The 134,144-nt window shown below is 35.6% G+C and overlaps 11 protein-coding genes and 2 pseudogenes across 11 annotated transcripts in view; 5 read left to right on the top strand and 8 right to left on the bottom strand.

Annotated features, from left to right (window-relative positions):
* LOC116118582 (GDSL esterase/lipase At3g26430-like) overlaps nucleotides 1-325 on the top strand; it is a 7,925-nt gene extending 7,600 nt beyond the window's left edge. The window contains exon 5 of the mRNA XM_031404571.1: nucleotides 62-325. Within this exon, the coding sequence (XP_031260431.1) occupies nucleotides 62-325 (264 nt within the window). The remainder of the gene's footprint in view (nucleotides 1-61) is intronic.
* A 5,121-nt stretch (nucleotides 326-5,446) lies between these two features.
* LOC116118539 (chloroplast sensor kinase, chloroplastic-like) lies at nucleotides 5,447-9,533 on the top strand. Its single transcript, XM_031404517.1, has 9 exons — nucleotides 5,447-5,958; nucleotides 6,058-6,219; nucleotides 6,328-6,618; nucleotides 7,034-7,099; nucleotides 7,213-7,281; nucleotides 7,380-7,472; nucleotides 7,821-8,047; nucleotides 8,193-8,466; nucleotides 9,049-9,533. Exons 1-9 carry the CDS (start codon nucleotides 5,554-5,556, stop codon nucleotides 9,277-9,279), a joined length of 1,818 nt encoding a protein of 605 aa, XP_031260377.1. The 5' UTR covers nucleotides 5,447-5,553; the 3' UTR covers nucleotides 9,280-9,533.
* Nucleotides 9,534-15,045: 5,512 nt separating this feature from the next.
* LOC116118604 lies at nucleotides 15,046-19,713 on the top strand. Its single transcript, XM_031404593.1, has 15 exons — nucleotides 15,046-15,380; nucleotides 15,950-16,042; nucleotides 16,174-16,285; nucleotides 16,424-16,576; nucleotides 17,558-17,662; nucleotides 17,820-17,903; nucleotides 17,983-18,098; nucleotides 18,222-18,323; nucleotides 18,412-18,525; nucleotides 18,628-18,684; nucleotides 18,770-18,836; nucleotides 18,947-19,000; nucleotides 19,101-19,175; nucleotides 19,270-19,305; nucleotides 19,447-19,713. The coding sequence occupies exons 2-15, from the start codon at nucleotides 15,981-15,983 to the stop codon at nucleotides 19,558-19,560; spliced, it is 1,251 nt and encodes a 416-aa protein (XP_031260453.1). The 5' UTR covers nucleotides 15,046-15,380; nucleotides 15,950-15,980; the 3' UTR covers nucleotides 19,561-19,713.
* A 352-nt stretch (nucleotides 19,714-20,065) lies between these two features.
* LOC116118573 (probable E3 ubiquitin-protein ligase XERICO) lies at nucleotides 20,066-21,182 on the top strand. Its single transcript, XM_031404559.1, has one exon. The coding sequence runs from the start codon at nucleotides 20,666-20,668 to the stop codon at nucleotides 21,095-21,097; it is 432 nt and encodes a 143-aa protein (XP_031260419.1). The 5' UTR covers nucleotides 20,066-20,665; the 3' UTR covers nucleotides 21,098-21,182.
* Nucleotides 21,183-25,328: 4,146 nt separating this feature from the next.
* Nucleotides 25,329-28,424, bottom strand: LOC116118552. Its single transcript, XM_031404530.1, has 2 exons — nucleotides 27,847-28,424; nucleotides 25,329-26,956 (listed from the first exon to the last, which is right to left on the bottom strand). Exons 1-2 carry the CDS (start codon nucleotides 27,925-27,927, stop codon nucleotides 25,859-25,861), a joined length of 1,179 nt encoding a protein of 392 aa, XP_031260390.1. The 5' UTR covers nucleotides 27,928-28,424; the 3' UTR covers nucleotides 25,329-25,858.
* A 10,253-nt stretch (nucleotides 28,425-38,677) lies between these two features.
* LOC116118565 (BTB/POZ domain-containing protein At1g67900) lies at nucleotides 38,678-42,223 on the top strand. The gene is made up of 4 exons (XM_031404544.1): nucleotides 38,678-39,367; nucleotides 39,457-39,526; nucleotides 39,642-40,895; nucleotides 41,459-42,223. The coding sequence occupies exons 1-4, from the start codon at nucleotides 39,309-39,311 to the stop codon at nucleotides 41,954-41,956; spliced, it is 1,881 nt and encodes a 626-aa protein (XP_031260404.1). The 5' UTR covers nucleotides 38,678-39,308; the 3' UTR covers nucleotides 41,957-42,223.
* A 28,703-nt stretch (nucleotides 42,224-70,926) lies between these two features.
* On the bottom strand, nucleotides 70,927-72,195 carry LOC116118581 (ethylene-responsive transcription factor ESR2-like). Its single transcript, XM_031404568.1, has one exon. It carries the CDS (start codon nucleotides 72,193-72,195, stop codon nucleotides 70,927-70,929), a length of 1,269 nt encoding a protein of 422 aa, XP_031260428.1.
* Nucleotides 72,196-100,803: 28,608 nt separating this feature from the next.
* Nucleotides 100,804-102,330, bottom strand: LOC116118603 (annotated as a pseudogene).
* A 4,711-nt stretch (nucleotides 102,331-107,041) lies between these two features.
* Nucleotides 107,042-108,139, bottom strand: LOC116118615 (annotated as a pseudogene).
* A 1,065-nt stretch (nucleotides 108,140-109,204) lies between these two features.
* On the bottom strand, nucleotides 109,205-111,168 carry LOC116118549 (protein DMR6-LIKE OXYGENASE 1-like). The gene is made up of 3 exons (XM_031404527.1): nucleotides 110,540-111,168; nucleotides 110,113-110,440; nucleotides 109,205-109,634 (listed from the first exon to the last, which is right to left on the bottom strand). Exons 1-3 carry the CDS (start codon nucleotides 111,019-111,021, stop codon nucleotides 109,386-109,388), a joined length of 1,059 nt encoding a protein of 352 aa, XP_031260387.1. The 5' UTR covers nucleotides 111,022-111,168; the 3' UTR covers nucleotides 109,205-109,385.
* Nucleotides 111,169-114,311: 3,143 nt separating this feature from the next.
* LOC116118550 (non-functional NADPH-dependent codeinone reductase 2-like) lies at nucleotides 114,312-116,565 on the bottom strand. Its single transcript, XM_031404528.1, has 4 exons — nucleotides 116,190-116,565; nucleotides 115,289-115,532; nucleotides 115,026-115,205; nucleotides 114,312-114,771 (listed from the first exon to the last, which is right to left on the bottom strand). The coding sequence occupies exons 1-4, from the start codon at nucleotides 116,528-116,530 to the stop codon at nucleotides 114,547-114,549; spliced, it is 990 nt and encodes a 329-aa protein (XP_031260388.1). The 5' UTR covers nucleotides 116,531-116,565; the 3' UTR covers nucleotides 114,312-114,546.
* Nucleotides 116,566-123,647: 7,082 nt separating this feature from the next.
* On the bottom strand, nucleotides 123,648-127,845 carry LOC116118536 (exocyst complex component SEC6). Its single transcript, XM_031404515.1, has 2 exons — nucleotides 125,194-127,845; nucleotides 123,648-123,700 (listed from the first exon to the last, which is right to left on the bottom strand). The coding sequence occupies exon 1, from the start codon at nucleotides 127,488-127,490 to the stop codon at nucleotides 125,241-125,243; it is 2,250 nt and encodes a 749-aa protein (XP_031260375.1). The 5' UTR covers nucleotides 127,491-127,845; the 3' UTR covers nucleotides 123,648-123,700; nucleotides 125,194-125,240.
* Nucleotides 127,846-127,913: 68 nt separating this feature from the next.
* On the bottom strand, nucleotides 127,914-130,703 carry LOC116118538 (plant intracellular Ras-group-related LRR protein 3-like). Its single transcript, XM_031404516.1, has 3 exons — nucleotides 129,993-130,703; nucleotides 129,000-129,166; nucleotides 127,914-128,873 (listed from the first exon to the last, which is right to left on the bottom strand). Exons 1-3 carry the CDS (start codon nucleotides 130,563-130,565, stop codon nucleotides 128,225-128,227), a joined length of 1,389 nt encoding a protein of 462 aa, XP_031260376.1. The 5' UTR covers nucleotides 130,566-130,703; the 3' UTR covers nucleotides 127,914-128,224.
* Between the last annotated feature and the right edge of the window lie 3,441 nt (nucleotides 130,704-134,144).

Raw genomic sequence — 134,144 nt, 5'->3', positions numbered from 1 at the left:
ATATATATATATATATATATATAATTAGAACATCCTAATGTTTTGTTATTTGCATTCATAGGAAAAGTTACAAGAAATTGATAATGATTCATATTTGCCTACGCCAAGTAATTTGAGAGAAGATGCTATAACAAAGGTATTGGGTCTTGCCAAAGGTGGACACATGAAAGGACTAAGAAAATGTGTAACTCTTATACAATTGTCCATAATAGCTCAAAGGGACAACATTACCTTCACCAACTTGGGAATTAGCTTTTTAAACCCACTATCTTCATTTCCTATAATTGCAATGGAGATTTCACTTTTAAAGTATGTGTGTTTCTAAATAAGTTTAAAATTGTATATATTATTTTTAAAAGTGATAATAATATATTAATTAAATATTTATAAAATTACAAAGTAATATTTCATTAAAATTGTATATATGTTATGAAATTATAAAAAATATAATTTCCCCAAACGAGGAAAAAAACTGAAAAATTGTAGAAAAAAGAAAAATATCTGAAAAAAAAAATTAGTTGGCTGGAATCTGTAACGCCCCACTTGAGGTACGTAGTTAAGATTCGGTGTATTGCTTAAATGTTTATTAGTTCAGATTCAAGTAAGTTTATATGTTGTTATTTTTGTTTGGTTGGTCCTTGGTTGAATGGATGTATTGGTTTGGTTGAGTGGTTGCCCTAAAAATTATGAAAACTTGGCAAAGAGGTGCTGCAGCTCATGGAGTAGCTGTTGGAGTGTTTCGCCGCGGTGAAGGATTTGTCTTCGTCGCGGCGACGGGTCGGCTGAAAAGTGTTATTAAGTTTTAGATATTTTGTTCCTTAAGGCAATTTGACCATTCTATCCCTAATTAGCAGGAAAAGTGGGGAGTAAAATGTAAGGAAATTTCATGGAGAATATGTTAGTATGGGGGTGTGATTGTAAGGAATCAAAGGATATGAATGGAATTTCTAAGAAAGAGCAAGGGCAAAATGGGGATGTTTGTGTATAAGTTGAGCTAAAAATGGTTAAGTGTAGAGAACCCTTCATTTCATCCATTTCCACCGCCTCTTCCATTCTCTATTTTCCTCTCAAATTTCTTTCAATATTCCAAGGATTTCTAAGGACTTTTTGAGTAGTTTTTTTTTGTAGAAGTTTAATCTAAAGCATCCTAAGGTAAGGATTCTTGCTTTAGATGAGAATTTTCTTATGTTTTGGCTAGAGTCTTATGTTGTTGTATTGTTTAAAGTTGTAGAGAGGAGACAAGATTCAAAAGGGAAGGAGAAGTGCTAAAGAAGCCATTTTCCTCACAAAGTAAGTAAATCCAACCCAAGTGAGATTTAAGAACTCCTTTGAGTGGAGATTTATGTATGAATGTGTATTCATTATATCAATTGAGATGAGATGGATGTTATTTATGCTTGTTATTGCATATACTTAAATATGAGAAGTGTTGAGATTACTTGATGTTGGGTTGAGTTTGATTGAAGTGGAATGAAGTTTTGAGCAAACTTATAAAAGTGTTTTCCTTTGACAGGGAAATTAGAGAGTATAAGGGAGCCTCTTTCCCATTTTGGATGATTAAAGAAAAGAGAAAAGTTATAGTTAAAGTAGAGCTTTATATGTACATGAATTGTATGATGAAATGCTCAAGAGAAGCATCAGTAAGAGTAGAAAGCCTTAATTTTTGCTCATGGCATCATTGCATCCCATAAGTGCATTAATGAGCATGAGTCATCTATATGCATTAATTATGCACTAGAGAAGACAGAAGATAGTAGAGAAATTGAGTATAAGCTACTCTAAAAGTAAAGAGAATGAGAGAGAATGAGCACTAGAAATCAAAGAGAAAGTAGTGCTAGACAAGAGAATAGAGTAGGTTGTGCGATGGAGAACCTGTGAGTAATGGGTAGAGTATTCCCGCATGTACGCCACCTTGAGAGAGCAGCATGAGTATGAGAGAGAAGTGGTATAGCTCGTGAGAGTGCATGCGGATGAGGGCTATACCCGAGTTTACCTGAGAGAGAGATTATGTACTCACATGGCCAAGGGTTCCGAATCCATGCATAACCGAGTCCGATCGGCTAGAATGAGTAGAAGTCACAGAGAGTGGGAGCGAGTCCCAACCGTGCCTCCTGTAAGATGGGGTCGTGACTTACTAAAGAGAGTTTGTAGAAAAGAGTTTTAAGAAAGAGAAACAGAGATAGAGAAACCGAAAGAGAAAGCAGAGAGAGTAAACAAGAATTATAAGGAAAGAATTGAGGAGAAAGAGTTACAAGGATAAATGAGTAGAGGATTTACTTACTGAGCATTGTTTTGTGCTCACCCCGTTGTTTCCTATGTTTTTGCAGGATCTAGATGAGGACACAGTCGGATGGATGTCGGCAAGCGAGGGGAAAGGGCTACACTGTCCACCTTATTGTTCATAGTTTTGTATATGATATGAGTTTTGTACAAAGAATATATATGTTTAATAAAAGAAAAATTTGGGCCCAACTTTTTATGCATATTTTATGAGATACTTTTTATGTTATTTTACATGTATTTTACTATATATATTTTATGAGAATACGAGTAGAAAGCAGTCATTACAGTATTCCACCATTGCGAACCGTCATTCCTAACACCAACGGTCACTTCGTATAGCTTTAGGGTTTCTAGGATAATCATTCCACCATCACGAACGGTCATACCACCATCGCTCACGGTCATTCCACTGCGGAGAGCGATCAGTCTATTGGCTCTTTACAAATCCATTAAAATTCCAAAAACATGCACGACTTCCTGGAACGATGACGTTCTGCCAAGAACGATCTCTAAGTAGAAATGGTCATTTCACCATGAGGAACGATTGTTCCACTTTAGATACATGAACTTCAATTTAATCTTCAAGGCTTGACTTCCAAGATTCGTCAAAGGCGAGAAATGTTTGAATTCTAAGTACTTTAACTTTTGACTTGAATGGAACAGGCATGTTGTTTGGTGGTGTCGTTGCGAGTGACTTGACTTCATTTTAAACAGAAGCATGCACGATCATGTGGAATGATGTCGTGCGGCGAGGACATGCATATGGGTGTATTTGTTTTGCGTTGGTGTGGATCTCAGTTCTGGTTCTAGCAATGATGGAACCGAAATCGAAACCGCATAGTACCGATTCCAATTTTTGAGAATCGGAACCAATCCTATGAGGACTAGTTCCGAGTAGGAATCAGAATCAGTTCTAGTTTTCAAATGAGTACAAGAGAGTGATGATTTTTATTTGGATTTTTAGCTCAAGGGATTTTGTGAAAATGTTTTTTATATGACTTTGTATCTCTGATATTGTCTCTCTTTGTTTCTTTGCAATAAAATGCTCTATTTATTGCTCATTACTTCCCTTTGAATCAAAGAGTCATTGTTGCATTTAATGCAAATCTGAAAAGCCTATAGACACAGTGTTCCACCATTGCAAATTGTCGTTCCTAACACCAACAGTCATTCGTATAGCTTTAGGGTTTCTATGATAATCATTCCACCATCACGAACGGTCATACCACCATCGCTCACAGTCATTCCACTGCGGAGAGCAATCAGTCTATTGGCTCCTTATAAATCCATTAAAATTCCAAAAAACATGCACGACTTCCTGGAACGATGACGTTCTACCAAGAACGATCTCTAAGTAGGTACAGTCATTCCACCACAAGGAACAATCGTTCCACTTTAGATACATGAACTTCAATTTAATCTTCAAGGCTTGACTTCCGATATTCGTCAAAGGCGAGAAATGTTTGAATTCTGAGTACTTTGACTTTTAACTTAAATGGAATAGGCATGCTGCTTGGTCATGTCGTTGCAAGCAACTTGACTGAGTTGAGAGAGGAAAAATGCTCAAAGTTTTATAGTGATTCGAAGCTCTATCCACAAGCCTCCTACATCTATTTTTTCAAGACAACCTCCTTGAAGTAACACTAGAATCAGATTGCACCAAAAGCACTAGTTTGACAGGATTTCGCCCATAAAATGTATGAATAAAAGTATGTGAAAATTTGCTTCTTAAACTAGGCTTAAACACATAACAAGAACAATACTCTCAAAGGTTTTCAAATGAGTACAAGAGAGTGATGTTTTGATTTGGATTTTTAGCTCAAGGGATTTTGCGAGAATGTTTTTTATATGACTTTGTATCTCTGATATTCTCTCTCTCTGTTTCTTTGCAATAAAATGTCCTATTTATTGCTCATCTCTTCCCTTTGAAGCAAAGAGTCGTTGCTGCATTTAATGCAACTTTGAAAAGCCTATAGACACAGAGGAACGAGTGTTCCACCATCGCGAATGGTCGTTCCTAACACCAACGATCACTTCGTATATCTTTAGGGTTTTTGGAATGATCATTCCACCATCACGAACGGTTGTACCACCATCGCTAACGGTCATTCTACCACGGAGAACGATCGGTCTATTGGCTCCTTACAAATCCATAAAAATTCCAAAAACATGCATGAGTTCCTGGAAATGATGACGTTCTGCCAGGAACGGTCATTCCACCACGAGGAATGGTCATTCCACTTTAGATACATGAACTTCAATTTAATCTTCAAGGCTTGACTTCCAAGATTCATCAAAGGCGCGAAATGTTTGAATTCTGAGTACTTTGACTTTTGACTTGAATGGAACGGGAGTGCTACTTGGTCGTGTCGTTGCGAGCGACTTGACTTCATTTTGGACAGAAGCATGTACGATCATGTGGAACGATGTCGTGCTACGAGGAGCGTGCATCTGAGCAACTTTGTAAAACAATAAAAGGTCGTTCCTTTGTCTTACACGTTCGTACCAATTGGGAAAAGTGCATTTTGTTTTTTGTTATTACTTCTTGTCATACCTTAGCATATTTGTTAGAGAACCAATCAACCCAATCAACTCTGTTTTTCATTTGACCCTCTGTTTCTTCTTTTCACAAAAAAAAAAAAATATATATATATAGGTTTTTAATTTGAGTAAGACATGTGGGACTGTGGGTAGTGTATTTGTTTTGCTTTGGTCTGGATCTCAATTTTGGTTCCAGCAGTGGTGGAACCGGAACCGATCTTCTGAGTAGGAATAGGCACCAAAACCCCAGGTACATATCGATTCCAATTTCGATCGGTTCTTTTGCACACCCTATCTCCGAAACCATTGCATAAATTGCTAAATGACTAGTGGTGTTGACCCACATACCCCTAGCATGTTCGACGTCGACGACTAATCAGCAACTCCATTGATCAATTTTAAACATTTTATTTCTAATATTTTTTTTATTTTTATTAATCCCCAAAAAATAGCTTTTGAATTGTAAAAGCTAGAAAATGGTCATAAACTTAAAATAGAGACTTCTTGGATAACATTATAAATACATGAATAAGAGGAAATAAGAATTAGATACTAGAAGTAATTAAAAAAAAAAAGTGGTTATAATCTGTTCTATCATGTTTAGTTTTCTTTATCTTGTAAAATGTAAATTAGAGGGAGACAAGCAAAGCCTTTATGAAATGACAATTTGTTACTCCCCTTTCAAGACCATCCACTTCCTTTTCATCAACAATTTCCACATACAATACAATGCTCCTCTCTGCAGTTACTCCCCAATCTCTTCTTTCAAACCCTAACACTCACACTTGTAATTTCCTCTACTCCCCCAATTCTAACAAATTCCACTCGTCTCTCAAGTCTAAACCACTATTTGCCCCCTCTTCTTCTCTTACCACCAACAGTACCTCCCTCCGCCACGTCACACGCACGGTCTCCGACGATGAGCCTGGTAGAGATGCTCTTACGGTGACCTCCGCTTCCGCTATTGCCTCTGCTATTCGCCGAATATCAACGTCTCCCGTCGAGTTCCTTCAGAGAATCGAGGATGACCAGAAGACCTCTAATTTGGTTCTACCTAGTCCGGATTTTCAGAAACTTTGTGTCGAACAGCTCGACCTCTTTCGAAGGATTGTTGATTCCGATGCAATCGTCTCCGTCAGTTCGTCTCTCTATTTGCTTCTTCTATTTATTCACACATTTTTTTTTTTTTAAATTGTGAAATTAATTAACTTTAAAAAAAACACAAGTGTTCAGGTTTATGTGAGGCCAGCTGGTAGTTATGTGATGGACCGACTAGAGCTGCGGCGTGTGGTTAGTTATCCTGGTGTGAACGCAAACGACATTGTGATATTGGTTGGCAATTTTAGCGTGCCAACCGGATTACGTGCTGCCGAAGCTGCACTCTCTAGTAAACAAGTATGATCAATCAGTTATTAAAAAAAACCTTGCTTTTCGGTTAGTGAAAGTCAAGGTAGTTACTATTTCTGACAATTGGTAACTTAAAGTGCTGTATTCAAAATTTAGGTACAAGTTGTGCCTGAACAAGGGGCCGTGGTTTTCCCGTTGGTAAAGCAACCATTTGTGGTGGGATTCTTGGTTGCGGAGCTAAAAATGATGGAGAGTGAAGGGGGTGACTTGATTCCGAGCTTGTCACCTGAAGAAGCCTATGCACTGCCTCCTGGTTCAAATACGAAATCGTGGGAAATTGAGACTTTTGATAATGAGAGAATGAGAATGTATAAGTTTACGGCTGAACAGAAATTGAATGCAGTTAATATATGTCGGTCTCTTGCCATGGCATATGTTATGGATCAGGTAGATTACGGTGGTTAAATCGTAGGAACTTTGTAAAATAGCTGTTTATATGTAGTGCTTGTTTGTTAAATCAATACCAGATTGATGCTTGCTTTCTTTTAGTTGGCAATGCAGTTCATATGATCTTTTCATTGACATCATGATCATATGTTGAATGTGTGCTACTTATGACCATGCTCCTTTAGCTTACATCCTTACTGTCATTCTAAACTGATAGTATAACAGTATTGCGATGCTAAACTGATAGTATAACAGTATATAGCATATAGTTTATGTGCTTGCTTTGGAGAGAAATAATATATTTTACCTTCAAATTTTTTATAGATTGATGTTTATTACAATGTTTTCCTTGTTTCGTATTTTGCACAGTTTTTATTCATTTAAAAATATGACATCCTTGCTCTTTTTTCCTCAGAAATCAATGTTACTTCAGCAATCCTCATGGCAAAATAATTTGAGGATGAATAATCTGGTTGAGCAAGTAATATTTCTCGCTTACTTTTTGTTTCTTTCTTTTTCTTCTTCTCCTTTTTTATTGGTGCTGCACTTGTTTAGTGTAGTTATTGTGGTATCCCTGTCTTTATAATCTCACAGATTCGTGGTCCACTTTCGAGCATTCAGACTTTAAGTAACATGTTATCCCTTCAGTTGAAAAGAAGTGAGGTTTGTGCACTTTTGTCACCTGGGATTTTTCTTTTTAAATTTCTTTGTGATTTTTTTTTTTTCAATTAAAAAGTAAGAGTGAAAACTTGTTCGCGCAGATTTCTTATGATATTGTTGAAAATATTAAAGTGGAAGGTGATCGTATAAGAGATACCCTTCAAGAACTCCAGGATGCTGTTCACTTGACAAAGGTAATACATGACCCCCATTCTCTATCACACTATCTCAAACAAAGTCAGAAAATTGACTTCTTTAATCTTCATCTGCATGGATTTCTTTTTTCAACATAATATTATTCTGTCAAGGATGTTTTTTTCAAATTCATTCTCTTCGTTAATTTTTCTTATAGCTTTGAGGGCTTTCTGTTTTCCAGTCATCAAATTCTGATATTGTTGAAATCATCAATTCAAATGTGATAGCTGATGAAATTGGAACTTTGAAGCTAACTTGAATTAACTTCACGTTGTAGTATTTACTTTAATTCTTTAGCAGAAATTTTGTTAAGATTATTTATCTGACATTTTTGTGGTAATCTTTAGGCTAATATTGTGCACTATAATGAAGAAAGTTTGAAGAAAATGCACAATTCTACATTTGCCCATCTTGAGTCAATCAGGTCTCAACTATCTGATAAGATTGGAAGTGATAGTTCCAGCAGTAAATTGCAAAATTCTGGTAAACCATTATTTCTAAGTTCGACAACCCATGATTTAGAAATGCCCATGCCACCTCTGGCCCTTGCTCCTTTAAAACAACATGGAATTAGGTAAGTTTTTGAATGAAAATTTTGATTTTCGTCACCTAGCCTGATTTGATTTTGCAGCATGCAGATAATTTGAAATATTTAATTTAATCTGTTTTCAAATTTAAAATTATATCTTTTTGCTTATGCTCTTCTTCACGTCAGGAAGACCATGCAATGTTTCTGATGTGTTGGTGGATTTGGTTGAGGCGGTGATACCTCTTGCTCATATGCAGCAACGTGTGGTGGAACTAAGTGAACGCTCGCAATCTTTGCAAGTTGCTGTTGAAGAACCGGCTTTGCGTCAGGCTTTGAGCAACTTAATTGAGGGAGCATTATTGCGTACCAATGTTGGGGGAAAGGTTGAAATTGTGTCTGCTGCAGCTCCAGCAGGTGGTGCTCTAGTAGTAATTGATGATGATGGGCCAGATATGCACTATATGGTAATAATGGCGAACTCTCCTCTACTCAAAATATTGCTTCTATATTTCAAATTAGAGATTGTGGATATCTGTGGAGTATTTTTTATTTAGAACATAACATGCCTTGGTCATATCTCCCCATTTTCATTGGGATGCGAATGTTGCAAGGCTTTAAGTTATATACTAAAATATCATTTCAATGTCCAAGGAACCAAAACTTTGCAGAATGTGTAAACTTTTAGTGGGATAGAGAATTTGCTTTTGGTCCAGTAAGTTTTTAAGACTTCCAAAAGAAATTTTGATTTTGTCTGTATCTTAAGAATCATTTCTTATATTTGGTGGAGGCTTTTATAGGTAATGCTCTTTTAATAGAAAATGCAAATAGTAAATCGCTAACAATGATTGTAGATTCATTCGCAATGTCAGTCTCGGGATTATGAGTTTTTAATTAAGAATTGAGCTTGTAAATGATTTCCTGGCATAAAGATACCATGCTCATGAGCACAGATATAAGCTTGTTCCTGTAGACCTACCTTATTTATGTGCAGATCCAATTTGGTCCTTCTGTCTATTAAAGTTATTTGTTGGTGGCCTTGTACACAGACACAGATGCATTCACTCACACCTTTTGGGGTAGAACTCTTCTCGGAAAACATGGTTGAAGACAATATGACATGGAACTTTGTTGCTGGACTGACTGTAGCTCGTGAGCTACTTGAAAGTTATGGATGTGTTATCCGTGTCATATCACCTCGTACTTCAGATGCTGCCCTAGGATCTGGTGGAACACGTGTAGAACTCTGGCTTCCTTCTTTTGCTGCATTATCTGATTAAAAAAGGTGTTGCTTATGAGGCATAGCGAGAAAGGGGAGTATGTGTAGATGCTCTTATTCAACAGAATAAATCCGGATGAGCGCAGGTTAGTATAAATTTTGAAGCTAAATGTCTTCTTGTACCAAATTCTATTAGATTCTTGTCTATATGTTGTATTCTTACTGTATATGACAGTTGTAAATAACAAGTTTTAGGTTTGATTGGAAGCCATATAACTTAATGAATTGTTATAGCATCATCTTTGTACATAAAAAGGTTTTACATAAAGAGGATATAAAAAAGATGATGTAGCCCTTAACCAACACATTATTTCAGAAATTTATTTAGGATTGGATGGATTGTTCCTGCACCTAATATTAGCGGGAAGCTGGAACTTTACTTTAAGATCCAACGAACCCAATTGAAGACAAAAAAAAGAAGACCCAATGAATTCTCACTTGATTCTAGGCGAAAATCTGCCACCGCATCCGGTTCATAAGGGATGCTATTCAAGCAAAGTAGGAAGTGGATTGGCCCACGGGCCACTTGTTCAAAAAAATAAAAACGAAAATTGGCAATGATTATGATATTATCACTAGCTCCCATCTTTTGTTTTAGTGAATACTAAAAAATTGTGAGATTGATTAAGGAATATTATATTATTGAAAATATTATATTAATAGAAAGATAAATTACTTTGAAAATTACTAAAAATGTTATATTAAATATGTTTGGGTAATTGGAATAAATTAGTGATATGTTATATAGATTACTTTATTGCCTTTTTTTTAATATTATTATTATTTAGATTATTTTTTAACCTCCTACATTTGAGATTTTGCTAAAACACCCTAACTATAATAAAAGTTTAAATTTTAACCAAAAAAACCCTACCCATCAAAGCCACTCTTCGTCGTTGGCCACCACCATCGTCTGTGGCTTGAACAGTGCACGATTGGTTGGGTATGATCAGTCGTACATCGATCTAGCCGTTTCCTGTCAGATCAATGATCATGGATCTAGCCGAAAACAGTCATATCCATTCTAGCCGAAAACAGTCAGATCCATGGCCATCTGGCTGTTAACTGTCAAATCCATGACCATTTGGCCGTTAACGGTCAAGTTACATCTGGCAAAAAACGGCTAGATCGACGCACGATTGGTCAGATCCGGTCGGTTGATGACCAACAATGACGGCTGGCGGTGGTGGCCAGATCCGACCATCTATCTTAGGTAATTTGGTTCAAGTTCAAGGGTGATAACGTCTCAAAATTTTTATGTATAAGGATAAAATAGTTTATGAGTATTCTTGTAAATTGTGGTAAGAACAAGGGTATATTGTCCAAATATTTAATAGTTTGGAGTAAAATTATAACAAAATTAAGATTACCAAGTAATCTTAAAATACTTAAGAAAATAGTGGTATTCAGATTACTACATATATTATTGGTTTTGAAAGATTACCATAATTTTTTATTACTTTGCAGTCAAACATGGTAATGTAAGTAATATAAGTTGACATTACTAGATTAATGCTAAATATCCTTGAACCAAATTCATCCAAAGAGTAATAGAAGATAACATTTTTTTTTTCCCTGTGATCAGGGGTATCCGAGCCAGTTTGCACACACCTCGACTAATCCCTCAAGACCCTGAAATTAACAACCATGTATACTCTTTAATAACCATCCCTATTAGTAATCGAGGTGACCCGAACTCAAGACTGCTTGAGTAATATATCCAAGAGTCTTTGCCCAACCACTTATCCACCCAATAACTCTACGTTAATTTTACTCTTTAGTATAAAACTTAAATAATAGTTAGACTACTGTAACATAAATTATTGACTTAAAATAAGACACAAATTAGCTACCCTCGCAGAATTTCTAGAAAGAACTTTTGTATTTCTTTTCTAAGTGAGAGTAGAATACAATTCAACGCCTCACTCTTTTATATACAGCACACATGAGTGAGTGACGACGATGAAGGAAGCTGGAGTACTTAATGAGGTGTCAAACGACACGGTTTCTTTACAGCAACAAACAAGTGCTTAAGTTTTACAGGGCCAGCACTTCAGAACTACAGCTTTGCAAAATCAGCTCTGGGCAACATTCCCCCTCAAACCAAGCTCCTCTCCAAAACTAGACAACATTCCCCTCAAATCAGACCCCATACTTGTTGGCCTTTGGTTTTCTTTCAATCTTTCTTTTCCTTCATTGCCTTTGCTTCACTGTAAAACTTCATCAAGAACTAATAAACCATCTTGCAATCTCAGCTAAACTGCAACTAAATTGTAACTAAACTGTATATGTAATCTTTGTAAACCTTCATAAAAAAAAAAAAAAACTCTGCACAGGGCTGCACTGCTATCAGACTCCAATTGCAACTCTTTTGCTTAAATTTCAGCACAACTAAAAGACAATTAACCGCAACTCATCAGCACAACAACAAAAAAAAAAAAAAACCTCACACATCACACTGCATCATTCTGAGCTGCGCAACTAAAAATCTGCATAAATAAAACAACCAACAGCACATATCATACTGCACCATTCTGAGCTGCAATTCACCAGCATTCTGAGCTGCACAACTAAAAATCTGCATAACTAAAAACAATCAACATCACACATCATACTGCACCATTCTGGACTGCAACGCACCAGCATTCTGAAACATTGCTCTTTTGAGGCTAACTTTAAGATACTTGTTATCTTTCATATGGAATTTTCAAATACTATTGGACTTGTATTTTGAGTGAGAAATAATCAGATTCATCATAGCCACGAAATTGAGAATTAATTTCTTTTGTTATGAGTAGAAACCCGAGTCTATTGGTGTAATGTTGTAAGAGAAGAATTTTTCTTCATTTAATTCAATAGAATATAAAAGTTTTATGAGAAATTTGAAAAAAAGAAAAAAAAAACTATTTAGGTTTTTTTTTAGTTAGGTTGATGATCCAGGAATTTTTTGAGTACTTGTTTTTTATTATATAAGTAGTAAAATAATTGAATGCGAATAATATGTAAACTCTTTTTAATCAAGTTTATATGAACCATGATTAGATTTAGATGTATGGTAATTAATTTGTGTCTTATTTTAAGTTAAAGATTTGTGTTAAAGTAGTCACCCCTTAAATAAAGTTAGAGCAATGCTATGTAGGGATGAGCACGGGTAGCTGGTAGAACTGAAACCTGCAGATAGAATTGGAACCTACTCAGAACCAATACTATGCGAGTAGATTCCGGTTCCATTTTATTGGAACCAACACTATGCGGTTCAGATTCTGATTCCGGTTCCTACAGGTTCTAGAACAGAAACCTGGGAAAAGAACTTGAACCGGGTACCCAGCTTGGAACCTGTTTGTGTTTTGGCTTTGATTGAGAAATTTTATGTGAATTGTGATGAATTGATTGAATTTAAGTATTGCCTAAAGATTATAGAATTTATGAGTTATATTTGATACAAATGAATGAGTAATCAAAAGTTGAAAACTATTAAATGTATGTTTTCTTAATTTGTTAGGGGAATATTTGTAAACTTTTAAGGTATTTTTGTCATTTTTTAAACTAATAGGGGGGTATTGATTTTTTACAGGGTACCCGAGTAAGGAACCGGAACCTGCATTATAGGTTCTGATTTCCTTTTTTGGGAACCTGCACTGTGCAGTTCCGGTTTCCCCGAAAAATGCAGGGTACCTGAAATTGCTCAACTCTAAATTGTTATGCTTACAACTGAGTCATACAAACAGACAAAAAACAAATAACAGAGTAGTCATTTTACATAAATTTTGTCCAATTTTTGTTTATTTGTATGACTTAATCATAAGTAAAACATTATTGATAAAGTTAATGTTAATTTCATCTACATAAAATATGTGTTACCTATGAGATTGTTACGTGCCAGAGTTTGTGACCTTGTAACGGGTTTATGAATGGGTAGAGAACAAGGATCGTTCTTGCGTACTCTACCTATGATGGAATTTTGTAGGACACTTCAAGGGATCCTAGGCCTCCTTACTTGATTTAATTCAAGAAAAATCACAACTCCAAATCAACACAAGGTTGAAGATAATACTAATAAGATAATATTCATTCTTGGCCTCAAGCTATTAAATAGCTTAATAGCTTTTGATGGAATAGGCAATAACCCATGATTACAAAAAAAGAAAATTATAATCGGATAATTCTAGCACAAATTGATTGAAAGGAAATAATATTGATTGAAAGGAAATAACATGAATTTAATTATTGATGGTAAGCATCAATCACTCCCATTCCATGATTCTTGGTCCTTACGGAGATCACTTAATTATTGAGAAAATAAAAGATTTTTTAGTTCATTGTGAAAAAAAGATGAAATTAAAGCATCTCCAATTATGCTATTTATTTTAAAGAGTATCTTTCATATAAATAAAGAGCATCTTTATTAATTTTAAAATATAAAGAACACAAGTTTTATTTAAATCCAATAGACTCTTTAAATTTAATGAAGATGCTCTTTATTTTTAAGAAAGAGACTTAATAGGAGAGAGAATTAATAAATAAAATGCATAGAAAGTTGTAGTTTATTAATTAAAATTATGATAGAGAGTGAAATTTGACTCTCTAAATGTGGAGAGTCAAACTCACTCTCAATTTTATATTTTAAAGATACTCTTGTTTGTATGGATAAACTATTTATAATAAAGAGTTTGAGTCATATAAAGAGTCATTTGGAGATGATCTTATATAATTAACCCAAAATTAAAAATCTCTTAAAAATTAAATTATACTCTTAATAAAACAACAAATGATATGTTTTTAATATATAATATTAAATTATACAAGATTGATAGTTTAACATTAAAACAAAAGACATTTGGAGAATTAAGATTAATAATGAGGGCTTTATATTGGGAGTAATACTACCCTTACAAAGAGGCATACAAAGAGTCATACAAAGAGTCAAATCCAGCCCTTGAAAGAAGGGAAAAAGAGAGAGAGAGAGAAAGAGGCAATTATAAATTTCAAGGGTTTGATTTGACTCTTTGCATGCCTCTTTGTAAGGCTAGTATTACTCTTATATTGGAGTATTTTTTATTTTATTTTTTCAATTAGATTTTCGATTTGTTTAAGAAGAAGAGGTTTGGGTGATAGGATAAAACTAAAAGTAGGAAAGAAAAACTTGTTGTGTTGGTTGGGAAATTATTGCGATTTGAGCCGCCTTTAGCATGACTAGGTCTCGCACCTACTACTGTACTTTTTTTTTTTTTTAATTGAAAATAAGCTAACTAGTCTGCAACGAGAGAAAAGAGACTTTTCTTATTTTTAAATAAATTGAAAAAGGTTTGAGATTTTAGAAATAAGAACTCGAAAACTTCAATCTAAAGATACTAAACTATAAGTTGTGTAATGTGGGAATTATGAAATGGTGAAGATTCACGGTGTTTTCTAACGCGTGACTTGTTATATTTTTGTTTTGAAAAATTATAGTCCAAGTTGCCGCAGCCTTCAGATCCAATGTGCCACTGCCACATCAACATTATTGAATTCAAAGTCCAATACCATGGAATTTACTCAATCAATACGTGTATTTTGAATGAATTTGAAGCACGTGGAATATCTAATTACGTATATAAAAATTTGAAGTATTAAAACTTAGTTAGGGTCGTGATTGGCGTAATAACTGACCATACATTCATCATGTAATAGTAGGTTGCCTAACTCTCTGTGATTTTATTTTATTGGTCTATGGATGACATGTTACCATTTTATCTTAAGTGTTAGACATTTTGAATAATCAAAAGAGTAGGTGGCACAACTTTAAATGTTGCGTTAAAATGCCGATGAAACTTCACAGCTGTCACATTTCAATTTACTCTTACAATTCCCATTTGTGTTAACTCTTTTTTTCTCTTTCGGGAAATTTTATGAATACTCAAACAGGGAGATTATTCTCATAAATTACTCAAGATCTTCTTGCCAAACTTTGACTTCATTATTCAATCCTTGCTCTTCCTCACGTTTTATACACAACCATCACGCTCTTTTACCTCCCTTTTATAACTCCGATTCAAGAGGGTTTCTCGTGATTTTCTTTTACTGTTTTATGTTCAACAGATCTTATTCATATTCATTCATCAGGTACGTTTTAGTGCAGTTCAATAACTTCTTTCTGTTTTGTGGGGTTTCACTATTTTTTCGTGATTAAAACGATATATTAAAAAAGTGATGGTTGATTCAATTGTTCATTTTCTTTTAATGTAAGAAAGGACAGTTATGTTGTGTGTGTGCACTGGGGATTCGTATTTTTGTGATTTAATTAAGGTTTTGGTTTTGAGTCAAAAAAGAGGCACATGGTTACGTGATTATAAAGCTCTGAAATTAAGGTTTGAATGGGTTTCTTGGTTGGTGTTGGTTCGTTTGTTTCTTCATGATCCTGTCGTTTTGTCAAATTCAGCACATGTTTTAGCTTGATTAGTAGAGTTAAGAGTTGCTTGTAGAGGATTTTGTGGAGGGAGCACATGATTGCTTGTGTTTTGGTTTGGTTTATTTTTTGTGTTTGAGGAGTTCCTGCTGGTTGATCGGTTGAGTATAGATTCTTCAATTAGTTACTTTTTGAAGTCTTTCTTTTTGTACGACTGTGATACTATAATCATGATGGAATTTTTTTTTTTCATTTCAATAACATGAATTTGGTATGTTGGATTTAGTTGAGAAGAGAGTAGGTGTGAGATAGAGACGATGCTCAGAAGCTCTTTTGAAAGTCAGAAGATTGTAAATAGAATGGGAAACGCGGCACGCAGGTTTAGTTCTTTTCGATGTCTTATTTCACTAAAAGAGTTTGCTTATATTTTTGCTTTTATTATTTCTTTTTGGGAAAAAATTTTGCCGGGATTTTCTATGTGGTTGGTTTGATATTGTTTCTTGTTGGCAGTTGGGCTAGTAGAAAACCAAATGAGAGTATGAGGCTTATAGTAACAACATTTGTGGGAGTAGTTTTTGGCTTCTTGATAGGAGTATCTTTTCCGACATTGTCACTAACTAAGGTATTTAGAACTTTTGATTTCTTTTATTTTACTCTTTCATAATTTCCTTTTTGTTTACGTGTATATTCCTGTTATTGCAATTGTACGACTAATTTTAGCCTGATGAGTAACATTATACATTTTTTCTGAATTTGGCAGTTGAATCTCCCGTCTAGCCTTCTTCCTACTTTGGATCTTTCCTATAATGAGGACCATAGATCAGGCCTTTCAACCCAAGCCGTTTTGAATGCATTGAATTTGAAGAATGATAAAAGCTCAGCTCGCAATGGGAGTTTGAATGATACATCAAAGGTATGGTATCTTTCTTTACATGATGTCCAGGTAACAGGTTTTACGTGACTTGAATATTTTCATAGCAATGGCCCTACTGCTATTTCAGAGTTTTGTCTCTGGTGAGCTTTCTAAATGCTTGGTTGGGGTTTACACTTAGTTGAGTTTAGTATTGATAATTGCATCGGAGATTCTTGCTCTGTTTTACAACAGAATAGTTTCTTGGGGTTGGATAGAAACTTACAAACTGCTTGCTTTGAGTCCCCTGTAAACCCTGCTGCTCTGGAAATGCTATCTTAACTGCACAAAAGTAGCAATTGCCTTTTTCTTTTCCCTTAAATTCTTCCCTGAGAGCATATCTTTACCAGCTAATTTTATGATTGTGCCACAGCTTATACATGGTTGGCATGCACAACAGGAAGATGGTAGGCACATGAAAGAAGTCAAAATAGGATAGAGTAGAAATTTAAATTGAAGTTTCTTATAATAGTAAAGATTTATTTTCTGAAATAAGAGATCATTTTTTAATTACAGCACCTGTCTTTCCACCACCACCATAGATGACAAACTAACCTTGGAAGAAAATATACCATGGTAGGGATCAGATGTGCTGAAATAATTTGTGGAGGTACTATGGTGACTTATGCTTTGAGAAGTTGCAATGCCCTTACTGTGTCCGGGATTTTGAAAATTCCTTTAATCTCTAGTACCAGCGACATCTCCAGGAGCTTGATCTTTTAACTTCTCCAACTGGAAAATAAGAATCATACACTGCCCTGCCTATCTTGCCAATATTAATTTGATAACTCTTGCTTTTAGTGTTTTAAATTTGTTTGTAAATTCGTTGCTGCATGCTTGGTCTGTTTTATTATCAAGTTTGGATAACTTTTGTCATCCTTAAATAATGTGTCTTATTTTACAAATACTGAAGAAATTCTTTTAGTACAAAGTTCAGAATTTTTTGAACCACTATTTTGAGCTTCTTTTCTAACTCTGCCACAGATTTGGGTCCCTACAAATCCTCGAGGTGCAGAAAGACTACCACCAAAAATTGTTGCAGCTGAGTCAGATTTCTACTTGCACAGATTGTGGGGTAATCCTAATGAGGTATGTAAAAATCACTTGCATATGCAACGTAATGTTTATTTTCACTCTATTCTTTGGGTGCGAATTCAGAGAAGGCACCAATGGAGATGTCTTGATGTTTCTCAATATTATTGTTTTGCTGGCAATGACATATATCTGATAAAATGGGCATATCCAGGATTTGACGAGCAAACCAAAGTATCTTGTTACCTTCACTGTTGGTTACAACCAGAAAAATAATATTGATGCAGCAGTTAAAAAGGTTAGTGTCCCTTCATCCTCTCCTTGCCTTTTTTCTCCGTCTTTTTGTGCTTGTGACACTAAATATCTGTCTCAAACAGTTCTCGGAGAACTTTACAATTGTTCTATTTCATTATGATGGACGAACTACTGAATGGGATGAGTTTGAATGGTCAAAAAGGGCTATTCATGTGAGTGTTCGGAAGCAGACTAAATGGTGAATATTACTACTTTCCAAAATTTTAAAGTCATGACTTTAATTTCAGATTTTACTTGTAGGCTTGAATACGTGTGAGTATTTTCTATGTTTAAAATCTCGTTTTCTGGGATTTTGTCCTAGGTGGTATGCAAAGCGGTTTTTGCATCCTGACATTGTGGCGGCATATGACTACATATTTATCTGGGATGAAGACCTGGGTGTTGAGCATTTCAATGCAGAAGAGTGAGTGTCGGATGCAACATAACTTTTCTATTGATAGTCCAGTTGCCGTCTACTCAACTTTGTTATTTCCTATTTATTTAATTTTCAGATACATAAAACTAGTGAGGAAGCATGGTTTGGAGATTTCACAGCCCGGTTTGGAACCTAACAAAGGGTTGACTTGGCAGATGACAAAGAGAAGAGGTGATAGTGAAGTCCACAAGTAAGAATGAAGGATTGGATGATTGTCCCATATTCTTATAATATAGATAGTTTTATCAAATGATGAATTAACATTTGATTTCATTTTTGCTGAATTCATAAGAGTGACAGAGGAAAAACCAGGCTGGTGCTCTGACCCACATCTACCTCCCTGTGCAGGGTATGGCAGGCATTGAATTTTCGTATGGTATATACTTTGACTCTCCACTCCACTATTTCCTAATCGGATAAATTATTGCATGCAGATTTGTTGAGATCATGGCTCCGGTATTTTCTAGAGATGCTTGGCGGTGTGTTTGGTATATGATTCAGGTATTGAGGGTTGTCTTCCCTTTTTCATTTAATTCTTAACTAGTCAACAATTATCTCATTAGCCAGTTGGTTATTATTACGATTTTATTAATTTTCTTTGTAAATTGTAGAATGACTTAGTCCACGGGTGGGGTCTTGATTTTGCCCTCAGAAAGTGTGTTGAGGTTGGTGAACTGACTTGTATTGTTCTCTCTGGAGGCATGCTGCTTCTAAAGTTTGAATTAAGCTTGTTATTAATATTATTGAACTTTCACTTGAAAACAGCCTGCCCATGAGAAGATAGGGGTTGTAGATTCACAGTGGATTGTTCATCAAACGGTTCCATCACTTGGGAGCCAGGTAATCTGGCTACCTCCAATCCCTCCATTTGTTTTCAAATGTTAAATGTTTACTGTGCTGAAATACAGAACTTGTTATTTTTAACTTTGGATAGGGAGAGACACAAAACGGAAAGGCACCATGGCAAGGGGTATGTAAAAAAAACCTTTCTTAAATAGTTGTCTTTATTATTATTATTATTATTATTATTATTATTGTAATGCAAGTGGGCATGTTGGTTTTATTGGTATTGAAAAATGAAAATTGTGTCTCATATATAAATTGATGGCAGGTAAGGGAGAGATGTAGAAAAGAATGGACAATGTTTCAAAGTCGGATGACAATTGCTGAAAATACTTACTTTAAGGCTCTGGGAATTGATCCTAACAATTCCACTGCTCATTAGGAAACATCCGTCTCATCAATCCATGTACATGTTGACTGTACACAACCCCATCGTTATAGAGTGTTACACAGTATATTTTGTAGAATTCTAATATCATTATTAGAATGTAACATTATTCAATTAAATAATTCATTAGTTTCATATTCACAAAAATAGATGTCCAGTTTCCAATAGTTGAATGGTTGTTTACAATGATGTAAAAATGGTAGAGGGATTAATATCACATGGGCTGGGACCAAAATTCTGTCAGCCTAAATTACATTTTCAGGACAACTGCATCCAGAGAATTCCTGCTACAACTGGTGTCCCCTGAGATACAATTCCGAATCTACTACACATCACATCACAAATCAGATGTTTCAGGAAAAAAGTTTTTTCTACAGATAATTCATTATTTACAGTGCCTTTCTCATGTCACTCAACCTCAGGAGAAAACAAAAATTATGCCTAAAAATTTATATGGCAGGCTGCCAGTTTGAGGAAACGTGATGTTCTGCCGACTACAGATATAGAAAAAACAGGGCAGAGAAAATCGAATTAAATTTGGTTGGTGTCAGGGTCTCTGATGTCTTAGTTTTGAACTGTTAGATTTGATCAGTATATAAATTCTACTTTGGGATTATGAACAAAATTGAAGGCTAAAACGCAGAATGAACAAATACCATACGCGGTTCCGGTAATCAAGAAACTTCTTGAGTTTGGACTGAAACTGAAAGGTCACTGTCCATTACACTGCCACGAGGCACCACCTCATTAGCCAATACGGACACGTGGTTCCAGCAAGTTACCCTTCCTGTTTCAGTGAAAAGCCAGCACAACCAGTGTTTTTTCACTTCATTATCAATCACAATCTTTACACGTGTACCCACTGACCCCACCATGGTTAGCCCATTTAACTAGAGTTAACCTAGCCCCTGTATTTATCATTCAACTCCAAGTTGGGTTCTGTTAGTGAATTCTTCTTTCAGACTGTTTTGTGGAAGTAAATTGCTTGCTTCCTTCTTTGTTTTCTCCTTCTCTGTATCCATACCCACCCACCTCTTCCAACAAATTTAGTAAAGATTTGTTTTTTCTATCTGGGTTTTCGAGAACAAAGAAGAAGAAGATGGGGCTTTCAAATTTTCCTAGTGCAGCCGAAGGGATGCTACCTGTGCTAGTAATGAACACGGTTTTATCAGTGGCTTTGTTGAAAAACATGGTGAGATCTGTGATTCAAGTGATGGGTGGTACATGGAGTAATCCTTCAAATCTAGAGGATGAAAGTAGTGATGGATTTAGTAACTTTAACTCACTAGAGAATGCAAGAGAAAGAAGAATATCAATAACACAGTTCAAGTCTTTGTGTATTGGAAGAAATAATAGGAATACTAGTGTTGGTAGCAGTGTTACAGTGGATTGTTGTGTTTGTTTAAATGGATTTGAAGCTGATGAGGAGGTGAGTGAATTGTCCTGCAAGCATTTCTTCCACAAAGGTTGTTTAGACAAATGGTTTGATAATAATCACACTACTTGTCCTCTTTGTCGATCTATTCTCTAATATATTATCAGTTATTTAGTGGGTTGAGTTTTGTAGGAAACAATATTTGTACTTTACAGTTTCCTGTACGTTCTTCTTTTTTTTCTCTCTTCATGTTTAATTTTTGTGCAAATTGGAGAAAGTTGAGTTTAAAGCTTTCCCTTTTGCTATATTGTGTCTGTTAACAATGTGTACCAACAAGTACAAGAAGATGCAATAATAAAAGAATGAAGAGATTGAAGTGTTTCAAAGTTTCTACATACTTGTTTTGTGTAGTTCATCTTCTTACTAGAGTCCCTTTATTGGTGTAATGCAAAAACCCTTTGTGGATAAGTATCTTTAGAAGTGTCAATGTAATCCATGAAAATTTCTGAAAAAGCTGCCATTTTTATGTTTATTGATGGGCCTGTACTTCTGAAAACTAGGAAACCTCGTTTTGAAATCTCCATTACAAAAAATGTTTCTTCTTGTAACAATCTTTGAAACCGTGCTAACTAAACTTAGTTTTTGCCCATCGCCCCAACAGAACGGTTAACAGAAATCCACTATATGGTTACTTAACACAGGGAGTAGGACTCTTCTTAGATTCTCAGCGATATGATGTTAGTGTAAAAAGCCATAATTCTCCAAAGACAAGACTCGAACTCTAAAGAAGAATCAGAAGAAGCTAGTGGGGAAACCAATATGAGGTGCAAAGTCTTGCTCTCAAATTAAATACAACTTTTAAATCTTGGAGTCCTGTTAATTAATTTAATATATTAAGATCAATGGTTGATTAGTTGAGTTGTGGACAGAGAGCCGCACTCTGGGGCCCCGAAGCTGCTTAAATATATTATCATTGGCCACTAACCTTTAGATCAAAAGGGTTCTAATTCTTTGTGGATTAAACTAGGAAATGAAAATGATACTCAAAGCCTTGAAAGCATGAGAACTTAAAGTTCATTTAGCATGGGATTTTCTCAATATATTATTTAGTGGTTAGATTGTTCCGCATGCCATGACAGAGAGCTATACAGGAATAATCTGAAATTGAAATACAAGGACATGGAGTACTGTTTGTATAAACTATAATACATGTAATCAAATTTTGCAGGAGAGGCGAGCATAAACAAAATACAAGTTAACCCTATATGGTTATTTAAGAAATCATAGACAAATATTGTATAGAACTTAAATTCAAATGCTACAAAAGGAGCTTTGATGCCTTATTTAGCATGGTAATTTTGTATTGGCACACAAAATAACCATGATCTATATCACCTAGATTATTGATGGCTCAATACTATGACCTTCTGTAAACAGAACTTCTCAGGCATCAGCTTCAATAATCGAAATTTTCCATGGTCTTGTTTATCTTAAACTTGTTATGCTCTAGCTTAATAAACTCTTCAGCTTCTGAATCAACGTTTTCTTTGACTTTATGATTATGATCTTTGGCCTTAGCATGATGCACTGGGGCTTGCTGGTACTGCATCTCATTGGGAGCTTGCTCGTACTGCATCGCACGAATTCCCCTCGGATTCACGAGCATGAAACCCCCATACTTATCGTTGAATGTCTCATTACCATAAGAATACTGAGCTTCGGGATGTCTATGCGGTTGTGGCTTTCTTATGGTTGGATAAACCGGCAAAGCAACTGGATTCGCAAGTACGAAACCCCCATATTCATCATTGAATGTCTCTTCACCATAAGGATATTGCTGAGCTTTAGGATGTTTATTTGGCAGTGGCTTTTGAATGGCTGGATAAACCGGCAAAGCAATTGGGGTATCCCAATTCTGATACTGCTTCATGTGATGGTTCTGAGGGCTGCTGTGAAACATTTTGTATAACTTTTTGATTGCCTTGTTGGGTAAGGTGCTGGCTCTGAAACTTAAGTGGTTGTATCTTAGATATTACCAGCACTATGAACTGCAATTTATAGTTTAAGGTCTCAGTTCTGAATGATAAATGGAATCTGATACCCTCTCCTTCTATAGTTATCAAATTTGATCTTCATTCAATTTTGTGGACGGGAATAAAAATGTGGACAAATTTGTTTCCTTATATTTGCTGCTCGTGATCTTATTGGGGAATAAGGAACTTTTAAAGCACTTTCTACTTTATTTATTCGCAATTCGAATATCCAAAATAAATTTGACAACTTGCAGAAGAAGCATTCTCAAAATATCGATCTTATCCTGTCACTTCAGCAGTCAGTTCTAGAATTTGTTGCTTGGTAAGTTAGATTGAAGTTAATATATGGAGATGGTGTAATTTCATCATGTCATGTCATGCCAAGCATGACCTCAGTCCTTACGAATGGCATGGGTACATGAAGTAGACTTGATTTTTACTGTACTAAAACCGGATAGCAAATTCTCTCGTTAATTGCACTGAATGAAAAGAGATTTAAGACAACTTCACTTCTGAATTAACTGCTGGAAGATGTTTGTAAATTTATTTATGTATTTTGCTTATTAAGCTGCAAATGCACGTTTTGATAAGTACATCACTAACCACATAATTATAACTTTTACAATATCATGCAGAGGTTTTAGTACACTGGAAAAGAGAAAACACCAGAAGTTTTATTTGGATAAATATGGCTATCTTGGACTGATCTAGTGCTCTTGCTTACAGATTCTTCCACTACTGGTAGGCACCATTTTGAATCCCGTTGCTTTGGGTGTGCACCTTCAATTTTACAGTGTTAGTATTGCATGTCTGGTATTCAGCATTCGTCTTGATGTTGTTAGATACAAGAGTGTGAGAGAACTGAGGGGCATTGTAGCCACTGGAGGTGGCAATTTGCTGGCCTGAGGCATGACACGTTTCTCGTATGGCGGATCACCCACCATGATTATGCATATTGTGACCATTATATATAACCATTTGGGTGTTGTATTTGCCATGCCAAACGTCCAGATGAGGAGTATTGTTTCCACTGAACATGAGGAGCTTTGAGAACTGTGAAGGGACATGCCTGAAGGACGAGTCTGATATTCATTTTTCGTCCCATAATTGTCTTGATGCACGGCATACGTCTGCTGATCATAACCATAGCTATAATTGATGTTTTCCTCAAAACTCACAACAAAGCTCCAAGATTAATTTCTGGGTTCTGCATTTCTTTGTAATTCCAATGTGATTCATAGAACGAGTTTGAAACCGATGGGAAAGCTCAAGATTTTAAGTACCGTGTTCTTGAGAATAATAATTGGCATGGGAAAGGCTCTGTTTTCATAATCAAACAGAGTGAACAACTGACACAACTAATAACATGAAATCATTATATAGTTTTATGTGTAACAGTGCTTCAACCCAAACAAAAAATGAAGCTTTAGTGATCATGAGGAACGTGGAAACCGAGTTTTAACTTGAAATCAGCAATAAAATGCAGTCATGCTTCTCTTTTCTCATGCCCTGCTCTAGTTTATGTGAACACACTTCTTGCTTGAAAAGTCCAATCCTTAATTGCTTACAGAAGATGAAGTCTTATGTTAATGGTTCCTCCGATTCCGCCTGATGGTGGGCTCCAGTCAAGGTATCAATCCCCATCCTTTCCAGACGTGAAAAGCTCTATCACATTGCCACCTCTACTGCCAGAGAGGAAATCGATTCTTTGTGAAATCACTTAACAAGATAGGGATATTGCATTTTTCTTACATCATTTGACTTAAAAGCAACCATGGAGCGAGTCACTAAGAGCTGTCATGAATAAAAACTTCTAACAAAAATAATCAGGAGTTATAAAAGTGTATTATAGGTTAGACAAAAGCTCACATTAGTTAATTATGATAAGTTAGGAGTACACCACCAATAACTTTATGACAGCAAAATTAGTCCAATACAAATTAGAAAAATCTGCAACCACTTAAACAAATCCAAGACTTGGGTGTGCAAAGATGGACGTGACATCCATTACTAGAGCAAATGCTGTTTGACCTGTGGAATTTCTTCAATTAAAAAATGAAAAGAAAAAGAATAAAAGTACAACCAAAAATGGTTGTCCTCTGGTATGGCATCCGACATTCAAAGAAATGCAATTTTAAACTTTGTATCTTTAATCAAATAAACCTTTNAAATCTGCAACCACTTAAACAAATCCAAGACTTGGGTGTGCAAAGATGGACGTGACATCCATTACTAGAGCAAATGCTGTTTGACCTGTGGAATTTCTTCAATTAAAAAATGAAAAGAAAAAGAATAAAAGTACAACCAAAAATGGTTGTCCTCTGGTATGGCATCCGACATTCAAAGAAATGCAATTTTAAACTTTGTATCTTTAATCAAATAATCCTTTAGAAGCAACATTATGAACAAGAAATGGTCTAAAAGCAATCAGATGGTACAAATTAAGGAGTTTAATGAAACATGTATAAATAAATGTCTCAAAACAAAACTTCCCAACATGGGGACATCGCAATGTCAAGAACCTCAAACTACTTTTTTGGTATATTTGGGAATCAGAAACACCGGTGCTAAGTTACATAACCCTGAAACAACTTAGCTCTTCCCATCACAGTAAGGTCTCCCCTCAGTGAATGGGTATGCTTCACCATGAATAAAAACCCAAATACAGAAGATATATACAAAAATTCACCCTAGAAGTTCCAAGAATTTGTCCAGCTCCCCAGACATATCCCAATGAATTACAAGAATTCACCTGGACTTATGTCATAGCTACGTCAGTAACACACCAGTCATAATTGTTCCACTAAACCCTTCATGAGGAGTCACAACAAGCACCTCCAACTAATCTTTACAAAGAACAGACATCTAAACTTATTTAAGATTGTCACCCACTTTCTCGTAAGCAATTCCCAGGCAAGAGAAATTTGTAATTCTCTGCATTTTCCAAAAGATATGATGGTAGATGAACTGCTGAGAAAGAATGAGGTACTGGTCCCATTTTCCCAATGATTTCCTTGAATGTGTACTCCTCCGGAAGCATATCAAATAAATCAGCCCCCTTGCAGATTACTCTCTGAATTCTTTTATGGTTCAAAAAATAAGAGAATCTAACTCTGTCAAAGTGGCTGTATGCTTTCATTTTAAATGTAAACTCATTGATATGGCGGAAGCAAAAGCTACAATGCCACCCTGCATCTGCTAAGATGTCATCTGATTGGCGATAATGTGCATACCGAGTTTTACCTGTCTCATACTTGTGGACTGAAGCTCTCCAGCTGTTATTATCCACAAGAAACTCAAAAGAGTACAGATAATTCTTAAGTTGAAGATGAAGGACTGGAGGTGTGTCATCGCACCACCTCAACAGATTGATAGTGTGTCTACTTGGAATCTCATCAACATCAGACATTATCAACAAGTCATCATCAGTAATACCAGCAATTTTGAGAAGCTGGTCCAGTGCCACTCGCTGATATGCCTCTTCAACAAATGGGTTTTCTCCTTTCTTAAATCTCCCTCCAATTGTCCCATAAGTCAAACGGGGCTCCACAAATTTGAATTGATCTCGACGGGCTGCAAAAACCAGAGGCTTTGGCTTTCCAGTAAATGTTGAATTAGACTCAAGGATAACAAATTGGGTTACGTATGGGTACAACTCTTTCCAGCGTATAGTAAGGATGTCCAGCTCATTGCTGAACAAAACTGCATCATATACACGTCTAGGGTACTCACGGATTCCCCAACCATGGAGTTTGCACAGTCTCTCCATTGACACATTCTCATGATAATAGTGTGGGATTTCATGGAAGGGTTTGGGTGGGGATTCCCATAGTGGTCGCAGAAAGTATGAAATCTTCTGACCATGCACATAGATGCCAAACACGCATGTGGGGACAAGTGCAAACAGAAATATATAGGTCTTCAAGTCTAAGCCACGTAGAATGCAGCGGATTCTTGACATGCTCAGACCTCGACTTGATTCCTGCATAATAAAGAGTAAACTCTTAAGACTTAAAACAACATAAAGAAATATGAAGCAAAGAAAAATTACAAAAAATGACTTCTAGAAAATATGAACTTTTATATGCTTTTCCCAACTCAACGTGCACAACAATATAGCAGGGGCAATTCAAAAACAAATAAATTCTGTGCAAACATTAATGTTCTGTGAAAGTTCCAGGTAACAAAACTTGCTAACAAGTTGCTCCATTTCCAGAAAGAAAAAAAAAATGTTAACTTTTAATCCTCAGTTTCTCCAAAGAGCAAAAGGAGAATTTGCTAATTTCATATTGAACAACTTTATGAAATGAAATGAAAATTAAACACAACCAGAAAAGATATTCAGCGTCTTCCCTAAGAAATCAAATTTTGAAGTGTTTGGCAAATGTTAATATATATATGCCAACCTTAGTTCTACATTATAACATTAACAAAGTGATGTGCACCCAAACATAAGAAAGAAATCTAGACATATCAGCTGCCACAATCAAATCACCAACCAAACATTGCAACATCTTTATCAGCAAAACGAAAACCTTATCATAAAAACAGTAATATTTTTCATAAATTGAATTGGGCGAGAACTATCAACGGCACCCCAAATGACAATCACAAGAAGATCATGACAGTAGAAACAAACTGATTAAACAAATATTTTTTAAACTAGTCATAGTCATCGTTTAACATATCAAAACACAATAATAAATTGTCTAGATCCAAAAAATTTAAGGTTTATTTTCTCTCCCACATTTTCTCAGAAACCATTTTACAAACACAAAATAATCATATAAATCAATTGGGTTGTTGGTTTTATAAGAAATTCCCGAAAGCAATATAAATAAATAAAATTTAAAAAGTGAAAAAATAAAATACCTGGCCACAAACATCACCGCAAATATCATCACTCTTTTTCGAACAGTAATGGCCACCTTCATTACTCATCATCCACCACATTCTTTATCAATAGTTTCCACACAATCTGAAGATTCACTGTTCCCAAACAGATCAGCTTCACAATGACCGAAATGCCCCAACTCTCTCTTCACAAAACCTTTCTTCTCTTCGACAGCCCAGATGTGAAATCGGAGAAAAAAAGAAAAACCCAGAAATCTCCCCCCTCAACTCTGGATCCCAAAGCCTCCAATTCTGTTGCGCCGGTATTGTTTTCTCTATTTCAACACAGAGAATGAGGGTCGCTAACAATAGCCAAAATTAGCGATAATGGAGCGTCAATCTAAATTATAAATATCGAATCCAACAATAAAACAACAATAACGAGGCGAAAATAGTTTCTTTTAAAAAGGAATTATGAAAACAAAATTGTGTATATATATATATATATTTGAATAGAGATGAAAGGCTGTGGCCTCTCTGTTAATGGGTGGCAGTTGTAAAGACTTCTAACAAGGAGAGGGAGCCGTTTCTCTTGTCTTCTACCTAAACCTTTCTAATGCTTCCTGTCTATAAATATTTCTCATATTCTCTAAAATACCCATGCCTTACAATGATTATAATGGGTATAAATTAGGGTAATTTAGTAAATGGGTGACGGGTCGGGTTGGGCTCGGTCCCTACGCGTCTGTTGACTGGCTCAAGACAGCTATGTCGTGTTCTTCTTGATATGCTGACACTAGTATTCCCAAACGGGGATTACTAATTCTATTCCAGGTTAGTCTTAGACTCTTAGTTATTGCGATACGTGTCGATCAGGTGTTTAGTTGAAAGACTTGTATCTTCTTGGACTCAGTTTTACCAGGTGAGAATGGGTTTGTATTGGTTTAGGGTATCCATTTTTCGAAATTTTATTAGTTTAGCATATTATTAAAATCTTCATATATTTTAATTAAACCGAACTTCAAATCAAAATAGAAACTTGTCATAAGATAATTTTTTGAATAATATCGTTTTCTAAGTAATGTTAATTGATGGAAATTATGATATCATTTAATATAAAAAGGATAGAGCATTTGTTTTAAAAATGATTGAGAATGGTTGTTATAAAAGGTAGTTATTATTTAAGAATTAACATATTGGAATAAATATGATACAGATTTTATTAAGTGAATATAACACCCAAATAAAATTGTTATGTAATATTAAAGTTAAGCACATAAAGTTTAGTTTAGGGGGTTATAAAGAAAATATGAGAGATATTAGGTTCACGTCATTGACAATCAATGAAAATATACAAGGGGGGATGGACGAAAATTAAGAATGAAGGGACAACTGGACAGGGGGACCAATCAAACAAGTATAATAAGGGGGAAGTGGGACCTACCATGAGGGTATGATTTGATTGGAGCAGCCTCTTGTTTGTTTGAAGACAGCCACCCCCTCACATGCTTTAATCATTGCTTGAAAATTTAGCTTCGTTTGGTTTTGATGTTTCTTATAATAGCTTTTTTTTTTTTTTTTAAAAAAAAAAGAAAAAAGTAAAATTAGATTATTTTTATAATAAAAAATAATTATTAATATTTTAAGAATTGAATAAAGTATAATTAGATTTTAAAAATATCAAAATAAATATATTTTTAGGTTTTTATAATAAAATAGTATAATAGAATAAGGATAAAACGAAAGGTATTTTATCTTTTTTTTTATTATTATTCAAGTTTATTTTAATGTTGCGGTTTTCTATAATCCCTTTGTTTTATAGAAAATATAAACAAAATTCATTACTATGATCAAAATCAACTAATTTTTTTTTTTTTTATCTGATCCAATTTATACAAACCTTAACTAATCTTTTAGGGTTTTAAAATTGTCATTCGAATAAGAACTTAACATCCCTATTAATATCTAAGAGGATTCAAACTTAAGAACTTATAAAACCTCCTTATGTTCTTTTATCATCAAGCCACCTAATAGTGATTGGGACCAACTAATATTATTATGATATTTTGAAAGGATATTTCTTTTTAATAATTAACAATTAGTTATTTTCAGATGGATTACGTTGTATCAAGTGACCTTGTCATTTTCGTTTATAAATAATAAAAAAATATATATTTATTTGTTGAACCCAATAACACCCGTCACTCAAAGACTTTTCTTTCTTCACATCCATACACCATACTATATACTATACTAGTCCATCTCAATTTACGTAATGCATTAACATTGTTTCATAATACACTATAGTTAATTTATTTTTAATTCTAAGTTTGTATACCGAAGGAGTCTTGTTTGAACTTTCATACATTGAAATCTAAGACGTGGCTTATTCAATAAAAGAGAAACTCTTGGGGGCAAATAACGTAAAGTCAATGAACAAATAACAATTTTGAAAAAGTAAAAAATAAACAAGTATTGTATAGATAGTCGAATAATTTGGAAATGGTGGAGTCAACTCTTAAATTACAGTATAAACCATTACCAACCCCTAATCATTGACTTAATCAATCAAATAAACCCAATTTGCGCAGGCTTCATCCTACCCATTATTGTATTTAGAAATGACAATACAATGAAGAGTATTTGTTGACGGTTGATTTTAGACGTCAACGACTCATACGGGCAAAGTACTAAGAGGATCTTGGAAATTACACGTGATGGATCCATTAGATTTGAATATAGAGCTAAGATTATATATGTTGCAGAAAACATAAATAATAGACTAACAAGAGAGATTTTTATAGTGGTTCGGATGCTCAAACAAGCGACTCCTACATCCACTGTTATTTTATTGATCTCTGACTATTTTTATGATATTGCCCATAAGACATACAAAGATGAAAAAATACAGTGTTTACAAAGAGAGAATTTAGCTCTTATCTATGTCTAGCTCTCATATATCCAGCCTCCCTCTTCCGGAAGAGAAATGCCAATTTATACACCTAAACACTTAATGTAATGTGTGTTTTGTAAGTTGTCTTGACACATGGAAAGCTCTCATCCATTAATTTCTTGAAAGAAGATAAGATTGGTAAGAATATCTTTGAGGAGATATAGGCTTGACAGCTAGTACAAAAAGATATTTATTGGGTTGATATAAATATGACTTTTTAGGTATGACAGTATTAAATATTAATGGTAAATGTGAAGGAAATTAAAGGAGATGTCACATGAAGAAGAGAAAAATTACTTAAAAAAGTATGATCTTGGTTGGACCGACTAAAACACCCAGCAAATTAACAGGAAGATGAGATAATTAAAAATAATTAAAGAGAGAAGAAGAAACAAATTACGCGGCATAATTGACTCACTTAAATCAATTTGACTTTTCCGCTCTTTTGTTCATCTTAATAATATGTAGATAAGTACGTAATATGAAACGTTATCAAATAGAAAAGAATCAGGATTTCCATTTGTTTCATTCAAGAAAACAAATGGGAATATGCTTGAAAATTGAATGTTTGATAATTTCCTCCGATCTTCCTATCCTGCTGCGTTTTCACGTTTAAACTTTCAAACAATTCGGCTTGGAAGTGCCACATGTTGCCACAAACACCATCCACTTCAGCGCTTGGTATTAAGTATTAACAAACAGTTAAAGCAAAAGAAACGTCCATCTCAATCTTGGAAAAGTTCACCCCAACACAACATCAATATTAATATTCGGATATGTCAATAATGGCATCTGGAATTGGATTAACCGGGTCGGCAACGACTCTTGTCAACGTATTTCAGGGTTTCCTTCTATTTCATCTTCAAACGGCCAACCTGTCCCAGTTGCATGTATTACTCTTCCCATTCTCTATATTTTTATAATTATCCATCCTTTTCTTTTATCCCCTCCTTGTTTATATCACAACAGGTAGTGGACGATATTTGTATTGATGGGTGACGGTGTTTTCAACCTTTTATGATGACGAAATGCATAATAATTTATCTCAACTTCATTTTTATAATTAAGAAATTAATTGCAGGAGGTGACTTGACAATTAAAGAGTGGAGAGCTTTACGTATTAAGACATTAAAGTTCTTGGAGTAAATTACAAGACAACATTCGATAACAACACAATGTAATGCTTTCCTTTTTATTTGTTTAACCTTTTCTCTTTGTTTTTTAGCATATGAATTGTGCATACTGTTCTTTATTTTTTCGCAAATTGCAAAGAAATACTTCATACAGAAATGACAAATTAACTCACAAGGACAAGGCTTTCTGACAACATCTCATGTGTTTTGATTCTTCCTCTGATTCTGAGGCCTTTGCATCTTTCGCATGCTAAGAAAATTTGGAGTTCCTTAGCATTGTTAATAACCCAGAATTAAGAAAAAGGAGTCCCTTTTCCACCAGCTGGACTAGAGAACAAATGGCTTAAGCAAGCCCAACAAACAACCACAAAATGGGAACCCATAAAGCAACTTTTTAGATGCTTCAGCACCTAAATTTGGTGCCTCCCAGTCCTTTATTAGCTTGAATAAGAAGCTGCTTTCCATATGTGGGATATGATTGAAAGTCCTAGGTTCTATAACTACAAGCACTCAGATTTCTACTCAAGTCGTACCATGTCAAATGCCAGTTTTTAGCCCTAAGTTAACATGTGAAAATTATATGATCATATACAAAGGAAAGGCCTATTGCGATGCCAAAGCTGAGTCCCAACAAGCTAAAGAGCATAAAAAGACTTACAACGAGGCCATAGTTGCATCGCAACAAACTTAATAGTATGGATAGGTATAAAGTGTAAGACTTACACCAAAACTAAGATTGTGTCATAAAAGGTAAAAAAGATTATCTCGATCACAAATATTGTCAAAAAAGAGAAAACACCTCTCTCGATGTTGTATTGCATGGAAAGAAGTGTTTTATTTAGATAGTTGTCTTTGCGTCCAAAGAAAATTAGTCAGGAAAGCTCATTTTTCCTATAGCATGACAATAATGATTCACAATGGCTAATATGTTTAAGTTAATCCAGTAATCATATAAGCAAATAAAATGGAGAGAAGATATATTAGCGATTGAGTAAACCCTGAAAAGATATGTATGTAATGTTTTTATATATATCCCAAGTCATTGTCGTAGTGAGTGTATAGGATTGTGAAATGAAACATAAAGGATAATGAGACCAGCCTCAGCAATTATTGAAGCAGAGTCATGGTTTATTGATATTCACCGTGGCATTATCTCATCAGCTTAAAATTTTGCATTCACCATCATAAGATGACCGCAATATTGGATTATTGTTGCATGGGTTCCTCTGGGCTTTTGAATTCTCACACAGGAAAGTAGGAAACTAACTATCATCTTTTTTCTACTTGGCCCAACTAACCAGAAGGCCAGCTCATATGGGCAGGGCCAACAGATGGGTGGTGTTTAAATGTCCAGTTCTATATTAAGCCCAAAACAGTTCCAACTCAACTAGAGACGAATCTCAAAGAAAATGAACTTTTGTCTTTCATATCCAGATCCGTTTAAACAGAGACAATGAGTTCTTCGCCCAGCCTTCTTTTGCAAATGTCACACAGTATCCATGTAATTATCAATAGACAAGTTACATTCTTCCAAAAGCTCACTTCACGTCTGCAGTCAAACTATTCTGTGAGATTGGTTTGTAGATGTCCCCTTACCAAATGGCAATCTGTTTCTTACTGGGCTTCTAACACAAAAACAAAACAAACTTAATCCTAATATGGCAATTTCAGGTGAAACAAACTTCACGTGTGGTCTGGGTACAACAAATATGAGAGACCAAAATTGTGATGTATACTTAACTGGGTCTCTTGTATGTTTAATCACTGAACCATTTATACAAACATGTAGACTGCTGGGCCAGGCTTTGTCACCTGCTTTTCTGGGCATCAACACCTTCTGTAACAGTGTCTTATGGAGCCCAATTCTCTTTTGTTATCCGCTCCTTTGTTTTCAACTAAAGCTTGTTTCTTCCTCTTGTTGTTGTATTATTAAATATTTAAGGCAGAAAATATGCCTTTGGGGTTGGGCTCTCAACAGTTTATTTCACAACTCAATGAAGTTCATATGCAAGACTTGCATTCCACATTGCCGTTCAACCTGTTTGCGAGCAGTTGTGACAGCAGGAGATATTGTGGTGAGCTTGAGGGGTTGATTGGTTACGCAAATAATTCGTATGGGATGTACTCAAAAATGTGATAAGAGTTGTTTTACACAGTTGGGCAAATCTTTGGAGAGCTTTTCTCTAGTTTAGGCCCGGACATCATTTATGCATTTTTTTTTTTTTATCACCGGTTGTCCGAACCAGTTTACCTACATTTCAACTAATCTCCTAATCTTCGGAGCTTTGGAACAGTAGGCCGTGTAAGTGTCTCAATGGCCACCCCAATTAAAAGGACTCGAATTTAAGAACTCATGAAACTTCTTTTTTATTATTTTACCATCGAATCACCTAATTGTGGTTTATTTATGCATTCTTTTTAGGCTTATAAAGCCTAATACGAATGTATACAGAGAAGAATTTCACATAATCTACAGAAAAACAGCTAACGTGAACAGATAATTTGGCAGCAATCAACTATTGGCATTTGGTCTGACAGAAGAAGAATGAAAGAATACTTATTGCAAACACTTGTGTGGTCCAGTAAGTTTCAACGGCCGCGTCCTTTCTGGCTGACCAAATAACTACCCATTTGTACAATTTGAGCCACAAAGTTCATTCTCAATAATGAGATCAGATAACATTTTACCTTAAAAATGAAATGGAGAATACTCCTTCCACCAAGTTCCATAGCCTGGACTTGTTTCTCTGTTTCTTTTAATAAATAGAAGTTGACCAAGAACAGATATTTGGTGTTGATCCCTATAAGAATAGAAGCGGCCATGATTGCAGTTCTCTTTTCTAAGAGTGGGTTTATCATTTATGTTTAGGTTTGCTAATAATATGAAAGTGTTACACCATTGGGATTGCAGATTTTGAATATTCCCAGTTGGGTCCTCAAAAAAAAGCTAAGCTATATATTCAATATATTATAATTAGAAGAAGCCCATCTGGAAAAAAAAAAAAAGAAAAGGAATTTATAGTCATGAAAGCAAATCCAAATTTTCAAAGGAATTGTTTAAACAAAGACCAAAAGCTTTTTAGTCATACCCATTGGAAATTTAACAACGAATCAAATATTTTTTCACCGATGGATGTGAATATATAATGATTGAAAAACTTTCAAAGGCCAAAGTGATAAATATGACACATATCATCAATCTCAAGGTGTATAGTTTATCTTGACCGAGACGGACCACCAAATTTAGAGAAGGCGTCTCGGTCTTGTATTTATCCTTACCTTAGCTTTATTAAAGTTGATATGAACCAACAAGGGTCAATATCACTTGGCAATATTAAGTTTTCAGAAGTATGTAGGTGGTAAATATAAAGGAAAGGAAAGGTGAGGAAGGAATCAAGATGGGATTTTGAGATAAGCTTCAGAAATAAGGCGAATAGAATGCACAATGTCATTTTCTTTATCTTGTAATTAGCACAAGCACACACAGGCTTAATGAAGTCACAGTTAAGTTAATTAACAAAGATGATTTTGTTATAAGTAGAGGGAGAGAAATCATTGGCAACCAAATAATTGGTATATAAACAATTGAAAATTTGTTTGCAAGAAAGAACTTTTTGTAGCAGCGAAAGCGTGAAGAAATTCAAGCCCACAAAACTGTATAAAAGAACAAATGATGATTGATAAACAAAAACATTCCCATATTTATAAAAGTTGTTACAGTCAATAATAAGCTAAAGAAAGTTGTCGTGTCACAGTCATCCCACGCGAATCTTTGACAAAATAAGGAGGTTTGGTTACTTAGGGAAACGAGTTGTAAATCCCATCATTTACCAACTACAATGGGTGATTTTTCTAGCGTTTTGACTAATTCATTTTGCTCATTCTGTATTGATCAATGGCATTTGCAACGTGTACGGGCGCTTTCTGACTTTGATTCATTAGAGACATAAAGAGCCCACCAGATGTATGAATAAATGTGAAGGGTACCACTTTGGAAAAGCTGAAAGTGACTTTTGTTCGATTCTGTGCGTGTGAATGCTACAATTCCTTCATCAGCCTGGAAAACACTATCAATTCTGTGGGTATACATGGATGCTCTAATACGTACAAAATTTCAACCCTTTATAAAGGATTTTAAGAGACAAGACATTACATTGATAACACAAAGTTGGCAAACTTAAGAAATGACTAATATTATATTTATTTAACTTCTGAGTCTGACTAGACTTGACGGGGTGATACCTGTGGCCCAAGAAAGAAATTTATCAAGGTATGTGACCTTTCATTTCGTGACATTAAAGCCCTGCTGGGATTTCTGCCTTAATATATATATAGAGAGTCTGATTTTGATTGGTTTTATTTCTAAATTTAAGGGGGAATTTAATACGTTTTTATCATTATAAGAAATCACTACAATGTACATTGAGAATTTTAATTTCGTTGAAATTTCAAGCTTGGATATAAAGTAGATCCAGTGGATTATTTTGTTTTTTCATTTCATTTCTTTGTTTTACTAATCTCACTCTCACGTTGCATGTCTTCACATTTCCAAGCTGGCATTGTTTTTGATTGCCATATACATCACATTTTACCAGACGCTAGAGGCAAAATTCCAAACGGAACAGTTAAAGCCATTTACGGATCACCCTCCAATTTGCAATTATTTCCATTCATTTAATCATTTTTTAGTCAAAGATCTCCCTATTATCAGTATGATTCATGAATATTAGATAAATTTACACTTGGTAAGGGTGAGCAAGTGATGGGAAACTTCCCGATGATTATAGCCATAAGAACTTAGCAAAGGATAATTACATGGAGCCAAATACTCTAGGTTGCTGGACCAGTTGAGAGTTTAAATTTTCCTAAGGACAAGTATATTTGCAAACTGTAAAGGGTCCCAAATGAGAGAGTGCCAAGTACTAAGGGGCCCATAAAAAGAGGGTTTTGTCGGTTGGCCACCCCGTTGGGTGGCACAGATAAGGACCATTACAGCAATTGTGGATCACCCCTTTTCTCACCTAGTGTTGACGTCAATTTTTGCCCCCTTTACAAAATGGCTCTATTCAACACCACTCACTTCACATCTTACCCTAATTTTATTACTCAAATATCTAAGTTTGCCCATTGCCTTTGGGATTTAAGGTTGGGTCTGATCGAGCCAACACAAGGTTTAGGTCTTGGCATTTATGGACACTGATCGACCCAACTCACAGTTGAGGGCTTATTCCCTTGTGATCATGCCTCTCTTTGTTGAAACACTCTTTGGACATTACCAAACTTTTTTAAAACCTATTTACTCACCATTGGTTGCCTAAAAAAAATATGGACAAGACTAAAGATTTTGAGGAATATTAATGCTCTCTATTTCCTCTCACTGTCAAGAATAGCACATTTGTCACAACGCCAAACAATAATTATGTTAATCTCGCAATAATCTTTGGGAAAAATGAAAGAATGGCTTTAAGTTATGCAAGTGCTTATAAGCTGGACTCAAACCCCAGAGTTTGAGTTTGTGGGAACAAACCACAAACCTGACCATCTAGCTAAACCTTCAGGAGAAATAAGAAAAGCTGGAAAAGCATCCATTTCATCATTTAATGATGCAAACAAACTGAATTGAGGAAAGGAGTCCAACTTGGCTCCTAATTGAAGTGGGGTTACCCAATTCGATCAAGAAACAACAATCTCATCTCTAAAAGATTATATGATATCAAGCTTTAAATAAACAATGCAGTCAAATGACTTTGTGTGAACAAGTGTAACTATCTAGGTCAAGGATAGATGAAGGGGAGCCCACATTAGTTCCAGTCAATCTCATCCTTCATTATGAACATCATCATACATAAATCTTGAGAATCCAATGCCAAAATTGAACAAGACCCCCAACTGCAAGATTATCACACCTTACCATTTTGAAGAAACTATCTATCTCACCAGGACCAAATATTTATATCTTACATTAACTCTTTCTAACATAATTTTGTTCATCTCCAAACCCATATATAGTATCTTCTTTTTTCATACCGATAAAATGCAATTTTCTTTGCCATGGTCCATAAGGACCATCTGCCATTAATGCAAAAGTAAGGTATATTCGATATTTTGGCCAAAATGCAAGGGCAATATTGACGGTTGAAGGGTTATAAAGTATAATGTAGAGGGCAAAGTGAGCTAGACCGTCTCTGAAAGTGATACATATATCCTATTCCACCTTTTAGTATCTCTTTACTTTATCGTTTATTTATTTTATTTGTTTATTCTTGGTTTTCTAATAAATTTAAAGAATGAAATAATTTATAAAAAAGAAAAAAGAAAATTATGATGAATTAGTTTGATCTAATAATGGCCTTTTGATATTGATATTAATAATGGAATTGAGAGGTGTACGATGTTGCCTATAAAATAGTGTTTGACAAAAATAATCAAGGGAAGGGGAGAACAGTAAATAAAAATGGTGTTGCAATGATGAGAAAGAGAGACAAAAGTGGGCGCAGGATAAGCACGTGGGCATCTCCTTTCTCATTTCACGCTGGCATGGCCATGCTCACTCATCCCATTAAACCACATTCTTCTTCAACTTAAACATTAATCTCAAAAAAAAAAAAAAAAATTCTTTTATCAAAAAGCACTGGTTTCTATATTTCAGGTTAAATTTTCTTAATGAATGATTAGCTGATTCTGTTTCTGGAGAGTGTCAAAAGTCTTATATACACATATATAATATATTTTTGTGTTGAGTAGTTTTTGTGTTTTAACTTTTAACATTACAAAGTAGTTTTTTTTTTTTTTTTTTTTTTTTTCCACTGTGGTTTAAGATGATTGACTTGGTGGAAGGAAGTCTGGTATAAATGATCATGATGGGATATTACAGTGAGGTTTGATTCTTTGTTTGCATGTCAAAATCAGCTTGGGTTATGGAATTTGACTGAAAGGACATAACTTTGGAGTGTTTGATCTTCTGGGTTTGTGTTTCTTGGACTATTTATGCTATAAATTCTATATATTAAAACTCAATCTGTTATATTACACCCACACTAATAACTCTTTGCTATTCCTTTTCCCTCCCATACCCTCTCTTTTCAACATCAGTTGTGTCTTTTTTTTCTTTCTTTTTTTTTTCATTTTCCCACGTTGATGAATTTTCTCCTTAGGGAGTTGAGGTCTATTGTGTAGAATTTTAGTTGAGGTTCTGAGTCTTGGAAATTTAATACAGGATTGATTGGTCTGGATACTCTAGAGTGAGTTTTTGTCTGGAGAACATTGTTTGGTTGCTATTGCAGAACCTTTTTGTGGCATCTTGTGTCCTAAAGAGGAAAGGTTTGATAAGTCATGAAGTTGGTTTTTCTGATTCCATCAGAGAGATTCTGGTGAACTTATATGTTAACAGAGAAGAAAGAATAAAAGAATCAGTCATGAAGTTTATGAAACTTGGATCTCGGCCGGATACCTTCTACACTGCTGAGGCTGTAAGGTAAGGACATCACTGGTTTAGACATGAAAGCATTCTTAGATGTACACTTTTGGGGAAAAGAATCACAAAAAATTGTTTTCTTAATGCAGGTCAGTCTCTTCTGAAGTCTCTAGTGATCTCATAATTCAAGTGAAAGGAAGTAGATATCTACTTCACAAGGTAAAAAATGTCTGGAAATATAAATAGAATCTGTTGGGATATTAGAAAGAATATTTCTTGCAGGTATTATTCACCCTTTTATTTGGACTGATTCTTTAAAATTCCTTTGTTGCAGTTTCCTTTGTTGTCCAAGTGTTCGCGGCTGCAGAGGCTATGCTCTGAGTCCCCTGAAACCTCACAACATCAAATAGTCCAACTTCCTGATTTTCCTGGTGGTGTTGAGGCATTTGAACTCTGTGCAAAATTTTGCTATGGAATTACAATCACTCTCAGTGCCTACAATATTGTAGCTGCACGATGCGCCGCCGAATACTTGCAGATGACTGAAGATGTTGAGAAGGGGAACTTAATATACAAGCTTGAGGTTTTCTTCAATTCCTGCATCCTTCATGGGTGGAGGGACTCCATTGTAACCCTTCAGACCACAAAAGCTTTTCCTTTATGGTCAGAAGACCTTCGAATCACAAGCAGATGCATTGAAGCAATTGCTTCTAAAGTCCTAACTCATCCCTCAAAGGTGAGTTTGTCCCATAGTTATTCTAGGAGGGGTAGAGATGATATTTCTTGCAATGGAGCTGAGAGCCAGAGGCATAGCAAAGGTTGGTGGGCTGAAGATATGGCAGAATTAGGCATAGACCTTTATTGGAGAACCATGATAGCCATTAAATCTGGTGGAAAGATACCCTCTAACCTCGTCGGCGACGCATTGAAAATCTATGCATCAAGATGGCTACCTAACATTTCCAGAAATGGGAATATCAATAACCCTGAAGCATCAGACTCAGATTCAGATTCAGCGAATGAGGTCACTTCAAAGCATAGGCTGCTTTTAGAATCAATAATAAGCTTACTCCCAACAGAGAAAGGTGCTGTTTCTTGTGGTTTCCTACTTAAACTCTTGAAGGCAGCCAATATTCTTAATGCTTCCTCTTCTTCAAAGACGGAATTGGCTAGAAGAATTGGACTTCAGTTAGAAGAAGCAACAGTCAGTGACCTGTTGATACCTTCTCTATCATACTCAAATGATAATCTATATGATGTAGACATAGTCATGACCATATTGGAACAGTTCATGTCACAGGGGCAGAGTCCCCCAACTAGCCCACCAAGATCAAAACTTGGGTTTGAAAGGAGAAGGTCTAGGTCCGCAGAAAATATTGATTTTGAGTTGCAAGGGAGTAGGAGATCATCTTCAGCATCACATGGTTCAAAACTAAAGGTGGCAAAGCTTGTGGATGGATATCTACAAGAAATTGGTAGAGATGTGAATTTGCCTCTGTCAAAGTTCATTACAATTGCTGAGGCCATACCAGATTTCGCCAGGCTCGACCATGATGATCTCTACAGAGCAATTGACATTTATCTCAAGGTAAATAACACAGCAGCTTCTTATTCTTATTAATTTACCATGAATTCACTCTGTGATTGCCAAGAAATTTTTGGGAAAATATCACTATCACATTTTAGGATGTGGGTCACCATTATCAGTAGATAACCAACTCTCTTGACTTTAGTATCTTGTCATATTCACCATTTATTGGCAGTTAGGATTAGGCTGACCTAACAAATTCAACATGGTTGATTCTGGGTCATGACTATATAATTGTAAATTTCTATTTCTTTGTTGATTTGAGAATTTGTATGCAGTAATTCAGATATGCCAATTGTTGACATGAAAAAGTCATCTTAAGTTAGAACAACATTAGAAACTTCCCGAGTCTTCAAGATAAAAACTAAAGTCTATATACTATAATTGCAATGATCTTATCAGGCTTATTTCCCATTGTGGAGATTTCTGACAATTGTGAGTAGAAAAAACTTGCATCTCTGTCATTTTTGTTTGTATTGAGCACATGGATACAATCAAGTTTTTGAATTACCTAAGCAATGTAAGAGTGAAAAGTTAATTAAAATTTTCATTTCTCCATACAGACACATCTTGACCTAAGTAAGAGTGAAAGGAAAAGATTGTGCCGGATCCTTGACTGCAAAAAGTTATCTATGGAGGCATGTATGCATGCTGCAAGAAATGAGTTACTCCCGCTAAGAGTAGTGGTACAAGTTCTTTTCTTTGAGCAAGCTCGAGCTGCCATGGCCGGTGGCAAAGTGACTGAGCTGCCTAGAAACATAAAGGCACTGCTAGCAGGGCACAATATCGATCCTTCCAGGCCTCCTGCAACATTCAGCACCAGTAGTACCATTGCAGCAGAGGACCAGTGGAGTATCTCAGGCCTTAAATCTCCAAAGTCTAGACTTTCAACTCTACGCATGAAGTTAGCTGAAGATGATGATTTAGATGAAAATGATTTGAACCCAGATGGAATTGGCAGAGCTTCTAAGTTTAAGGCTTTCTGTGCTCTTCCTACACGACCCAAAAAGATGTTCAGTAAGTTGTTGTCAATCAATAAAAATGGCAGTGAAAAGAATTGAGTGAATAATGTTGATTACTTCCCAGTTGTGAATGGTAAAATTGAAGGGTAACACATAATGTTGTTTTTTGTACTTGGGAAAAATGTCTTGTAATTTTAGCTTAAAACAAAGAATCTCAATGTGAATTGTTGATGTAACATGTTATAATATTGCCTCAAATTGTGTTAGTAATAATTCTTATGCACCAACATGTTGATAGTTCTTTCTCTGTGAATGAATGGAGGAGTCATAGTTGTGTTTGACCAACAGTGGGACCGGAACTGATGCGTTTGTCTAGAAATCTGAAACATTTGATTCTGTCACTTTAGATCATTGGATCCTCACTTGTTAACTCTTGGATTTTCGTGTTTCTGACAATGTTGCAGAGTTGTTATACTGGAATGCTTTTTGTCTTATATCTTTGTTTTGAGCTAATCATTTCAGTCTCTCATTAAAATTCCCTAGAATTATGAACAAAAGTCTATTGGCATCTGGGCAAATCGGATTTCTGGGAAAGTTAGAAAATTCTTTCTTTATCACTAAATAAATATTCCAATCTTTTCAGCAAATAGAGTGATATCAGATACGGTATGAAAAACAGTGCAATTTGATAATAAAAAGGGATGGAAAATTAAACTACTTTGTGTGTCTATCTGTACATCAAATGCCTCTAACTGCATGCTCTGGATTTTTTTTAATAGAACTTTGAACAAAACCTGGCAAGTGAAATAGATGGCAATCTGAAATGACTACAACATATGGAAACGCATAAGAAATAAGCATTGTCAGAATCATGAGGTTGGACATTTCATAGGCAATGCTCATAACCTTACAGTTAACTTTATCTCTTCGTTCAAGGCAATGTGGTAAATAAGATTGACAAGAATATTCCAATGAAAATTGGCTGTATTAATGCATAATTAATCAGCTTGAGTTATTGATGTCATTCATACATTCTGAAACATGTGTCATTATGATAATTTATCTACTTCGTGTCTTGGCCTGGATTAGTTATATATAATAAGTGTTCATTATAGTTTTCTTGAATAAAGTTAAAACTGTTTTGAGGCACCCGCAGGATCTTCTTCTCCCTTTTTCTCTCTTTGTGTATTGTTGCACTATAATTTTTACCTATTACAGAAACAGGTGTGATTGATGCGACCAAATAGCTTTCCAGTTTCCTCAACAAAACCTTAACATTTTAATTATTCTACTTTGTCTAGTTAATACTGGCTGTTTCTTTTGTTATCATTTCTATTCCATATCTTTGACTATTGAATTTCACTTTGCTTATTGCTTTCTTGGCAAATCTAATCTAATTACCAACACTTTGTCCACTTAATTCCAAAAAGTAACAAACAAGAAATCAAATTGTCTGCACCTTAAACTTTGTAATCAAAAAGAAAATTCACAGCACAGATATCAGTGCATCACTATTTATCATATTCCGATTGTATTATTTATGGGAATGGTTAACTTACTATAATCTAGCCTTATAGAAAAATTGGTATCAAGTTAAAATCTGGGACCTAGATTATGGTTTTGGTGAAAGCTTTCGGCAGGGCCAATTTGAGGGGTAGGCAGGTGAGTCACCTTCCTAGCCACACCACCACCCCCCCAAAAAAAAAGGGTAAAAGATGGTCCAAGTCCAATTTTTTTATAATTTTTTAATATATTACAAAAATGAAAAATAATATATAATTTCTTATCAAGGTCAGCCTAAGAGGCCCAAAAAAAAGCCGAAAATGCTTAAATTTATTATAAACCTTTTATATATATTCCCAACTAAAGTTTGATGAAATAGTAAATTTGTACCTCTAGTTTCATATATTTCAATTACCCCTCTAAATTAACACATTGAATTTCTTTTAACAATAAAAGGCTAAAATGGTCATTTACATATCTCAAATTACTCACCCCCCAATTCAATCCCAAAATTTAACATTCACATAAATCATCTCTATCCCTCTTTCGCCGTCAGCCATTTGGAGTTGATTCTAGTCGATTTTCTTACTAAAATCGACTGGAATCATCACTTTATCATTTCTCAAGTGTTTTCCCAGTCTTGACAGCCCTCAATTTGGCCAATTTTTTACGAATCTTGCAACCCAACTCCACCGCGCGTGACAATCATTTCCGACCTTTTTGGCATGTACTTGGCGTTGTTGGCCTTCCCTGACACCACCATCTTCCTCCCCTCAGCCCTCTCACCAAAACTCCTATCATACCTCATCTATTTACTCCGCCAATCACCGGCCACCGAAACCTTTTGGGTCACGAATTCTCGAGCCTTTTCTAGTCAATCTTGGCATTGGAAATCACTCATTTCACCATCGCTTCTCCAGCATTTGCTCTTCAAAAGCCCCCACCAACCTGACCCCGTTAGCCCATCGGTCATCATCCATCTCTCCTAGTGATTTTGCATCTCAAAAGGCAAGAAAAATAAATTTGAAATAATTTTTTTAATATATGCTTATATTATTAGAAGGTCTCAAAGTAACTCTTACCTAGAGTCACAAATGTTTTTAAGTTGGGCTTGGGCCTGGCTTTCGAACCTTGTCGTCAACCATTATTCATTATATGCACTCTGCACCCAGAGACAAGCTAGTAATAAATTGGTAATTTGTGGGGGTGGGATCGAAGCTTGGTGGTAGCTCAGGTATCTTCATGTCTATCAATATTAATCCCATCAATGAAGACAAGTGTCTGGACCAGATGAAACTCTGCCTCTTATTTATCAATAAAATTAAGCTTTCAATATCAATTTTCTATTGCTGTTTTGATTTGTAAGTTTAGAATGGATCTAATTAGCTGAATTTAAATATAGTTTACCAACAGTTTTATAGAGTTGTAGATCAAGCATTTGTGCTCTTGTTTAATTTCTTACTTCAATTTAAGTTCATTCCTTAAACTTACCTGCCAATGTGTTTACTTGGTGTCACAAGCGTGCTGTCACCTCTGAAACTATTAATTAACACCATGTGATAATGTTCCACTTCCATTGCACAAGAGAGTGATAATTACTCACAAAATAGAGTACCAGAACTGTAAAAAGATGCAAAACAAGAAGAAAATACAACACATTTATAATAAACATTATAACAAAGATATATAGCAGAGTAGCTTGCAACAACCCAGAAAAACACACATTCATACATACATTATATAATATTACAAATTGATGGGAATCACTGAGCCTCAACACCAGAAGTGCCAGCCTTAGATGTCGAGTCTCGAAGAGACGCAGAGTCCATGCTCTTTGTTCTTTGGAAACTCGGGGCACGGTGGAGCCTGCACCTGAATGAACCTGCATGCGTTGTTGGAGAGCACAGGCAATTGCTCTTTGCAGAACTCGGCTGTCTAATAAGCCCGGATGTTGGAGATACCGTTTCTGTTTCGTGTGAAATCTCAATCTTCATTTCATTTTTTGTTATGGATATCTGTTTGCTCTCCATCTTGAAAAAATTTCAATGCTTTCAACAGTTGAATTGTTTTAGAAATGAAGATGAAGATGAAGATGAAGAGATAGAGATAGTGATAGAGATAGATATGGCAATAGTTAAAAGTTGATGGGTAAGCAAAGCAATATGCTTTTAAATCTCCATATCTTTCTTTCTTTCTCTGTCACGAGAGAGATAATCCATTCCATTAACAAGTCCCACCTATATTTATCACTTTTCTGAATGCTTCAACCACTCAACCCAAAAAAAAAAAAAAAAAAAAGACATCATCAATAAGGACCCCATTACTCCTTACATGATTTTATCTCTTCATCTTTTAATGCATGCACTTGAATCATGAGAGATGATGCCTGTGAAAAAATCCTTTAAGGGGTCCCCCATTATTATCATTGCACACATTCTTGTTCTCTTCTTCCACAACTGCACTTTTTCATCACGACATTTTCCTTTTCTAAATACACTACTTATTTGCCTAAATTTGTTGATGAACACAACCTAATATGAAACACAAAAGTATATGCTTTCATTACATTGTTACATATACTTTAGTTCAAGTCCCATCTATAAATTATTTATTACCACTTGTATGACGTATCTCTTGATTTCCACAATATAACGAATTATAAATTTCTTAATAATTTTAATCATTTTCTAGGATACCCATTAATTAAGGTTTGACTATTAGATTTGACAATATGTAAAGTGTGTAGAATAAGTCAAGTTAGAGGGCCACTTCTCAAGGCCCCATAAATTATTGATAAAAGATGCTTGTATGGTAGTACATTGATATAAATGATTTTAGAAATTAATATCACAAGAATTTTCATTATAATTCATCAAAACATTTGAACAGCAGACACCCTTATGAGTAATGATTCAAGAACTGCCCATGAATACATTATCCTGTAATCTTATAAAGTTTAGACCCTACCCCGATCTGTTGCACTTCTGAACTTTTCAAAGACAATGGGAAGTTATTTTCAGCCTTTGACCAATTTTAACCTTAAATAAAATGATTATATAAGCATATGTTGGAGAAATCAACTATCATGCTTCTTGTTTTTGTTTGAAGTAAATTAGAATAATATGTTGACGCCAAAAATTGGACTAATAATTGAATGAGTTGTTTGAAGTAATTAGAACAACATGCTGATGCTAAAAATTGGACTAACAATTGAATAAGAAGAAGCATATATGAATGGCGATAATAAAGGTGTTTTAAGGCCAGTGTTTGGGCACATGAGAGGTTTATGGAGGCATCAAAATGAGGTTTCCCAATGTGCCCTCAGTAAAGGATGAATATAAATTTAGCCGAAATTACATGGACTTTGACAGATTCCTTTTGGCTACTCCTCTCAAGAGGATATGAAAATCTTAATGAAGAGTGAAATCGAGCTCAAGCGGGATTGAGGGCTCTTAGATATTCTTGTCGGACGTTCCTCTTAAAAGGTTATGAAAGTCTTTATGAGGAATGCCATTGGGCCCAAACGAGGTTTGAGGGCCCTTGGATCTTTCTCTCGGAAGTTTGTGAAAACTACAAAAGAGAGAAAAATGTCATGGGGGCTTGTCGCCGACGTAGACTCTCTGACATTCAAGTCAACTTCGTACACTGAAAATACAGTGAGAAAAGCACCCAAATTAAGAAAAAAGCTTTAAAGAGAGAAAGAGTTTAGTGAGATATTTTTCACTTGTCTTGCCTCGAGCTTGGAGGTGATATTTATAGGAGAATAAGTAAATGAAATGTAGGCTTGATTGTATTGTCTTGTCAATGAGTAGGTTGCTTGGTTAACTTTTTTGACCAGAGGGAGACATCATGCAACAAGCCATTCAATGTGGCTTCAAGACCACAAACAACAAGGCTGTGTATAGAGCTCTGATAATCGGCCTCTCACTGGCTAAGGAAATGAGAATAAGAAAAATCGAAGTCAAGTCTGACTCGCAACTTGTTGTAAACCAACTCCAAGGCTTCTACCAAGCTCAAGACTCAAAGATGACAACCTACCTTAACTTGGTCAAAGAGCTACAGTCGGCCTTTGAAAAATTCACCATCACTCAGGTTCCAAGAGCCGAGAATTGTTAGAGTAGTTGCACTAGAGCCAACATTGTAGCTCTTGCAAACTCATATTTTATATGAATAAAAGGCGAACGCTTCTTTATAAGCAGTATACTATAGTATCTATTTATTGCGCATAAAAAAAATAATATATGTCCTTAGAAAGGTTGAAACCAGTGACAAGGGTATTAAGTGTCATAAATTTTACCCTATGAACACAAATGGTGGCCTTTTTTAAATCGTCCATGGTCATAGTATAAATCTAACCTAGGACACAAATTATACATAGAGACTATCATTGCGTTGAATGACCCTATCGAAAGATAGTGATATGTCTCACATTTTGAGATTGTGAGCATCAACCTAGTGCAATGCATGGGTGCTTGCTTGTGCAAGTCCACTGGACAGACCCATCAGAGGATTCCATACAAGATGGTAACTCAATGTCTGTGGAATATAGCCCCTTACAGATAGTGGTACATGTGGTCCTTCAACTTGAGAGCACCAGAGCGCCATGTCTAAAGATCGATGTGATTTGACACCAATTTAACATTGTCTCTCTTTGGGATTACCAGAACGGTGGTGCTTGGTCACATTAGGAAGTACACTATGGCTATGGTGGATCAACAAATGATTAATCATCACTCCTAGTTACATGAGACTTTATCTCAGCAAGATATTTGGTTAAAGAACTATGACTGCAAAGTCGTGACCACAGTGGAATCTAGTTGATGCTCGAATCCATTCTCATATAGTCATCAGATTCAAGAACCAAATATACAACATGTCAAGGTAATAGCTTTGAGGTAGACACTACTTTTGTACCTCAAACCTTGATGAGATATAAGATGATGAAACGGATCAAATTGTATGGTAACCATACCGTAGACAAGGAAAGCTTGATCGTTAAATCCTTGCCTACCGAGGAATCATGATGCCTTGCTAGAGGCTAATCTTGATTGGTGTACGAAAACACTAATTGACTGATACCTAATTAGTAATCGGGACACTGCCGACAAAGTAGAGAGCCTTCAGGTCACACACATAGAAGGTAGTTAAGTGAAGAATGGAAATGGAAGGACAATCTTGTCCTTGGGCCGAAAAGGGTATTTCGCTAGTTTGGGAGTCCGGGGCCATTTTCGTCATTTTGGGTGAAAATGTGACTTTGGTAATTTTGCTAGGGTTGGCGCCATTATCCAATATATATATTGGGGGAATTTTGGAAAAATTAGATTCATATTAATTAAAATTAATATGAAGGAATATATTTGAATTAAATTAAATATATTAAAATTCAAAATTAAATATGATATATATATGGATTAAATAAATAGAATTATTTATTTAATTAGAATATATATTTATATAGGAATTAAATAAATAAGAATACTTATTTAATTAAAATTCATATTTAGGAGATATTTAAGAGACATTCTTATCCCTAATATAAAGGATTGCAATCCAATTCAAATTGGAATCAAGGAGATTGCAATCCAAACCAAATTGGAAATCAAAGATTCATAATCCTTGTAGGATTCTAGTTTGGGGTTGCCTATATAAAGCGGCAATGGAGTAATTAAAAAGAGGGATTTTTTTGGGAGAATCTTTTAAGGAAAATTAAATTAATTTTTTCTCCTCTCCCAAAAAAGGATCACGCCAAACCGTAGCCACCAAGAGAATTTTTATTCTCTTAATTTTCGCCTCCCTTCCTTAACCTCTAAGATTGGTCTAGCAATTAATCTTAGGGTAATCTCAAGCCTGCCTTCGTTTGGATACTAACAAACTCAATCTTGCATTGGGTTGGTAGCGATTAATAGGAGACATCCAGAGAAGGAGCCGCCAACAAAAGGTATTAGATTGAACCTTGTATGGTTTTGATTTAATTTTATGTTGATTATCATGTCGAAATCATGATCTTGGGTAAAAAGGATCGTGCCATGGCAAGATTTTTTTTGTTATTCTGCGCATGCCATGACACAGTTCCTTCAAGTGGTATAAGAGCTTCGATTCAACTGATAATTGCATATATGCGGTTGTGTACCAGTTTGGCATGTGTAGGTTTAATTTTATTAATATTAAACCTACTGTATTTTTTAATTTTAATTTTGTGGGATGAGTTTTGGATAAATTGGTTGAATTGGGGTTTGTGAAAAACCCTAAATTGGTGGTTGAAAATGTGGGTTGCGCGCAGCACTGTCTAGCGCGCAGCCCTTTCCCTTGCAATGCACAGCCATCGGATCATGGTTGTGCGTGGTCGTACAGTCACACAAACTGGGCTGTGCATGGGCACACACAGCCTCAAGGCAACCTACCCCTTTTTCCTGCCCCGCGCGCAGCTTATCCTTTTGTTGCATGACACATTTTCAGTAGCGTGTTGCCGCGCGCTACTGCCCCTAGTTACTTGTTGCTGCGTGTCACCAGGTAGTTCCCCGGGGCCCTTGGCTGTGCCTTCATGTACGGCTGGCCCTTTTCGGGGGTGTGCGCTTCGCAGCGCATTGCCCCCTGGTGCTTGGTGCCTGAAGCGTGCTCAAGCGTGCAACTGTCTCAGCTGCCACACGATTGCGCACTGTGCTACCTGTAACACCCACATCAACGTACATAATTTTATTTATGCCCTAATAGCCTTAGTTGGATTTCTTTGAAGTTACCTTAGACAAATGTGAAGAAAATTCCTTAAAACTTCATTAGGGGTAAAATGGTCTTTTCAAAAGTGGGAAGTGAAAGGAAGCAAAATAATGTGAAGAATATAATAAAAATGAGGGTATTTTAGTAATTGACTAAAGGACATAGATGAAATTTCGTAAAAAGTGCAAGGGCAAAATGGGAATACATGCTTATATTATTTAATATAAGGCTTCATTTGAAGAAACCCTAACATACCTTCAACCCTTGTTCACGCCACCTTTACCCCATTTTCTCTCAATTTTCTTCACTAAATTTCAAAGGGAAATCATAGGATTTGGTTTGGATTTTTGGAGATTTTCAATCCTAAAGCATCCTGAGGTAAGATTCTAGCAAAAAAAGTGTGATTAAACTTTAAAATTTTAAATTCTTATGGTTTTTATATGATCTAGGTCCAAGAGGAAGAGAGTTTTTAGCAAAAGGAAGTGATCTCACACATTCAAGGTAACTAAACCTAATTTTAACCTTGATTTGAGCAAGACTTGTGTTGAATGAATTTTTGCATGTTTGTATGTGATGGTATGAGAGAATTATTGGCTGTTTTTTATATTTAATGATGCATAAATTGTAACACCTGCTCTCTTCTACTATTCTTATAATACATACTATGCAAATGATAGATATACATAGCGTATGGAAGATAGTGGGCTCAAACTTTTCTTTACTCATAAAATATAATTCTTTACATATACAAAATACTATGTATTAAAAACTTTCTAATTAATACAAAATATCATAACTGGTGGACAATAGTGCCAATACTCTCCGCTCCTCGATGTCCATCCGACTGCTGCTCCTAATTTCTGCAAAACAGGGAAGAACAATGGGGTGAGGACAACAATGCTCAGTAAGTAAATCCTCTACTACTTGTCCCCGCAACTCGCTCTTTGGTTCTTTCCTTACTCTACCGTTCTTGTATTTCTAATTCTCACTATTTTTCTCTTTCTTTCTAATACTTTTATCCTCCTTTAACTCTGTTCTGCTCTTTTTATTCTTTCTTTCTCTCTGTTCTTATTCTCTTTTCTTCTTCTCTTATTCTTACTCACCATGAAGGAAAATCATGGTTCTCTCTTATTCTCATCATACTCACCATGAAGAAAAATTATGATTCTCTCTTATTCTCATCATACTTACCATAAAGGAAAATCATGGTTCTCTCTTATTCTCATCATACTCACCATGAAGGAAAATCATGGTTCTCTCTTATTCTCATCATACTCACCATGAAGAAAAATTATGATTCTCTCTTATTCTCATCATACTGTCACTAACCATGGAAGAAATCATGGTGCATGCATGTATGAGATGTACATGCAATTAATGCAAAAGAACTGCATGTTTCTTTCTTCTACTCCATATTCTTACTAGCTCAAACTCTCTCATTCTTTTTTATACTCTCTCATTCTATCTCATTCTTTCTCAAGCTTTCTCATTCTTTCTCAAGTTTTCTCAAGCTTTCTCATCCTTTAATTCTCTCTATTATCTCTTTCTCATTTCTCACAATTCTTTTCTACTAACTCTCTCTTTAAATGTCACGACCCCATCTTACCGGAGGCACGGCCGGGACTTTTCCTGCTCTACGTGACTTCTACTGATTCTCTTTCTGTCTCTCTTTCTCATAACTCTTTTCTATTAACTTTTTGTTATAGGTCACGGCTGGGTACTCATCTCACTCTTCGTGACCCTACTCATTGTCTCTCTTTATTCTTTCTCATGTTTGCTCATTCTTCATCACTTGTATGTCATAGCCTCATCTTACCGAAGGCACGGCTGGGTGGAGATCACAAAGCACCAACCCACTCTTTGTGACTTCTACTCATTCTCTACCGATTGGACTCGATCATGCATGGATTTGAAACCCTTGGCCACGTGAGTGTATTCTCTCTCTCTCTGAATGTCACGGCCCCATCTTACTGGAGGCACGACTGGGTACTCATCCCACTCTTCGTGACTGTCACGGCCCCATCTAACCGGAGGCACGGTTGGGTGGAGATCACAAAGCACCAACCCACTCTTCGTGACTTCTCTTATCCCTCACGGGTTCCCTATTGCACAACCTACTCTATTCTCTTTTTCTCTCTTTTCTTCTAATAAAGCTCACACTCAAAGTTCTCTACTCTTTTTCTACTCTTTCTCTAATGCATAATTAGTGCATATGGATGATTCATGCTCATTAATGCACTCATGAAAAGCACAAATGCAATGTTGCATCAAAGACAGTCATTCTGTGCAGGTCACACTCAAGAAGGCATAACTTGAGTTATACACATCATATTGCTACAATTTTTGTCTTATTTTAAAGCTTAGAGAAAGGGATATAACTTTTGTGCTTTGGTCTAAACCCAGTTCAATCTGTAAAATGCCCAAAAATCACTCAGAAAGTCATGGCTGTGATAGGGCAGTTTCGTAACATGTTTTCACTTAGGCATTTCATTGAGCAACTAATGTGCATACAAGAACTCTACTTTACTATAACTTTTCTTCTCTTCTTAACCATCCAAAATGGGAGGAAAACTCCCTCATATAGTCATAATTCCTGCCAAGGAAAACACTCCAAAAAATATTCATGCAAACTCCTCCAACTTCAACTTAACATCATAGAAGCTCAACACTTCTCATACTCAAACATATTCAATAATCATAAATAACTACTCATCTCCTCTCATCTAAATTTCTCAACAAGTATAATTCATACACATTCATATACAAATCTCTACTCAAATGAATTCTTAAATCTCAAATGAATTCTTAAATCTCAACTTAGGTTAGATTTACTTACCTCATACTTGAGTAGTCTTCACTAAAGCTCTCTACTCTTGTTGGATCTTAGCTTTCCCTTATTTCCTAAGCATGAACTTAGTAAGAACTTAACCTTTACATAAATAAAACTCATATCTAGAGTAGGGATTCTTACCTCTTCTTGCTTAGGATCAATTCTTTGTTAAATTCCAACTCAAAACTCTCAAAAATCCCTTGGAAGATTGAGTGAGGAATTGAGAGAAAATGAGGGATGAAGAGGCGGTGGAGGAAGGGAAAATGAAGGGGTTTAGAGAACTAAACTCTTATTAGCTCATATAATATACACTCTTTCCCATTTTGCCCTTACTCTTTCTTAAAAATTCCACCTTTATCCTTTAATTCTTTACAAATTCACCCCCACTCTATACTATTCTCCATGAAATTTACTTGCATTTTACTCTCCAATTTTCCTGCTAATTAGGGGTAAAATGGTCACTTTGCCTTAGGAAAGAATTTTCTAGAAACTGAAACAAAAACTCAGTCGGCCCTTCGTCGCGGAGAATAATTCTCTGTCGCCCCGGCGAAAAACTCCAGAGCCGACGTCGCCGCGGCGAAGCTTCTTCCTCGCCTCGACGAAGGCTGCAACTCCAAAATCCGCAAAGTCTTGATCAATTCCAGGGTAAACACTCAACCAAACCCAAAACATAAACTCAACCAAGGGCCAACCAAACAACATGAACAATATACAAACTTATTCAGGAGCAATTCAGTAAACTTTTAGGCCATACCATAAACAATGGCTACATATCTCAAGTGAGGCGTTACATAAATTTCATCCATGAGAAGTAGAGTATGGTTATGTGGTGATTTGGTGAAGTTGTGGAAGAATTTGTGTTGAAATTTTTGGAGTGTAAAGAAGTGATGAATTCGGCCAGGTTTGATACTAAAGTTAATGAGTTTTTGGCTCACAATTTGGTGGAATTAGAGAGTTGTGGAAGTGTAGCCAACATGGTAGTTGCATGTGCATATGAAGTGTTTGATGAAAATCCAAAGAGAAAATGCATGCATGAGTTGGCTAAACCCTAATGAAGAAAGGGTTAGAGAAAGGCAAGAATTGAAGTAGGAAGATTATGTTTGGGCTTAACCAAGTGTAAATGTTAATATTCAAGAGTGCATATTGTTATGCCAAAATTTAATATATCACTTGGTCATGTTGTTCCATGAGAGAAATGGCCCTTAGTGCTTGGTTCTAGCTACTTGAACCTTTACTACTTTTTGAATAGCACATGAAAGTGTTAGAGAAGAATTTGCAAGTTAAAGTGTTACTTTGATATGGCAATTGTGATAGTAGAAAATGATAGAAAACGTCATGATATACCATTATGCCATAATGAATTTGCAAGTTTGTATATGTGAATTTGGAAAGCATGTTAAAGAATGGGCTTGATCATGCATATATTGTGCACATGATATATATGTATAGCCTTGATTTAGTAAATGACAATATGAAAGAATATGCTAGCAAAGAATGAGAAAGAAAGAAAAGAAAATGACTAATAATTTTCTTTTAAGCTAACATGCAAGTATGTATATTTTCTCATTTACTAAAGAATGCAAGTGTAGAATTTCCATAGCTTGGAAATTCATGTTGAAATGTGTATAGTATCTCTTTCTATTCTCTTTCTACAGCATGCTATGTTATAAGGTTTTTGCGATGGGAAACTTGTGAGTGACAGAGATGCTCACATACACGCCGCCACGAGCGAGCGGCATCAACAAAGAGATACAGTATTTGGACAATCTGTTAGTAGTATATGTGGATGAGGACTATACCCAGCAAAGCATACCTACATGTATGCCGCCACAAGCGAGCGGCAATAGCAGAGAGATACGGTATTTGTACAGTCCACCAGCAGTGCATATAGATGAGGACAGTACCTACTCACACGGCCAGGGTTCCAAATCCATGCATCAACCTAGTCTAATCAACAAACCAAAAAGAAGAAAGAAAAGAAAGAGATACAACATAAGAGACAGAAAACAGAAAAGAAAAGAAAGTTCTTTTCTCAGGAAAATTTATTATTTCGCATATGTATTATGCTACTTAGGTGATTCAGTATTTCTTATGTGCTTGACGATGTATAATTTTATTCATTGTCTTTGCACGTTGATAAGTAGCAAATTAGAGTATCAGAAAAGAATGCAGAATATCAGAAAAGAATGAAGAATATTATCAAAGATTAAAGTGAGAAAAGGAAAATCAAAACATGAGTAACGAATGAAGAACAGTCATCCAGTATGATTTACGTACTGAACAATTAATGCTCACTCTGTTATTTTACTGTTTTGCAGGTACTAGATGATTTACAGTCAGGTGGGACATCAAGAAGCGGATGAGTTTGGTGGCACTGTTCAAGATTACCTTGTGCTTACTAAAGTATATCAGTATTTTGTGTATATATTTATATGAATTATAATTATAATTTTTGGATTTTACATTATGTATATATGTTTATAAAAGTTATTTAGTGGATTTTGTTATATTTTTCTTAAAGAATTACTAGTTATACAGTATATTACACTAACCCACTATTGCACGCAAATACGCGCAGCACTACCCCACTGCCACACTCAAATACGTGCGGCATGACCTTGCTGCTGTGCGTTAGCACGTAGGAACAGTCCCCTACTGCTTGCTTGCACGTGCAGCAATGACTTGCCACGGCAAGCCAAGGCGGGGCACAACATGCCCCGCTGCCTGGGATTTACGGGCACTATATGCGTGGGCCTAGTGCGAGTGGCCAGATTTGGGCCACTAGGGATTAAATGATTGTTACCATTGATGAGGATAAACCCTGCGAGCTTTCGTGTGGAAATTAGAGGGTTGAAAAGGATTTATCTCGTTACCGTGAGATAAGGGTATTTTAGGGTTTTGGAATAAAACGTTTTGAACTTTTAGGCTTGGCCACCAATAAATGAATAGGTTGTCGTTATTCTGGAATGTAAAGTTAATTTAAAACTGGATAGGGACTAAACTATAATTTTTTGCAAAGTTTAGGGACCAATAGAAACTCTGCAAAATTAAAGGGCGAAAAAAAATTCACCCAATAATTCAAACTTGGTAAATTTGAATTTATGTATTATATGATTGGTGTCTATTATGCATGGTGTTCGGTACTTGGCCATAGACCTTAGGTTTTATTGTTTGGATTTTTATTTTAAATAGGGCATACATGTCCTACCTTACCTTTCACTCTCTCAATGTAATTCTCTTCTCATCTAAATCCCCTCGAATGTAACTCGAGGTTTCTTTAAATTTATTTGTAAAGTAGAATAAGCTTTGAAGATGAGGCGAAGGCGTGACGAATCCCGAAGATGTTTCAATCTTTGTAATAGAATAATAAACCTAGGTGACTTACCAATTTCCTTTAAGCTTAGGAAAATGGTGTTAGAATGGTCATGTACCAACACAAGTTTGTTATGTATCTTATTTGTAGAAGCATGCTAAGGTTAAATGCCTGGACAAAAACATGCTAAATAAGATAATAAAATGGTGAGATTGTTTAAAGCATAAACCCCTCATAAAAGATATTAAGTCAAAAATGAATTGAGTCTTCCATCCCATGGGATTAATCAAACCATCTTTCGTCGTAATCTCACTTGCCCCCGCAAGGAGCCACTTCTACCTTTGGGAGGTTAATTATCATTGGAGTTTTTCTTTAATGGTGATGGGTTATGACTTAACTAGGCGTACTTTGCTGGATTCGCTTCCGCGAAGGGTTGATAAGTACAACTAGAGGCATGATAGAGTAATGCATATTAAAATTGCACGAGTGGGCATGTAGTGTCCAAACTCGCCGTAGTCATAGTACAAATTTGACCTAGGGCACTATACGCAGAGACTATCATCACGTTGAATGACCCTATCGAAAGATAGTGACAAGTCTCACATTTCGAGGTTCTGAGCATCAACCTAGCGCAACACATGGGTGTTTGCTTGTGCAAGTCCACTGGACTAACCTATCAAAGGATTCCATACAAGATGGTAACTCAATGTATATGGAATATATCCCCTTACAGATAGTGGTATATGTGGTCCTTAGACTTGAGATCACCATAGCGCCTTATGTAAAGATCGATGTGATTTGACACCAATCTAACGTTGTCTCTCTTCAGGATTACCAGAACGATGGTGATTGGTCACATTGGAAAGTACACTATGGCTATGGTAGATCAACAAAGGATTTATCACTGCTAGTTACAAGAGACTTTATTTTAACGAGATTTTTGGTTAAAGAACTACGACTACAAAGCCATGGCCACGGTGGAATCGAGTTGGTGCTCAAATCCAATCTCATATAGTCGTCAGATTCAAGAACCAAATATACAACATGTCAAGGCAATAGCTTTGAGGTAAACACTACTTTTGTACCTCAAACCTTGATAATATATAAGATGATGAAACAGATCAAATTGTATGGTAACCATATCGCATACAAGGAAAGCTTGATCGCTGAATCTTTGCTTACCGGGAAATCATGATGCCCTGCTAAAGGCCAATCTTGATTGATGTACGAAAACACTAATTGGCTAATACCTAATTAGTTATCGGGACACTGTCGACAAAGTAGAGAGCCTTCGGGTCATACACATAGAAGGTAGTTAAGTGAAGAATGGAAATGGAAGGACAATCTTGTCCTTGGGCTGAAAAGGGTATTTCGGTAATTTGGGAGTCCAGGGGCATTTTCATCATTATGGGCAAAAAGGGCACTTTGGTAATTTTTGCTAGGGTTGTGCCATTATCCAATATTTGTATTTGAGGAATTTTGGCAAAATTAGAATTAATATGAAGGAATATATTTAATTTAAATTAAATATATTAAAATCCAAAATTATATATATATGGATTAAATAAATAGAATTATTTATTTATTTAGAATATATATTTATATAGGAATTAAATAAATTAGAATATTTATTTAACTAAAATTCATATTTAAGCGAATATCTTAGGAGATATTCTTATCCCTAATATAAAGGATTGCAATCCAATTCAAATTGGAATTAAAGAGATTGCAACCCAAACCAAATTGAAATCAAGGATTCATAATCCTTGTAGGATTCTAGTTTGGAGTTGCCTATATAAAGGGACGATGGATTTTAATTAAAGAGATTTTTTTTTTAAAGAACTCTTTTAAGAAAAATTAAATTAATTTTTTCTCCTCTCCCAAAAAAGGGTCACACCCAAACCCTAGCCACCAAGAGAATTTTTATTCTCTTAATTTCCACCTCCCTTCCTTAACCTCTAAGATGGTCTAGCAATTAATCTTAGGGTATCCCGAGCCTGACTTTGTGTGGATACCGATGGACTTAATTCTGCATTGGGTTGATAGCGATCAATCGAAGACATCCAAAGGAGCCGCCAACGAAAGGTATTAGATTGAACCTTATATGGTTTTGATTTAATTTTATGTTGATTATCATGTCAAAATCATGATCTTGGGTAAAAGGGATCGTGCCATGGCAAGATTTTTTTTGTTATTCCGAACTTGCCACGACACGGTTCCTTCAAGAATAATCATGCAGATGCACCAGCCAACCTTGGCTCAGCCCTCCCAACAACCTCCTCAGCATCCATCCTTTTAATCTGCCTCTAATGGTTGGCCGATTGGAAAGGGACATCATCCGAGGTTGCACCCATCAACTCAGTCAATTCATAGATGACACCCATCCTTCAGTACTTAAAAGATGATGAACTATCGTGAAGTAGGGGTGGAAAAAAAAAACCGAAAACCAAACCGAACCGGAAAACCAGACCGAAATCGGACTGAAAATTAGGTTTTTTAAGGGGTTCGATTTAAAAAAAAAAATAAACCGATTAACTAAAACAGGATTGTTAAACCGATTTTTTTTTTTTAAAAAACAAAAAATCTTTCATTAAATCCCTTTCTCTTTCTCGGTTTCTCCATGTTTTATTTTGTTAAATACCACTCTCCCTTTTTCAATTTCTCCACCTTTTTCTCTTATTAAATGCCTCTCTCTTTCTCGATTCTTCAATTTCTCTTTTATTAAATGCCTCTCTCTCTCTCTCTTTCTCTCTCTCTCCCTCTCTCTCTCTTTCTCGATTTCTTCATCTTTCACTTTTATTAAATACCTATCTCTTTCTCTCCTTCTGATTTTTAAACTTTCTTTTTTATTAAATTCCTCTCTCTCTCCCTCTCTCTCACTCTCTTTGCAAATACGCATCCACCATTTCTCTATCTTTTCCTTCTCTGCAACTTCAGTTCCAATGTTCCATACTCCACATAAAACTTCATCATCAAAACCATAAGCCATCTATACAAGCACCATCAACCACGGTTTCACCATCTCAACCTGCCACTCAACCTCCAATCCAAAAAATCCTAGGAAACTATGGTCTCCCTTTTATTGGTCCGATCAAAGACCGTTTGGAGTAGGTGAGTGGCATTCTGAGCTATAGTAAATTAGGCCAAATTGGAAGGTTTTATTGAATTGGGCCGACTGGTCCAGACCATTTTAAAAAACCGGTTGTTTCGGTTCGGTTACAAACCGGTTTAAGTGAAAAATCTGTTCGATTTTTTACCTAAATCGGAATCTGGTTCGGTTCAAATATAGGATAAACTGGTTCAGTTAACCGGTTTTTTCCACCTCTACCGTAAAGCACACTGACATAGAGCCAAGGCTGCTAGGTTCACCATCCATGATGGTCAGCTTCTTCAGAAATTCTTTTCCGGACCATACCTTAAGTGCATCACCCAAGAAGAAGCTTAGTATGTGCTCGCTGAACTCTACAAAAGAGAGTGTGGAAACCATGCTAGGGGACGTAGCCTTGCCCATTGAGTGATAATAGTTAGATAGTATTTGTCCACCATGCAGTCAAACTCAACTGCTTATGTCAAAAAGTGTAACAGTTGCCAAAGATTTGCTCAAATATCCCATCTTCCACCCAAGCGACTTAACTCCATCCTTACTTCTTAGCCATTCATGAAGTGAGGGATGGACATCGTGGGAAAGCTTCCAACTGCACCAGGGCAGGGATTATACATGCTTGCAGTCACTAATTACTTTACCTAATGCCTTGGCCCAATCCTGATTGGGCCCACGCCCTTTTACGATCACCTCATTTCATATATTGGGCTACTTTATAACCAAAGACCACTACACGAGTTGGGCCTTGTTATAAGACCATTTGGGCCCCAGTTCATTGACCCATGTCCATTCCAAAATAGGACTTCGTGTCCCACACACTTCTTACTTCATCAGAGATGCCGAATCTTACATAAATTAGAACTCCTAATACTACTTGGATAAGTCATACAACTTTCATGTTCACTTAAATTCCTAAAGTAGTAGAACTCAAAGTACTACCAAGATTCAAGTCCCCGTGGATCACTATATAAGCAATGGTCAAGCCCCTTAATATTCATTCAATCCCAACACTCCTCACTTGCTCCTAAAGTTCTTGCTCTCAAGCAAGGTATTAAAACCTGAACCAGAGAGCAACCCGACCAAGTCGCTGGGTCCTGGGTTTGCCAGGTTGACCGGTCCGACCAGCAGGTCGACGTCATAATGCTGATGTCATGTTGACAATAGCAAGATGTCAGCAAAAAACTAAAAAACGATGAAAAATTACAGATTTTAACACTGATAATAAAAAATATCCTGTAACAAATTCATCCAAATCTGAAATGAAATTCAAACTACACCATACCTAAAACAACACAATCAAAATGAAACCAACATCCTATATTTCCATTTGATTCAAGTCAAGGATGATTTTGGGCACCAGATCCAGAGGAAAAATTACTTATATCAAGATCATCTTCGTCATTATCATTGTCATCGTCATCGTCAATATTACCAGCATCTACAATAGGAATAGATCCCTCTCCATAAAATGCAAGCAAAAATAATGTTATTAGTTCAATTTTTTGATTGTAAACTAAATTGACTAATGTAATATAAAATTTAACAAACTAAATTAAATAACATAATGAAAGTTATTAGTTAGAAGTTAGAACCTCCAACAACTTCTGTAGAATCATAATAGGCAGGTGATCACCAAGACCAATATGAATAGATCCCTCTCCATAAAGTGCTTGTTCCAATTCCTCATAATTAGGGTCAGCATCCTCCTCTTCCTCGTCGACCATCCAAAAGTCAGTCTTGTTGATGCTCTCATAATCAATAGGATCGAAACTAGTTTTCTTGTAAGTCATCCCGAAAGACCATTTTTAACTATTAAAATTTAAAAGCAAGACAAATAAAAAGATCAAGGAAAATAAGAATAATGAGAAAATGAGTACAGCATAATCGACAATGTTTTATACCTATTTTTCAACCCCAAGTTATAATGAACAAAGACAATTAGGGGTGTGGAAATCCGGTTAACCAAATCGGATGGGGCATTTCTCGAACCGAAATGGTTTTTCAGTTCAAGCAATATGTCAAATCGAAACTGGACCGAATTACCCTATAAACCGATTTCTAACTGAAACGATAATTTAGTTCGAAAACCGGCTAACCGATTATTCAAACTTGCCCAAAAAAATCAAATCCAACTAGTAGAAATTAGTTTCACCAAGAAAAAAAAAACCACAGCCAAGAAACAAATTATAATCATTCACTTCTTCAAGTAACAGTTACTAAAAATATAAATTGATCATTAAAGAATTAAAAAATAATATAACACACTTCAAAATTCCACACTCCACACACCCTAAAATCAAAACTTTCAACAAAGTTTAAACCCACCACCAAAACGAATCAAAAGATTCAAAACCAACAAAATACACAAAAATTAAAAGAATCGCATTTGTGAACTCGAAAACGCTTTTGCCTATGATTTCCGGTCGTGTGTCGTCGTGGTTTCGTGCTAATCAAAGACCAAAAATGGCGACTAGTTCGTTATCACCATAAAGTGCAAGTCGGCGATGGTAAAGGCGCAATAAAGCGAAAGGAAAATTAACTGATTAAGAGATTAATTTAAAAAAAAAAAGTGAGGAAAACAAACCCTAAAAATTTGAAAAGGAAGTAAGGAGAGAACCGGAGAGAAATGAAGGGAATCGCCGAATTGGAGAGAAGAGGTAGTGGAGTTTGTTGCGTCAACACTTTGACATTGAGTAAAAATAAATGTTTGGAATCAGAGAGAGGGAAAATTTTGGGGAAAGAGGGAACGAAATGGAGAAATTTTTAAGTTTAGGGAATTGGGCTTTTTATATATATATTGAAAAACCGGTTCGATTAACGGTTTAAAGGTTAATTTAAAACGGTTAACCTAACCAGTTTTGCAAACTGGTTTATATATACAGTTTTGCAAACTGGTTTATATATATATAAACCAGTTTGCAAAACCGGTTCAGCTAACTGTTTTAAATTAACCTTTAAATTGTTAATCGAATCGGCTTTTTGGTTTGTTTAATTTTGCAAACTGAACCGGTTACTCAGGATAACCGGTTTCAGTCCGGTTTTCCAGTTCGGTTTTTTTTTTTAAGCCCTAAAGACAATATCATTTAATCGTTAATGCTCCAATCTATTCCTCGTTTTTGAATGTATGCGCTCAAAAATACTCCAATTTCGCTCACACCTGGAAGAGGTTGAAGTTTGGTTGAGAATTTTGATTGCAAACTTTTGTAAATTTGGAGTACTATACCCATATGTTCTCCACCATTCATCTAATTGAAAATTAGAAACAAGAAAATATTTTATTTCATAATGTGGAAATCAAACTTAAAACTCACAAATTAAATAACTATTACATAATACATACTAGGTCGTGTGGTTTTGCATGTTTGAATTGCAAGTTCCTAAGAAAAACTCCCCCTACGGTCTCGAAGTAATCTACTCTCCTCCACCAACTAAGTCTTGTTTAATTTGAACACACTTGCGTTACTCTCAACAACATCAAGGAAACCCCATTGAACCTCCGGTTTGGAGCTAAATCCAATATCAGATTGGAATGCTAGATTTTAAAAGTAAGTTGCAACATGAATATCACAGCGTAACATCCTATCCCATTGCAACTTAATAATGCTTGTATAAGGCTTGTACAATCTCTTCTTATTCTCAAACAACTTCTTGATCCCCAACCTTGTTCTGAACATTCCATCATACACATATCCTATGGAAGGTCTCTCATGTGAGTTTACAATCCGTAGCATACGCATTAACGGATCCACAACTTTGGAAACTATACACATTTCATCCCATAATTCATTGTCTAGAATTATGGGAATAACTTCCTTGCCTTTATGACTTTTTGCATATCTAGGATCCAACAAGAATCTATCTATCACTATGGCTTGCAAGTCATGTTTGTGATCCTGTAGACTTCTCAAGGCAATGAAAGTTGTAACAAAACGGGTTGCTCCCAAGTGTATAATTTTCGTCCAACCCTGGTCAAGTGACAAAAGATAGATATAGATGTTAGTAAAATTGTTTTCTAGATAATAATTAATATGTTATGACTTATAACTTCACAATAAAATAATCTAAAGATACATTACCTGTCTTTTCCTCAACCACGCTATCAACAATGTATGATTATACACAAACTTTGTCACCTCAGATGCACGTTTTGCAAGAGTAGCTATATAATCCATCTCAGCTATATCCTTTAACATCAAGTTTATGCAATGTGCTGCACAAGGTGACTAAGTTATACTCTTATATTTCTTAGCCAACATTCTTTCCACAGCTTTATAATTTGCTCCATTGTCAGTGACAAGATGGATAATGTTATTTGGCCCAATCCATAAAGCCAATTCCTCAAGTAAGGTGAACAATGTTCTGGCATCCTTCACAACATTTGAAACATCCACTGACTTCACAAAGGAAACTCCTTTAGGGCAATACACAACAAAATTAATCAATGACCTTCGGGAATTATCAGTCCGACCATCTACCATTAACGTACATCCAACCTCTTCCCACGTTTTCCTATAACTGTCCACAAGTAGCTACACTTCTTAGCATCTCTTAATAAATTGACTTGCATAGCATGATAAGATGGGTGTTTATACCCAGAACCTATTGCAGCTGTAGCATCCACCAATGGCTGAAGATAAATTGAATTTATTACATTGATAAGGATGCAAGCATCGTAAAAAAACCTTGCAAAAGCCATATCAGCTCTCCACATAGCATTTTTCCCAGCCAAAACACTCTTAATTGAAGGTTGAGACCCAAAAGTAGTCCTTGGAGCAAAGTAGTTACTAATCCCAACTAGTTTATTTCTATTAGTATTAGGGATTGTATGTGGTTTTTTTCTAGCAAAACCACCTTCATTCATGGTCATTTATGATAGATGTACCTCTTGATAATCTTCACCTAACATGTCGCCCTCAAATCCATGAATGTTGGCACCATAAGGATGTGTATGCTTACGAGTCTCCACTTTTTGGGTATTCTTTACCCCAATATCGTTTAGTGCCTCTTTCATCTAAAATTTAACATCAAAAGGAACGTGTAAACCTATTCCAACTTCCCCCTTTACTCCCGCCAAATGGAGTTTCATTCGGTAAATACCTCCCCCTCTAATCACCTTTGAACAATACAGACATGTTATGTCTTTCTTCCATTCTGATCAATGCCCTCAACAACATGTCCCCATGCTATATCACTTCTTCCTCGATAAAAGTGTGAGGAAGCACCCATGGACGAAGAATGTTGCCCAGACCTGGATGATGACATTCTCGATTTTTGTCTATTCCCTACAACCAACAACAACAAAGATAAATGTTAGCACTTATCTTATACTCTTTAAGTAATAAATTAAAAAACTGCAAATAAATTTGGAACATTGCATATATGAGAAATAGCACACTATAGTGTGCAAAATTGCAGTATGTGAATTTCCACACTGTAGTGTGCAAACTGTTGTGTGAAAATGCACACTGTAGTGTGTGATTTCATACACTGCAGTGTGCACTTTCACACTATGCTTTTGCACACTACAGTATGCAAAAATGGGGTGTGCATATGCACACCGCAGTGTATGAAATTGCACACTGCATTGTGCATTTGCATACTCTGTTTTTTCACACTATAACACTACAGTGTGTGATTTCATACATTGCAGTGTGCATTTTAACACTTTGTTTTTGCACATTGCAGTGTGCAAAAACAATGTGAAAATGCACACTGCAGTTTGTTTTTGCACATTGCACACAACCAACCAATCTCAAACACATCATTTTTGCACACTTCAATTCTCAAACACAACCAATCTCATGCCAAACAATCACCTCTTCAATATCAAGTTTCAAACCCACTTCTTCAATATCAAACAATCTCTTTCTCAAACACAAACACAAACAATCTCACAACAAACAAAAGTTGCAAAACAGAATAACAACATTAACAACAATGAAACACACAAGTCCAAAACAGAACAAAAAAGCAACAATGAAACACAGACCTTGTGGGAGCTACCGAAGATCGAAGAAAAAGAAGTTGTTGAAGCCTAAGCTGGAAGATCAAAAGATGTCAAAGGCTTGAAGATTGAAGATTGAAGATTAAAGAAGAAGCAGCCGAAGATTTAAGATCGAAGGCCGAAAAGGTCGAAGATTGAACTTTGAAGTTTAAAGATCGCAAGTTAAAAGTCGTCCAAGGCCCAAAGATTGAAGATTGACGAAGAAGCAGTTGAAGATTTCGATGATTAAAGATCAAAATCGAAGAACCCAAAGATCCAAGAAGCTAAAGTTGTTGTTTGGTTTTTTGGTTTTTGTTGAATGAAATTGGAAAAAGGGAAAAAGGGTTTCAATTTTGGCACTTTTGTTGTTAGTTAAGCAGACCTGGTTTAGGCCAATTGGACTGGCGGTTTGTCACAAAAAATTCAATCCAACTGTAGTCCAAAGTGGGTTAATTAATAAATCCGGTTTTTTATATGGACAGACCCAGTCTGGCCTCCGGTTCCCAGTTGAACCAGCTAGTCCAGGCCGAGTTTTAAAACCTTGCTATCAAGAACCTCCACATCCTACTATCGTAGTTTTAGTTCCAGGGATCTAGTAGAGTCGTACTCCAATCACTCTACAACGATTATCACGCCTTAACTAACCTATTCTGGTAGCCTTCCTATTCCTAGCCCTCACTAGGTTATCCTTCAACCTCACTAACTAGTGCGTCGAAATGCCTATGGCAAACACCACAATGGTGTCCCTGGCAAGCTTCGCGTTCAAAATTTTGTGTGTGCAAGTCTAGAAGATCGTCAGTGGCATCATCCTCACAAGATCACTTCCGAATCAACCGTAGTTATTACCATTTACAGCAAGTATCGCATAATACATTAGTATTAGCATCACTGGAAGATTTTGTGGTATTGTTGTAAGGGTTCATCACCAAAGAACTTATGGGGAAAGCGCTAAGATTTAAAAAGGATGAGTTATTAATGCAAGAAAACTGGCCATATAAAGGTTGAGTAGGTGAGTACAAAGAAGAATTTGAAGAAGAATTCAAAAGGTCACATAAAAGTAACATATTAAGTGAGGAATTCTTCAGTTGAAGAGAGAAAGGATGATCAACCACATGAGGATTAGTGAAAGATGGCCAGTGAGAAGCAGGGTTAAATTGGAAAGTGGGTAAATCTCTAACCGACGGTTGAGGCTGTTTGGAGAAAATAAATGGAGAGAGAAGATGATCAAGAGTAGAGAAATTAAACCAAGGGCATGGTCTAGGAGGTTCACAAAGGCTGTGACGTCTTTTGGGTACCATCAAAGTAATTCAAATCACACACTGTTCCTTAAAAAACAATAAGGAAAGATCACTACACTTATTATATATGTGGATGATATGGTGGTTATAGGAAATGACCCAGAAGAAATGATGGTTCTACAAAAGTACTTGTTAAAAGAATTCGAAATGAAAGACTTAGGTTCTTTGAAATATTTTCTTGGAATCAAGTGTCTCAACCTAACAAAGGTATATTTTAATCACAAAGAAAATATGTCTTGAATGTGCAGCAAGAAACTAGTATGTCAACATGTTAACCAACTGATATACCAGTTGAAGAAGGTCTCAAATTATGAGTCAAGACTGATCAAGTACCAGTTGACAAATGGTGATACCAGAGACTTGTGGGAATATTGATGTACTTGTCACATGCCAGATCCTGCCTATGCATTGAGTATAGTCAGCCAATTCATGAATAATCCTAGAGAATAACATATGAATGCACTCATGCGTATTTTAAGATATTTAAAACATGCTTCTAGAAAGGGAATCCTATTTACTAGAAATACGGATTACCAAAATGTGAATGCAAATACTGATGCTGATTAGGCTAGAATAGTGGAAATAGACGATCTACTCCTAGTTATTTCACTTTTATAGATGGTAATCTAGTCACATGGAGAAGCAAACAACAAAACGTTGTGGCACGCTCAAGCGCTAAAGCGAAATTTAGGGGAATGGCACTTGGGATTTGTGAAGCTTTGCAGCTAAGATTTCTCTTGCAAGATTTGGGCTATCAAACAATCCAATTATATTGTGACAATAAAGTAGCATGTGATATTGCTCACAATCCAGTTCAACATGATCGTACAAAACATGTTGAAGTAGATAGATTTTTCATCAAAGAAAAACTAGATGAAAAGATCATTGAGTTGCCCAAGATTCGATCAGAGGATCAATTAGCCAGCATCCTTAACTCTAAACGTATATTTTCACAAATTTTAGAAAAGTTGGGCATGTGTGACATCTACGCACTAACTTGAGGGGAAGTGTTCAGATTTCCTGAATATTTTTGAAATGTTCTTATTTTGTCAGATTTAAGATACTCAAAATATTCTTGATATTCTATAATCTCCTAATTATGTCAATATATTATGTAATCTGTAACTGACATAATCAGAAGATTCAATAGATTGTATACTTCCTATATAAAACCTGTAACCCTTTAGTGAAAATCAATAAATTGGAATACAATTCTTCAAACAAATAGAATTATGTTTTTCTATTTCAAATAAATAGTTTGGGTTGGATAAATTATATTTAATCTCTATAGAAAGAAAAATAAGTTTCTTTTACTCATTGAAAGATTGCAACTGGTTAATAACAACAAATTTCTCCAATTATTTATGAGGAGATGATAATAAAAAGTTTGAATGTACTAATAATTAAAATGGAAAGAAAATAAAAATAAAAAGGTGATTTTGTAAGCAACATAAAAATAAAGAGGTATTATAATAAGATTTGAGATTAGCGTAAATTGAGCTATGATAATTAATAAAAATAATAGATCTTATCATTAAAAGATAGGAAGAACCTTACATACGAAATGTGTCTATGAATTGAAGTGAAATACAAAAGTAGCAACGATTTTTATGCAAAAACGAGCATTTTTGCTTAGTAAACTCATTCTTTTAACAATAGTTGTATTACGAATTTGTCCTTTAGAAGGGGGCAACTTATAAAATGGGTGGGTTCCTAGTGACTTCCCTCGTTTCTATTTGACACTGATTTTAAAACATTGAAGTGTGTACTCAGTAATGGAGACCATTGAAACAAAAAACTGGGGCTACATGCTGGCCCATTAACTAGAATCCAACAAAAGCCTAGTCCAAACCATTGGGCAAATGTGTAGATCCAAAACGACCCAACCCAAGAATTTAAATAAGTGGATTTGTATCAAAATTGGTTAACAATATCTACTTTCAAGTAATACATTCCACCGATTACTGATCAGTGATCACCAACTTGCCAAACCTATAATAGAGTGGACTCACTATAAAAATTATTATCTTTTATTGTAGATATAGAATAAATAAAGATAAAAATAATTAAGCTTAAAGAAGGGTTATCATTGAATACATTAACCTCTAAACATTATCTTATTGGATATTAATTAATTTCAAGTGGGCACTCGCCTTAATGGATCAATCGTTAATTGTCCAGTGTCCACCCTCTCCATCTACAGCTAAATAATAGTCAAGTCGAGGCCCACCCCTATCTTCCATAATAAATTAACCACTCAACCTTATTGAATACTCATTAAAGAAGCTAACCTTTGTAATTGAGGGCAATGCCCATGTGGGTGGACCTTTTAATTCATATTCTTTGAAGGTCGATCATCTTATGTAACTCCTTTACGATGTTAAAATTTAATTCTTTCAGTAGAGCAAATCTAAGCATGACTAAGCAAAGTGGGTCGCATGAAGCAACAACGAAGCAGCTGGACAGGACTGTCTGTGTATCTGTTTTTTTTTTTTTTTCTTTTTTAAAACAATAAATGCTGCAATTATATATATGTGTGTGTGTGTGTGTGTGTGGTTATATATATATATAATTCCTGGAATTATTTTCTCTTTACTACAAATATCATGCATATATTTATTGTAATTTAAATTGACAAAGAACAATACTACTATATATATAGGAAGAGAAGTGGAAGATAATGATCCTTAAAGTTGCAGTGATTAGGAAACAATTAATTAAAGTGGTTTTGATTGATTTAATACAAAGCTAAGGTAGAGGAAGATTTGTGAGAAATAACAATGGAGTTCTTCCAAAATTTGATCATGATATGTTGTTGTTTGGAGGATGAAAATATGATAAGAGATGGTGTACAAGTTTGAAGTTAATTGTAAAGACACATAAATTGACGGCATACAAAACCAATAAAGCTAATTGTATAAAGAAAAGCAGTCTTTCTCTCACGCATTATCCTGAGCACTGATAATGAACAACATCCACCTTCTATCGGAGATCTCCACTACTTTTAGTAGAATTTCTCTACTCGAATGAAACTTCGAGACAAAAACATGCAAATTGCTACAAGGAAACATACCTGTTCACTATCAAAAGAGAAAATAATTTGATAGATGACCTAATTAGATATTGATCTATACATTAACTTTTCTACTTATAATTAAAACGACTTGAGGATCAATCAAATAATACGGAAGGATTATGTTATTGCACTAACAACAATGTAGCTGAGACCATCGAAACATTTTACTGCATACAGAAATTCAGTATATATACAGCTTAAGAACTTCAATTTGCAAGTTGGTCATCCATTTTTGGTTTTTTGCCTCCTAGCTGGTCATTCTCACAGTGGCGGTGATCAGTTTATGGTTTATCCACCGCAAAATATTTTATGAGCCAAATAATAAAAATACTTTTTACGGCGGTATGTAATATATATAAGAAGCTTCATTTAATCTTATATATGCTCTGCCATGCCAATCTCTCAAGATCTCTCCAAACCTAATTTTATTTGATATGCAAAGATCGCCAAATGTTGTTATGGAATTTAACTTAAGAGACAATCTCCTTCATTTTCAGCCTTCGTTAATGAATTTTTAAAATGCAAAACAATTGATTTATCGGATTTAATAAGACAGAATTTAAACCATAATCCCAGAAGAAAAATATGTATGTATATATTTACATTCTATAGCCTTTAACAAGAGTAGTATACCAATTGGTCCTTAAAATTAGGGATTGATTAGTTCGAGACAAAACAAAGTAGCCATAAATGAGAAAATCCAGGAAGATACAAAAGCAATGAAAATTTCTCAGACGGCGCAAGTAATCATACATGCATTGACATCCACCAAAGAGAATTCATCTTGAAATGTTGAAATGGATTTCACGGGCTCAAACCACCAATACCTTTTTCATTGGAAAAGAAGATGATGGCGGAGTTAAAATAAAGAACCCAAAAGCCGGCTAAAACAGCCTTTGAGATCCTAGGTCAACGCACAGCCATCGAAAGAAACACACAATATAATAACACTCAGATGAGTATATCGGTAGAACATCTATGTAAAACAAAACCCAAAAAAGTTTTACAGATTGCATGCCATAACTCCCATTTTAGATAATATAAATATAGCGATTATATAAATCAATAAGCTTAGTAACTTGAAGATCATGAGATCTCCACGGAAGTACATATGAACTTAAAATTAAAACCGAACTAAATTTCCAAAACCCTAAAATCAGCAATGATCAGTGGCGATATTTCATCTATAGACACAACTAATAATATTAGAACGTAACTTAGATAGACTTTCCTGCAAGAGTAGAACTGGTTAACCATTCTGAACCCTAGCTGTGAAGGCACTCATAAGTTCTGGGTACTGAAATATATCACCAGTATTAATTGATTCTGGTCCCACTTGCAGGTTTAGCGGCAGCTCGTTACCATAGGGCATCGCGTGAGATCCAGAGACTTCATTGAAATTCTCTAACTGTTGATGAGGACCACCTTGGAAGTCAAAGTAGAAACCACAATTCTCGTTTCTAAGCCCCCTCTTATATCCATCCAGTGAATGATTAACGGAAACATCAGATAACAGTGCAGCACCAACCGATCCTTCGTTATAATTTGAACTAGCGTTTGAAGAATCATCACATTTCTTCGACAAAGGTTTTGGGAAGAACCCTTGAATGATTTCTTGTAGCAAGCCAGAATCTGAAGGCTCTTGTGGAAAGAATTCTGTGTCATCACTTTGATGAACAACAGTAGTTTTGATAGAGCCCGTGGTGGTGTTATTATAGCCTTGATGGTTTTCATTTAAAGGAAAAGTCCCCAAAGAACCAGAGTAAGTATCGCATAATACATTAGTATTAGCATCACGGCAACTTGTTGTGGTATTGCTACAAGGATTCATCACCAAAGAACCTCCGTGGAAAGCGCTAAGATTTGAAGAAGATGAGTTGTTAATGCATGGAAACTGGTCATATAAAGATTGAGTAGGCGAATACAAAGAAGGATTGGAAGAAGTATTCAAAAGGTCACGTAAAAGTAACATATTGAGCGAGGAATTCTTCTGTTGAGGAGAGAAGTGATGATCGGCCACATGAGGATTAGCGAAAGATGGCCAGTGTGACGCAGGGTTAAATTGGCGAGTGGGTAAATCTCTAACCGACGGCTGAGGCTGTTTGGAGAAATTAAACGGAGAGAGGAGATGATCAGGAGTAGAGAGAGGCTCAGTAGATGGATAAACAAAGTTTGTTCGAGCTTTGTGACCACGCATGGCTCGAGCCGCACAGTCATAGGCACAGGCGGCTTCCTCCGCCGTGTCAAAAGTCCCCAGCCAACGCCTCTCCTTAGACTGAGGGTCCCGTATCTCAGCAGCATAGCGGCCCCACGGCCTGCGGCGAACCCCACGGTACCTCATGGTTCCACCGCTACAATTACCACTTTCTTTCAAAGTCCTTTTGTTGTTGGTGGTGGTGGTAGTAGTAGTAGTTGTGGTAGTTGAGTCGCAGTTTTTCTGGTGATCGGTGATGGTTTCTCTTGGGTTAGATTCAGGTAAATGGGTTATCCCACCAAGTCTCCTAAGTGCCTCCTCCATTTCACTGGTTGAACAAAGAGGACAAACTTAGAAGAAAAAGAAAGGAGAGTGAATAGAATACACAGAGACCGAAACGAAAAGGATTTTGAGAGTGGAAGTGAAAATCTCAGGAGTTGGCACCTGGACTGCGATGGTGGTAGAGGATTTATTTATAGCTAGCTATAATAACTCTGGTGTAGAGACGGGGTTAGAAAGTGACTGATTTATTCATGCGTTATATTGGTGCAACACAAAATTCGAAAAATAAGCTGGTCCAGTATTATTAATCTGACGACTAGGATCATCTACTGGCCCAACCGTCCACAAATTAGAGGGTTGTGATCATTTATTCTCTATAGTAAAACTTTTTGTTTTTTGTTTCTTTAAGAAGAATAAATTATTGGATCTTCTATATCATATTCATTTATGCTATTGCATGCATGGAAGGATGGATGTTATAATAATTTGGTGTCCTTTCTTCCAAATCCCTCTTCTCTCGAGGCAGCTCTTATGGAAGATTTCATTTTACCAGTAAAATTATATTAGCCATAAATACATCATTTCTTCTTATGTTATGTTACATTTTGGACCATTTATTTTTACCAGTTATAACTCTCTCCATCAAAAGTAGTGGAACACTTCTGTTCTAGTTTATACTTTATACGTGCAAGCATCTCCTTGTTACCCCTGATATTAGGAAATCATCTGGTTAGTAATTTACCATTAATTTCTTAACGAAGTTTGATTAGAATCTTTATTAAAAAGCAAAAAAGAACATAACACCTGGAATGGGTCTCCTTCTCCTATTAAGTTTATGTTACTGTAAGTTTGACTTGTGAATTTTAATGATGATAACTGTTCTTTCTGAAACTTTGAGAAATCTTTGGACATGGGTGTGCCAGCTAAGAGCTCTGTTTGCATAGTAATTGCCTTCGGCTATTTCCAAGAGCAATGGGAAAAGGTTACCGAGAGTTGTTTGGCTGGAAATTTTTTGGGGATTTTAATGGAGTAATTATAAGTTTTCATCTCAACCGCCTGTTTATATATCTTGAAAATCTGAAAGAAATCACTACATTTCTATAATTGAATCTGCAATCTACACGTCTCCATCTAACATGTAATAAAGAGTAAGGGATTTCGGGGGAAGAAGATAAGAAAAGCATTGCTTAATATTTCTGGGAAGTTGAAGAGCTTTCTCATTCTCTCTTTCTGAATGATTACACTGGCGGCGCTCAGAAATTGTTTCTCCAACTTTGGTTTGTGTTAATTTCATGGTGGTTTCAGAAAAATTTGAAAGGGTATTAGTGATGGTTAGGGTTTGAAAACCAAGGATTATGATCACATGGAGTTGTCTGATGTAGGGTTTAATAGGGTCTTTTAAGAGATGAGATTTAGCTTCTGGTTCTGTTGGTAGATTGAGACTAAAGTTGTTTGTTGTTGTACCCTTGAGTCAGAATAAAGGAAAAGATTAGGGTTGTCCACTTTCCAAAACCAAACCCCTCTCACGGTCTAATTCTCTATTAATCACAACTCCATCTAATCATACAATTAATTACATCGTTAAACTATTGCCAACCTCTAAAATTTTCAGAAAATAAAATAAGTCACCTTTATCAATAAATGGATTGTATTTGAATTTTGAAACCCTATTTATGTGTCAATATAATAACTTATTTATTGAATTTAATTATCATTTATTGGATAGATAGAGTCAATCAAATTGGTGCTTATTCTTACGTGTGAAGGTTGGTGCGAGAATATATTATTACACTATCAAATTGGTCCAACTCCAACATACAGATTACGTGTGAGGATGATGAATGGATTCATAGATTACATGATGAGCGTTTATACATTGATGGTTGATTTAATCAAAAGTGGGTGGGTGTTGAGGTTAACGAGTAAAGATAAGAAACGTGGGTGTGAAAGGAGTAAATGTAAATGACGGTAGAGTTGAGTTTGGTTTAAAAGATGGCGGAGACGCCAAACAATGAAATGAAAAGATTTTAACGACAAAGAAGAGATTCTGTCAGACCATATTAAAATCAATATATATGGAGTAAACAGCTTTTCACACCCACTTTATGCCCCCCTTTCCCAAATCTATTACTATTTCATTTCTGTATTTTAGGGATATGTCTTCCATATTTTATTGAAAATTAAATCAATATATCACCTTTTTTTTTTAATTAAACATGTTATCTATAATAAATAGGTGTTAGTATTCGATTTAATCGAGTAATAAATTTATAATTTAGCGAATTAGCTTCACCAATTTTTTTTTTTTTTTTGTTTTTTATGATTGGGGTGTCCAGATCAACTTACATGTACTTCAATTAATTCTCTAAAACCCTAATTATCAATCGAATAAAAACCCCAGTAACTATTCTTTTTAATACTCAAGAAAAAACTCAACTTCTTGAATAATATATTCAGAAATCACTATCGAATCACTGAGAAAATTTCTTATACCCCTTTTGTGTTTATTTGTGTGGTTTTATATCATGTTTTTAATTTACTACAAATATCCTCTCTTTTTTCATAAAGTTCAAAGCTTGTTATATTAATATTTTAATACATAAATTGGACATACTATATACATATACAAACCAAAATTCCTTATTATATTAATTAATTCATGGCCGAAACCAAAAAAAATAAAATTGGGAGGACTAAACAATTTTAAATTGAAAACAAAAATATTACTTTTGTTAATATGACGATAACATTAACAAAAATGGAAGAGAAATGGTATAGAATTAAGATAAACGATGTTTATTTCAAACTTAAAAGAAGGTAGTATAGTAAAAAAAGTGTATTCTAAATTTCAAAAGAGTATTAATAATTAGAGGAGTCAAAATTATAATTACTTATTATGAGTATGGGATATTTTTTTATATAAAAATATAAAATATATATAATTAAGAATTTATAATATAAAATTATTTCCTAAAAATTTGACCGGGGCTGGATGCCAAGAGAGCCACCCCTGCTCCCGCCACTAATTAAATTAATTTGATTTATAAGAACAAATTCAAAAATTTGTTAACGCATTAACATATTAAAAAAAAAAAAAAAAAAAAAAAAAAAAAAAAAAAAAAAAAGTGTTAACATTCGGTGTACATTATTTTAAAAACATTCAATGAAAAATGGTAGAAATTACAAATTGATCAAGAAAATAACTATTAAATTTAACTATGCAAAAAAAAATTAAAGTAATTTCCTTTGCATAATTATATGTATATATTAAGGAAAAATTTGTTTTAACTAAAATAATTAATCTTATAAGGGTACCAATAAAAGGTTGAATTGCGTTAAATAAATAAAACCAGAAGAATAAAAGAAAATATTGAAAATTAAAGCAGGTGAAATTTGGCAACGTCGGCAAGCCATCGGTGGTTGGCGACTTGGCGTAGGCAAACCTCGCGTGGCAAGCCAATGGCCACTAACCTATTTCTATTCCCATGTTTACTAGTGGACTGCGATCGTTTATTTTTAGAAATTTTTTTACAAAAAAAAATTATATTTTAACAAAATTATTTTTCATTGTTTAATTTCAGTGAACGTTATTTAATGAATCCATGATACTATCCTTTCCAAAACTTATCTCAAATTTCATATCTTACTTGTACATGTACATTCGACATTGATATTTTAAATAAAGTGATTATGTGTTTAATGTAATAGCAATGCTAGATGACACATTACTTGAGATATAAAATATGAAATAAATATTTGAGATAAGCAATATAATATTTATATTTTTACATTAACAATATTGTTAATGAGTAATGATACATCAAAAACACATTCTCACAAACGTCTCTCACAACTTCGATGTAGTAATTGTTGGCAGTCTCACGACAATTCCACCATACTCAAGGCGCAAAATAATTTTAGTTACAACGAAAAAACGATCGTTCTTTCATAGAAAACGATTGTTCTTTATGAATGAATGATTATGAAATGATCGTTTATCGCAAAAGGAATAATCATTCCTTATGAAAGAACAATCATTCCTTATGTAAGAAATAACCATTCCGGAATGATTATTCTTTCAAGAACAAGGTTGTTCTAAGAAGAAGAAGAAGAAGAAGAAGAAGAATACAACAATAACAACAAGAAGAACGAAATTGAAGAAGAGAATTGATAGGAAAGAAACAAGGTGAGGAACAACCATGGTTGTTCCTCTACGGACAATGTTGTTCCTCTAGGGACAATGTTGTTCCTTCAGGAACAAGTTTGTTCCTTAAAGAACGATCATTCCTTATGAATGAATGATTATTCCTTCATAGGGGACGACCATTTATTCTGAAGGAATAACCATTTGTTTCTCGTAGTGTTTTAATGTTTTGGGTGTGGTGGAAACTAACGTGATAGTGTCAATCTGCTACCACGTTAAAGTTGTAAAAAAATATTGTGAGATTATAGTGTAAACGTAGCATTTTCCTATTGTTAATACCCTTTATTAAGATTGTATATTTATTGACCTCGATACCGTTTCTGATTAATTATAAATGAGATATTATAGTTTCATATTCTTGCAACATAATGCCTATTAATATCACAAATCCACACATCCATGCTATTATTACCTTTGTCTATAACATGCATCACATGATCATACAAGTCAACCGTATATTTTTGTGATAAATTAAGCTTAATTATATCTTAATTGTAGGTTAAAATAGATTAAATATCTCATTAAAAATTACATAATCTTTTTAGTTAAAATATTTTTGAGCTCTTAAAATATGCATTCAATTTTGTTTTTTTATGATTAAAAAAAAAAATGTTGTAGTCATATGATTTTTTAAATATATCAAATAAATTTATGCATATAAGATATTCGTGAATACTTGTTATAAACAAATATCTTTGGCGATATTCTTATATAATTTAACAAGCAAACCAGAAATGTATTATTACTATCATTTATTTATAGTGAAGAAAGAAAATTATTAACGTAGATGGTATAGAAGGGCAACTTTAAGATACTGTAGCATTAGTTGTTTGGTTGTAGTATTATGCAAGTATACGTAATGTCTAATGAAGAAAGTTTAATGATATAAGTGTACGTGTAATGTACGCAGTAGGTTGTCCAGAAGTATAATAATGTTTTTAACGGTTCCCCACTGTTAAAACCAGGCATTCCATCAATGTACACAGTGCTTCAGATATTTGGAAGACAGATTTGTAAAATAGCATATCCCGATCCAATTCTCTTTTGGCAGACCCTTTAGATATGTTTATGTTTTTAACTTCATTAATTTAATAACACCCCCAGCATAATGCTTCCTCCTTATCCATCATCTTAACTAATTCACTTTTGTTTGTTTGAATATATTATTGAAAATAAATAAACAAATATTTGAATCCGATTACACAAGTAAAACGGCGGTTCAACTAAGTGTCAACATCCCGACTTCAAACCCTAAACCTAACAAAAGAAAACCCTATCTTGAATCTCTAATACAAACCGTACTAACTTTTCGAGATCCAAAAATATCCAGGCAACCCTACAGGTCTATGTAACCCTACTGATCTAAATTAACAAAAAAAAAAAACCTTAGAAAAACTCAACAAATTAACATAGCTAAATCTCCTTTTTGACGATGAATATTCAGTAATCAGCATTCTGTGCTACGCGTGGCTTTATCACTGAGAACTCCTTAATTCCTATGTCCATATTTCTGACATTTAGCATGTAGCGATAGTGCCCGGTCACAACCAAGGGGCCTTTCCCATTAACCCCGAAGAAAGTTGATCTTAGTATTCAAGTTTTTGGTACTTTCCCGTCTCTTCTACTATTGTGTCGGCATTGGAAAGCTGGAAAATCTTTGGACGAGACCAGGATCAAAATTCCTGTCGGTCTTGAAACCCTAACCCTAAACCTATATTACCGACTGAACAAATTCATTCTCTCTCATAGAATTCAGAAATTAAAGTCTCTCTCTGCATGCATATGTGGCAATTTGGAAAAATGAAAAAGGTTGTTCTTTTCTTGTCACTGATTAATTAATTATTTTAATTTTAATTTTAAACATCTAATATATCTGATAACCCTAACTTCTGAGAATGTCAAAAAGAGTAATGCAGATGTTTGGTGCCACGGCACAGTCTCTTACCTCAGTGAGTATTGCCCGGAGAGAGGGAAGAAAGTGAGAGCACGCATGTAAAGTGAAGGCAGAAAAAATAAGAGTTGAGAGACAGCGATTGCACATTCACTGATGAGACTGAATAAAGCCTTCTTTATATTTTCCCTTTCTTTAATTTCAGGTTTTTAGCTGCCAATAACAATATAAGGATATGGAGGGCTCAGTTTAAAAAAGAGATTGTGGATTTTATAGTATCATTGTGGAACCTTAAACGAAACTAGAATTAGAGGTGAATAAAAGGTTCCCACTATTACATTTCTGCTAATCAATTGTAACCAGCTACAGCTAATCTAATAGGAATATCTCACATGTCTTCCAATTCTTTCAAATACTTTCTCGAAGTTTGTATAAAATGCCAGCTTTCACTTTTATCTATTTATTTATTCTCTCTCTTGATTTCTAAATTTCATTATTATCTATTTATTCTCACTCTTAATTAGTAAATTTTATGTTACGAGAGCATCTCTATGCAGGACTTAGACTTAAAAATATCTCCAATTGTGTTCTTTATTTTCAAGAATATCTTTCATATAAATAAAGAGTATCTTTATTAATTTTTAAATATAAAATATATAATTTTTATTCAAATCCAATAGACTCTTTAAATTTAACGAAAATACTCTTTATTTTTAAGAAAGAAACTTAATGGGAAAGAGAATTAATAAATAAAATGCATAAGAACTAATAGTTTATTAATTAAAATTATGATAGAGAGTGAAATTTAACTTTCTAAATGTGGAGAGTCAAACTCACTCTCTAATTTATATTTTAAAGATAAAGAGTCTGTTGGACTCTTATTTTTATAGATAGATTCTTTATAATAAAGAGTTTGAGTCATATAAAGAGTCATTTGGAGATACTCTAATACCTCCAAATTCAATTGCTTTTATGCTAAATGAGGAGACCTATTGCTGATGGACAAGTGTTTTAAAACCCGGCCCAGCCTGGCCTGTTGAACTGATTCAATTGGGATTCGAGGCCTTCACCAGGCCGGATTAACAATTTTATTATTCATTAAAAACCCTAAAAATTAGGATGACGATCGGCGAACAATTGAAGACTGGAATGTTGGGGTTTTGAAGAGGATGGTCGATGAGTGGAAAGGTGGCAATATATGTGATTTCTATTTAGTGAATTGACCGAAAATCGCAAAAATAAATCAACAACAACAATGGGTTATTGTCGGTGATTGGCAAGGCGAACGGGGGAGGGGTGAGATGGGTTTTGGTCAGGAGGCTGAGAGGAGCGTTTTCGTAGTGATGAGGAGTGTTGTCGTTGTCGGAAACATACCCTATTTGCCCTAGGTTGTCGACGTCGGAAGTGGTATTTGGGGTGTTTTTGCAAGATTTCAAACCTGTGGGAACTTCTATGTATTTTTTATAAGTGTTTTTGTTGGATTTCAAATCGTTGGACACCGCAAATCAATTAAACCGGTCAACCTGTGACCTGACCACTTTATTGGGTTTCACCTCGAGTTGGTTATTAAAACACTGTGATCGACAAGAGTAGAGATTGATCGCTAACTCAACCATAATCCTTAACTCAGATTTGGACAATGTAAAGTAGACATTAACAAAAAGAATTCAATGTAAACATGGTTTTATAAGCTTGAACGTTTGTGGAATGTCAACTTATTATAATGAATAATGGGCAACAATCACAAACCTTCTTAGTTTTATTGGAAATTTCACTCCGATGGCAACTGTTACCATTTTGATCAAACATAAATGTAATAGAGTTGGCATTTGAGGGTTTGAGTGATTTGTTTTTTAATCATCTTGAGGGAGTTTGATTAAATTGGCAACAGTTTCCATTTGATTGATGATTTTTAATAAAGTCAGAGAGATTAGTGATTTATGTCGAACAAATATGTAATGTTGTAAATTGACATATAAAAGAGAATTACAAATTTGCCTTAAATTTTTTTACATTGTATATGTTATCGTGATTTTGTTTTGGATTATGTAGTCTTAACATGATTATAGTTGTTTTAAGGGATTGTGAGACAAAAAAAAAAAAAAAAAAAAAAAAAAAAAAGCCTGGTACTGTAGTGTAAGATTATTACTTCAATAATGTACATTTATTTCCTCAACATCCGCGCATCCCCGGGTTTTGAAAAGTGGCAGAGCTTGACAATATCATTTCTGAGTTTTAATAGATTAAAGGAAAAATTCTTCAATTTTCTCACAATTAGAATATTATGAATTTCTTAAGGTGATTAAAAAAATGAATTTCATAATTATAAAATAAGAAAAAATAAATTAATTGTTAAATCAAATATAAAGATTGGCGTCTTCCACAATTTTAGAAAAAGGAAAAATTAACTTTGTTATGCCTAAAAAGTCAGGGCTGACGTGAGCTATCGTCAGCAAAGGCCAATCAGAGTTCATGGAGGCTTTGTACCATCTAGATGTTGCCACGTCACGCAAGGATAGAAGAGGTATGGCTTTCGTTAATGCGGCAGGTGAATGTCAGGCTTACGAGTATCTAGGAATTGTCCACCTGCCTAAGCCCTACGCGATTTAAGGATGTCTCTCGTGCAGACAACCAATAGGAAGTGGGTTAGGAATTGTACCACACCTACCAGACTGCAGACTCATGATTATGACCTCGAATCCTCCAATTATAAATAGAAGACTCCTCTCTCATTTACGAGATTGACTTATCTTTAGTCTTAAACAGCATATATCCTCTCTTTCTCTCTCTATATTCTCTCTAGATTGTAATTCAGTTCGCTGCACGCGACCTGACTGTAATCATCCATTAATATAGCTACAGTGGACGTAAGGTTCGCTTTTGAGCATCCGAACCACTTAAAAAACTGCTTCTTATTTATTTTCTCACTGCATATTTTTATATCACGTGTAATTTCTAAACACGCTTACCACTTTGCACGTGTGAGTTGTTGGTGTCAAAATCAAGCATCTACAGGTTGGCTCTACAAGAAGGGCTTGATTTAGTATCTGCTCTTCATCAGAAACCTTTGACTGATAAGTCCTACCCATCAGCAAATGGCTCGCGGTTCGAAACTGAGCGAATCGACCTTGACAATGAGGAAATCCCCCAGGTACAGGATGACATTTCTCCCGAAGTGCCGCCAATCCAATAGAGTATCATAGTGAATATTCCTTCAAGCTCACAGCTCGACCCAACTGTGATAAGTTACCTGGAGAGGTTCCACAATACTCTCCACCAAACGGTTAGCCAAAGACTAGACCGTTTGGATCAAGTCGTACCATCAAAGTCCAATGAAGAGGTGCCATCGCCAAAGATGCCTACGGGTCGTGCAAAAGTGCGAAAAAAGGTGAAAACCCGTATCGCACGCACTGCAGCGCGTAAAAGTAAGAGAAAGCAAGTGGCGAACAGTGGACTAAAGGCTCCGAGGGACTAGAGAACACTGGTCATGCAACGGGTAGAATACCCGTGGCATTGCGACTTGGCGACATGTCGCAGCATGAGTCGTCCCACGCCACATCGCATGGGCACTCCCATAAAAGTGCAAGGCAGAGAGATTTCACCAAAATGATGACCTCGACCATCATCATGCTGGAAACCCCTGTCATCTGTGGGTCGGTTCTGACCACCACGGAGATCGGGAAAACTCCCCGAGCCATTCAATGCCTTCACACAGCCCTAGCCAACATGTGTTAAGGTTCGTCGGAGCTTCCGATCAAGTTGAAGAAGAGATCGATTTGCGGTCTTTCCTCAACTGCAACCGTGAGGGTCAAACCCACGTTGCAAAAAATGATCCCCATGCAGCTCTGCTACCTCAGATTGAGGAATTACAACGAGTTTTGGATCAACTTAAGGCTCAGCAGAATGAGCGTGGGAAAGTCACAGTGGCGTCTCCCTTTTCTCCAGCAATGTTAGCTGCTCCTCTCCCATCGAGATTCAGAATGCTCGGCATACGGGCGTTCGATGGGAATTCAGATCCGCAGGATCACCTTTACGAGTTCAACGACCTCATGGAACTCCACCAAGTCGCTGACTTGGCCAAATGTTGCTGCTTAGCAATAACTCTGACTGCCCATGCCAAGCGCCGGTTAAAATTGCTTCTCTCGGGATCAATAAGCTCATGGCAACAAATGAACTCATTATTTTTTGAGACACTTCCAAGTGAACAGGAAGTTTTCGATGCCGTTGAGCTATCTAAGCAACATATGACAAGAGACGAATGAATCCCTCCAGTCTTACATAGACAAATTCCACAGGGAATTCCACAAAGTGGCTTACACTCTAGAAGAGTCCGTTCAGACTCTCATTATTGTTTAGGTTTGTCCGCAGACTAACTTTTGGAAGGAACTGCAATTCGAGGACAATGTTTCCCTCACTCACTTCTACAACCTCACTGAGAAATATCTACGAATAAAAAATTTTGTGGCCGTTCTTAATCGCCACGACCCTAGTCCTTCGACCAGTGCTTCTAACCGAGGGGAGAATAGTAGAAGGGTTGATCGCAGATAGGATAATGACTTACGATCAGCGGAAAGGAAAGAAGCAGCGATTTGAGCCCAAAAAGTCTTACGCCCATGTTCCTCGTCGCGATCACAACAAAAATCAATACACTCCTTTGAATGCCTCAGTGTCGGCTATTCTGGATAAGTTAGAAGAGGCTAGCCTGCTTAGAGAGCCAAAGCCCATGAAGAATCCCCCCTCAGCTAGGAATAGCAAAAAGTAATGCTGCTATCATCGGGATAATGGGTATCACACCGATGAGTTTCGGGCTCTCAAGCAAGCAATTGAAGACCTAATCAAGCAAGGGCACTTTAAAAAGGAACAGGTGAAGAAGCGTCGTAGTCGCAAGGGTCTTTACTGTGTAGGGATCATCTTTTGAGGCCCACACCTCATGGGGAACTCTCAAGGTGCCCATGAGAGGTATGCTCGGGAAGCTCGTCATGACCCCATGAGTGTGATGAGCACGGCGCCACGACCCGCTAAAGTTCGCAGGGAAGAAGAGATCACCTCTCTAAGAAAGATACAATGCGATTGCATCATCCCTACGAAGATGCACTCATCATAGTGCCTGAAATAGGTCAGTGCGAAGTCCACAAAATGTTGGTGGACAATGGAAGCGCTGTAAACATCCTATTTCAGCAAGCTTTCAAAAAAATGCAATTGGATGAGACAGGCCTAAAGCTTGCCTCCATCTCTCTCTATGGTTTTACTAGGGATCATTTGATTCCTAAGGGAATGATCTCACTCCCGATCACGTTGAGTGAGACCAATGAAATGACCAAAATGACAGAGTTTTTGGTGGTAGACTGTCCGTTCACCTTTAATGGCATTCTGGGATGACCTCTACTGCAAAATTTTAAGGCAGTCACCTCCATCTACCATCTACAAATTAAGTTCCCCACTCCGACAAGGATTAGGAAAATAAAAGGATCTCAACACGAATCTGTGACTGTTACATAAAAGCAGTGCAGATGGCGTGCAAGGGAAAGGGAAGGCCAATAGGCATCCCCAAGCATGCTATGGTGATTAGCAGAATTGAGCCACAGCCTGGCCCAGTAGAGGACAATATGGATCCTTGCATCCAGGAGAGCCTTCATAGTGGGCTAGTTAAGGACGTATCTGAGGTGTCAGTCGATCAAAATGAGCCGATCCGAGTATTGAGAATAGGGAGTAATCTCAACCCCCAGCTTGCCAAAAGCCTAACAAGCTTCCTCAAGGAGAATGTTGATGTTTTTGCATGACTCATGCTGATATGATCGGGATCAGCCTGAATGTTATATGTCCTGCACTCAACATTGATAGTGCAGTCAAGCTGGTTCGCTAAAAGAGAAGAGTCATGGACCCTGAGCGCTATGTTGCCTTGAAAACTGAGGCGGATAAGCTCCTTTTAAATGGGTCTATTCGAGAGGCGCTTTACCCGAGTTGGGTTACCAATCCGATCTTGGTAAAGAAGCCCAATGGCAAATGGTGAACTTGTGTTGACTTCACTGACCTCAACAAAGCCTATCCGAAGGATAAATTTTCCTTGCAAGGATTGACTAGCTCGTTGATGCCACCTCTGGGCATGAGCTTTTAAACTTTATGGATGCCTTCTCGGGATATAATCAGATCCCGATGTACGCACCTGTCGAAGAGCATACCTCGTTTGTTATAGATCGTGGATTGTATTGTTACAAGGTCATGCCCTTCGACCTAAAAAACGCTAGGGCAACTTACCAGCAGCTGGTTAACTGTATGTTTTCCAAGCAAATCAGAAAGTCGATGGAAGTTTTTATTGATGACATGCTGGTCAAGTAGCATGTCACTTCAGATCACATAGTGCATCTCACTGAGATGTTCGACATACTCCAAAGGTACAAGATAAAGCTCAATCCTCTTAAATGCTTATTCGGAGTATCCTTAGGAAAGTTTTTGGGGTATATGGTTAACCAATAGGGAATCGAAATCAATCCTGAGAAGATCTAGGCTCTCATTGATATGAAAAGCCCGACCAACCGAGAAACAGGTTCAGAGCCTAAATGAGCGAATAGTGGCTCTCAGTCGCTTCGTATCGAGAGCAACAGATCATTGTTTGCCATTTTTTAATATACTCAAAGCCAACAAGAAGTTCCAATCGACTCCAGAGTGCAAGCAAGCTTTTCAAAGTATAAAAGAACATCTTAGAAAACCACCTCTCCTATCCAAGCCTCTTCCCAACGAAATTCTACTCCTATACTTGTCCGTCTCTCAGCATGCGGTCAGCGCAGCTCTCATTCGAAAAGAGGGCAGAGTTCAATGGCTAGTGTATTACGCGAGCAAGCAACTGTTGGACACCGAGATGCGATATCCAAAAATGGAGCAATTAGCTCATGCCCTGCTGATCGCCTCCAGGAAGTTGTGACCCTACTTCCATACCCACACAATCCATGTTCTGACCAACTACCCGCTCAGGCAAGTTCTTCAGAAGCCGAAAGCTACGGGTAAGTTAAGAAAATGGGCAATGGAATTGAGTTAGTTCGATCTGCATTATAGACTGAAAGCAACCATCAAAGGGCAGGTTCTTACCGATTTCATTTCGGAATTCTCGTACTAGCCAAATCGAGAATCCGAGCAGTAAGCCAACGGAGTCATCCAGGAAACCGTTTAGAACTTATCGACTCGGAGCCTCTATGTCCATGGTTCCTCGAACAAGAAAAGAGCCAGGCAAGTCTTCTCCTCCTTACTCTTGAAGGGACTCGTAATTATGGAATTCTACGATAAGGCCAAATACGAAGCGTTGCTCGTCGATCTATGATTAGCGAGGGAAATGGGATCGTACACGATTAGTGTTCACATCGACTCCCAACTGGTTGTTAATCAGATCTTGGGAGAATATCAAGCCAGGGAAGAGAACATGATAAGCTATTTGAAGAAAGCTAAGGCCGCACTCGAGCCTTTCAAGCACTTCACGATCAAGCAAATCCCGAGCAGACCGAAGCTATAACAGAATCAATCTCCTGGATCACTCCAATCATTCAGTATCTCCGAGATAGGACTCTGCCCAGTGACAAGACTGAGGCAAAAATCCTGCACACCAAAGTTGCTCATTACACAATCGTCGGAGATTAGTTATACAAGCGAGAGTTTAGCGCCCCTCTCCTCCGATGTGTTACCGATGAAGAAGTAGACTATATTATGAGGGAGATACATGAAGGGATCTACGGTAAGCACACCGCTACACGATCCCTCGCTAATAAAAGTTTGACAAGTGCCAGTGGTTTGTGAATATTCCGCGAGCTCCTTCCCACCAACTGATGACAATGACTAGCCCCTGACCATTCTATATGTGGGGAATTGACCTTATTGGGCCCATACCAGCTAGAAAGGGGGTCATTAAGTATACTGCGGTCGCGATAGACTACTTCACCAAATGGGCCGAGGCTAAGCCTTGGCCGCGATCACTACCAAGAAGTTAAAAAACTTTGTCTTCAAGAATATAGTGTGCCGCTACGAGATTCCTCATACACTCATCTCTGATAATGGGAAGCAGTTTGACAATGAGGAATTCAAGCAATTTTGCGATGAGTTGAGGATCCATAAAAAGTTTGAGCACACACTGAAGGCCAAGCTTGGCACTACCAAGGGCAATTGGGTTTGATGACCTCCTAGAAGTTCTATGGGTATATAGAACAACTCCGAGAACCTCACTTTAGAAACGCCCTTCTCGCTAGCATATGGCTGCGAGGCTATGCTCCTAGTGGAAGTAAAGACTGGTTCACTCCGGAGAGACCTATTCAACGAAACAAGCAATGAAGCACTTCTGCGTACAAATCTGGACCTAGTTGAAGAACATTGCGACAAGGCTTGGTTAAGGAAAACATCCTACTAGCAGTGAGCAAAAAGGTTTTTCAACTCTAAGGTCAGAAGAAGAGACTTTCAAGTCGGCGACCTGGTTATAAAAGAAGTCATTCTCGGTAAAAGGGAACCGAGTGCGGGGGTATTAGGACCTAACTGGGAAGGACCATAATGCATCGCTAAGGTAATACAACCTGGAATGTATCCCCTCAAGAGGCTTAACGGTTTCAAAGTACCATGAGCTTGGAATACTGAGCATCTTCGTCCCTATTACCGGTAATTTTGAACTCGCTCTTAGTTTTTCATTTCTTTTACTAGTAAAGTTTTCCCTGTAATCTTTATGAATAAGATCGTTCTGCTTTATCTTGAATAAATAATTGTCATGTATGATCTTGTTCGTTACGATATTTTCACAAGTTTCCTGGTCAGATATAACGTTAGTCTTGTGAAGTGCTTGAATTATAGAAGTGTTATCACAAATGGTCGAAAATACTCCTTTTATATATATGATTCAAATAAGTACAGTGGGCAGTAGAAAAATGAAAAGAAAGAGGAAGAGTCAAAAGAAAAGTTGTGCAAAAGCAGAAAAAGAGATCAGTGGTCCCTGCCTCCAGGCCCTACCGAAGTGACCTCTGTATCCCCTGGATGGTCGCTGACCATCCAATCAGTTGTTGGGTCCTCAAGGACGTATGCCTTTGGTTGGTCATCCTCTGGAGGAGGCTCTTGTCCCTCTTCCTTTTTGGCATCATCAACTTGGGCCATGGAAGCAAGGATGTCCTAATATTCATTCAAGATGTCGGAGAGGTCCATCCCCGGGTTCCTTGGTCGCAAGCTGTAGATGGCATGTATTGCTAGTTAATGGCTTTCCTCTCGAGTTCAAGATTTTGCCCCTTCATCTGATCAGTTAATGAAGCGACCCACCCTTAGGACAGCTCGAGGTCCATTTCCAGAGCTCTCTTCTGCTTCTCAGAATTTTCCCACGGTCGAGCTCTGTCTTCCTCCACCTTCATGGCATGCTCAGAGTTTACCTTCAACTCCTTCTCTTTCTCGACACACTCTTTGGTAAGTCTAGTCACTGTCCTTTGGAGTTCTTTGTTCTCCTCGCCTTTCTTCTCGAGCTCAGCCTTCTGGAAGTCCACTGTGCGAAGGGCAGAATTTCTCTCTACCAAGTACCGATTCACCTAAATATAAATAGCCTTAGCCTCTGCGTCCAGAGCCGCGAAGTCCTATTTCAGCTTGGTATTCTCTTCCCTCAGCTCGTGGAACCCTCCAGCAGAGTCCAGATTGATCTTTTGTTAGGCTATATGCAAGGCGAGCAAGAATTGCATGAGAAAAGAAACACGAGTTAGCTTTCATTTTCCCGAGAATCATAAAAGTTAGAAAATCCTCGGCAAGAACAAGCTATTTTACTCGACTTTGTAGCTGAAGCGCAGTGGCCACCAGGTTTACAGGTCGGGAAGCCATGAACTCCTCAAAGGCCATAGCCAGTTGGCATTCCAGCAGGGTATACACCACCGGCTGCAGATGCTCTGGGATTTGCCCCATGGATTATAGCACAAGTGTGTCTAACCTTGGAGGAATTGGAATCTCATCGACCCGTTGTTTGCTCGCTCTCCTTTGGACAATCGCGACCTCCCCATCTCCTCTGCACGAGCTCTCGTGGGTCGCGGAGGAGCTTAGCATGCTCCTTGGGGGCACCCCCAAGCGAAAAGCTTGGTAAGGCTGCGATCCCTCGGCCGGCACCCTTAAGCCCTTCGGCTCAGACTCCGATTTCTCCTCAGCCAGTAGCTGCTTCATTTTCTTGGTTTTCTGGCCAATGGTTTTCTGCTTAGCAGTGCGAGTAGCGCGGGCTGAGAAGCTTTCCCATGTCGCTTTATGGGTGTTCGTCTTTTGGCACTAATTTGTATCCCTCATGTGGGGATATCGTCAGGGATCACCTCGGTTGGCTCAGTTAGGGTGACCTGGGGAAATACAAACCCCCTAATCCTCGTCGTCAGCCTTGGAACCCTGGGTGGCATGGTCATTGTACGTCATGACAGCATGTTAGTGAAAAGGTCACCTCAGACAAAAGAAAAGGGTTTCAAGTGTGAGGATACTTACGGACTAAAGGTTCCAGAGATGCTTCCGAATTTAAAAAACCATACTTTCTTAGGTTGGTAGTAGTCACGAGTAGTCTCGCTTCGTGATTCTGCTTGGGTAGATGACCGAATATCACAATTCGGTTAAAATCTGTCAGAGCCGTCAATCTAGTCATCTTATTTCCTGTAAAGAGACAAAAAAAAAAAAGTTCGTTAAAAACAAGAGCTGGAGAAAAAGGAACAATTCGCAAATTGAAGGAAAAGAAAACCTACTAGGCTTCCTAAATTGGCAACGCCATCATACTCAAAAATGAAAAAATTTGGTCTCATAAGCCCCGATGTTACTGGGGTAACCAAATATTCATCCCTCGATCGTAGATCGCTTCGAGAGGTAAAAGAGTCTTTATCCTTACTCTTCTTCAGATAGTAAGCACATGCGAGCTCCAACGCTATCAGCTCGCCAAGGCCATTTTCGCCACATGTGATATACATAGCAACAGCTATCATGTACGCATTAGACGTCAATTGTAATGGCGCGACCTCGAAGTGGTCGAGGATCGATCTAATGAAGAGGTGAAAAGGTATCAACGCCACACATTTAAAGATCTCCTTAAAGATCACAACCATTCCCTTTGGGGGATTCCAAGTTGTATATGTCCTATGCTGGTAGACATCCACGCTAAGCGCATACTGGTTCACTGCTTTTTGTATCTCGTCCCGGGTGGCCACTGATAAGGTGTCTTGCACGGGACCTGCTAGGGCGCCCGACGCCTGTGAGCTCATCCCCTCGGCTACTCTGGTCGCTGAAGTATCCATTACTCCTAAGGTCTGAAAAAGGGGCGACATGCAAAAATAACTTAGTCTCCGTACAGTGTTCCACAAAAGAAACCCTAATGTACCTTCCTTAACCCCTAGAAAAACCGTAAAAACCCTTGGGAATGAATCCCTAAGGATTCATGCCCTAAGTTCTCACTTTTTATAAAGAAAAAAACTCTCTTCTCACCACCGTCTAGAAATACATACCATAAAAGCTTACCAGGCAGTTCATACCCACCATTACTGCAAAAGTCAAGTTATTAACAAAATAATAAAAGAAAGCAAAGGAGAAGTGCTCCTTACCTCTTGATTGCTAGGAACGAACTTCCTGTCGTAGCGGAGAGTATGCATCAACTAGAAGAAGGGCGGACTAGTATTGCGAGAGTTTTGTTTTTTCGCTGAAAATGTGGGTTCTGTGACAAAAGTTGAGGTGAACCTGGGGTTTTATAGGGGGAAAAACGACGATTGGTTTCCCCAAGCAAGCAACGCTTGGGCGGGATACATTTCTCACGATTGATTACGACCATGTGTCATTAATCCGTGAGAAAAAGTAACATTCACGCTTCGTGAATGCCAATTGATGTTTCCCTCCATTGAAGCAACCAAGCGTCAGCGCGGTTACCTCCTCCACATTAAATGCACCCTCATCCGCATTTAATGCTCTGAAAGGGAATGTCGTTTCAGTATGGCTTGCATTTAATGCGCATGGTTGACACTTATTGCGCAATAGACAGGTCTGTCAGAATAAAGATTATTTTATTAACTAGACTAGCTGTCAAGCGCAATGGATAACATCTGAAGAGGTCGCTCGAGTAAAACAATATTCGTCGTGTATCAGTCTCGAGATGATGTGATTCCTTACTTTCGGTAGAAATGTGCTAAGTATTCTCAGGTCGCAAGTTACGAATGAGATTCAAAGTATGTCAGTATGACACTAAGTAGGGTCTAACCCAGGTCGCTGAACCTGGGGGAGAAGGCCGCCTCAGGTTGCTTGTGATATTCAGAGACCTATGTTGCGACCTCCTTATAGTTCGATCAGCTCGATCAAATGTCATTCGGGACAAGTCAAGTCGCAGCATAATCATGAAGTTCTCAAGGTTCAATCCTTAAACCTTAAAAACTGGGAAGCTTCTGTTATGCCTAAAAAGTCAGGGCTGACTTGGGTTCTCGTCAGCAAGGGCCAATCAGAGTTTAGGGAGGCTTTGTGCCGTCTAGACGCTGTCACGTTGCACAAGGACGGAAGAGGTATGGCTCTAGTCAGTGTGGGAGGTGAATGACAGGCTTGTGAGTGGCTATGAATTGTCCACCTGCCCAAGCCCTACGCGATTTAAGGATGTCTCTCGTGCAAACAACCAATAGGAAGCGGGTTAGGAATTGTACCACACCTGTCGGACTACAGACTCATGATTATTACCTTGAATCCTCCAACTATAAATAGAGGGCTCCTCTCTCATTTACGGGATTGACTTATCTTTAGTTTTGAACAGCATAGATCCTCTCTTTCTCTCTCTATATTCTCTCTAGATTGTAATTCAGCTCGCTGCCTGTGACCTGACTGTAATCATCCATTAATATAACTACAGTGGATGTAGGGTTCGCTTTTGAGCATCCGAACCACTTAAAAAACCTCTTCTTATTTATTTTCTCACTGCATATTTTTCTATCACGTGTAATTTTTGAACACGTTTAACACTTTACACGTATAAGTTATTGATGTCAAAATCAATCATCAACAAACTTAATGGAGCCACGCCATTAACAACTAGTTAAAGAAACAACACATTACGATTCTCAAAAAACTCCGATCATGGGCATTCATTGCCACGCGTACTGACTTCTATTGTTGAGATGAAATTGTAAATGCCAATGGTAAGGAAAAGATTTCATAAAGCCAACGTTAGACCCCTCAATTATCAGAAACTACCATAGATACCCCTTAAATATAGTAGTTGACCAATTTTGACCGATGACAGTTATGAATTCACCCTAGTCTATTTCTTCTATACCTAAAATCACAATTATTTAACAAAAAAATTAAAATTAACTTGAAATATTATTATTTTTAACCCCTAAAAGAGTATAATAAATTAGTAATTAATAACGTTATTTCAATGCAGTGTATTCAGTCAATAATAACGTATGTAATTTAAATTTGGCTGGTTGGTAAATTCATTAATATTATCTGATATATTGATATAATTTTTGGAGAGAAATATTTAAATGGGATGGTTTCACCTAGTTCATCATCCTATTGATGTGGTAAATCTATCTTATTAAAATTACTTACGTATATATACTTGATGAATTTCCTTTTTAATAATAACCATTACTATAATTTATTAATAAAAACTTCTAAAATGGATTGTTTTAAAATATTAATCAACTCTAATGGGATAATTTTACTAAGCCAGAATGATGCGTTTGGGTCATCTTATATAAGTTTCTTTTAATTTACACAAAGTGAGTCACTGGACAACCCTTTTGTGAAATTCAAATGTACTACGAGACGTTATTCTTACATGAACTTTTGAATCATGTAAGGCTTAGATTTATTTTCACATAAATCAATAAATTATGATATAATTTAGACTTCATAAATTAATATTCCATTATTGTCAAGTTCTAATTCCTTCCAAGGTCACTGTAGAATTCATATGGTTCAGTACTCCTTATCATAGTAATAATTTTATAGAAATATTCTACATATAAAAGTAGGAGCTGTACGGCAATCTTCCTATACATAGAGAATTTCATGATACATGTATATAGCAAAGAGCGGGACACTTCGGTTGTAAAGATAAGGAAGGATATACAAGTTACGTTAAAGAGATGGATACTTGGAAAGATTTTAATGCGAGAGTGAAGGTTATTAATAGCAGCAATGAAACTTTGCTTGCCTGTGAAGATATATTTATATATGTGCTACTGCTTAACTCAGAGTTGTCTGAGACCAGTCCTGAGCAATTTGTCCCCTAAAACAAATCCACTTTATTATCTCTATGGTCTCTCCTATCATATATTCTCCACCGAAAACCTCTGCCAATAAAAGCCTACTTAATGTAACCAACCCCACCTTCAATTTTTTTCTCCTTCTGGCAAGGCACCCACCCCCTGTTCTCCTAAACCCTAAACCTGATCAATCTTAATGCCAAACCCCCATTTTATGATCCATCATTCTTCCTCTGACACTTGTACTCCTCATCACTCCTATTGTATCTTCATTTACTCAAAACACCCAATTACTGGGGGGATTTGAAGGACACAAAACTTCAACCTTAGTTAAGTTGTTGAGAATTTAATTCACATTATTAAAATATATATATATATATATATATATATGTTCTTTTAGTTGAGTAGATGGGTCGAGTGGGGTCGGGTCCAGTTCTCATAGCATCTGATAACTGATGAGTTAATTTATCCATGTTGGGTTTAAACAATGGAGATGATGACACATTGCTTTCATGTGGATCCATTGTCAGGATATTGCCTCTGATAATCCTATACCAATCATGTGACACGTGTATGAGTAATCACTAATCACAGCCTTTGGGCCTTCTGATTTGCAAGCTTTTTTTTTTTTTTTAGACGATCTAGATAGGATTAGGGCACTCGTGCCCTAAATATTGCGGCTGCCCGTGCAGTGGTTGACTTTGTTTAACATAAAACTAAAGTTTTATTTCTTTTTAAGTTTCTCAACTCCTTTTTTGGGTAGACAACACTAAACGATCTCGTCTATCTTTATTACTATCATTTATTGTAATATAAATTACTTATCAATTTAAAAGTTCTGGATTTTTCCCGTTGACGATAAATATACTACCAATGTAGAGCATTGTTGCAACGAGAGAGGAGCTCTTAGTAGGGTTTAATTAATTAAGTTGTACGTGTTATTATTTTTATTTAAAGTCTGTACTAGTTATTTAATGCAATTAATTACATTAATAATGTCGGTAAGTTTACTAACATCTATCCCCAAATATTAATTTCATTTCATTTATAAGGTGTGTAAATCATCTTAAGCTTATAACAAGTTGTAATAAAAGAGTGGATCTTTTTTGTTACCCTTGTTTCCAAAGTTGCTTTTAATCAATTAATTAAAGACAATGATTATTTAGAAGCTTTAAGTCCCACCATCTTCTTTAATCTTTATATATTTTTATCGAAGCTTTTAACAAATTTGTTTTTTGGTTTTTACTTTTAGTTAACAGCTAACTAGAGAAAAGCAAATAGAAATAGTAGGGGTAGAAAAATCCGATTAACCGAACCAGTTAACCGGTTGCTTGAACCGAACATGTTTTCAATTTTAAAAATAAATTGAACCGAAATCGATTCGGTTTCGGTTATGAATCGAACCGAAAATTTGGTTCAGTTAACCGGTTTTTAAATCGGTTAACAAGATTAATGATGGGTTGCCTTTTTGGCCCAATTCGCACACTCCACTTATGGCCCATAAGTTATGGGCTGCCTTTTTGGCCCAATTCCCACACTCCACTTTGGCACTTTTTTTTTTTACTTGAATTAAAGTTATATACTTATATTTATTGTGATTGAATTTGAATTCATATAATTTTAATGGACATCAAATGAAGCTAAATTTAGTTCCAAATGCAAAATCTGCTCCACAACGGGACATAATATATAAATTTACTAGTTTAACATGTTATAATCTTTTAATATTTGAACTTGAATCATGAGAAAAAAGATGAACACAATGGGACAGAATATATAAATCTTCTTCCTTTGCCTGCTATTCTAGATGAAATAAATTAGCAGGATTAGGATCAACCCAAATTAAAGAAATGATACACATTACAAATCATACAAACAAAAGACCAAACTTCTCAACCCAGATGATTAAAACCAAAAAGGAGCCATATTCACATAGCTTTACTATTTTTTTTATTTTTTTTTAATTTCCTTCTTCTCTAACATCTTCACTTTAGCTCCGGACCCTTCAAATGAGAAGCTAGAACTTTATTAAAAAGCTCCTCATCTTTCAGGTCATGCTCTCTAAACGTTCCCTGAAAACTTTTAACATGTCAGAAAATGTTACAGGACATCAAATATCTGAGCCGTGGGCCCTTCTATTCAGTGTTCATTGCAAAGAGATGAGGTCACCAAGAAATACAAAGCAAAGAGCCAAAGAGATGAGGTCACCCACTGGAAACAGACGACGACGTGGAGACTTGGTGAAGGAAGAAGAATGGTGACTGCGACTGGTGATTGCCGACTGTTGAGCAACAAATCGGTGAGCAAAGATCAGCGGCGTGAGCAAAGATCAGTGGCTACTGGTTGAGGCGTGACCGCATGACTCTAGCGTGAGAAGTGAGAACACAAATCTGAGAACTGAGAGTTCGAGAGAGCGTGAGAGACAGACACTCAGTCACTGAGACTCTGAGAGTGTGAGAGACTGAGAGTTACTAAGGTGAGCGTCTGAGTACCGGCACGACTGAGTCTGAGTAGTGAGGTCTGAGATCTGAGTACTAGAGTAGTGGAGGCGTGGAGCTGTCGAGTGAAGACTGAAGTGAGTGTTAGAGTGTTACAGTTAGTGTAGTGACTTAGTGAGTGTTAAGCATTGCAAAATAAAAAACTAAAATATAATTTTTTTAAAAATTTTGGTTCAGAAAACCGGTTCCGGCTAACCGGAATTTATTGTGTCAAAAACCAAAACCGAACCGGATTATCGGTTTTTTTTTTAATATCCGAATCGAAACTGAGCCGAAACCCAAAAAAAATCGGATTTTCGATTCGGTTTGGTTTCCGAGTTTTTTTTTCCACCCTAAGAAATAGAGCTGCAGTCTTGTGTCATGGATCCCACATCAGAAGAAAAATGGGAGAGGCTTGAGTTTATAGGAGGAGCCCTTCCACCCATTGGATTTGCCTTATGAGTGTGAAACTCTCGATCCATGACACTTGTCATGCCTTTCTCAAGCAGAATTTAGATTGTTTAAACAGGCAAGACTTCACCTAGTTATTTTATCTAATTCAGGTCTTGTGACAAGACAATAATTCCCTGCCTTGTGTTTCCCGTATGCCTCCAATATATATTTTTTCCTGAGTTATCCTGAGCACCTCTGATTCTGTTGCATTTACGATTTTAATTAACTTGTTATATTCCAGAGTCATAAATCGACTCAAAGAAACAAAATACAATTTTAATTAACTTCTTTTACTAAAGAGGCCAAATTCAAAATTAATCCAAAATACAATTTGAATCAACTTGTTGTGTTGAAGGGACCGGAGCCAAAACTAATTCAAAATACGATTCTAATTAATTTGCCATTTTGAAGGGTCGAAGCTATAAATTAATCCAAAATATAATTTTAATTAACTTGTTGATTTTATGAGGGGCAAAGCCGCACATATATATACAAAAAGTTAACATTACGTGAATTTCTCTATTGTTAATGAACCACATACAATGTAAACACACACACACACACACACACACACACACACACATATATATATATATATATATATAAAGAATTAACATTAGGCGAATCTTCTTACAACCTTAAATAACACTCTTATAAAAAAAAGAAAAAATTACAGAATGAAGCACCTGTTGGTGATCACCATGTGGTTGTGGTCTCAACGATATTCTTACCTAAACCTTTTGTGTCCTAGGTGGCTTGGTCATAATTGGGCAGGGCAAATAGTGGTGTGGCTATGGCTATTGTGGCGTAGCCGGAACTATGGGCTTTGTTTTCTAGGTTTTTGATGTTTTGTGTTTGGATTTCTTTTATTTTTTTATTTGTCTTTTGTGAGTTTTTCATTGCGGATTTTATGATTTTGTTGGATGAATGGGTTATGTTTGTATTGTGTTGTGAAAAAGAATTTAGATATTTAGAAGTTGTTGATGAATTTGTATTTTGTGTAGTTTAAGGGGGTTAAAATACTTAGTAAATTCGAATTTTTTTTATTTTTTTTGTGGGTATGATAACTGGTGGCCACCAACCACCCTTTGGTCTTTTAACTCTTTAATCCATCCTTCACTCCATGAGTAAAAAGGGGTGATTAATTTTGATTAGGTTGAGATTTTGATTAAATTTTATTAATTTGGGTTAACATTAAAATAAAATGAATAGTTATTGATTTTTTTTATTAATATAGTCAATTTCAACATCTCAAGGCTTTCTCTTCGAATGATCAATCTTTAATTAGTTCTTCAACACGTTGTTCTTTCCAAGCAACTAAAGAAAAAAAATAATAAATTGAAAAAAACACATCTTGTTTATTAAAAATCAGTTCATCTTTCTACCACAAACAACAATGTACAAAGTAAATTCCAAAATCAAACTCTTTAAACCCCAAAAATCACAATCAAGTGATTCAACTAAATCTAAATAACTATATTGGTGAAAAGAAAAAGGGAATAATACTGGCCTATATAGTGACCTATTAAAAAAATGGACATTAACGTCTAACTAATAACTTCTGAAAACTTCAGTATGTATTAACATTAACGGGAAGTTCGATAGTTTCGGAAACCACGGACGGCAAATTGTTGTTTGGCAAATCAACAGGATCACTTCTGTGTCTGTGTGATTGAGTCTATTATCCTATGAATAAAACGTGAAGCTTTGGCAAGTGCCAATATTTTTATGGTTGTTAGCTATCACAATCGAGGAGTACCATTTGAGCCAACCTGACCCGGGTGTTATTAATAAATTTATATCTTAATTAATAGGCCAAGAAGTGACCGATTTGGTGCAGAGAAATGGAGGTGGAGTCGGTACGCCGCCGAATCAGATGATATTTTTGACGACTTGAATATAGGAATTCAAATGTACAGTGTGATCAAGTTAGAAGATCCACATAGTGAAAGAAATTCTTGCGTAAAAAAACCATTCAGTAATTGACACGAAGACAAGGTGAAGAAGTTTTTGGCATGGAGATTATGATTTACAGACAAGAAAATCAAAGAATGTCATTTCGAAAGGTTGGAGGTGATTGATTGACGCAGTGAGGTCTCACTAAAGATTTGTTGAAGCATTAGAGAAAGATCTGTCGTCTTGGATTACAGATCATGATCATCGACTTTATGTTTGACTACTTATTTTATTTGTATCCCTTTGAATTTTGGTTTATGATATCTCTGGAGAAACGGGAGCTGAGATTATTGAATTTTTGTTGTCTGTTGATCAATGGAAGTGTAAAAGCCGATTTTATTGGCTGTATAAAGATTAGACGGGGGTGATGAGATTATGTAGAGGTTTATTACAAGGATATATTATATTAGTAAAGAGAATATCATCTTAAAGATAATTGAAAATATTTAGATAATATATTTAGTTAATTTGAATAAATTGATAAATAATATGTTTTGGTTGAGAAGATAAATTAGTAGATATGTTAAATAGATTATTAAATTGCCTTTATTTTTAAATATTAATATAATTATTTATTATTATTATTTTTTGAATCATTTCTTTTAACCCCTATATTTAAAATTTTACTAAAACACTACAGTCATATAAAACTTTAATTTATAGCAAAATCGCTCCCACAAACCCTAAGCCACTAGCGACAGCCAGCTACCACCGCCGACTGTTGCCGACAGTTGACGGACTGGCGCATGACTAGTTGTATATGGCCAGCCATGCGTCGACAAAGCCAAAAATGGCCATGGATCACAAATCCATGACTAGAAATGGCCTAATATATGGTCATTTCACGACCAAAGATCTGGCTGTGGAACAGCCATAGAAACTCTAGATCTGGTTGTTTCCGACCATGGATTTATGATCCATGGTAGGAAAAGGCCTTATTGATGCACGACTGGCCAGATCTCATTGGTCGTACACCATTACAGCGACTAACGTTGGCGACGGTCTCGGGTGGTTGAGGCTATTTTGTAAACTTTTAAACTTTTTTGTCATTAGGGTAGTGAATTTCTCAAATGTAGGGAGGTTGGATAATTGTTATTTGGTAGACATTTTAGGGCAATTGTGTCCGAAATGGTTTTTAATGAAGAGCAAAATAGGTAGAAAAATCATATTACATCAGTAATGTTTTAATAACATCTCCTAATAAGGTAATAAGATTACTCCCTACGTTATCAACAGTAAATACTATTTCAATAAAAGATTACCGTAATATTTTATTACTTGCAAACCAAGCACAGGAATCTTGTAAAATAAACGAAAATTACCCCAATTATCTTATTTACCCTCGATCCAAACAGCCCCAAAGAGTAATATTTATATACTACTCATAATTGTTGTAAATAACAATTGAAAAACAAAGTTTTTGTTGATGCTTAATTTTGATACCAACGACCTCGCATGTAAAAAGTGTTAAGAAGGTCTTAGAAATTACATGTGTTTAAGTAGGGGATTTGGTTAAAGATCACAATAACATGCAAAGACTTAATATAAAAGAGACAATGAGAATTTTTTTAGTGGTTCGGATGCGTAAAGCGATTTTTATATCTATTGTTTTCTTTTATATGAGTGTTCTTGGTAATTAGTCAAGTTACAAGAGGTCACGAACAACGAACAGAATTACAAGAGCTTGGTATTAAGAGAAAATATTAAGTTAGTCTCTTTCTTGTGGGTTGTTTTTACTATTTGTTTTATTGAATTCAGAGAGTCTAATCCCGATTTTGTGGGGGGAGTCCTCTATTTATAGCCGTTGAGTTTAAGGTAATGATTACAAGTCTGCAAGTGGGTATGTGTCGTGCAAATCCTTCTTTCTGTCCCATTGATTGGTAACTTAGGAAATACCCTTAAATTATATTGGGCTTGAATAGGTGTGCAAATCAAATTCATTCGATTGGGTTGGTGATAACTATATTCTTCTTGTCTTGGGTGACATGACAAATTTTGGGCAGTGCAAAACCTTTCTGAACTCTGATTGATCTTCTCTGATTAAGTTTATATCAGCCTTGATTTTTTAAGCATAACAGTTCGAAAAAGAATATTAAAAAAGTAAAAGGTTTTATACTTAACTAAGAATGGATATAACACTATTAAAGACGGTCAGACTAATATTTAGCTAGAATAAAAATGGTATTTTGACAATTATTTATAATTAATAAATAAATAAATCCATGATAACATAATCAAAATTTAAACGAAACAATACAAAAATAAAAATAAATAAAGGACGGTGCCACGGTGGCCAAGATCTTAGTTTATTTATTTTTAATATTTATATTTTTGCTTGTCTTAATTTTTTTTTTAAATGTTGTTAGTTTCTAATTTATTTATTTTTTGGTTTTCTTTTTAATTTAAGTGCCTGTTTTGTGATCAAAATATAATTTCTATCTTTTTTTTGAGTTTTTTATTTATTTATTTATTTTTATCCCAATTATAAAGAATTTATCCTTCAACTAAATTTACCTTTAATTTCTTCTTTCTATAAACAGTGTTAATACATTCACTCGAAACCCTAATCCCTTACTTTGATATTTTTATATTTTAACATACTTTGATAAAGATGGAATATTGTTGAGAAGTAAAACTAAATTTTTAATGAAGAAAATTTTTCTTTTAAGCAAATATATCACGTAGCGAATAATATAAAATTGTATGCTTGCATTTGCTTATCCATGTTTTCTTTTAATTTGAGTTATATCTTTAATTTTTCTTTATCAATCTCTGAAAAGATCCAATCTCCTCTGCTTGTGTATTACTACAAAAGTTTTTTAGGGTTACAACTACCCATTCTAATGCAAGAACACTTTACCCATATAATATGGATCAATTTTTTTTGAAGATTTTTTTTTTTCAATTCTCAATTTTAATACCTAAATTGTGTTTTAATAATAAAAAACCTTTTTAGGAGTAATCTGATTTTGAAAATTTTGATGTAAAAATAGATTTGTCATGGGATTAAATAAACTACTCTTAGTCTTTAGTTATAAATCACACACTAGCGGACTAGATTGTTAAAAGAGGCCCAAAGGTGCGCATGGCATCCATACAAAACAGGCCGAGTATGCAGTAGCCCTTTGGGTCAGCTATATATGTTTAAGTAGACAGAACCGAAATCCATAAAAACCCATTTAGGAATCCAAATCTAAAGGACGAAATAAAAACCAACATATGATGGCCTTGGTTTATTTTATTTAACCTAGTTTTTCATTCTAACAATTCTGGTTCAGTGAATACCTACTTAAACTGAAATATTTGATCAAGAAAAGCAGAGGCTACACAGAGAAACAAAGTTGGTCAATCAAGAAAAGTAAAAAATGATTGATATATATATAATTATTAATAATGTGCAGCAAAAATAAAACAAACCACTCAAATTTTTTTAAATGAAAATTAATATATATTTAACATTTTAAATTAACTTAATTCAATACAAAAAAGAAGTCTTTATTAAGTTTAAACACTAGCATCAAAATGATTCAAATGATCAAGACTTAAAACACAAACGAGGTCTAAAGTTACATGACATTTGCAGTGAAATTTGATATATAAAAGGTTTAAGACTCCTCATCCCATAGATCTTCAAGGGTCTTGAATGGTCCATGAGGAGAAATAAATTCCTCTTTAGGCATCAACCTATGCTGCTGTATTTGATTAATCTTGTCATAGTCCTCGCCAGTTAGTGCCCACTCAAATATCTCCAGGTTTTCCTTCATCCTCTCCTTATTAAAGCTTTTAACAGCAAAAGTTGCGCCTTGCTCAAATATCCATCAAAGACAAACCTGAGCAAAATAAAAAAAAAAAATTGATGATAAAAATTTATAAATGTCACTTAACAACAAATTGAAAACTATGTAATGGAACCTGAGCAACAGTCTTTCCATGGCCATTTGCAATCTGCTTCAATGCTTCATTCTCCAAAACTCCTTTAGTGCCCCAACTGGACCCTTTAGCTCCTAAAGGAGAGAACGCAGTTACTATAATACCCTTGGCCTTGCAATATTCTCCTAGCTTCCTCTGTTGCCATACGGGGTTCATCTCTACCTAAACAAATTATCATTGAAATGATTATCATTATCTGTACACAAAACGTCGTTATTATTATTATTTTTGAGACAACTCACTTGATTGACGGAAGGAGGGATGGTTGCAAATGAGAGGAAGCTCCTTGGTAGAAAAGTTGCTGACACCAATGGACTTAGTAAGGCCAAGCCTCTGGCACTCTTCCATGGATTCCCAAACACCCTTGTAGTCCATTGGAAGAAGATCCTCTTCAGGTATTGGGTATTGTTTGTCACTGGTTTAGCACTGATGGGCCAGTGAATGAGATAGAGATCAATGTATGCCATCTGAAGATTCCTGCTCACATTTATTACCGACAAACTTGGATTGGTTAGAATTAATTTTGTTTTTAGGATTTGTTTGGGAATGCTTTTTACACCTAAAGAATATATTGGTTTTGATTAAGTAAAAATCATTCCTAAGAGACTTGTGTAAAGATGGGACAACAAGATCACGATGCGCCTCAGTGCACCACAGCTTGGTAGTGATGAATAATTCTTCACGAGAATTAACAAGGCCAAGTTTGAGTGCTTCAGAAATTGCTTCTCCTAGAGCCTTCTCGGACCCGTAGAGTGATGCTGTGTCGAAGTGTCTGTAACCCAGCCTTATGGCTTCCAGGACAGCGAGTTTCATGTCATTTCCATCTACGTTGTCAACCGCCATCCCCAGTCCGATCACTGGCATCTTCCGGTCACTGGTAGAGGAGCTCAGTTTCACTTCTGGGATGTTGATAGCTGCTATCGGTGTAGAGTTTGCCATCCTGTATTTTGATTCTTAGTTTAGATCAAACTCAACCTTCGTTCTCCACATACATATAGCATAGCAATTATTGGCCAGGATTATATACGGCGGCGTGTCCTCCGTGTTTAAAGGCAAATGGTGTTTGTACTCTTCAGGCGGCTCATGATCATGGGCGGACAGGGTTGGCTTACCTCAAATTTATATTAAAAGAAGAAAAAAAAACATTTTTTTTTTCTATGGAAAAATCTTCCATAGAATCTCTCCTTATTTAATTTTTTTTTTTTGGTATTCAGGCCAGTTTACACGTACTTCTTAGTCTTTTGTGACCTTAAAGTTAATAGTCAATTAGCCTCCAATAACTCTAGATGGGCACTTGCCTTGACCCCGCAGGGATCCGGCCCGAATGGGGTGGGGAATCCCAAAAAAATTCAAGGATAGGGCCAAGGATGGTCCTTAGAAAAATCCTTACACCTGGGGACGCGCCAGGGTAGGGGATAGTGCAATCCCTGGCCAGACCCGACCCAGCCCGCCCTGTCCTCGTGGAGCCCCGCCCTGCTTTTTTGAGAATTTAATGTTTTTTTTTTATTTTTTATTTTTTATTTTTTATTTTTTATTTTTTATTTTTTTTTTTTTGTTCCCTTTGCGAGATTGTATATAAAATTAGAGTTTAAATCATGGTTTTAAGTAATGTATCTAAATTTATGATATTTACTTTTATAATATTTTATAATATTTGTATTAAATTTATAGAAAAATTATTTAAATGATAGAGTCTAATAATTAAATATATGTATTATTACTTTGTGAATTATGTATTATGTATTATTTCACAAAATAATAATACATGGCCCAAAATTTTTTTTGATTAGATTATTATAATTTACCAAACCAATATATTATGAGGTTTATGTTGTAATGGATGATTTGAGTATATTATGAGGTTTATGTTGCAGTCTGAAGGATGTTTATATTTTATTGCTTTGAAATCCATGAGCATGTTTCAATTTTTGCCAAGAAATTATTGTTATTCACCATATTCATATCAATTATCAGCGAAATTTTATTTCAGGTATTTATTTTATGAATTTTAGTAGATGAGACTATTTCAATGAAACATTACAATGCCTCAGCAACATAAAGCATCAGAATGTGGATTCTGAATTCCTCTATTTAATACTACATAGAAAATGTGTCTCTAACTTAGTAACAATTAAATTAGTTTATGGTGCTAGTTATGTATTGCTTTTTAAATCTTAATTTAAATGTTATAAGAAATTGTTGATTTTATATTTTCTTACCTTAAATTTAGCCTTTTTAATGAATTAACTACTAAAATTAAGTAGTCAAATATAGTTCTTACTAACGTTCTAGTTTCTCACAATTAAAATAATTTAATATCATTGTTGTGAGAACATGCGGAAAGTTTTGATCTACATGGGGCAAAAATCCCCGCACAAAAAATCCCTGTTCATCAGGTCGGGCCGGGACAGGGATGGGAGTGATTCCGTCCCCATGGGTTGGGGACGGTCATGGGAATAGGTAAAGGGGACGGGGAATGGGGTCCCTGGCCCGCACCCATCCCTACTAATAACTACCCCTTATTAGTAGTTGTGGAGATTCAAACTTAGGATCTCTTGAATAATACATCTAATAGTCTCAAGCGAACCGCTAAGCTCCTTATCCTTTGGAATTCTACTAGTCTTTATTAATTTGACCTTTATGTCCTCCCCCTCTCCCCTAATTTAGTTCATATAATATATCACACATATCACTATTAACTGTGATTTTTAATTCTATGATCTGGCTTCACTGTCATTTCATCCGTACTTATCTTTCTGTCTTTCATCCCTCTATTTAATTAATTACACTAATAAAAGATTCCATGTTGTAACTTGCACCCCTTTTTAATAGAAATAAAAATTAATACTTATATAATTATAAACTAATAACCTACTTAAGAATTACCCTTATCTTTCCCTGATTTTAATAAATTTCAAATGATTATGTTATACTTTTTTCACAAACCTATCATCTAATTAATGATAACGATGTGATATAATTAAAAAATAATAATAAGATTATAATTCAATTTGAATCATTAATGGAACTTTAACCATGACAATCCAGTGTTAAGAGCAAGTAGAATTATTTACTATTTAACTTTTTAAAGAATTTAATCATATAAAACATTACTTTAAAAGTGCATATGATTCAAATTATTTTTCCATTCGGCCCTTGCTTCTTCCCTTCCAATTTTATCACAAATTTTTATAAGACATTAATAATATCAATTGGTAAAAGAAGAATTTGAATTGGAAGCAAATTAGGTCAAGATTTAGGGTTTTTGCTCTCTTTACATTGAAGATGTTTTTTCACGTATTCTTGTGTTTCCTTATAAATTGGGTATTATTTTCAATATATTTGCTCAAGGTTTTGTTTCTCATAGATTTATTCAAGTAGAATAGTATTGTGTTATTGCATTTTTTTTTTCAGCTTCTTGATATTGTATTATTTCCTTTGTTCAAGGTTAATTTGGTGGTTTTTTTTTTAAAGTTTTTGTTAATTGATTGGCAAATAATGGTGGAGCCGAGGAGGCCCTGTCTTGGATCCGCCATTGCTCATGATCATGACTTCCACTACCAAGCCAAATAATGGGATCTCTAAGTGCCTTTAAAAGAGTGAATCCAATGTTAACGTTACATTCATTATTTACCATTTCAACCTTGTTTACATATTTTGGATGTTTGTTTTTCTACCAAACACTTATTAAATTTTAATTTTTAAAATATGATTTGTTTTGCATATGCATTTTATTAATAAATAATTACAACTAAATCTTATCTTTTATGTAACTTTATCAACATCTTCTCTCTTTCTTTGGTTATGTTTTGCGCATTAGCAATAGCATTCCCCACTAGAGTCACCTCTGATGTTAACATTTTCTCACTTATTGAGGTATTGTCAATTGTGGTTACTGGTTATAATGAATCCTGTCACGACTTCAATTGACAAGAAATTTGTCATTTCAATGCAGAAGCGGAATTGGACTTGCACAATGGCAGTTCCAAATAATTTGAATTGGAAACGACCCTGTGAAGGTCGGTTCTGGTTCTATCCGCTGGTTCTGGGCAGAATCATTAGCCATACTCATGCCTAGTGGTTATAATGGATCCTGTCACGACTCCATTTGAAAAGAAATTTGATATTTCAAACAAAAGAAAAATAGAAATAAAATGCATCAAGTATAAATAGTACATGGAAAATGATATAATAAATCAAGAAAAACAATCTCAAACTCCAGTGAGTTTGGCGGGGTCACTATTAGCCCCTTGTAAATGAAACCTTATCAATTAATTTAGAAAAGAAACCAAAGTGGACAGTTATACATATTTTTTCATTACTTTGGCAGCTCAAAAAGTTCCTTCACTGTCCGCCTTGTTCCTTGTTGCCTATTGAACTCTTGCGTGACGGTAGTTTCTATATAATGGAGGGTGTGCTTCATCAACCAACTCCTCAATTGGACCAATCACAGTGTCCTTGTTAGGTCCATAAAACATTGCCAATGTCATTCTTCGTTGCGCTTTGTTGTTCACTGCTCGGTGGTGCACACTCTTATACCTTCCATTACTCAATACCTACATACACAGAATTAAAATCATCCAATATATCCTACTTACGCCAAGTTTTTTAACTAATTCCAACCACTTTACATAAGAAAAAAGAAAGAAAACGAAACATAACTTTGAGAATGTGTATACATGATAAATCGTCATCTATTATTTGATGTGTTTATTTAATAATTGATTGGATATATGTATACAATCATAGAGAAACCTTTTCCTATTAATGCATTTAATTAATCAAAAGCATAATTGTACATATGTGCACTGATATTAAAGAAATCTTTTTCTATTAGAGTTAAAAGACATAATCCTCTCAAAGATATAATATAAAAACAAAAATTTTCTTGTAATTTTTGAAATAACAAAATCTCATTTTGTTAATGAATTGTTAGTGAGTCATTAAAATTTACATTGTATCAATTACTAAATTTTTCTCTTACTATTTATTTTAACATCAAAAGTTAACGGTAAGGAGATTTTTGTTATTTCTAAAACCAAGGGGATATTCATTATTTTGTCACGCTTTAATGCGTTTAATTATCAATTGATGTCGTGAGAAAAATAATTTAAAAGAATAATCATGTTACAACTTACAGGCTAACCTTATCCCCCAATTATTGAAGTTGACCAAGATTATTATATATGGACTAATTATACTATGAATTGATAATCATTATCAATATGAGTAAGATGAGAAGGACGTCCTCCTAATGCGTGAAATTTCTAATAACCAAATTCAAGATGACAGTTAATAGCTAGGTTATCAAGTTAGGTGTCCGCAATACAAGTAGTGATGCTCACTTGGATTTGATCACCCAAATTTGAACGAAATAGAGACAACAATAGGAACAAAATATAATAGTAAAACAAATCAAACAGTAAACAAAGAAAATAATGCATGCGATTTACCCTGGTTCACCCAATATGGGCTACGTCTAGCTGAGTCAATATTATTGCAATATACTTCACCTCTCTCGTTTACAATAAATGACTTGCCCTATGATTTGCTATCACACCCATAACAAGAGAAAAATATGTTTATATACTAGGTTTAAGAGATTAAAAACCTAGTTTTACAAGGATTCCTATTCCTAAGCTCAACTCAATAAGGAATTAGTAACTTAAAAGAAATCCTACAGCGGTTATATATGGAAAAGCCCAAAACCGCCTACGAGCTTGCGAGCGCTGCCCCCGTGACCCCCGCCCGCTCACCGGGGAGCGGGGAACCCGCCCCCGAATGCGTCTTCGTTACCCATTAGTGCTGAAGTAGTCGACAACTCCAACAAGATTGACGACAAATGCATTAGGAACAGGATCAACAGCCACCCATTTCCCATCTTTAATCACTTGGAGACCACTAACTCCTTCAGATTGCCAAAGAATGGTGACTGCATTTAAAATCTGTGTGAGCACCAAGTCCCAAGGTGAACTCAGGCTCAGGACATGGTGGATAGTAATTTGCTTGTGCTTTAAGACCAGGCTTGACGCCAAGCCTCTTTTGCAAGTATTCCTTTTCAAGCCCCAACCCTTGGGATATTAAGCTCAGAAGCCTATTCATTAGTGCACCAATCTCCTTTGCGTACTCACCAAACACCTCTCTGTACAAATCCAATGAACAAATCAATGTACCACACAACACAAACTCTACTCTCTATACTTAAAAATAATAAGCTGCACTGAAAGGTAAAGAACAATTATTTTAAATACCGATACTGTGGTGGATTTTCTGGTAAAAGATGGCTCAGATCTTCCGTAGGATGCCATGGATGAGAGAAGGATTGACTCCACATATTAACTTTCTCTTCGCCTTGGGTGTTGGGGTAGTAGTTAACAAGTTTTACCTGCTTGGTAAAATTTGTGGTAAAGAATTGCTTTCTTTCTTCAAAAGGCAATTCAAAGAAGTGGGTAATGACAGTCATCATTCTATTGCATAATTCCTGGGGGACTCCATGGTTGATAATCTGGAAGAAGCCATATTCCTCACAAGCTCGCGATATTTTCTCTACCAATGAAGAGGGGAAATCACCATTTTCACTGGCATGAATTTGATCGTTCAAGTCGATGATGGGAATTGAGGTCAAAGTGGAAACTTGAGATATGTGCGGTCTTTTGTCATCAGGGAGAATGAAATTGGAACAGAAAGGGGAGTGGTGTTGCTGTTGCAGGTAAACTGGAAGGGTGCTGTCTCCATGAAAACTAAAAGGAAACAAAGGGCTGATAAGAGATCGGCTTTAAGAAGTTGAAACAATTTATGGGAATTGAAAACCTGTTTACAAATAATAGATGAAATAGTTGACGAAATGCTATGTAATTCCAACTATTCTCTCTCGTTTACTTAGAAAACAATACACATAGGTGCAGAAAATCTTGGATATAAAAAGTGTATACATCTAAGCAATTTTTTTTTTTTTTTAATTCTCTCTTGTTATAATATCGAGTTGCCTTTATATACAATTTCCATCAATAAATAATATTAAAGTGTATTGTAGTTTTATAGGCCCAAATACACGTACTCATCCAAACTTTAGCCTATCTACAAGCTAGTACCTCAGTTTGAAAAACGATCCACGTTCCATCCTTTGTTAATCACCGTTAGTGAATTTTGGCATTTGACAAGCTGCAAACAGGGGTTTTATCGAGCCGAGCCGTGGTTTGAGGAGCTCGAGCTTGATAGAAAAAATTGGGTTTGAGCTAAAAAAAAAAAAATTCAAAATTCTTATACAACCAAATTTGGCATGGTCATTTGCCGGCGATTAAGGCTAGATCTGGCTTGGTTTCTTGCCAATGATTCAGGCTAGATCTGTCTTGGTCTCTCGCCGACAACTAAGGCCTATATTTGGCCTTTTGCTAGTGAAGGTGCATGGCTTATAATCACCGATGAAGTGAAGACCTGATTTAGATAAACCTCATTTTGGGGGGAAACCCGTAAACCACCCGGCTTGGCCTTAGTCATGACCAGCAGTTCGTGGATGGTTGTAGGATTTTTTTTTTTTTTTTGTAATGTAAGAAATGGAGATTTTGGTTAAGGTTTATATATGTGGAGAGAGAAAATGAGTTTTTTTAGTTTTTAGTTTTCATTATATTTTCTAGATAAAATGACAAAAAAACCTTTTGACCGATAATTTTAACGATTGAAATTGAAAATCGGGTGTAACGTTGATGGTTTTTAAAACTGAGGGTACTAACCTGTTAGTAGGCCAAACTTTTGATGGGTAGTATTTCGGCCTAATTTATATAAGAATGGGACATCACAACAAACAAAGAATTATTTAATAGATGAATAGCTTAGGAAAACAAAAGATAACGCAATGGGGTGGGGATAAGTCGGTCCAACATTTTAAAATGCCCAACCACTAAAATAAAATGCATGAAATTTAAACAGAAGACAAATGAGGATTGCCGACGATCACACATAGAAAATTATATAATAAATCAAGAAAAACAGTATTTTAGAAGATCCACCAATCATAGATAAGAAGACCACACCAATTAATTCCAGTGAGTTTTGACGGAGTCATTATTAGCTTCCAGATCGAAAACAGAGAAACCAAAGTGAATAGTTATAGTGTAGTACATAGTTTTTCATTTTTTAGGCAGCTCAAACACTTCCTTCACCATCCGCCTTGTTCCTCGTTGCCTGTCGAATTCTTCTCTCAACTCTGAAAATCGGTAATTTCTGTAAACTGGAGGGTGTGCTTCATCAACCAACTCCTGAATTGGACCAATCACAGCGTCCATGCTAGGTCCATAAAACATTGCCAATGAAATTCTTTTCACTTTGTTGGTCACAGCTCTATGCTGTACACTCTTATACCTTCCATTACTCAAAACCTACATTCAGAGAATTAACATAATCCAATTTATGGTACTTGTACCAAGTTAGTACATTTAAAAAAGCAAAACATGACTTTTAAATGTGGTCTGGCTGTTTTTCATAACTTTGAGACACAACCTTGAAAAAACTTTTCCAGAGGTTCATATTCACAATCAAAATCACCATCATCTATCTTTATTTTACGATTAATAGAGAAATCTTTTTATATTAATCAATTTCATTATATGTATTTAATTAATCAATTGATGTGATACAATATATAATGTACAAGAATAATTATGTTAAAAGCTAAATTGGGTCAAATGTATTTAACTAATCAATTGAAATGATGCAATATATAACGTAGAAGAATAAACATGTTACAAGCTTAAGCTAACCTTATCCCAATTGATTAAGATAAACTAATGATTTATTTTTATTTTTTATGAGAAGTGAAATTTCTAACAACCAAATTCAAGACGAGAGCTGACTCACCTGGATTTGATCACCCAGATTGATGACAAAGGCATTAGGAACAGGATCAACAGCAACCCATTTCCCATTTTTAATCACTTGGAGACCACTAACTCCTTCAGATTGGCAAAGAATTGTGAGTGCATCTACGTCTGTGTGAGAACCCAGTCCCAAGGTCAACTCTGGCTCAGGACATGGTGGATAGTAATTTGCCTGTAGTTTAAGACTAGGATTCTCACCAAGCCTCTTTTGCAAGCATTCCTTCTCAAGCCCCAAACTTTGTGATATTAAGCTCAGAAGCCTATTCATTAGTGCTCCAATCTCCTTCGCGTACTCACCAAACACTTCTCTGTACCAATCCAATGAACAAATCAATACACCACTCTAGAGCTTGAACTAATAAGCTGATCTGAAAGGTAGAGTACTATAATAAATTTAATTTAAATACCGATACTGAGGTGGATTTTCTGGTAAAAGATGGCTCAAATCTTCTATGGGATGCCCTGGATGAGAGAAGGATTGACTCCACGTATTAACCTTCTCTTGGCCATGGGTGTTGAGGTAGTAGTTGAAAAGCTTTACCTGCTTGGTAAAATCTGTCGTAAAGAATTGCTTTTTTTGTTCAAAAGGCAATTCAAAGAAGTGGGTACTGACAGTCATCATTTTATTACATAATTCTTGGGGGACTCCATGGTTGATAATCTGGAAGAAGCCATATTCCTCACAGGCTCGCGATATTTTCTCCACTAATAGAGAGGGGAAATCACCATTTTCACTGGCATGAATTTGGTCATTCAAGTCGATGATGGGAATTGAGTTCAAAGTGGAAACTTGAGATATGTGCGGTCTTTTGTCCTCAGGGAGAATGAAATTGGGAGGAAGACAAAGAGGAGTGGTGCTGCAGGTAAACTGGAAGGGTGCTGTCTCCATGAAAACTGGGACGAAACCAAAGGGCTGATAAAAGATTGGCTTTAGAAGAAGATGACAATTCAAGAAGAAGTCGAAACAATTTATGGGAATACTAACTCTGAACAAACGATTGATGAAATAGTTGACGTTTAGAAAACTAAGAAACTATATTGTTGACCAAATGCCGTAAAAAAACAATATACGTAGGTGGAGAAAATCTTGGATACTCAATAAATAATAACTAATTCAATATTTAATATTAAAGTTTAGGGTAATTTATATACAGATGGATCATATGAAAAAAAAATTTAATTATTTAATAGATGAATAAAGAGAAAATAGCTTAATTAGAAAGACAAAAGATAATCCCAATGGGAGGAGGATTGATTAATCAGTTGGTCCATCATTCTGATATCGTCACATTGCCCAACCACTGGGATGTTCCGTGCTCCATACAAAAGATGGCCCAAATGTTTACGATAATACTACCAAATAGCTATGGGTGATGCTACGCTAATAAACGAATCTCATAAACTTTTTCTTATAAACCTAACATGGCACTGAGTTGACATTATCACGTCAACTTATGGTTTTGACTAGACATGAATGACCATTTTTTAGGGATGAACGACCGTTCATCGTATAAGAAATGATCATTCCTTAAAAATGAACGACCGTTCATCATATAAGGAACGACTATTCCATGAGATTGTATAAGAAATGATCATTCTTTAAAAATGAACGACCGTTCATCGTATAAGGAATGATCATTCCTTAAAAATGAACGACCGTTCATCGTATAAGGAACGATCATTCCATGAGAAAGGAATGGTCGTTTCTTAGGAAAGATGGTCATTCCATCATAGAATGGTCGTTCCTCCAGGTGGAATGGTCGTTTCTCATCCAAGGAACAACCATTCCTCGAACGACTATTCCTCATCCAAGGAATGATCATTTCTCATCCAAGGAACGATCGTTCCTCCATTCATAATGGCTGTTTCCTATGAAGAAACGACATTTTCTTAGTTCTAGTCAAAATCATTCTATGACAGTTCTTGTGGGGGCTGCCAACTCAAGTGTCACGTGAAGTTTGTGAGAGAAAGTTTCTGGGCCTATCTTTATTCAATACCTATTGCTTGAACCATTTTCTCTTGGAAATATTTAATAAATAGTGTATACTTGAATTTGATTCTCTCAATTTTACATCAAATGAAGTCAAGACATTCTACAAAACATTTTCTTTATGGTGCATTTGGATCGGGGGTATATAAGATAACGAGGGTAATCTTCGTTTATTTTGTAAGATTCTGATGTTTGGTTTACAAGCAATAAAATATTATGAGAATCTTTTATTGCAAATAGTGTTTATTGTTGGTAATGTGGGGGGTAATCCGATACCCTCCCCACCGGGATCAAAACATTACTGGGTAATCTTTTTTTTACCTATTGTTTCTCTTAATTCAATATCATTTCGGACACAATTGCCCTCAAATGTCTACCAATTAACAATTACCCAACCCCCCTATATTTGAGAAATTAGCTTAAACACCCTAATTACAAAAAAGTTTAAAACTTAACAAAATACCTTCAGCCACCCAAGACCATAGTCGGCCGTCGACGTCAATCGTTGTAATGGTGCATGACCCACAGGATATGGCCAATCGTGCACTGGTAAGGCCTTTTCTAGCCATGGATCTGGCATTTTTATGGTCGTTTCATGACCAAAAATCTGGCCTTTTCATGGGCAGATATGTGGTCGTTTCACAGCCACATCTTTGGCCATGAAATGGTCATAGATCTAGTCGTGAAACGGCCATGAATTTCTGATCCATGTCCAGAAATGGCTTTGCCGACGCACGGTCGGTCATATACGGCCAATCGTGTGCCATTCCGTCGACCGTCGACGGCGACTGACAATGGTGGCTGGCTGCCGGCAATGGCTTGGGGTGGGTGGAGGGTGAGTTTGCTACAAATTAAAGTTTTATATGGCTGAGGTGTTTTAGCAAAATTTCAAATGTAAGGGGTAAAAAAATGATTCAAAAATAATAATAAAAAATACTATTATATTAATATTTAAAAAAAAAGGTAATGTAGTAATCCATATAATATGTCCACCCATTTATCCTCCCAACCAAATATATTATTTACAAATTTATTCGAACCAACCAAACACATTCTTTTAAACATTCCTAGTAATCTTTAAGATGATCTATCTTTCCATTAATATAACATCCTCCTATAATAAAATATTATATGATCTAAACGCCATTGAAGGATAGATTTTATCCTCTTTAAGACAATGTCCTATTAGAAAACAAAGTCAAAATGATGACGGTCTAACTTCCAGAATATAATAATTCATTGGTTCCATAAGGATCTGCTTGGGAGTTTTATGGTAGCGGTTATGAGGGTAAACCATCATAGCAGTTTTGAGGGTAAACCACCGTAGCGGTTTTGAGGGGTTTTTAGTAGCGGTTTTTAAAACACCCAACCTATACTTAGGAGTTTATTTTCCAACGGTTCTAACAGTTTTTTTAAATAATAAATTTACATAAATACCCCTAAAGTTAAAACACTCTCTCTTTTGCTTAATTAACTTTGATAGATATAGATAATGCCTACGTTATTTGTTTTACTCCAACTCCTCCATGAAGCTCTTAATTTTGCTTAATCAACACAGCAAACACTCTCTTTTGCTTAATTAATTTTTTTCTCTACTTTTGACACGTATATTTGTAGCTGTGTTTCTGGTTGTTGTTGTGTCAGCTCTCAACAACTACATACAAGAAACTCAATTTGATAAGCTATCAAAAATAAGTAAAAATATCAAAGTTGAAGTTATTGTGCAGCAAAGGGATTCGTGTGCAGCAACAAGAGATTTGTGTGCTAGAGAGAAGTCAACAGCAGCAAGAGATTTGTGTGTAGCAAAGGGAGTGAAAAGGGGTTTTTTTGAGATAAAATTTATAAACCAGCCAAAACACTCCGATTTGAGGTGTTTTATAAACCCCTCAAAAATACACTACACTGGTTTTTGGGGGTTTTTAAACCAGTCAAAACTAGCCCATTAAAAATCTAGTAAGTGAGGGTTTTTAAACACCTCAAAACCAGTCCAATTAAAAACCCCCAAAACCAGTGAAAAAAAAACTCCCAAGCAGACCCTAAGGGTGCGTTCGAACCTTAGAACCGCTATAGAACAAAGATTCTCTAGTATAATAGGAGTAATATACTTTAAATAAAAATCTGTGTCTCAACATTTTAAGATTCACCCTTTGTTTATATTGAAAAATAAGTAAGGATAAACTCCCATTGAATTAACTAAACAAACTAAAAACTTCAATTTTATTTAATTGCAATAAAACCAACATAATACATATGTATTTTGAAATACTTAATAAAATTAGAACATTTCCTCTTCCCAGATATGAGATATCCTCCAACACTCTGAGAAACTTATTGACACTTCCTGCCAGCCATCCAGTCTCATCTTCTTGCTGCCTGTTTGCTAAAGTTACATGGCATTTGCAGTGAAATTTGATATATAAAAGGTTAAGACTCCTCATCCCATAGATCTTCAAGGGTCCTAAATGGTCCATGAGGAGAAACAAAATCCTCTTGAGATATCAACCTATGCTGTTGTATTTGATTAATCTTGTCATAGTCCTCACCACTTAGTGCCCAGTTAAAGATCTCCAGGTTCTCCTTCATCCTCTCCTTATTGAAGCTCTTGACAACAAAAGTCGCGCCTTGCTCAAATATCCATCTAAGACAAACCTGCCCAAGTAAATTTTAGTCTCGTCAACACAGCAATAATTGATGATAAAGATTTATAGATGTCACTTAACATACATTTTTTTTATTAAAAAAAAAAGGACCTCTTCTCGTTCTAGTACAGGTGAGAACAATTCCAATAGCAGTAAGAGTACTTAAACAAGCCTAAAAAATTTAACCAATTGAACTAACTAGTTAAAAGAAAAAAAAGAAAAAAAACTTCGCTCCGATTATAAATGAAAACTATTTAATGGAACCTGAGCAACAGTCTTTCCATGGGCATTTGCAATCTGTTTCAATGCTTCATCCTCCAAAACTCGATTAGTGCCCCAACTGGCCCCTTTAGCTCCCAAAGGGGAATAGGCAGTTATTATTATATTGTTGGCCTTGCAATATTCTATGAGCTTCCTCTGTTGCCATACGAGGTTCATCTCCACCTAAACAAATTATCAAATTCAAATGACTATTATTATCTGTACAGAAAATGTGGTAAAAAAGAAGAAAATTTGAGAAAACTCACTTGATTGACTGAAGGAGGGATGGTAGCCAAGGAGAGTATGGTCTCAAGCTTCTTGCTAGAAAAGTTGCTGACACCAATGGACTTAGTGAGGCCAAGCCTCTGGCACTCTTCCATGGATTCCCAAACAGCTTTGTAGTCCATTGGTAGAAGATCCTCTTCAGGTATTGGGTGTTTCTTGTCACTTGGTTTCGCACTAATGGGCCAGTGAATGAGATAGAGGTCAACGTATGCCATCTGAAGATTCCTGCTCATATATCACCAACAAACTTAGATTGATTAGAATTGGAGTGTTAAATAACCATTGTTTTGTTCTACTTCTTCCTCTTTTTGATGATTTGAATTTCAGTGGTGTTTATTCTCCCTTTGGGAATGCTTTTGACGCCGTAAAATTTTTTTCTTTCATTAACAGCCAAAAATATTTCCAATAAAAGCACCTCCAAAATGTAACATTAGCCTCAATCATCATTAACCTAGATAAGTGATGATGCTGGAAGATATATGTGGGTATCCTGTCTCCATAAACATTGCTATTAAGCCGGCAATATTGATTATTGAACAATAACACCGACCAGTTAATAAGAAATCTCAAATTTATCTAGGCTTTTTGCGTCCTTTTCTCCTCTCTAGAGCTTTCATAAACGTCAAAAATGTGAGTCCCACTTTTTGTTTTCCTCTGTTTTTTTATCACCTGTATTCTAGAGAATTCTAAAGTGGAATCATACGAGTAAATAATATCTCTAGGATTACACTTTAATTTCGAAAGCAATAACCAAAACATTTACTAAGCATGGATTATATGCTTGAATCACAAATAAGAAATCATAAATATGAGCTAAGAATATGTGTGTAACAACTCTTAATTTGCGATTATATATGCGCTTTGATTAAGTAAAAATCATACCTAAGAGACTTGTGTAAAGATGGGATAACAAGATCACGATGAGCCTCTGTGCTCCAAAGCTTGGTAGTGATGAATAGTTCTTCACGAGAATTAACTAGGCCAAGTTTAAGTGCTTCAGAAATTGCTTCTCCTAGAGCCTTCTCGGACCCGTAGAGTGAAGCTGTGTCGAAGTGTCTGTAGCCGAGCTTGATGGCTTCTAGGACAGCAAGTTTCATGGCTTTTTCATCAAGGTTGTCAGCTGCCGTCCCTAGTCCGATTACTGGCATCTTCCGGTCAGTGGTGGACGAACTCAGTTTCACTTCTGGGATGTTGTAAGCTGCTACAGGTGTAGAGTTTGCCATCTGATTTTGATAATTTGAATCTTAGCTCCAGCTCAACCTTCTCCAAATATATAGCAGGAGAATACGGTGTCGTGTCGATCTCAGGCAAATGGTATTTGTTTTCTGACGTGGCTCATGATCTAAGTGCTTGCGTTACAATTACAAAGATCGAATCCAATTCTTCAAAGGCTACTATCACATTCATTATTTACCATTTTAACCTTATTACCTATTTTATTTAGAATATAAGGTTTTTTTTTTTTTTTTTTTTTTTTTTTTAATTTAGATTCTGTTCTCGTTTAATCTTAATATCTTTAAGGAAAATGATTTGTTTATTTTCCAAAATAATCAAATCTAAATAAAAGTATTCGTACATCTATTTTATTAATTTGTCCTTATATTTATAAAAGTATTTATAGTCTATAGTTATATCAATACACTACTCCTTGATTTTAGGAATTCTATTAATTGACCAACAATTCTAGATTAATATTATAATAGGTTACAAATTCGGCAACCATCATGAAGATTTGTTTTATTATTTTAAAAAATTCCAAAATTTAATTCAGTCAAATTACATTATTTACTCATTATACTAGTCAGCGAAAGTACAATTCTACTATTAGGAAAAAGGAAATCTCACTATTCACACGGTTTATTTGAATATGTAGAGAAATAAATTTCATATTTAATTCATCGTATTTTATCAATATAATATTTTCTCCCTCCAAATTTTGTTGCTTTGATATACGATATTTGAATTTGTATTTTAATTCTTCCTAAGAACGATTATGATATTGACATGGTTTCAAAATATACAAAAATTAATTGTCGGTGAAAATTATTAAACCTTTTTTAACAAGGAATTTGACAAGTTTTTTTTATATTGTTTTCACATCTTTTTAGAACCATTATCAAAGTCCTTAAAAAAAAAAAAAAAAAAAAAAAACTCATTCTTTTAACCAAAGAACATAGAAAAAAAAATGAAACAAATATAAAATGTTACGTTTCGGTTTTTACCTTTTAATTTCTTGATTATATATATAACTTCTCTATAGTGATACTCTATAAAGGAATAACCTCCATATAGTCATAAAAAATACTGATATTAACTTGAGTTAGTTATAAATAAGAATAAATTTTACATTGTAATAAGTTATAGTTTTTCTAAGTCTCGTCTTAAGGAACTTGTCTCTACATAATAATAATTATATGTTTATTATAAAAATATATATATTATATTACATTAAATGTTTAAGATGAAATAAAATATTTATTTAAAGTTTTTTAGACAATGATTTAAACTTTAGAGTTGTTATTATATCTTTTATCTTGCAGGTATGTAATAAGTCGTCAATATAGATACCTTCTTGTTGAAGCCAAAATATTTCTAGCTCTCAAGCATGTTTGGAGCTTCTTGGCACAAAACTTTTGGTATTTCTGTACTATATTCATCCTCAAGATTATCTTCTTCCTCTTTTTGTCTAATTCTAGTAAGGATTTTTTCTTCAGTTAAAGTACATACGAGTTTTTGCTCATTTGAATGATTGAAGAAGATATTAATATTCATTTGATTAGTATAGTAAAGTTGTCAAATCTGATCATTCAATTTTGTCATGACTCTTTGATATCTATTTTCATACTATCATAATGCTACTAAAACAATGAATTAAAATGCTACTAAAACAATGAATTAAAATACTGCTAAAACATGAATTATAAAATAAGAAATCAAAACAATAATTCTTATAACTACGCCTCTATTAAGTTATAACCTTCTTATAGTAATAAATTTAGTTGGTCTCAACATTATGACTATAGAGAGGTTCTACTGTATATATATTACCTTTTTAATTGTTTTTACGAACATGTATTCTCTTTTTATTTTCTCCCTATTTTTATTTATAATTCTTTTAAATACTTATTTTTTCGTGGGAGTTAAAGGGTTTCATTCCATAAAATTTTATTTATTTTAGAAGTCATGAAAATCCCACTTTTACGAGAAGCTTGTATTTTAAACTAATTATTTTATTAAGCTTTATTTACTATGAAATTGTCTTTTATTCATAAAAATTAGTTTAAAATATTCAGATGATTAATTCAAATTATTATCTCATTATCGAATGAATTCTAAAATGAAATTTTATATTTTTTTTCATTTCTTTCCGTCAATAAAACCTTATTTTCTGTCTTTAATTACCTGCTAAAACCGTACTATCAATTTTGTGATATTTTCCAAGGTTATTCCTTTGTAAAATCTTTTGATGTTAAAACTTAAAATGCTTTTTTTTTTTTTTTTATTTCTATATCTTTTATTTGAATAAAAATCAAATTTTCATTTTATGGTTTTCAAAAGTCAAAGTTTTCGGTTTACTATTGACCTTTTAATTAATTTATCTCCAAAAAACCCCTTATACACCATCAAAATTCTGTTAAAGGAACAAGGGTAAGATAGTTTTTTCATTCCCTCCTTATTTCCTTCATTATTTTCTTCCCCCTCTTTCTTTCCTTTTACTATTTTTTTCCCCTCCTTTTTCTTCTTTCTCCCCCACCATCTTCTTCTTCGTCTGCTTTCCTTTCCTATATTTTTAGACCAACTCCAACCCATTGCACCAAATTGATGTAAATTTTGGTGCAAAATACTATTCCATCTCCAACACACAACACCAAATATTACACCAAAAAAAATATTCATTAGAATATTTTTTAGAATATTTTTTTTCTTTTACTGTAATAATCAACAATTAATTTATTTCACTTATTATTTTGGTATATATTAATTAAATATTGGGAATGATATTTTTATTAAATAATAATTATTTTAAAAATTATACTAATTTAATAAAATTAAGTATTTATTTAATCAAATAAACATTACATTTAATATAGAAAAACATTACATCTAATATAAAATGATACCAAAAAAAAAAAAAAAAACAACAATACAAAGGTAAAATTCCATATTGATATATGATGAGCTTCTATATCCTTGATTTGTTTATGTCGAGCAAGAAAATTTCGAAATCGGACATTCTCATCTACGACAATTTCAACTTTAGGAGTTAACGCTTTCATCTGATTCTCAATCGATGCATCAACATTACGTTCATCCTGGATCCGAAACTAATCTACCGGAATACTAAATTGTTATTTTAATTTATGTTGTATTTTCTTTTAATTTTAGTATTTTTAAATTAGTATTAATTTTTATTTTAAGTTATTGTAGTTTAATATTTGCATTGAATAAAGTTCTATTTTTAATTTTTCATCATTTTTTAAATTATATCATTATTATGAATTTATTGTTATAAATAATAATCAAATTAAATTAAATAAAAATAATCAAATTTAGTATGATTTTTAGTGTAAAATTTAATACTCAAATTAACTTAACAAAATTAAAAAAAAGAAAAAAAATTTATTTACGCTTTGGTGCAGCACTGTAGTGTCAGCCCATGGCGCTTTGGCGTAGGTCGGAGATGCTTTTAGAATTCTTTCCTAAACCGAATTTCTACCCTTACACGAACTGTTTATAAAAGAAGTAAAAGTCGATTTCCAAAGCCCTTCATCAGTTTATGATGTTTCAAGGGGTACAAGTGGCATTAACCTTAATATTTATCTTATGTTTAGTATTCTAAAATGAACCTAACCTCTTTTATGGCATTATTAATTTTTATATGACTTTATCAAAGTCCTTCTCTCGTTTATATTATGCGCTTTAGCATTCGCCACTTGAGTCGTCTATGATGCTAACACTAATTAATTTGTTCATTTTTTTGTGGTTATAAGAAAAAAATATGTGATAAAAAATAATAAAATGAGTAATATTATACTTATATCATTCCTTTACACAATTTTTATATTATGATATGATATATGTCGCAATCATATAAATTTAAATATTATAATAAAATTTGTATAATTGTAACATATATCACATCGTGATGTTTATAAAATAATATAAAAAAATAATATAAGTATAATATTATTTTACTAAAATTGTGTTATATTACTTTGTATACCTAAATAATACTATCTTTATAATTTACATCACATTTTTATACCATCCCCTAACTTTATGATGTGACATCCTATGTTGTATATACCACCTCAACTGCCCCGTCCTCGAGTTGCCAAGTCACTTCTGTCCGAATTAAAAAAAAAAATTATGCGAAAAACCCATAATTTCAAACCTTAATTTCCCTGAATGAAAACCTAAATCAATTTCAAATCTCCCAAAACAAAGAAACTGTAAAATTTTCTCCCCAAAAAAATCCTCTAAATTTTGAAAACCCAGGCAGCTCAATCTTTAATCACAATCCGTTCCCACGGCGTCCAGCGGCCATCCCAAACCGGTTTGCCTAAGGTTCCGATGTTAAATGGTCGTCCGTCAGAAGATTACGGTGCACCACCACGACGTGTGCAAGTCGGCATCCCCACGACGTCCAACGGCCATCCGAAACCTGTTTCCCTCTAATTTCGACCTTAAATGGCCGTTCACAAATGGTAAATTTAGTGCTATTATGGATGAACTTTAGTCAAATTGTATTTTGTTTCTAGATGAACTTTGTCTTCATACTTAAAGCATTTCTTGTTTTTGTGCCTTTTCTTTTAACAGTACCATATACAGTTTTCTCTTACTTTGAAACCCTTGGGTTGATGGCCTGCCCTAACAGCTTTTCGCAATCACTTGGGTCACTGACTTAGTTTAATGATAATTTGAGTCGCTTTCTGTCTCTCTTTCATGGCTTTTTTGTGAGCATTACGTTTATATGGAGATAGGTCCTAAACTGTTAGACCTATTTTATTATGAAGTGCAGTTAAATCAATATACCAACACATTTGAACTTCACTTTTAACAGGCTACTGCATTGTACAAACTAGTTGCGGAACCGTGGAATTCGTTGTCTAGATGGGCACTTGAATCATACTTGAAAGTTTGTGGATACTAAAGAACTATGCTGATAGTTTCATGGCGATTCTCTTAGTCTTGTCTATTTGCTTGCTTTTTTCGAAATAGTTGAAAAGTTACACTAAAGCTCACTTTCACATTATGCTTAGTTTAATTAGCTTGATAAGATAGGCTCTGGCCCCAGGCCATTAGTAGTATGTAGTTTAACACATAAATTGCTTAGATTTAAATCTTGAAAAGTTTAATGGTTATTTTGTCTTCATAGATTTTGGAAAGGGAAAAAAGTTTGACATCTTACCCTTATTAGATATCTGCGTGGATAAGATAGCAAAGGCTTCTCCTTGCCTTCTGTATGAGTAAATAGTAGATAAAACCAAAGTTGTCTTATTGTTTATGATTTGCTTGTACTCCTACAGATTTTGAAATTCATTGAGTTCAATTGTTCTCTTATTAGTTTCTTTTTCTGATGAACAAATAATTAGGTGTAAAGAACTCTCTGAATTGTGAAAACTGAAAACCCAACAATCTGTCACACCCCGTTCCTATTGCATCCAGTGGCATTACCAAACTGGGTTCTGTGTCATCTCTTCTTTTAACGGTTGGGACTGGCATACAAACGGGTTGGTTTTTGTTTAATTCATTGAACGGCCGTGTGTGAGGAGAAGAAGGTGCATCACCAGTCTTTTGGAAGTCGTCCTCCAGCTGACACAAACTTCAGCTGCACCTCTAACATGGTACTTATTATGAGAGTTGTTGTCTTATTTGGTTTATCTTTAGTTCCCAAATGTGAAATTTTGCTGTAGTCTTCCATGATGATTTTTGTTAAGGGAGAAGAAAATAGAAGGGAAAATTGGGAGGAGCTAGCCCTCAATGTCTAGCATTTAGGGAGGAGTTGGCCCTCAAAGTCCAACACTATCTTAGGTTCTCTTGTTTTCAGTTTTCTGTTTGTTTTTCTTGTGTTGGGTAGCTTTGCTAGTTTCCATTTGCTGTGAATTTTGTTTTGGAATATCAATAGAAGTGTTGGTTGTCTTGCTTTTCTGAGTTTATATTGTTTTATTGCTTGTTGTTCCTGTTGTTGTTGGCTGAGTTAGGAGAGGTATCTATCAGGTGCCAACCCCACAAGTCCTCGCATTTATACATCACAAACAAAAATTCATAATAGTTTACTACAGCAAACTTTTACATGTGGCAACTAAAGATAAAGCAAAAAAGACAAAAAAATCCCAAAATATATACCATGTTACATACCTTTTCAAGTGCGGCTGAGGTTGGTGGCTGCAAGACGCGGTGGGGATGCCGACTTGCATACACCGTGGTGGTGCACCTTAATCTTTTGACGAATGACCGTTTAACGACGGAATCAGAGGAAAACCGATTTGGGATGGCCGCTGGATGTCATGGGAATGGGTTGATCAGAGATTGAGTTGCCTGGGTTTTCGAAACTGAGAGGATTTTTGGGGATAATTTTTTTTGGTTTCTTTGTTTTGGGAGATATGAAATTGATTTAGGGTTTCATTTAGGGAAATTAAGGTTTGAAATTTTGGGTTTTTTGCATAATTTATTTAAATTGAAGTGACATGGCATCCTGATGGTGTTGTAGCTGAGGTGGCATATGCCACGTAGGATGACACATCATGAAATAAGAGAATGGTGTAAAAAGATAAATGGAAACGAAATATTACTCACCATTCAAACAATAAAGAAATAATAATACCTAAAAGAAAATACAAATAAGATGCATAAAGTTTAAATAGCACACAAATGACGATCACAATTAGCTTCCCAAAAACTGCCTTGTAAGTGGAATCTTATTAATTAATTTAACAAACAAACCAAAGTGGATATCCATACAAAAAATTTAATTATTTCGGCAGCTCAAAAACTTCCTTCACCATCCGCCTTGGCCCTTGTTCCTTGTTGCCTATTGAATTCTTCTATCACACTGCATAACGCTAGTTTCTGTAAACTGGAGGGTGTGCTTCACCAACTCCTCGATTGGACCAATCACAGTGCCATCGTTTGGTGCATAAAACATGGCCAATGACATTTTTGGTTGCGCTTTGTTGGTCGAGTAATACTACATATACATCATTCTCATGCAATATTTCTCATACAATATTATGTAACAAGATATAATTGGTTAATTTAAAGTTAAAATTAAACTTTCACCCAATCATATCTTGTTACATAATGTTATATGAGAATAATGTATGTGTAGTATTATTCTTGTTGGTCACACAACTCTGTACTGCACTCTTGTATCTTCCATTACTCCAAACCTACATACAGAGAATTAAAATGACCAGACATGCTACTTACGCGAAGTTTTGTCCTAATTTCAACCACTTTAATCTTAAAAAGAAAAGAACGCAAAATGTAACTTTGGGAATTTGCAGTCCAATTAATTTTTGGAACTTGGAAACACGTTTTAAAAAAAAATTCTAGAGATTCATAAACATTTTAGATCACCATCTGTTATATAATCAGCTTTTATTTTATGGTTTGTTGGATATATGTACACTGAAAAATACAATATTTACAACTCAATCTTACAACATTCTCCTATAAACCTAACGTGTCAGCAGATTGACACTGTTACGTCAGCTTCTATTACATCCAAGACACCAAAAGACAGTACTAGAAATGAACGATCGTTCCTTCAAAAGAAACAGTCGTTACTTATGAAAGAACGACCGTTCATAAGGAATGATTGTTCCTTAAAGAACAACCAAAGGAACAGTAATTCCTTTCATAAGGAATGATTGTTCCCTACATTAGGAATGGTTGTTCCTTATTTATGAACAATCATTCTTTTGGTTGTTCCTTCATAAAGAACAAACATTCCTTTTATGACGAACGACCATTTCTTCGGTCTAGTCAAAATCATTTTGACGTGACAATGCCAACTCAATTACCATGTCGGGGGTTGTAAGAGAAGTTTACGAGAAAAGATTGTTGGCATGCCATTGAGAAATTTTTTTCTATTAATGTTTTTAATTAATCAATTGATATGACAAGGAAAAAGTCAATATACCACACAACACAAACTCTACTCTACAGAGTTTAAATCCCGAGACTGAGGTGGATTTTCTGATAAAAGATGGCTAAGATCTTCTTTAGGATGCCATGTTTGAGAGAAGAAGCCATAATCCTCACAAACTTACAATATTTTCTGTAATAATGGAGAGGAGAATCACCATTTTCACTGGCATGAATTTGATCATTCAAGTCGATGATGGGAATTGTGGTGGAAGTTAGGAGAATGAAATTGGGAGGAACAGAAAGAGGAGTGTGTTGGTGTTGCAGGTAAACTGGAAGGTGGCTGTTTCCATGAAAAACTAGAGGAACAAAGGGCTGATAACAGATTGGCTTTATAAGAATATGAGAGTTGAAGAAGTCGAAACAATAAATGACAATAGAAACTGTGAAGAAATGATTAATGAAATAATTGACACTTAAGAAGCTAAGAAAATATTATGATAGCCCACCAGACGCTATAGAAAACAAATATACATAGGTGGAGAAAATCTTGGACATAAAAGTATTTACATCTATGCAATGTATCTTTTTCTCTCTCTTTCATTTATTTTAATATCGAGTCGCCTCTATTAGTTTATCTATTTATTTTTAAATTCACTAACAAAATTTAATTCATTACCCGAAGTTAAATTATAGAGAATAATATGTTGCAAAAGAAACAATAAATAGCAAAAAAAACATACAGAATGTAAATACAAACACAGTTTTACAATGAAAGCAGTGAAATACTAACATGAGGGTGCCTGTAGCCGAAGCATAGCGTTGAGTATCGGAGTTGAATTAAGTGAGTTTTCGCCACAGAGATGCTTTGGAAACTGATAAGGACTTCAACTTTGGGAAAAGGAAACCAGGCTTCGGTGGATTTCCATTAACAAGAGTATTCTCATAGATTTCTTTACACTCTAGTACAACCTCCTTTGCATCCTTCCGTGGTATGCCCTCTCGGAGTGCAACAAGCTTCTCCACAACCTCTGGCGGACAGTCAGGTTGATGTTCAAGAATATTCGTGTAGATTAGTGTAAAGGTGTCCAGGCTCTCTGCTGAAGCAAGTTCTCTTAAATCACTCAGTGCCCTAACTCTTGTTTCAACTTTATTGACACTTATATACTCCCTAAAGAAGTCCATAATAACCTCTTCATCTAGTCTCATTCGTTCAATGGTTTCCTCCTTGATGTAGTTTTTCTGTGTTAAAAGATTATCAACATAAGCAACCACTGTTTCCTCCAAGCAAGCTTCAACGAATCTCCTAAATGATCTCTCTTCAATGTACATCTTCACATCTATAAAATAATCACCAAATGTTGCAACTAGGTACTCAGTGACATTTCCTTCACACCATTCTTTCTGATAAAGCTTGATAATTAAATCTTGCACCCCAGGATCTTCAAAGATAACACTCACAGTTCGGAGCACAGCTTCCTTTGCAACCTCTAGAAAACCTTTGCAAGTGTCTTCAAAATTAACCTGCTCAGCATAATTTGATGGAAGAGCTTCCATGGTGCTAGTACTCAGCTCCATCGCAAGATCATAGCAGCGCAAATTGTTGTTTATCATTGCACATAAAGGTTCCAGACCAATTTCAGAAGCAGGTTCTGCAAGTCTCTCCCTTTCAGCTGCCTGGAAATCAATCATTACCTGAATTATGGCCAAAGCAATCCTGTATAGCATTACATCAGTGCTATTATCCCTAACAATTTGCACTTGTTCCCCGAGGATCCTGAACAAATCAACAGCGGCTGGAGTATATAGCTTTCCATCTTCAGTTTTCTTTGGAGGCTGTACTTTATCAGCCCCAAGGATGTTTAAGTACCATTTTTTGGTTGTAGCTTGCATTCTCTCAACATATGCATTCATCAGTGGATCCATGGCACCACTCTCAGAACAAACTTGAGCAAGAGAGTCATCAACCCCAAGGCCAATTAAATTATCTTGGTATTCAACTACCCAGCCAGTCACCTTTAAAATCTCTATATTCGTCAGTTCAGTTGCCCTGTCACTAAGCAATCTCAACATCTGAATAAATCTCTCTGTATACGAGTTTACCATCAGCTGGAAAATTTCATATCTTGGAGGAAAACATGGGGCCACATAGTCATATATATCTCCAAGCTCTTCTCCGATCGTTCGTGCTTCCTCCAGAGCTGCTTTTAGGTCTGAAAAAACAAACTCTTTAAGAAGCTTATTGAACCGTTCTTCAACCGTCTTCCTTATTTGCTCATAGCATTTATCCTTATAGCCTTTACCTTGAACCTTTAACTTCTGCTGTGTCAAGTTCTTGGAAGATCTGCGAGGATTTGCAATTGCTGCCATTGCACCGCCTCCCTCAGCTTCAGCAGCTTCCTCAGCAAGTTGCTGATCAAGAATTTCTTGCATTTCAACAACCCTCAAAGCACGAACCAAAGTTTGTGGGCTTTCTTTTGAAAGTTTATAGAAGTTGGAAATATGACCCCATAATGTCTTCTCAAATGTCTCCCAAGTTTCATCAACATCTTCGAAATATTCTCTTAATTTGCCAACCTCATCTGGATGAGACGCAGCAGCGGCTAATGCAAATCTCCTTTTCCCATCAAGTGCTGTTAACCTTTCATAAGTATTAACGAGTTCTTTATCATCAGTCAAAGACTCCCGCGCCTCAGCTGCTTCAACAGAAATAGACATCATACCTTCAACATCCTTCAGTGTTGTACTCAAGTTATTCCTCGCGTTGCTAAGGAGCTTAATCTGATCATGATTATCTATCAAATTTTGGCATTCTTGACAGTACTTTTCAATTGAAATGAAGTTCTCACGAAGCTGGGTTATCGCCTTCTCAGACAGGGCAAGTGATTCCAAACCACTCTGTGCCTGTTCAATTTGATCCGCCACCATTGTACTAAGTTGCGCATCATTTGCCTGTTGTCGCGCGATGTAATCGGCTTTCATGTCGGTGATTGACTGGAGAAGCTCCGGAAGAGTTAAGAGCTTCGCGACCTCTCGAACCGCTGCTTCCTTAGCTTCCACGCCCAGATCTTCACTCATCATCTCGCTCATTTCTTCTGTTAAATTGAGTCAATTATCACCGGATCTAGTACCTTCTGTTGAATTGAGTCAATTATCACCAGATCTCGTTCTTCCTCACCCGAAAAAAAGAAGTCTTATTTTAATAATAAATATCTAATTAAATAAAGTCGGGTGATGAATAAAGATAAAATAGCTTAAGAAGACAAAAGATAACCCCAATTGGGAGGCGGATTGATTGATTAATGGGTGGGTCCGGTCCATCGTCTCAATGCCCAACCATGGGGATATCATAAAGCATGTTTCGTGGTCCACACAGCACAGGGCCCAAAAGTATAAGATCGTGCTCCACACAACAGGCCCCAAAAGTTTAAGACCATAAATATGGAGATTACTTCAAAGTTTTATATAACCATCAACACTAATAACAGACTGCTACATCATCGTAAACATATATTACTTGTAAATTTTCTCTCTTAATTAATAAATTAATAATAATTTAACATGTATGGCATGCATCAACTTGCGGTACAACATCTAACGCCCTGATACCCTGTACTTTCTCAAAATGAGACAGTTTGTTAATCTGCTAAAAGACTCCAATTTCTGTGCCTAAATTACAAGTAATGAGCCACCTTTAAAGACTCTCACAACCCATACTGGTCAGGATTTATTAGCTCCAAACAGTATATAGGGGCCAAAAGCCATCTCATCAATGGTACGTGTGACAATTTTCGTAGTTGTGATTTAATTTTAGTACTTCAAAATCATAACTGCTGATCCAAATACGGATCGCTTGAAGCATTTCCTCCTCCCAGATATCCTCCAACACTAGAAACTCCCGAAACAAAGTTGGTCATCAGGGAAGTTCCCCATGACAGCCATCCAGTCTGATCTTGTTGCTGCTTGTTCGCTTCATGCGTGCTTGTCTGGTGTGCCTCGGCTAAAAGATCAAGCCACCTCTTTGCCATAAAATCCTTGACAGCCTCAACTCCTTTATTCACAATGTCTGTTGGGGGAGTAACGAGTGGATTCTGTTCCAGGTTGAGCTTGGTAAGATTTTCAAGCCTGAAAAATGTGTCAGGAAGAGCTCGTATTTGGTTATTGCTGACATCGAACTCCCTGAGGTTGATTAGATCACCAAGAGTTTCAGGAAGCTCCGTCAAGTCACTAAAATTACTGCCCAGGTTCACAACTTCGAGATTTGTCAATCTCCCAATTACATGTGGCAGGCCATGAAGCTCATTGAAATGAACATCCAGGTATTTCAGAGACCTCATTTCACAAATAGATAGGGGAAGAAAGCGGATCTTATTCAACTGAATTGAGAACCTCTCAAGATTCAGTAGTCCATATCCCATATTTGCAGGCAAGAATGCCAAATTGTTGAAGCTTGCATCTAACTCCACTAGTGAACTGTGAAAGTAAGTATCAACCAATGTTCAGAGGCAAACCAGGTGAATCCACAAAAAAAGATGCCTTCCAAGATCAGTAGCAGGAAAGAAAACCTGGTACAAAAGAAAACAGATTCTCATAAAATACCTGCAGCCGGCAATGCTTTCAGGAAGGTTATTTAGCTTGTTTCCTGACACATTGAGGACCTTCAAACTAAGCAACAATCCAATAGAGTCGGGCAGCGATTCTAGCAGGTTGGAAGAAACGTCAAGCTCTTCAAGTTTCTTTAATCCAGCTATCGAGTCAGGAATGACCTGTTTCACGCATTATAAACCAGATATTGTTAAGGAACAATATCAAGGAACTCTATATGCCCGCAGCATATAAGATACTCCCCTCATTGACTGAGAAATGGAATAATTTTTTATAAATCAGCTCCTTGTACGTCTCAATTTGGTATATTGTGATCTAAAGTAATTGAAACTACTAAAGACTGCATGTACTCACATGAATTTTATGAGATGCCTACACAGTTTTAAAAATTTTGAAACCAACAATTCGAAAATTGGAATATGACCAACATCTTCTTCAAGTATTATATCAAAATACTTTACGCCAAAACAAAAGTAGTGATGAACCAGCGCATCATTTTATACAGAGAAAGAAGCTAGATCCTTCTTGGGAAAGTCACATAGCAACCCTAACTCTCAACGTTTAGCTCATGAAATTTCAGCTAAGTAATTTTGGAATTGCCCAAATAGGATGAAAATAACAACAGGACAAAATTTTGTCTACCATATAAAATCCCATCCATGTGATCCCATTGGAGTACCTAAATCTTTTAACAAATACAAAAAGAAGACATTCATGTAACGTCACTCACAGCAAATAAACCATCCAAGTTTAGCAATATCTTTATCCCTAAACACAACCCCAGATTTCAAGCAGTTCAAGCATTTCTTCGACCAATAGATCGAACTGGAACAAAGATAAATTTCAATATCACAAGTTCACACATCCCAGTCTCTTTTACTTTCTCACAAACAAACAATTGCTCAAATTAAAAATTTTAAAATATATATAAAAAAAATTAACCTAAACTTATACAAATCAGAATATGAATGAGAAAATTAATGTTACCTTCAATTCATTGCGAGAAAGATTAAGCACAAGCAACCCATGAAGCTTTCCAAAATCCTCAGGCAAAAACCTCAACTGACGTTCAACGAGCTCAATTCTCTCCACAACAACACCGCTCTTCGCTTCCCTCAGTATCTTCACCACGTCCCCATCCACATCTTCCAACTCGCCCACTACCGACCCGTAAACCCGATCCAGCATCTCCTCCGCTTCTCTCAATTTAGTCCCGTACTCTTCATGCATCTCCTCCAATCTCACAACCGCCTTGTACACCTCAACGTCCGGTGACGACGAAGCCGTTGCATGGATCTGGGCAATCTTGGATCGGGCAATAGAGACGGTGTACGAGTCGGGTCGAGGTCCAAGGGAATCGATGAGGAAGTTGGTCTGGGTAACTTGGTGGGGAAGGGCTTGTATAAGTGAAGTGAGAAGTTTAGGATTATTCAAATGAGGATACTTTGAGGTCAAATAAATACTAGTTTCTGGTGGGAGTGGTGGATGGGAATTAGGATTTAGTTGGGATAAAATGAAATTGAGAAGAGGGTAACGATCAGGGTTTGGAAGGGGATTCATTTTGTGAGAGAAGGATAGGGAGATGAGAAAGTGAAGGCGCTGTTTAGGAGTGGAAGGTTATGCCACTAAGAATAGGCAGACTGCGTAAAGTTTCTAGCATGATCGATGGCTTGATCTGATCGCTGCCATCTGTAACAGAATTTGTCTTTTAAAATAATTTTATAATATCGACTGGAGTGGGGCAGTGCATTGTACAAAAAGGCATCTGACGAAGTCTTGAGCAACTCGCGACACTTTTATGAGTTTATCCTGTTGGCGTCTAGAATTATTGTAAAATTAATTAATTATAATAATATTTATTAATCATTAAAAATATATCATATAAATCATTATTATATGTATTGATATATATCTTTAGAATGATAGAATCGAAACGAGAGTATCAAGTATCTCAAATCTTGATAGTGAGAACCCTATGAACAAATATGATAGTTATTCTAGAAATATCTGTAGCCCTAGTATTATTATAATCAAGGACATAGATAATACGGTAAGACTATCACAGTGTTAAATGACTCTGTCGAAAGACAGTGACTAATATCACTTGTTAAGGTTGTTTACTGACAACCAGGTGTAATACATGGGTACTTGCTATAGGCAAGTTCACTGGACTAACACACTAGAGGATTCCATATAGATGGTAACCCTAGTGTCTATGGAACAAATCCTCTAACAAATGATGGTGCATGTGATCCTTAGACTTGAGATCACTGGAGCGCCTTGTGCACCAATCGGTGTAGTTTGACACTAGCCCAACACAGTTCTATTCAGAGTTATCAATACGGTAGTGATTGACTGCATCGATGAGTGTATCAAGACTATGGTGGATCGACAGATGATTCATCACTTTTGGGTACGAGAGAAGTTATCTTACAACGCAGTTCAATTAATGACAATGACAATAAATCTGTGATCACAATGGGATTGAGTTGTTACTCAATCCAATTCATTATTCCAGTAATTTGTCTAGTAACTGAATACAAATATATCGAGAGTAAATTGAGGTTGACACTATTTCTATACCCCAGTCTCAATGAGATAACAGATGATGAAAGGATTTGATTGCACGGTAACCATATCGTTGACAGATAGCAATTTCGCTGAATCCGAATCTATCGAGTGGCCATGATACCTTGTTAGGGGCCAATCTTCGTCTGTGTGTAATGAGATAATTTATTGGTGTTAATCGCGATATTACTCACTGTCAGTATGATGATGAGCCTACAGGTCACACACGTAAAAGATAATTTAAGAATTAGTTTATGCAAGGGACATTTTCATCTTTTAGGATGAAATGATATTTTGGTAATCTCATAGTGCAATTAAATTTGTTGACGTTGTTGCCTATATTTAATTTGATGTTAAAATTAAATAAGTGAGATTATATTTAAATGGATTATTATTATTATTAAATTTTAATAAATATATTAATTGATTTTAATTAAAATAAAATATCATGTTTGGACATAAGGAGTGTTTGGACATAAGGAGTGTTTGGACATATGGGCTGTTTGGGTTGGAGTCCAAACCTATTCCTCATTGGATGAGGAATAGGGTTTTAGACATGCACTATATCAGTGCATGTGTATTAAGAGAAATTAACCTATGTTCATTTGTTCACTCATTTGAATGAAAGGAGGTAGCCCTCTCTCCTTTTTCTCTCTACTCTTACGCCACGCCTTTACTTTGATTCAAGTTGATTCTTGAAACTAAAGAGGATCTAGCAAATCCCTTTTGGTTTTTCTGGTTATCTTCGTGTGAATTATTGTTGGTTCGATCCTGTTCGTGGATCAATAGTGAAAAGATTTAGAGACAAGTTTGAAGGAGCCTCCAAACGTGCGTATGAACACTAAACTTTACTCTGATCGTTCATATTACTACAGATTTTTTATTTAACATATAAATTGTATAATTTGTGCCCTGATCTTGGTTTAATGGTAATGATCTATGCTTTAAAAGTTTTTGTTTTCCGCTACCATGAGTTAGATCGTTTTCAAACATATCCGATATCTAACAAATAAATAAATAATGTACAAAATTTATCTTGAATTTTATATACTTTTACTAAATTATTTATCTTTATATGATAAGAGAGTTATATTTTATATGAATTTAATATCTCTTTAAGAATTCCGAAAATTCTATAAATTCTTGACATCATTACAAAAAATGTTTTCCAATGTAAATAAATAATAATAAAAAAAAAACCAATTTCATATCCTCTAAAATGCAACAATAAATTCTCACTTATGGTTAGATGTACAGAATAACAACTAAATTTTTTTACGAAAAATCCAAATACTCCTAAATTCTTAATCTCATCAAGTTAGCAGACTGGGTTGGATGAGGCAAAAGGTCAATATGTGGGCAACGGTGAAGCAGCAAGGTTAGAGTGATGGGGGGGGGGGGGGGGGAGGAGGACTGGGGGCAGCTGGCAATTATAAAAAACACCACAACAGCAACACAAACACTTCTAACAGCAACCTACCGATCAAACACCAAAAAACCAACAAAACATGAAAGAAAAGCTGCAAAATGCGACTATCTCGCGACACAGATGCAAGTCACAGTAGCAAACAACGGTGGAGAGGGCTTAGTGGAGGGATGGGTTTTGAAGAAGAGAGGATGGAGAGTCGAATGGTGGTGACATGGGTGGTTTTCGATGTCAGAATTGGTTGACATCTAGCTAGAAAGTTGAGAAAATGCACAAAAGTGCAGTGGCATTGGTTGGTGATTTGAAGTGATACACTAATAAAAATCTCAACAGTGTAGAACAAAATCAATAGCAAAGAACACGCACAATCAACTCAATAGTAAAGTCTCCAAAAAGAAAGATACATGCTGCCACCATTAGCACCAACCAATCCCCACCGTTGACGCCGACACCAACACCAACACCACAACCCATATCACCATATACCCTTAATCTAACTGTGGAAACACAAATCTCTAAAAACCTTTGAATACTAACAAATCAGTACAACCTCTATTTGTGGTACTATGGGTTTATCTGGTTTTTTTTTTTTTCTTTTTCAAAATCATGGTTACTTGGTCTGTGGGCTTGGTGATCTTTGTGGGGAAGAGGAAGTGATCGATGGGATTCACAAGGGAAAACAGGTATGGTAGAGCTATGGGGAAGGAGAGAATCAAGTGGGTTGCATGGCAGTGCATGGGCGCCTGGTCGGTCGCTGCTACGTTGTGGTTGTTGTAGCGGCGTGAAGGACAGCAACCAAATCTCCAAACTCCAGTGGTCGCTAGGGTGAAGATGGGTTATGGGAAAGAGGAAATTCTAGTCAAAACTGGGTCAAATTCGGCTGGGGATGGAGGAGGATGGTGATGAGAGGCGAGATGAACTGAAAAATTGAAGGGAAAAAGAAAGAAAGCCAACGACGACGACTTTTGTAGAAGAAAGGTGGAAGATGAAGAGTTGAGAGAAGAAATATGAGTTTAATTGAAGAAAACTGTTAAAATGACATAATTACCCTTCATTTGTTTTTGAATTTACTATCTTAACCTTCTTCAGTTAAACTAAATGAACAAATATTAACAAAAAGTAAGTGTTTGTCATTTCTAAACTTT

This window comes from Pistacia vera, unplaced genomic scaffold (genome assembly GCF_008641045.1).
Source record: "Pistacia vera cultivar Batoury unplaced genomic scaffold, PisVer_v2 Contig849, whole genome shotgun sequence".
NCBI classification, from domain to species: domain Eukaryota; kingdom Viridiplantae; phylum Streptophyta; class Magnoliopsida; order Sapindales; family Anacardiaceae; genus Pistacia; species Pistacia vera.
This window is presented reverse-complemented; position numbering and strand designations above follow the sequence as displayed.

Excerpts from the sequence above, each read along its gene's own strand:
- LOC116118539 (XM_031404517.1), top strand. The coding sequence starts at position 5,554 with ATGCTCCTCTCTGCAGTTACTCCCCAATCTCTTCTTTCAAACCCTAAC. Across the intron at positions 6,619-7,033 it reads TGGCATATGTTATGGATCAG|AAATCAATGTTACTTCAGCA; the intron begins GTAGATTACGGT and ends TTTTTTCCTCAG. Across the intron at positions 7,100-7,212 it reads TGAATAATCTGGTTGAGCAA|ATTCGTGGTCCACTTTCGAG; the intron begins GTAATATTTCTC and ends ATAATCTCACAG.
- LOC116118604 (XM_031404593.1), top strand. The coding sequence starts at position 15,981 with ATGCTCAGAAGCTCTTTTGAAAGTCAGAAGATTGTAAATAGAATGGGA. Across the intron at positions 18,526-18,627 it reads GGTGATAGTGAAGTCCACAA|AGTGACAGAGGAAAAACCAG; the intron begins GTAAGAATGAAG and ends TGAATTCATAAG. Across the intron at positions 19,306-19,446 it reads GAAAGGCACCATGGCAAGGG|GTAAGGGAGAGATGTAGAAA; the intron begins GTATGTAAAAAA and ends AATTGATGGCAG.
- LOC116118573 (XM_031404559.1), top strand. The coding sequence starts at position 20,666 with ATGGGGCTTTCAAATTTTCCTAGTGCAGCCGAAGGGATGCTACCTGTG.
- LOC116118552 (XM_031404530.1), bottom strand. The coding sequence starts at position 27,927 with ATGTGGTGGATGATGAGTAATGAAGGTGGCCATTACTGTTCGAAAAAG. Across the intron at positions 26,957-27,846 it reads GCGGTGATGTTTGTGGCCAG|GAATCAAGTCGAGGTCTGAG; the intron begins GTATTTTATTTT and ends TTTATTATGCAG.
- LOC116118565 (XM_031404544.1), top strand. The coding sequence starts at position 39,309 with ATGAAGTTTATGAAACTTGGATCTCGGCCGGATACCTTCTACACTGCT. Across the intron at positions 39,368-39,456 it reads TACACTGCTGAGGCTGTAAG|GTCAGTCTCTTCTGAAGTCT; the intron begins GTAAGGACATCA and ends TTCTTAATGCAG. Across the intron at positions 40,896-41,458 it reads CAATTGACATTTATCTCAAG|ACACATCTTGACCTAAGTAA; the intron begins GTAAATAACACA and ends TTCTCCATACAG.
- LOC116118581 (XM_031404568.1), bottom strand. The coding sequence starts at position 72,195 with ATGGAGGAGGCACTTAGGAGACTTGGTGGGATAACCCATTTACCTGAA.
- LOC116118549 (XM_031404527.1), bottom strand. The coding sequence starts at position 111,021 with ATGGAGACAGCACCCTTCCAGTTTACCTGCAGCACCACTCCTCTTTGT. Across the intron at positions 110,441-110,539 it reads GAAAATCCACCTCAGTATCG|AGAAGTGTTTGGTGAGTACG; the intron begins GTATTTAAATTA and ends GGATTGGTACAG. Across the intron at positions 109,635-110,112 it reads ATCTGGGTGATCAAATCCAG|GTTTTGAGTAATGGAAGGTA; the intron begins GTGAGTCAGCTC and ends CTCTGAATGTAG.
- LOC116118550 (XM_031404528.1), bottom strand. The coding sequence starts at position 116,530 with ATGGCAAACTCTACACCTGTAGCAGCTTACAACATCCCAGAAGTGAAA. Across the intron at positions 115,206-115,288 it reads TCCCTCCTTCAGTCAATCAA|GTGGAGATGAACCTCGTATG; the intron begins GTGAGTTTTCTC and ends TAATTTGTTTAG. Across the intron at positions 114,772-115,025 it reads ATGGAAAGACTGTTGCTCAG|GTTTGTCTTAGATGGATATT; the intron begins GTTCCATTAAAT and ends TTACTTGGGCAG.
- LOC116118536 (XM_031404515.1), bottom strand. The coding sequence starts at position 127,490 with ATGAGCGAGATGATGAGTGAAGATCTGGGCGTGGAAGCTAAGGAAGCA.
- LOC116118538 (XM_031404516.1), bottom strand. The coding sequence starts at position 130,565 with ATGAATCCCCTTCCAAACCCTGATCGTTACCCTCTTCTCAATTTCATT. Across the intron at positions 129,167-129,992 it reads TTTCTCGCAATGAATTGAAG|GTCATTCCTGACTCGATAGC; the intron begins GTAACATTAATT and ends TGCGTGAAACAG. Across the intron at positions 128,874-128,999 it reads GAAAGCATTGCCGGCTGCAG|TTCACTAGTGGAGTTAGATG; the intron begins GTATTTTATGAG and ends TTACTTTCACAG.